Source organism: Sinohyriopsis cumingii, chromosome 9 (assembly GCF_028554795.1).
Source record: "Sinohyriopsis cumingii isolate HCF-2022 chromosome 9, ASM2855479v2, whole genome shotgun sequence".
NCBI classification, from domain to species: Eukaryota; Metazoa; Mollusca; class Bivalvia; order Unionida; family Unionidae; genus Sinohyriopsis; species Sinohyriopsis cumingii.
In genome coordinates, this window is record NC_142969.1 from 21,163,006 (window position 1) to 21,307,184 (window position 144,179).

The 144,179-nt window shown below is 33.9% G+C and overlaps 1 protein-coding gene across 8 annotated transcripts; it reads left to right on the plus strand.

The window, feature by feature from the left end:
- The first annotated feature begins 16,553 nt into the window (after positions 1–16,553).
- LOC149791364 (cytoplasmic dynein 1 intermediate chain 1-like) lies at positions 16,554–112,998 on the plus strand. 8 transcript variants are annotated; one of them, XM_089969913.1, is made up of 18 exons: positions 16,554–16,736; positions 21,752–21,848; positions 22,850–22,946; positions 26,408–26,529; positions 34,073–34,096; positions 38,274–38,312; positions 61,786–61,914; positions 63,182–63,226; positions 71,983–72,139; positions 83,318–83,417; positions 87,357–87,482; positions 92,630–92,776; positions 93,770–93,883; positions 96,174–96,307; positions 98,318–98,462; positions 104,142–104,282; positions 107,300–107,425; positions 109,682–112,998. In XM_089969913.1, exons 1-18 carry the CDS (start codon positions 16,638–16,640, stop codon positions 109,805–109,807), a joined length of 1,968 nt encoding a protein of 655 aa, XP_089826039.1. In that variant the 5' UTR covers positions 16,554–16,637; the 3' UTR covers positions 109,808–112,998. The 8 variants fall into 8 exon arrangements, with proteins under 8 accessions (XP_089826039.1, XP_089826041.1, XP_089826046.1 ...); XM_089969915.1 differs by lacking the exon at positions 63,182–63,226 and adding an exon at positions 70,075–70,107; XM_089969920.1 differs by lacking the exons at positions 34,073–34,096; positions 38,274–38,312 and adding an exon at positions 30,258–30,272.
- Positions 112,999–144,179: the final 31,181 nt, after the last annotated feature.

The following is a 144,179-nucleotide window of genomic DNA, read 5'->3' on the forward strand; positions in this document are numbered from 1 at the left end:
AGAAGTTACATATCAGTATCTCAGTTATGTTACTAGGACAATGAGTTTTAATCCAAAGTTCCCCAAATTATAAAAATTTTCTTCAAATTTATCTGTTGTGAAACAGATTTTAAGTAAATTGGATATAACTAAAGGGGAGCCATACCACATAAAATTCAAGAGGGAGCTATTATGACTTAAGCTAAGTAGGAGAAAAGAGCAAAAACTAACAAATTTTGTAAAATGCAACAAATAACTCATTTTCCTGGAATACAAAGTGAAAATTTAAAAATAACTTAGAGTAATGTGAATTAAATCCCAAAATAGTCCAAATGCTCTATCACCTGTCTTAATGAATAAAAGTTCTAATTAAATTCCAATGCTGTTCCATATAAGATCCAACACTGAAGGTGTTGATATGGGTGTAGTCTCAGATGTACCAAATTTCAAATTGCCTGTAATGTGATGATGTGCCAACAAAATTTTGATGAATCAAAAGAATATAATCTAAAGTATACTTGTTTAAATTCACTGTAATTCCAAATTAATATTTCTGATCAAGAATATTATTCATGAGCAATTTGTATTTCCAGGGAATAAATTTGAATAATAAGTCCAGCTCAAATCAAATACGGAATACAATAAACAATGGTTCTTTGCAAAGTTCTTGCAGCAAAAATGAAAAATGTCTAGATAAACAAGTTTTTTTTATATAAAAACTGATACAAAAGAAACATCATGATTTATGTAAAAGTTTATTTCCAGAACAATCCAGGCTTTATTTAGACTAACTTTGAAAATAAAATTGTAATAAAGAAATGATAATCATAACGTCCTAGACTCAACCAAGATAATTTTTCCAATATTTAACCCACTCTTATAAAAATATTAACTATGTACTATTTGTTTATCAAAACAAAAACATGAGTGTATATAGTCAGGAACAATATGCACTTTATTTTGGACAAGGTCAAGTCCAAAATAAATTTATCCTTAGCAATATATAAAGAATTTTTAACAAGTACTTGCTAAACAATGCAAATTAGACAAAAGAAGTCTCTTGTTAGGGGAGACAATGCTATTTCTAAATCTTTTATACTTTATCTAAAAAATGTTGTTGACACTTATGTCACAATGTTGTTTTGGGTAAGAGTTATCTCCTCATCTGCTTTTCATAAATTGAAAATTGAATCTTTAATAATTCCAATTGTTATGAATGGACTAAATTTTCTACAGTCTGATTGGATATAAATGGTCAACTGATACTGATCAAGAATTTTTTGTACATTGGTAAATTCTGCAGACTTTTGGTTCCCACCATCCAGGTAATTTTATATGAAGTTTTATACATACCAACATCTTGCACCATTATCATAACAACTAACTCCACCTACCCACCTTTGTGATTTTCAACCAAAATGCGCAACGCCCTGATTAAAATAACCCATTAGGAGTTGAAGCAGTGTAATTGCACATTCATTCCTGCATTCCAACACTCACCCCTTTTGCCACAGGAAGCATATGAATGGCTTTACAGGCCAATCATGAGAACTGGATTTGCTTCGACAATGTTTTGCCAGCTGTTATTAAAGGTCAGGGCCATATGTCAAACAAGGGATCTCACTAAAAATGACACCACTTTGCTTTTGAAAGATTGAAGTACCTAGAAAGAAAGAACTAATAATAAAACATGTACCATACACAAGCGTAAATTTACAAAACAAGAATAACCTGGATTAAGCAGTATCAACCATTATATATTAAAATAATGATCATAACATGCTCCTTATATCACTGGTATGATACACTCTGACACTCTACCCTATACTACTACCCAATACTACTACCCTATACTAATACCCAATACTACTACCCTATATTACTACTCTACACTACTACCCAATACTACTACCCTATACTAATACCCAATACTACTACTACCCAATACTACTACCCTATACTAATACCCAATACTACTACTACCCAATACTACTACCCTATATTACTACTCTATACTACTACCCAATACTACTACCCAATACTACTACCCTATACTGCTATATAAAGAACTGGAGACTCTTGGCTAGTGAAGATCAGGCCATGTGTTCTGTTGCGTTTAATTGACTAATGAAAAAAAATTTTGAGCTACCTAAAAGTGAATGCTTTGTTGATGAAAACTGCTGATATGATGACAGAAAGGAATAAATTGGAATTATAAGGATTAAATGAATATGATTGGGTATTTATCGAGGTGTAAATTTTACCTAATCACTCACAAAGTTAATATAAAGTCCTTTGGACTTCATTCACTTTGTGAGTGATTAGATAAAATTTACACATTGATAAATACCCAGTCCTGATCATTTAATCCTTTAGTTTCAAATGTTTATATCAGAAAGGACTCTGAATCATTTCAACAAAATTCATTAAAACCAAGTAATGACTATACTGTAAAGTATATTGCCCATCATAAGGCACAAAAATTCACATCCCATAAATATAACTATTTTTTTGTACTCGTTACTAATATTGAAAACATCTGCTGTCACCTTTTGCCCCAGTGTAATCGTTCATTTCCTTTTTTGCGAATGGTGAATCAAAGCTTCCTTGTCTAATGCAATTTTTAGCTCTGCCTATCATAAACCAGGAGGGCTTATGGGATGGTCTGTTGTCCATCATCTGTCTGTTACCATTACTTCTAAACTACTTAAAAGATTACTGTGAAACGTTGCACACGCATCTTTACTAGGATCTAGTTGGTCCTATGTGAAAATGATGCTACATCCAGTATGGTCACCAAAGTTGTTGTCTTGGAAATCATATCCCTCTCCTACTAAATAGATGGTCATTTCAGCATGGGGCTTTCACTGAAGGACACCATGTGATGCCTAATTGGTCCTGAACAAAAATCATTTCACGAGTCGGATTTCAGTCGTGCTGATCTAACGTATAGTATGGCAACCTCAGTGACTTTCTTGGAACTTTTGTTATTGCTACTCCTCCTGAGTGGATGGTTATATCAGCAACGGGATTTTACAAAAAGACTTCATATATGATGTCTGTTGGCCTTAAATGAAAATGGTACAATCCAACATCAAATATTGCCACAGCAAGAGTTATCTATAAAATCTTGTTTTTAACCTGATTGGAATGTCTTATCAGCATGGGGTTTTAACAAGATTTCTTATGATGTCTATTTAGCACTAAATGAAAATGGTGCTAGTATGACCACCATAGCTGCTATCTCGAACATCTTTACATTGTTTCTCCTCTTGTATGGAAAGTCCTATCGATGAGTGCTTTTCACCAGGAGACTAATTATAATATCTAGTTGGTCCTAAATGAAAATGGTGTCTGTTTGACCTCCAATATGGCAGCCACAGTGAACATATTTAAACATTTAAAATCTTGTCACCAAATTCTCCTGAATGGATTTTCATATCAATATTGGTTTTTCACCCCCAGTTTCTTTTTTGTTTCTAGATTATACCAAACAAAAAATGTGCAGATCTTAATATCGAATACAACAGCCACAGTGGCTGATTTGAAAATTGTATCGTAAAGAATATCTGAGAGGAATTCAGCTATAACAAAAACAAATGGTCTTGAATACCTGGAAGTTCATTTTAGCCATTACAGTATCAGCATCTTGTTTAAACAGTTTTATACATCCATGTTGATACCACATGTGCTTCTCTGAATATGATTATAACTCATTTACCCACATTTATTATTTTCTTAAGTGTCAGTTTTGATTGTAAGGTAAAGATTCCTAATTAGAGCATTAATTGTAAAGGTTTAATTGAATAACTTTCCATTTTTACTTTAAAATATTAATCATTCTTTAAAATGGTATTGAAACCATTTCAAATTAGATTCAGTGAAAAGCTTATGATCAGAGGGGCAAGTTTCACTTATTCTCCAGCATCAGGGTGGAGAAAGCTTGGCCTTTTCTCCAAAATTACATATTGGAGTGGAGATAGCTTGGTCTTTTCTCCAAAATTACATATTGGAGTGGAGATAGCTTGGTCTTTTCTCCAACTTTTCTCCAAAATTACATATTGGAGTGGAGATAGCTTGGCCTTTTCTCCAAAATTACATATTGGAGTGGAGATAGCTTGGTCTTTTCTCCAACTTTTCTCCAAAATTACATACTGGAGTGGAGATAGCTTGGCCTTTTCTCCAAAATTACATATTGTAGTGGAGATAGCTTGGCCTTTTCTCCAAAATTACATATTGTAGTGGAGAAAGCTTGGCCTTTTCTCCAAAATTACATATTGGAGTGGAGATAGCTTGACCTATTCTCTAGTACTAACCTATCATCAGAGTCAAGATAGCTAGGCCTATTCTCTAAAACTAACCTGTCAGATTGGAGATAGCTTGGCCTATTCTCCACACTAACTGATCATCAAGTTGGAGATAGTTTGGCCTATTCTCAAGCACTAACCTAACATCAGAGTGGAGATAGTGTGATCTCTTCTCCAACACTAACCTATCAGGGTGGAGATAACTTGGCCTGTTCTCCAGCACTAACCTATCAGGGTGGAGGTAACTTGGCCTTTTCTCCAGCACTAACCTATCATCAGAGTGGAGAAAGCTCGGCCTTCTTTCCAAAATTACATATTGGATTGGAGATAGCTTGACCTATTCTTTAGTACTAACCTATCATCAGAGTGGAGATAACTTTGTCTATTCTCCAGCACTAACCTATCAGGGTGGAGATAACTTGGCATATTCTCCAACACAAACATATCAGAGTGGATATAGCATGGCCTATTCCCTTATACTAACCTATCAGAGTGGAGATAACTTGGCATATTCTACAGCACTACCCTATCATCAGAGTCAAGATAGCTAGCTTGGCATATTCTCCATGTCGGAGTGAAGATAGCCTGGTCTGTGTTCCAGCACTAACCTATCAGATTGGAGATAGCTCTGCCTATTCTCAAACACTATATTATTAGAGTGGAGATAGTGTGGCCTATTCTCCTATACTAACCTATCAGAGTGGAGATGGCTTGACCTATTCTTCAGCACTTTGTAACCCTATCATCAGAGTAAATATGGCTTGGCCTATTCTCCAAAACTAACCTATCAAAGTGGAGATAGCTTCTGCTATTCTCCAGCACTACCCTATCATCAGAGTGAATATGGCTTGGCCTATTCTCCAAAACTAACCTATCAAAGTGGAGATAGCTTTGCCTATTCTCCAGCACTACTCTATCATCAGAGTGGATATTCTGTAAAGTTTTGTAATCCTAGTGCATCATTAGAATAGAGATAGCTTTATTTAATTGCCAGCACTAACATGTAATTAATGTGAAACAGCTTCACCTATTAGTTAGCAATAACCTACCATCAGAGAGATGGTTTCACCTATCAACCAATACTAACCTATAATCACAGTGGAGATAGATTCACCTATTAGTCAGCACTAATCTGTAATAAGAGCAAATATATCTTTACCAATTGGCTTGCAGTTATTTATTTGCCACAACTAACCAATCATCAGGGGGAGATAACTGCACATGTTAACTAGCACTGATCTATCATCAGAGGGAGATAACTCGCATTGATTTATCATCAGGGTTGAGATAATTTCACTTATTCTCAGCACTAACAGATCATTAGTGTGGAGATAGCTTCAAATATTCTCCAGCACTAATCAACTATCAGAGTGGAGATATATATAAAATAATCATATTCTCTTCTTATATGTAAACTGGGTATCTAATGTAAATATTGGTTCAAAGCTGTTGTAGCTGTAACTATGTAAATTGTATGTTATACAGTAGAAATCACCTTGGGGTGTTGGCATTTTCAGATCTTAATACTCGAAGAAGATCTTCAAGAGTGGCAGATAATGCATAATGACACATCAAGCTCACTGTAGCATTAGTTAGTTGTCTATTAGTCATTGTGATCTTTACAAATGAAATAATTTATTTATTTACTTATTTTGGTACAACAAACATGTATGCCATGTTTGTGGAAAAAACTTGAAGCCATTAGCTTCTATTGCTAATCCTGACCCTCGTTATGAACAAGGTATTCTGCCTTGAAGTCGTGTGGTACTGCTCATGTTTTTTTTTAGAGACAAAAGACATTGCCATACTGCTTTGAACCTACAAACATATGCATATTTGTAGTAAAAATATATTTGCAAAATTAGAATAATAACTAGACCAGCAAGATATGTGAATAACTTCACCAGGCCACTTCTGTTTCTGTATATCATCTAGTACCAATATGTGGGAGAAAAAAAGTCAAAATTTAAACATTCTGGATCAGTTAATACTTAAGGAAAATATTTCAGAAATTAAAAATCATTTGACCAGTTCAGCTCAAGATGATCGGCCATCTTGAAGATAACAAAAATTACATGATAAATAATGGCACAAAGCTAGTTTGTAATTGAATTTAGCAGTTTTCAGAGAGGTGATATAACAATTTAAAGTATTTAACCTGAGGGTAAGAATTTGTCTAGAGATGATGCCTATTTGCCTATTTGTTTACAGGTTTGGATAAAGGTGTGGTCAAAACTAGTCTTGTTCAAAAATGACTTTCAATATTGTCAATTTCAGATATAAAAAAGATATCATTCAATGTCCTAGAAAAGATGTGTTTTTAACATTCCATTCAATGGCTGATAACACTGACACTGATATAGTCACTATCATCCCTGATAGAACAACAGTTAAAAATAGCACAGTTTGTAGAAGGAATTACTTATTTGAAGTGGGTAAATAAACAAAATGTGTATTCTGCTAAATTTGCATATTGAAGATCTTGTCAACCTTTCAGCATCAATCTACAAGAATTGGGATGAGATATATCAGAATCCGATATGTCAGATTGTGACTCGGTATGTGAATCGGATCTCCGCTTTCCTATGTGAAGATCTGACGACCACTTAAGGGTCATGTTCTGGTGACCTTTAAATTAGCCAATGGAAATGCAGCTTTCAAAAGACTGAAAGTGAATCAAATTGTTCAGTACACATTCATGCTATACATCTACACTGCTCAGTCTCCAAACATGAAGATATAAGACTTCACCTCGGATGCAGGAGGTCGTGGGTTCAATCCCCGGCCAAGTCAAACGAAAGACTTACAAAAATGGTACTAACAGCTGCCTCGCTTGGTGCTCAGCATTAAGAGGTTAGTGTTAGGAATGGTCCGCCTGGTGTCAGGATAATGTGACTGGGTGGGACATCATGCTACATGTCTGTGGCATGATGCCCCAGTGCTGGACATCACTATAAACTGCAACATTGCAGACATCATAGTGATATGACTGACATTTTATAAAGCTATGTCAAAAATCCAAATCACATCACATCATATCACAGAGCATGACCCCTAAGTGGTCGCTGTCAAATCTTCATGTATAGAGAATTGATTTTAATCAGATTGGTGAAATAGTTGTATCAGATTCAATCATAAGAACAGCAAAATATGTCATAACTGAAACCAGTCAAAACTTTTAAATAATTAAAGAAATACTGTATTTGTTTGTGTTAACATCTTATTGTTACAATGGGATTGAGCACAAGTTTTAACGACTTCTGTTAGCCCTCTCCCTACATGATACAAGTCTTACAACATACTCAACATGACAACACAATAATGAAAACTGATTGGAGAGAGAGAGAGAAGCACAGTATATTGTTTTGTACAAACATACATGTTGCAGCTGGTCATTCTGTTGGCTCATTGATTTCAACTGAATTTTTCACTGAAAAAATGTATTCTCATGATATTAACATAGTGACAGAAATCACAACAACCTTTCAGTGTTCCTGTTAGGATTTTCATTGAACGTATCCATTACTTGAGTTCCGAATACAAAACTATGATTCATCAATATATGGCACAATCAACAGTGACCAAGACAACAATAGCCAAACCAAATTTGCTTGAAACTGTTAAATTAACTACTGCAACTAGTCAGTTTGTATAGTGATATATTGATTTTTATTAAATACGATTTTTGGGGAAGAAATAATTCAAAAGGCATGAAGACATGGCATGAATAAACTGATAGTAGATGAACAGCTTTTAAGCAAAGTAATACTGAAAAATCTGATGCAATCTCATAGTTACAAAATACTAGCTCAACAAAAACAAAACATACCAGTACATGTATTTAGATTTTTTATGATTCTTTCACTCATATGTCAAAGACCATATTTAGTTACAAACCGTAAGGTATGGTTCGGTTTTGTGGGTTTAACACCATTTTTCAACACATGATAGGCTATGCATGACAGCCAGTATGTTTGTTAAAGGAAAAAACATGGACCTTTGGAAAGCTACAGGCAAGCTTTCTCACATATCTATGTTGGCCAAGTCAAGACTTAAACCTGCACTGCGAAATTTGTAAAGGCTAGAGCCTTACACTACTTGGCCACCTGGTGCTTCCATATCGGAGAGAGTGCATGTACCAGGAATTCCAAAATATCCTATTTCAGTGATACAGTGGAAAATACAACCAAGTGATCAGAGGATAAATGGTAATTTAGATGATTATAAGAGATAATAGGTGGAAATAAATAAATGTCTTGCAGACTATAACACTGTCCAGAATCAACTTGAAGAGTTACAGAAAGGCTTACATAGTACAAGAAAATGACCAAGAAGTGAAAAATGAAATGAAGGATTTAACAAAACTGCTGACTTCAACAAAACTGACAATTGTAATAAATTATACAAGTATACTGATGGCAAAAACTAATTTTTTTGATTGAAAGCGTGATGAAAGTTATACAGGCATTAGGATTGATCTATTACCGATTTGAAAGGCAAGTCCAAAGCAATAAAATGTTTTACATTTACTTGACTTTACAACAAAGTTCATGCTGGGTTTGAAAGAATGCAAAACATCACAAATGATATATCAATCAAAAAATTATATCATTGGTGTGGTACAAGGCAGTATTGATGAAATAGTCCACAACATAACGCAAAGAGCAAAGCATACGTTTTATCAGTAATTGCTGAAATAAATGACTGCAGCATGAGCGATTATAGGAGAAGCAAAAGCTAATTGCCTAACATTTGTTGAAAGCAACTTCATTTGCAATTATTTGATCCAGATAGACCTGATCAGTCAAATAATTACAGCTAAAACTGTAGTGCAAAGATACTGAAATACATGAAGGGATGATCAAGCAGACATGATATGGTGACATGGTCTTTAAGGTACCTAACTGATGTTTTTGCACAACATACATTTACACACCTGAAGCAATGGTGTATATTCAGAACATAATATAAACCTTGACATACAAAAACAACTGAAACTTTACAGATTTTTATTAACATTTTAATGATCAGGCATATTTCAGTAGGCTTTTGATGGGTATTAGTTTGTATGTTGTTTACATGTTCATTAAAGGTAAATGATCTCATGTGCAAAGCATGGTCACGGAGTGGCCAGCATGATCTTTTTTTATTTTACATCATAGATAGCATAGATTCACTGCTTTCAGGAACTGTCTCTTAGCACGACCTTTATGGTTCCTTTCTTTATAACAATAATTGTCGCTGTTTGCTTAAAACATAAATCCTCACAATATGAAAGGATACTCCAATCATGCAAATACAGACACCAAGCATGAAAGAATAATGCAAGGAGTTTAAACCTTACACACACACACATACACACACACACATGAAAGGACGACACAAGGAGTTCAAACTTCATCAAACATGTACATGTATATACACAACGCATAAAAGGATACTGCGAGGACTTAAATACCTCAATCAAACATTTACATACACACCACACATTGAAAGGACAACACAAAGAGTTCAAACTTCATCAAACACGTACATACACACCACGCATGAAAGGATACTGCAAGAAGTTAAAACCTCAATCAAACATATACATACACACCAGGCATGTAAGGACACAACAAGGAGTTAAATATCTCAATAAACACATACATACTGTTATGACTCTAAGTTTGAAGGAACAAACAAGAGGGAAAGCCAACAAGTTTAGTAAAATTCAACAATAATTTAAAACAATAAATAAAATTTTAAAATTTTTTAAAAAATTCAACAACTCTTGTAAGATTCAACATATAATTTAGTCTCAGAGAATGCAAAGTAAAAATGTAAAAACATAACTTACAATTTGCGAATTAAATCGCAAATAATCCTAACATTTCTAGCACAAGTCCTAATGATTGAAATTCTTAATAAACTTTAGTGATATTCCAAAATAAATCCAACTCTGGAAGTGTTGACATGACTGTGATGGTCTATGTCATGGCGATGTGCCAACAGTCTTTTGTTGGATCACACTAACACAATCTATGAATATATCCTTATTTTAATTTAGCTATAAATCCAAGTCTCTATGTCCAAGAATATAATTTTTGAGCACTTTATAATTCCAGAGAATAATAATTTGAGTTAAATAATTTGACCCAAATCAAAACATTTCACAACAATAATACAATATGGTTCTGCTCAGATGTTATTGCACGAATGGCTAATTTTCTAGTAAACAAGATTGCTATAAAGAGTAAGACATAAAAACAAAACCCACAAGAGGGTCAAAAGTTCATTGTTCTAGAAGAATCTAGCTTTAATTAGAAGGTATGTTACCAAAACCATACGAATACATGTCACAGTCGTCAAGTTGACAAGATCTAGATACGATAATAATTAAGATACCCTTGAATGTGAGTGCAAATGATAATCTTTTCGCTAGCATGAGTTACAAGCGTATTATTAAAGCAAGTTATCGCTGTATACACTATTTACCCTGCAAATATCAATGCCGTTTGTATCAATTATGATTACATATGGCAATCAAATAGAAGCCCGGATGATGAATAAACACAACTGGCAGCGAGCAATAAATTCATTGCTGGAACTTACCGACAGGATATCAAACACAAAGATTATTTTATTACAAAGCAAGCCCAGCCAGGAAACGGGCTTTTAATTCTTTTAATTGTGCCGATTTTTTTTTAACGAAACCGGTCGACATAAGGAAGAAAACTTGTTTTCTTTCAGATTATTTTAAGTGTGCCGATTTCTTTTTTCTTTTTTAAAGTCAGCCAACATAGGGAAGCAGCTTTGATTCCTTTTTACCTGTATTAACTGAAATTTTGAAAATAAATTGAAATAATGGAACAGTTTTGAAAAGCGATACAATCTAGTGCGTCGTGCACGCACATCGATATTAGGCTGAACAATAAATTAGTTTTCAATAGTTTCATCTAAATTTTCCCTATCCATAGTTTATTGTGTTTTATTTTTCGACAACAAGAAGCATGTTCTTCGTCTTGTTGGGATAAATGTACGTCATTTCCTGTTTGCGCCCTCTATAGGTGGAAAATCCTAGCTAAGTGGAGGTAACAGAGTTGTATACTTCTATTTCGAGTACTTAAATTATTATTTCTTCTTTACACTGTATAATTTTTTTATTCTTTTTGTACGAGTATAACTACTTTTTAATCATGTAATTCAAATCTAATGTAAAAAGAAAAATGTTAGAGTATGGCCGGTGACCTTTAAATGCACTCAATAGTTTCTGTGCACAGCTGGTTTTGTACCTTTGTAATGGCTAATAATTTAATTTCTAAAGGAAATAAATTACATTAGTTCTTTTCATTTTTTTTAATGATTACCTTCGTCCCAAATGGACTATGATCTTTTACTTCAAACAGATTTCTTCGTCCCAAATGGACGAGTCTTGCTGCTTCGCAGCATGGTCTGGTACTTCAAACAGATTTATTCGTCCTAAATAGACAAGTCTTGTTGCTTCGCAGCATGGTCTGGTACTTCAAACAGATTGTCTTCGTCCGAAATGGAGAAGTCTTGTTGCTTCGCATCAACGTCAGATATTTCAATAAGATTTTCTGTATCACTTTAATTTTTTCATCATTTTCCCATTTAAAAAAGTTGTATACCGGCAAGTGTTTTGACATCGCCAAAAAATACAAATCATTAAGTTCTATTTACAAAATGAATGACTTTGATACTGACATTTTGTACTGGCCATAATTTGTATAGTTTCTGAAACCTCGCACTTTCTCCTAGCATCGCTATCCACATCATGTTCGTTTTTCTCTTTCTTTCTTTTTTTGTTTTGCGTATATATTCTGTATGGTACCTATGCTGATGCAATATCCACTTTCGATCATTTGAAACAAGTCATAGTCTATGCAAAGTTCATGTTCTATGCCAATTATCCTTAAATTTGCTACATTAGCTGACACAGGTGCGCTGTATCATTGAGCAGGTTATAACTTATCGTTTTTTTTGTATGGATAATTTTCTAAATAAATCAAAGATCTAACAAGCATGAAAATATATATTTTTCCCCACAGACTAGTAATGACGGTATTTGAGTGTATTCAGGATGAAGTGTTAGATCACATCAAGTTTATACTGCTAATTGCTATTGTTTGAATCGTTAAGTGAAGAGCAAAACGATTCCGTAACAGGTATCGTTTTATCATCGAATGTATTGATGTATTGATGTACTCGTATATGAAGATATCCTTTCTCGGACAATTAGGTTTGGCTATATCAAACTGGGTTATTGTCTCCACGAACATGTTATAATTTTTTCATGATAAAATTTGTTTTGTTACTACTTTATTTCCAACAGTTAATAATAATAATAGTAATAATAATAATAATAATAATGAGGACTTTGTATAGCCCCGAATCTTTAGAAACTCTAAGCGCTTTACAACATTAGACAACACATATAAGATATATAAAAAAAAACATTTAATGATATGATTATAGAAACAAACACCATGAAATTAGAAAACATTAAAAAGACATGCTGAGAATATTTAAGGTAGGAATCATTATTAGGTCTTTAAGTTTGTTCCTGCAGTCGAAATAAGTGAGTTTTGAGAGTCCTCTTGAATGTGATCACTGTGTCTTTGTGTCTAAGTTCAGTGGGTAATTCATTCCACGTTGTGAGCCCTGCTCAAGATATGCAGCCTTGCATGTGTTCATGACATGTTGGTGCAATGTGAGAGTACTGTCCAGAGTAAGACCTAGGTTTCGTACTGATTGTGTAAATTTAATGTTGGTGTTGCTGATATTTATTGTTTGAGGTAAAGGATGTGAATGAGAAAGTCTTTTTGTAGTGATCAGAATGGCCTCAGTTTTATCATTATTCATCTGCAGCTTGTTCCATGTCATCCATGATTTCACATCACAAATGCATTCTGACTTTCTTAAGCGTCGATGTCACCCTAGCGATGCAGATGTTACATTGCTAATGTAGGCGAAGAGGTACGAGATTGAACTGGAAAACAAGAGGTCGAGGTCTAAGTGTACGACAAAGAGGTACGAGATTGAACTGGAAAACAAGAGGTCGCGGTCTAAGTGTACGACAAAGAGGTACGAGATTGAACTGGAAAACAAGAGGTCGAGGTCTAAGTGTACGACAATTCTTTTATTAAAATTAAACAAACTACACTAGATATAGAAGACACATTACACACATTTCATTTAAAATATATCATAAAATGTTTCATTCAATTAGAGCTAACCAACTTTACACAATTCTACAATTTCCGTATTTTTGAATTAAAAGTCAAATAAATTGCCAATGGTGCAAACATGTTCAAGAGTAAGATACTACAAATCAATACCAAGGATATTTTCAATCAATGTATTTGATTAAATCTTAATTCTCAACTAGAATATTGTCACCGGTAATTTTATTTCTAAATAAATTATTTGTAGCATGAAGTTGGTATCAAACCATTTCCACAAAAACAAAGTTTAATATTCTAAATTAACACAAATTCTAAATAAAATTAAACAGTCTAAGAAACACCATATTTAAACATTCATATCGTATAATAATAATAATAATAATAATAATAATAATAATAATAATATGTTACAAGCTTTCCAGAGGCAGATGAAATAATCTCTAAACGTGTTTCACAGAAAAATCTTTAACTATAACTAATTACATTACTATAACCTGGAAAACATACATAAAGTCGATGTCTAAGTGTACGGAAATTCTTGACGATGCCGTGGGGGCGTAGGGTATATGTAGTCGATTTCTTTTCTGCGAGACCTCGGCTTTGCCGTAATAGGGCATGTCTTACAATCTCCAGTTTCACATCACCCTTGGATCACGCATGATCCTCATGCTACAATGATACATGGATTGGTCAGAACCGCTTTTGTACACTCAGGCCCATATTAACTTTTGTTTACACGAATTTGTAGGAATTCCTATATCATAGCTTGTAATGGATATAGTTTATTAAGTCAATATTTTGACTTATAAAGAAGCTGGCGTAGAACCACAATCTACAATGAATTATAGCATCTACATATTTTACAATACATAATTGTAGTACTGATGGTTTTGTTAAACTCTCCATCGAAGAATCAGATAATCCCAAATTCTAACAATCATTTTCTTTGTTATATGAATGTAAATTACAATTCCAAAATCATAGTTTTATTAAAATTATACGAATTCAAATTACAACTCCAAAAATCATACATTCTAAAAATTCGTAACCAATTACATCGTAACAATTCAACTCAAACCCTGAATAGCTTTTGTTTACATCGATGTCTGGTAATTCGTAAATCATAGCTTGTAATGGATATAGTTTATTAGACACATCTGTTGACTTATAATGAAGCTGGCGTAGAACCACAATCTACAATGAATAATAGCATCTACTTGTTTTACAATATATAGCTGTAGTGTAGCTGTAGTGTTGATTGATTTTGTTATAGGCACCATCTTAAATTCAAATATTACCAAAATTCTAAAAATCATTTTTCTTATATGAATTTACATTACAAATCCAAAATGCATACATTCTAAAAATTCATAAAATTTGCATCGTAACAATTTGAATGTGCTGGACTTACCGATGCTTCAAAAGTTATATTCAAATGTATTATTTCTTTTCATGAACCTATCCAAAAACGCAACATATTTCTCGCAGATGTTCGATATTGTATTTTTTTAATATCTAGACCATTTTCACAGATCTGGTGTTTCTAACCATCATCTTTGAATACCACAGGTTATTGCATTTTTAGGCCCCAATTCTTCGTGCACTATGTTACGATCCGACCAAACCAGTTTGAAGAGTTTTTACCTATGATGAAACATATTCAGATGTTTGGGTTGTCCATGATGAATTCGAATGTTTCATTGTTGAACAATAACGTATTGAAAATCACAATAAATACGATACTGAACTGTTAAATGATGTTGATCATTTTAAATTTTACATCTGAATCTTTATCAAACCTTATACCTTTTGTATTGTACACACTGTAACATAGTTTTTGTGCAATGATTGAATTATTCAGGTATATAGAAATAATTCAAACGTTGTTTCATTACTAGCCTTCTTGCTCTGAAAGAACGCACAAAGCGCGTATAGTGAAAAGGCAATGCCACGTTGAAAGCAAGAAACAGCCAGTGTAGACTTATTGCTGTATGCTAAAGTCACATGGCATTTTTTGTTTCTGTTGGAACGCATATCTTAGTCTGGCGGTAAAGCTATTTATATTGTTTAGTTTTTTTTTCTCACTCTACTCAGTGAACAACCATGAGATTGTATTGTGATCCAGGAAAAAGGCTTATTTTATATATTACGTAGTACTATGTGTACGAGTGTTACACTGAATAGTTGCAAAGCATCACACCCGTAGCCCCACATCGGATAGCAGTGTTTTATAAATTTACAAGTATTCTGATGGTGTTCTCGTATTCCTACACGACATGACCATATCTTTATATAACTTAATACTAATAACTACAACTAGTTTTGCATTCCACATCTTATATGCTAATATATTTAGCTGGTATTTGCTTGTGGACACGACAACACAAACAAATATAAATGGATTTTTATCAAACACATTCTGAAGAATACGTCGAATAATGCCAGTTCCTATGTGGATACATCTTCACATTATCTGGGACAATTATATTAAATGATCATTGAGATAAGGTTTATGGTTAGAGACCATGACAAAGCCTTTTGTATTCCAATTGCTTGTGAACACACTGACTCAGACAAACAAGAAAATTAATTTATTACTAAATCTGATGGTTTTAAACCTCAACAGATGAAAAAGGAATTAAAAGACCGAGAGAAAAAAACACACTTCTTTTCCGCTTCTTTAACCACGGTCTTTTCAAGAGAATGGTTCTAGTAATGTTGTTTTAAATAGCAGCTATGGTTATATTAATATACATAATAAATTATGCAAACTTTATAAACTGTCATACAGTGACGAATGCTTAAGCATTTATCCTCTTTGGCGTATATACAGTCTATTATTATGATCTATTATTTGTTGCTATAATTATGTAGAGAGACAAAAGTGAACAGTTTGTAGAAGTCAAATAAGCAATGTACTTTCATGGTTTTGATCATATGAATGGATTTAATATAAAATAAAATTTTAAAAAATGCTTAATTCTAAAAGTTGCATGTTTTGAACATGACTGTTACTGAACCTCGCGTACTGATGAGTAATTTTCCTTCCGGAAGTGTCCGCATTCGGAATATCTTCGTATTTTCTCTTATAATTTATGACGGTTGTCTGATAAAATTTTGTTGAAATCACCGGGTTTCTCAGTCTCTGCCCATATCTTACAAAATGTCAGATAGAAAGGCAGAATTAGAGAGAAAGAAGCAAAAGCTCGAGCAGATGCGTAAGGAGCGACAGGAGAAGGATAAAATGCGTAAATCAAAAGAGGTAAAACAAGTACAACTGTTTGAAGAGTCAGCAATCAATGAATTTGCAGCTGATGTCAAATGTCAAGCGTGGAATTTGTCGAGTTTTTCAGATTTAGAAATATTAACATAAAAATAGTGAAAAACGCTGCATTTTGCCTTTTAGTAAATCTGTCTTAAGACAGCGATAATGTGCATACATTCATGTTTGCATAAATTATCAAAATATCGATCGCACACAGACTGTAAGCTTATGATGAGTCATCCGCGATTTGACAGCAGTCATTGTACAGAGAGATATGTAGAAAGAGAGAGAGAGAGAGCTTCTCCTGCATCAACATAATCTTTTTTTTTATATTTTCATGTATAAAGTTTAAAATATTGACATTGAGTGTAGCCTACAGGGCTCTCGGCAGAGTTTCAGGATGATGAGCCCAGGACTCATCGCTTATGGAACTCAGAAGTCCACACCCAATTTTTGAGAGTTTCTGTCATAATTTTGGGAGTTCCTCAATTTTGAAAGGATAGAAGCGAGAATCATAAAGTATATAATCATTCTTGTAATATATATCAGGATTGAATTCTTAGCCATTTATAATATCACTTTAAAAAGAAAATATATGCAAGTAAATAGTGTCTTTAAGTTTAAACATTATAATATAAATTTTTAATTTTGTTCCCCCTACAACAATACTAAAAATAAATATAAATCACAACAATAAATCATTAACAAATAGTTGTTATTTTAAGTATAATCATTTAGAATGGTGTGTGTGTTTTTCTTTGTAAAGTAAAGTATGAACTCCATTTACAAGAAAGAAACTTCCATGGGTAAATACCTAGCATTACAATCTACCTTATATATAAATGTAAATTGCCATCATAAAATGAAACAAAGATGGAATGAAAAGTATAACAAGTGACATATGTGCCAAAAAAATAACTAAAAATAAATGCTAATTAGTAAAATGTGTTAAATGCCTTAACTGTTGGTCCTAAGGAATAAAGGTGGGATATAACAAGGGCTACATAGAAAAGATGAAATAATCTTGGCACATATATGGTATGTAAAGGGCTTGAGACTGTGAACTGTTATTAAGATGAATTTGCAATGGCATTAGGTACTATGATACTCAAATATCATCAGTCAGTGAACATTTGTCCATTTTTTTAATTGTTGGTGTGATTTTCATCTTGAGTCCATTTCCCCAAAAATGAAAAGAAATTTTGCCAAATAATTTTTATGAGCCTACATAATTTTCTGCACTCTTTTAAAAGTGTTTGCTGTTATGTACATAAATATGAGTTGTTATCATTATGACATGTTGATAATTTCACAATATTGCCCAAACTCTGAGCTTTGATAAGTTTCGTGATTTTCATTTTGTTGTCACCAATTTAATTTAATTACCATTACAACAAAACAGGAAATCATTTATTTTCCGAACAATCACAGGTACTTGTATACACATTAATAGAACAACCACTTTTTAAAATTAAGTTAGAGAAACCATCAGAGGGGCAGTAATTTTCACAAGACAATGATAGTGGTAAGGGTTAAGTGTTAATTAGTAACAATGAATTCATGGTTCTTTGTTTAAGTCTAGATTTAAGCTGTTCCATAAATCAGATACGGCTGATGAAAATAAAAAAGGGTGACGGTTCTTTTGGAAAATTTGTTGCTTCATGGACATGTATTCCAGGGAGACATGGTGCATTCTTTGAGAATTGGTTGCATATTTGGCCAGGAAGTTTGGGTCCCTGAGAACCCTGAACCTATTATTTTCACTGAGTTCAGTTAGAATCTTATTTTAATTTTAAATGAAATGGTAGTTTCTATAATAACACGGCATCCATATTTGTATGAGCAAATCTATTTTGATGTTTTCAGGGATGGCACTGGCTTTAAAAACATTGTCACCCCCAAAAATGCCAACCTCAATATTTTATCGCAAGTTTTAAAAACATGTCGCCATTTTCATAATACAGTACAATCCGTTTATCTCAACATCCTCGGGACCAAGGTAATGTTGTTGACATAAGCAGATGTTTAGATAAGTGGGGGTGGGGCTGAAAAAAAATCAAAATTTTGCATACAAGTGAAATTTTTAAGAGATCACCTGTCATCAGTGGCTAGGATTTACACAGAGAAATAAGTGGAAATTTTGATTAAATGAAGATAACTAGTCTGAAATACACTTGTATATTGACAACTTACATTTTGTAGTACACTCCACAATGAGTTAAATAATATACATGCATATGAAAAATCCATGAAGTTGTATGTTTTATAACAATTACTGCAAACATTTGATGATCATTTCTTAGTTCTGGTGGACAGGTGGGTAGAGGGCAGTAAGGTCAGTTGGCATCGGTTAAAATTTAACTAAGATGTATTGTGCCTTAAAAATATTTAGAAGACTTTTAAAATATTATTTTTAACAGAACATAAAATCAAACCCATAATTGTATATCATTGATATATTGCACTGTCTGTGATCAAGGATAGCATTTCATGTCTTTATTAATTGAATAGGAATGGAGATCATGTACTTTCCAAAGACTTGCAGGGATGATTCATCTGCTATCCCAATAGCTTCAGCAAGATACATAATACATTTCTAATTAATTGGTTCTTTCATAATATTGCTGCATGCATCATTTATTGCAGTGAATATATCTGCTAGTTTTTATGACAGATTTCCATGGTCTCTTCAGACCTAGAATTTAGTAAACATGAGGTTCATTACACATAACCTCTTAGCAAGACACTGGCAGTGATCCATTTGATGCTGTGGCACTGGATATTCTGGCTGGTAATAAATATAATAATTTTTATGAACAAGTTGTTAACATATGCTTGAATGAATAACACATTAGACTCATACCCTTGGCAGTGTTCGCACAACAGGACCTGACAATTTCACTATTGACTCACTGTCCAGGTCTGCATAAGCCATGGACTGATCCAACAAATGAATCTGAGATACCAGTTTTTACCACAGTGCATTAACAAATGACTGGAAAATGTAACAAAATAAGTTGCAAACTGAAAATTCAGACAACTACATTTTATTGGTTCCTTTGGGGAGTTGAGAGAAGAGGTACAGCTATGACTGAAGATGTAATTTTGTCCGAAATCAAGACCATTTCTTTGCTGAATGTTATAAACTAGAACAAAATCATAGAAAGGTTTTCCAGCTTTAATCACCCTATTAGAGGTGTTGTTAAGGCATTTAAGCCTTTCTTCTGATCTGCACACAGCATTGTAAAGACTTGTGCAGTCATGGTCTTGAAGATGGAGGTGTTTATTTTTTTCCATTCTGACAATAAGATGCAGATAATATGCTCTTTGCTTGCTTCATGTATTATCACTGAGTCCATTTTAAATGAGGACTTGCCATTGAATAAGGAAGTGGAATGATTTGCTGACTCAGCATATGCAGTACATGCTGAACAAAACTTAACTGACCTTTTATTCATCATGCTGAACTCATGGCCAGGACTTTTTCCACTGATCCTGAAGTCTGAATATGTGTATTCAGAGGTCTAGGAAACACTTAATCATGCCTATTTGGATGCCAGTTTGTATCTGGGATGCAGAAAATCACTTAAGCGGGAGTCCTCTGTACACATGTAATAAGTGGACGGCAAAATTCTTAGACTTGCCAGTCCTGCTTCAGCCACCTGCTTAGTGGGAAAATGTGTTGATCAATTAGCTGTGCTGATTTTTACAATGGCAGAATTCAGTGGCTGAAAGACCCCTTGATGTACATGTCCATTATAAGAGTACATCGAAATAACATGATGCAACAGCTGGGCAGCATGATCAAAGACTTTGGTGGCTGGGTGGTAAAATTTGCTGATATTTACAATGACAGAATTCAGTGGCAGAAAGACTCCCTGATGTACATGTTGCAATTATAAGAGTACATCAGATGAAAATGATGCAATAGCTGGGCAGCAAGTTCAAAGGTTTTGACTGGTGGCTGGGTGGGAGGATGTACTGATATTTACAGTGATTGAATTCAGAGGCAGGAAGACCCATAGATGTACATGTGGTCATTTATAAGAGTACATCAAATAAACAACTTTAACTTTCATTATTGTGTTCATTTCCAATATGTAGCGGAAAAAGCAGTGCATATGACCTCAGAATCAAAACATGTTGAGAGTTAGACAGAATGCTATTTGCAAATTTGGATAAGTATTTTGGGGCTAAACGGCAAACTGGTGAAGATTGTAATGAGATTCAGAAGAGTGCTAGAACTGACAGATTGGATGTGACAATAGCTTAGCATAAGAATGTGTCTGATGTCTAGCTTGGTGCTTGGAATAATACCTTCCTTGGATTGACAAAATTCAGTCTCACTCAGATGGACAAACAAGAGCTATGTCATTGTTATAAAGAATGTAGAAATTAAACTCAATGGCAACCAATAGTTCTTCTAATTTGCATGATAATCATTATTGTTTTTTATTATTATTGGTCATTGTAAACAGTTCATAGGCACAGTTATCTGGATCTTATGCAGATATATAGTGGTTGTGGCATCAGCCTTGGATGCAGGAGGTCATGGGTTTGATCCCCAGCCAAGTCATACCAGAGACTTACAAAAATGGTACTAACAGCTGCCTCGCTTGGCACTCAGCGTTAAGAGGTTAGTGTTAGGACTGGTTGACCTGGTGTCAGGACAATGTGACAGGGTGGGACATCATGCTACATGTCTGTGGCATGATGCCTCAGTGCTAGACACCACTATAAACTGCCACACTGCAGACGTCATAGCAATATGACTGAAATTTTTTAAAGCTACATTAAAAATCCAAATCACACACACACACACACACACACACACACACACACACACACCAGTGTGTGATACACACATGTAATGTTTCTTGAATGATAATAAATGATAAGATTGAATTTAAGAAATTTCTTAACAAAATGATGGAAGAATGTAGTTGGTCAGAATGATTTATAGATGGTAGAGAGACTTTTTGTTTATGTTTGTATTTTTGCCTTTAATGCAGACAGATGAATTAATCAGTAAAAGTAAACAAGCTCCCAGCCAAGACCTGAGGGTTGAAACAGAAGAGCTTCTAAGAGATCTTGGGATTCCTCCATCAGGTAAATGCATGTATACATGAACTTAATACGTTTAATCCCTCCATCAGGTAAATGCATGTATACATAACCTTAATACCTTTAATCCCTCCATTAGGTAAAAACATGTATACATAAACCTAATATCTTGAATTCTTCCAGCAGGTAAATTAATGTATAGATGAACTTAATACCTTTAGTTCCTCCATGAGGTAAATTCTTGCATACGTGAACTTAATACCTTTTATTCCACCAAAGGTAAATTTCATGTATTCATGAACTTAATACCTTTAATTCCTCCATCAGATAAATGTTTACATGAAATTTAATACCTTTAAATACATTGCTTTGAATGTGAAATACGTTGCACAAGGCACAACATAGTGGTCACTTTACTTCTTCATCCATCCATCCATCCATCCAGCTTGACATATGGATTTGTTTTGGCAGTACCTCTTGTTGCAAAATAATACATCAAGATTCTGTGCACAATTTAATCTTGATTAATTTAGTGAATAAAATTTATTTTATCAATAATTTAAAAAGCAGAAGAGATTTTACAGGTTTTTAAAACTTGATGTTGCTTTCAACCTTATAGTGGTTTATTGCCACAGTTTAAATTGCTGACTTACATGACCATCATATTTATATGACCTTCATATTTTCAGTTTGTTCATATATTTTGCCATGTTCATAATGATTTTTGTTTTTAAGTAAAGTTTTTAAAAAGTTATACTTGAGTCTTGTTTGTAATGAACATCAATTTTTGATAAGTTATACTTGAGTCTTGTTTGTAATGAACATCAATGTTAGATTTAACCACTTTACATAGAGATTGTTAAAACAAGCTAAAAAAATGGCTTCTGGTAACACAATTTATAAACAGTAATGTTTGGAATATTTAGCTTTTTGACGTCATGATGTGATATTTTGATTTTTTTGTTTCTCAAATATTAATTGGAATATTAACTGCAATTTTGATAGGATTTTTCTTAATAACTAAATGTATTCACTATGTATTACAGTTGATGCCCCATTTGTGGAGTCCAATGAGATTAAAAGGGTTGTCAGCCCTCGGGAGGGTCATGAAATCAGCGCTGTCCAACATCCCAGCAAACCAGGGTAATATAGCTACAGTTATGCAACTTGATACTTGTGTGTGTTTTTGTACCATTACTAAGAATTAATTAATCCAGACATGGTCGTACTTGCTAATAGAAACAAAAGTGTTGATCTTTTGTCCTTCATATTGCTTTGAAACCTCATTGATGGCTATATATAGCAGTCCTATCAAAACTAAGTAACAAACTTTGGTTGGACTAGTAACATCTCATGACCATAAACAATATTCACTAAAAGCATTCATGTGCTCACAGAAACCAAACTAGTTGTGATATCATGATATTTTGATTTGATACTGTTGAAAAGATGCATTTTTATGTGAATTCAGTGTTAAAACTTAATAATGATGTACTGTAATGACTAAGGTGGAGATAATTTTAACCCTCCACACTCATTTTGTTTTGCAGTCTAAAAAGACAATATCTTTGTTGCACTGATTTATTCAGAATAAATTCATTACACATGTATCAGTAAACAATAATAATACAGCTGATACAGATTTGTTATTCTTTCTAATATCAAGGATCCAAGATCATGTAGAAACACATCACATAGTACCAATCTCAACAAGGGACTTGACCTTGCGTTACTTTGGAATTTCATTTATCCAAGAATTTGTATTATCAAACAAAACAATAACACTAATATTGCATAACAAATTGACTCAATAACAGTTATCACTGAATCAGATATTTCAATCTTAGAGTGAATTTCAGATAAATAACCCTATGCATTCAATTTTCATAGCTTAAAATAAAATGATAAACTTCTACAGAAACAAGATAAGAATAAACTCACCAAATATATGTCTCACTGAGAAAAGATTAAAATCACATAGATTGCAGTCTTGCAATCAATGAAAAACTCGTTGAAAGTACATATAAATTCTCCAGAAGGATAAATATGTAATTTTTTTTATTTTCCTAGTTTTTCTTCTCATAAATAAATTCTGAGTTCAAAAGAATTATTGCAGGATTCACCAGCTAACCTTTGAAGACACCCACTGGAAGTCCAGTACTCCTCTCAAACAGCTGATCTTCCACTGTTGATTAACAACGTCACAGTATAAGTCATATGCAAATCAGTCAGGCTTGGAGCAAATCAGTTTTGCCAGCTGCCAGGCAGGAAGCCTTGTATAGAGGAAATTTTCTGTTATCATCCATTAAACAATAGTTGTCCTGTAGTCATAAACTTTTTTTTTTAAACAATGCCACTTTTGTAATTTTTCCATCAAATCGTAAATAAAATAATTATTTTATGGTATCTTATCCTCCTTGCTGTTGAATAGTAACAGCTAGAAATGGAAGAGATATAACAATGAGGGTACAGTGCATGAACATGTCATAAATACTGAATACACAAATGAATCTCATGAAACCTGATCAACTAATTTTGAAGGTTCTTTGTAGCTGACAGGTAAATATGATCATGAAAAGAGTAGATACTACTGTTGGTCAGCAAAACACATGGTTTAAATTCCTTTAATTTGTACCAGTTAATGAGTAGCTTACAGTCTTGTATACACTACCCCCTTCTCTTGTTTGATGATTAAAGCATTGTGGTGAACAAAAAACCCCATAAATATCAAAGTTTATGCACAATGTGATGATTTTAAAGACACTTAACATGGCATGTTGTCACATTACCACACTAATGCATCTGAAGTTTTGTTGGAATATGGTTTGTATAGCAGAGTTTGATGATATATTGTTACGACTCTGTGGTCTTAAACAAAGTAACAGAACAGAGCAAAGCCAACAGGTTTAGTAAAAGTCAACAAATAATTTATTTCCCTTAGAGTATGAAGAACTGAGCACACATCCTCAATGTTCTGAAACCTTCACCGGCTACCTGTTTGGTCCAGAATCAAATACAAAATCTATTCAGTATGCTACATTTTGTTTACTGGCTCCAGTCCAACATACCTATCTAAATTCACCCATGTGTACGCCCATCTAAAATATACTTTCTTTTTTCAACACTTGCATTCTCATTGTGAAGTGAAAATTTAAAAAAGTACTTATATTATTATAAATTTAAATCCTAAATAATCATAAAAGTTCTATCAAAAGTCAAAGTACAGAGTGTTCCAAATGAATTCCACTGATGGTTTCCAATCTTGAATGTGCCAGTTGTTTCAGACATGATGTGTCTACGGTGTTGATGTATCACAGTGATCTCTCTTGAATGTGCCAGTTGTTTCAAACATGATGTGTCTACAGTGTTGATGTATCACAGTGATCTCTCTTGAATGTGCCAGTTGTTTCAAACATGATGTGTCTACAGTCTTGAAGTATCACAGTGATCTTATCAAGGAAGTCTTTAAGTCAATTCACAATAATCCCAAAATAGGGATTTTATCTTTAAATCAATGAATGTTTTGTAATTCCAACAAATATATGAAATAAATAATAATTGAACACAAATTAAAGACTGATTTAGCTATAAATGTTAGGATAGGAATAAATAATGCTGTTTGTCACTAGCTTTATATAAAAAACTAAGACACAATGAGAAAACAGGATAAGGGTCATTATTACATGTAACTCACCAACAAGATCACTTGCAGAAACTTTGAAGGTCAAAAAGCCACATAAACATGCTTACCCAAATTATCTTAACTTGCAACCAACAATCATGGAGCTATGTTGTTTACAAAATGACCTTACAAGTTACAATCATGAACAAAAATTATACACTCATTATATATACACATAACTATCTTTTAATGATTTTGCATGTTCTATCTTTATGTTTTATTTTTATATACTTTGTACAGAATTTTGATATTTTTACTATCGATATTCTGTCTTGCTAATGTTTACATTTTGGGGGCAAGATTTATCCTTATGATTTTGTATGATTCTTCATTTTTACATTATTAGAACTTTGCTTTTAATTGGCACCATAGCCATTGTTGTGCTGTGAAGCTACTAAACACTAGTACATACATATGTGAATGTGGTAGGTGTAGGTAGCCTTTTGAACAACTTAGACCCATATCTATCATTGCTGTATGCGATGATAAATCTAGGTTTGTATTATTATGCTGTACCTTAACAAGGGCAGAAAAAGCTACCAAATCTCCCCAGCTGTCACCCATTTCCAAATGGAAGATTTTATATACTGATTTCAAATATTATATGAATCGGCATGTTCTTCACACTTGGCAAACTATGTGGATTGAAAACTCTACGAACAAGCTTCAGTACATTTAACCTTGCATAGATTAGGGTTTGTTTTTATTCCACACTATGATAATGGCAGGAGTTTTGTAGTGCTACCATTGGCCATAAATCCATAAATGCATCACACCTTGGTTAAGTTTGATATGTTTTGTAATTTTTGGCACTCTGTTGGGTATTATCACATTTTTAGTTTTTGTGATTTGGGTCTAATTTGTTTGAAGTTGGATGAATTGTGCATCATCTGGTATGGTAAATGACCGCTTTACTATTCAGCTCCAAGCTGCGTGCCAAGTTAACAGTGGTAAAGGTAGCAGAGACAAGCATTCCCCCAAGAGAAAGTGTTGCATACAGCAAAGAGACACAGACTGTGGGGTTGGAGCCACAGGAGAAGGATGGTCAGTACACATATCTTATTACAACTAAATATTTGCTTTCATTAATTTTTAGAAGATGGGAATAAATAGGATTATTAGTCGCTTTATCACACCATATGTGTATCCATCCATTTTTGAGCATTCTGATGTGCCTGTCCATCTGCCATGTCCAGTTTTAACTATAATGTCATGACACAAATATAAATTAAACTTTAAATGTGGGTACATTGTAGGCTATTGATATGAAGCATATGTAAGACTAGTAGTTACAACCGACATTTGAGGGTTTATTCACAAATTCAAAACAAATTTTATTCTGACTGTAATTCCAAAGTTTTCAACCCATTGCCATTCTAGTTGCAGTGAGTGTATAATAGGATAAAAATCTAGTAGTAAAACTGAATCCTTTTAATCTTTTATCTAAGGTATATTCAACATTACTTTCAAATGGCACATGCTCTCCTAAGCAAGTCCCTCTGTTGCATACTTCCTCGGCACATTGGATATATATTCAGTACACCATTCTAATACTAGTGAATGTTGATTACATTGGGCACTGTTATCAACTTTTTCATTGAAATTGTGTCATATTCATAAGTTTTAATCTACGTCCTTAAATGTGTTGACTCATGTGAAACCAAAAGAAGCAGGAGTGTCCTGTAATGGAGTTGTAATGATCCTTCTTTGTCTTGTTTGTATCTTGTAATGGAGTTGTAATGGTCCTTTTGGGTCTGGTTTGCATCTTGAAATGGAGTTATAATGATCTCTGTAGGTCTGGTTTGCATCTTGAAATGGAATTGTAATGATCTCTCTCGGTCTGGTTTGCATCTTGAAATAGATTTGTAATGATTCCTTGGGGTCTGGTTTGTATCTTGTAATGGAGTTCTAATGATTCCTCTGGGTCTGGTTTGTATCTTGTAATGGACTTCTAATGATTCCTCTGGGTCTGGTTTGTATCTTGTAATGGAGTTCTGATGATCTCTCTGGGTCTGGTTTGTATCTTGTAATGGAGTTCTAATGATTCCTCTGGGTCTGGTTTGTATCTTGTAATGGAGTTCTGATGATTCCTCTGGGTCTGGTTTGTATCTTATAATGGAGTTTTAATGATAATGCATTGGCAGATCTCTCACTGCATAATGCATTGGCAGATCTCTCACTGTACAGTGCATTGGCAGATCTGTTGTTACATAATTTACTAACCAACCTGTCACCACTGATGTACTGACAGATCATTTATTGCTTATTATCATGGCAGATCAGTGAGTGCATGATGCACTCACAGATCTGTCACCACATAATATAATGGCAGATCTGTCATCAAGTAATGTGATGTGGTATAATGCACTGGTTGAGTTTATATTGCACAGTATACTGGGGAATCTCTCATTGTATAATGTGCTAGCAAATTAGTTAATGCATAATGTGCTGGGAGATTTTGTCATCAAATGATGTATCATCACATTATATACTGTCAAACCTGCAGTGTGTAATATAATGTGATTATATATTCTGCTGGTGGATCTCTGATCACATAATGTGCCAGCAGGTGTGTTGTCACTTGTTGTCTTGGTAAATGTATTGTGGCATATAGTGTCAGATCTGTTACATAGCGTGCTGGCAGATCTTATATTACATAATGTACTGGTAGAACTGTTGCATAATATACTGGCAGATCTGGCAGCACATAATGTACTATTAGATCTGTTAATACAATGTAATTGCAGCTGTGCCATCACATAATATACTGACAGATCTGTTATTACACAATGCACTGGTAGATCTGTTGCCATATCATGTGATGGAAGATCTGCTGTAGCATGATGTAATCACAGAGCTGTTAGTGTGTGCTCTGGTAGTACTGGTCATCACATACAGTGGTTGTGAATTTGTCATTACATTATGTGCTGGCAGATCTGACATTTCATATTGTACTGGTCATCACATAAAGTGGTTGTGGATTTGTCATTACATAATCTGCCGTCAGATCTGACATTTCATATTGTACTGGTAGTACTGCATAAGATTATATCAACATGATAACATTACTGTCTCTGTATGGATTAGAATATGGATTTCAAAGTAGATCAACAGACTCGTCTTGTTGGTATAATTGATATGGCATAAGATTATATCAACATGACAACATTGCTGTCTCTCTATGGATTAGAATATGGATTTCAAAGTAGATCAGCACTCATCTTGTTGGTTTAATTTATACAGCTCGCAGCAAAAGGTTATATCAATATGATAACATACATACTTTTATATGCAGTCATAATATTTTCATCATTTTTCTTTTCCACAGTTGAGTGCATAATGTATTCATTGAATTTGTAATTATTCTTGCTGTAGTGCTGTTCACAACATAACTTGGTCAGCTGTTATGGACCCAAACTACCACTTTATTGCAAGGTTCCTCTATTCTTTTCAGCTTTCAGTATCTATATGTTACCATGGAAACAAATTTTAGCCTAAGTTGTATCAAATTTTAAAGTACTTGACCATTGGGTCCAAAAGGGTGCCAGCTTATGTAGTATAAACATTGAGAGTGCTAAACCATGTGGTACATTCAGTAGGAGTCTTTTAATGAGCTATGAACTGGGCATGTACGTCTCCTTATGATTGATCAGAAGTCAGGTACACAATAACGCATAGTGCTTCAGCAGATCAGGGCATATGTGGTTCATTGTTCAAATGATTTTCCTGATTGGTACGTGCACTATGTGAAGAGATTCAAAAGTTTTTGATATTTCAGGAAATTGAAATTCATAATTTTCCTTGTTTGTTTAAATTTTTACTTTCTTTGTTAAACAATGTTGCATATATCAGGTTTCTTCTTTCCCAGTGGGCTTTCTGCATCAGGATTTTTACTTGCCCATGTCAGAATGAACTTGCAATGGGCAATGGGAATTTGAGAGTCTTTATGTAACATAAGGTCTAGATGAATGTTATTCATATTTTACTCTGTGTTTTACCTGTGTAAAATGTTACATAGACAATGATTGTACATCACCATGCCTTACCCTGTGTTTTACCTGGGTAAATACGTAACCTGGACATTGATTTTACATCACCAGACCTTACACTGTGTTTTACCTGGGTAAAATGTTACATAGACAATGATTGTACATCACCAAGCCTTACCCTGTGTTTTACCTGGGTAAATACGTAACCTGGACATTGATTTTACATCACCAGACCTTACACTGTGTTTTACCTGGGTAAAATGTTACATAGACAATGATTGTACATCACCAAGCCTTACCCTGTGTTTTACCTGGGTAAATACGTAACCTGGACATTGATTTTACATCACCAGACCTTACACTGTGTTTTACCTGGGTAAAATGTTACATAGACAATGATTGTACATCACCAAGCCTAACTCTGTGTTTTACCTGGGTAAATACGTAACCTGGACATTGATATTACATCACCAGACCTTACACTGTTTTACCTGGGTAAAATGTTACATAGACAATGATTGTACATCACCAAGTCTTACCCTGTGTTTTACCTGGGTAAATACGTAACCTGGACATTGATTTTACATCACCAGACCTTACACTGTGTTTTACCTGGGTAAAATGTTACATAGACAATGATTGTACATCACCAAGCCTAACTCTGTGTTTTACCTGGGTAAATACATAACCTGGACAATGATTTTACATCACCAAGCTTTACATTTGTAAAATCTTCAAGAGCAAAACTGTAAGCAGCTAATTCTTTTGATTCCATCCAAATAGGTGGACATAAACATAGTGAGTAGTTTTCTATCATATAGCTTTGATTAGACTGAGATTTATCTTAGTCAACTTTTGTAAGTATTTTTAGTATAGTATGTGCTGCTTCATGCTTACTTAGTGTAACTTGTAAATTTTCATCCTTTGTTGTAGAAACATTTGATGATTTTATATATTTCCTTTTCATATTGAATATCGAAGTCTTTATCGTAGTATGCATTTTAAGAAAATATTGTATTTTTGAAAGTGGAACTATTTAGCTTATGAGTACAACTACATATCTCTGTGGGCTAGTGTTAGCATGTGATCAGCTTGCTAAATGTTGTTAATGGATTGTGAAGGCATGGTATAATGTCTGCATTTTATACAGGATGCAAAAGAGTTTTTTAATTCCATGGAGTTTTGTTTTTATTGAATGGTTTCTTGTATTGGATTGACATATTGATATCACTTTTTTCCTATCACTTCATTGAATGTGGACTTTGATTCATATATATATATATATATATATATATATATATATATATATATATATATATATATATATATATATATACTAAAACACAAACTGGGATGAAAATTGAAATATCTTACTTAGACTTCTAATTTTAATAAATGTGACTTTTGGTATTTTGTCACACCATCAATAGAATTGTTTACAGTAGGACGTATGTGTAACTCAGCACTTATAGTGTCATGCTGAACTTGAGTCCAAAACATATGTAACCATCTGACAGGGCCTGTTCTGCAGAACATTTGATCTAGTCCTGTTTTGTATCTTTAGTGCAGGAAAGAAAATATCACATACAATTCTTTTCCTATATGCAGAATTGAATGATCTTTCACATATCCTTTTGTCTTCATTTTCGTTTCTGACATAAGATTTTTGAGTGAACAGTCATAGAATTCTCACAATTTGTTCCTGATTTTTTTTGTTGTCATTTCAGTATTGAGTATAACTCACTGGGAACATGATACTTGTTTGGATAATTTAAATCTCTTATTTAGCCACGATATGCTTGAAAAAGATTGTTTTCTTGTTTTTTTTTTTGGAATTGTGTTTTTAATCCAGATGAAAAACTCAGATTAGTAAATGGTGCTTGTGTAATCAAGGTGTGCATGTGATAGATTTAATTTATATTTGTGTAATCAAGGTGTGTACATGATAGATTTAATTTATATTTGTGTTAAATTGTTTTGCTTCTGTTGTAAACATTAACTTCTCAGTTCTCAAAAAGGCAAATACAATCTTCCACAAGCATTCCTCTATAAATTTAAGAAAAGGTAGATGCAATCCTCTGTCAGTTCCAGAAGAGGAAGATACTTCATCTGCATTAAATATCAAATTCCTAATCCTGTTTTGAATTCTGTTTTTTTTAAATCGTTTAATAAAAGTGTTCTTTTTTTCCAATTGATTTTTTCAGTACCTTATGTAACTTAGTTCTTTTCATTTCAGATTTGGCATAAATATAGCCCATTTTTTTGTTTTAACTTTCAACTTCCTTAATTTCTTCATATAGGAGCTGGAATGCATTAAAGAAGACATAGCTGTTGTAATGATAGGGATGGAATAAAAAATTATTAATTTGTAATTGCAATAAGAAATACAAGCCATTATGTGTAGAGTGTCCTTTGATAAACTTCTTAAATTACATTTTATAAAATGGAGTATTGTAGTTTTGCTGATCATTCATGTATCAAAATACAAAAGTGTTTATTGCCATTAATAAAAGCCTTTACAGATATAGAACCTAGAATGCAGTAATCAGCCAGTAAATTAAAGAGGTGTAATCAGAATGCAGTAATCAGCCAGTAAATTAAAGAGGTGTAATCAGAATGCAGTAATTAGCCAGTAAATTAAAGAGGTGTAATCAGAATGCAGTAATCAGCCAGTAAATTAAAGAGGTGTAATCAGAATGCAGTAATCAGCCATTAAATTAAAGAGGTGTAATCAGAATGCAGTAATCAGCCAGTAAATTAAAGAGGTGTAATCAGAATGCAGTAATCAGCCAGTATATTAAAGAGGTGTAATCAGAATGCAGTAATCAGCCATTAAATTAAAGAGGTGTAATTAGAATGCAGTAATCAGCCAGTAAATTAAAGAGGTGTAATTAGAATGCAGTAATCAGCCAGTAAATTAAAGAGGTGTAATCAGAATGCAGTAATCAGCCAGTAAATTAAAGAGGTGTAATCAGAATGCAGTAATCAGCCAGTATATTAAAGAGGTGTAATCAGAATGCAGTAATCAGCCATTAAATTAAAGAGGTGTAATTAGAATGCAGTAATCAGCCAGTAAATTAAAGAGGTGTAATCAGAATGCAGTAATCAGCCAGTATATTAAAGAGGTGTAATCAGAATGCAGTAATCAGCCATTAAATTAAAGAGGTGTAATTAGAATGCAGTAATCAGCCAGTAAATTAAAGAGGTGTAATTAGAATGCAGTAATCAGCCAGTAAATTAAAGAGGTGTAATCAGAATGCAGTAATCAGCCAGTAAATTAAAGAGGTGTAATCAGAATGCAGTAATCAGCCAGTAAATTAAAGAGGTGTAATCAGAATGCAGTAATCAGCCAGTATATTAAAGAGGTGTAATCAGAATGCAGTAATCAGCCATTAAATTAAAGAGGTGTAATTAGAATGCAGTAATCAGCCAGTAAATTAAAGAGGTGTAATTAGAATGCAGTAATCAGCCAGTAAATTAAAGAGGTGTAATCAGAATGCAGTAATCAGCCAGTAAATTAAAGAGGTGTAATCAGAATGCAGTAATCAGCCAGTAAATTAAAGAGGTGTAATCAGAATGCAGTAATCAGCCAGTAAATTAAAGAGGTGTAATCAGAATGCAGTAATCAGCCAGTAAATTAAAGAGGTGTAATCAGAATGCAGTAATCAGCCAGTAAATTAAAGAGGTGTAATCAGAATGCAGTAATCAGCCAGTATATTAAAGAGGTGTAATTAGAATGCAGTAATCAGCCAGTAAATTAAAGATGTGTAATTAGAATGCAGTAATCAGCCAGTAAATTAAAGAGGTGTAATCAGAATGCAGTAATCAGCCAGTAAATTAAAGAGGTGTAATCAGAATGCAGTAATCAGCCAGTATATTAAAGAGGTGTAATTAGAATGCAGTAATCAGCCAGTAAATTAAAGAGGTGTAATCAGAATGCAGTAATCAGCCAGTAAATTAAAGAGGTGTAATTAGAATGCAGTAATCAGCCAGTAAATTAAAGAGGTGTAATCAGAATGCAGTAATCAGCCAGTAAATTAAAGAGGTGTAATCAGAATGCAGTAATCAGCCAGTAAATTAAAGAGGTGTAATTAGAATGCAGTAATCAGCCAGTAAATTAAAGAGGTGTAATTAGAATGCAGTAATCAGCCAGTATATTAAAGAGGTGTAATCAGAATGCAGTAATCAGCCATTAAATTAAAGAGGTGTAATTAGAATGCAGTAATCAGCCAGTAAATTAAAGAGGTGGAATCAGAAGCAGGAAACAAAGAAGAGTACGTGGCATATAAATATTTCTGTGATGAATGGAAAATGTATGATACAGCATGCATCTTTTGAGGTAATAAAAGTTGGTGACTTTCTTAAAGAACAGGATTTGGTTGGTCTTGTTATGTTTTGTGGATCTAGAAAGACAACAACATGTAAGGTGGTAACTTTTGATGGTGTTTGTTTTTACAATGTCAACCTGAAAGTGCTAAACCACTAAAAACTTTTGATACACAGTATAATTCTGTGTATTTTTCAGAACATAGTGTAATATTTTTCAGATGTTTATTTCATATTAAGTATACAGAATTGTTTATTAATGCTTGCATTAGCGAAAGGACCCTGGGACTACTACGGTGAGTTTGTATTTTGATCTTGGAACATTTAGTTTGTCCCAACAGTATAAGTATCGTGAGGCACAGGGATCACTTACCTGATGGCAGTGATGCCAGTTTTGAAAGTTAGATTTATTTTGAGTCACAATATACATGATAATATTACCAGGAGTCTAAATTTCATTCCTTGATGTGTTAATAATTCCTATTGCGCCAGCATAAACAACAAACTTCATCAATTGAATGACCAGCACAGGTGAGACATTGTATTCTGTTGTTTTTCCCTCTGCTCCGTTCAGCTTAGAATATTTATTGTTACCATGGCGATTTGTACTGGATCTTTAAGATTTATTGTTACCATGGTGATAGTTACTGGTTTTTTTTGCATTCAGTAGTAATTGAAACTGAATGTTTGGCCATCATTATTAGTATAGTAATAGACACTGAATCTTGAGCATTCATTTAATAAATATTGTAAATTCATTTATTTTGTGGATGTCAATCATTGGCATTTAGTAGACATCGGGGTGTTTTGAATATGAATCTTCATAGTTTTATCAAATAAAATTACATTTCTGTTTGGTTCAGAACTTAAGGGAAGATAAGTCTCTTTTGTAAAATGTATGGTTTATTGCAACCATAATATCTGTGAAAATTGTTACCCTGCAAATAATAGTGTCTTTGGAGTGGCATTTAATTTAAGAACATTGTGGCATGGTACTGTTGATCAGATATAGCAATAATGTCTGATGTTTTCCTTATCACTACTAAGAAAACAATTTATTACATTCTTTTCTTTTCCATCATGATATAAACCTATGTTGAGAAGATTGTTTTACATGTCTAAATGTATCATATTTTATTCTCCTTTGTTAAACAGTTTATTTTTTATGTCAAAATGTGTCATAATTTACTTGTCTTTGTTGCATTAAGCTTACTTTTAAATTTTTTTTGCAGTCTATCTAGGTTGGGGTTTAGTTCAGTTTCCATTAAGAGAGTTTAAATTCCCATTAACCGAGGTCTAAATCTGGATAACACAGGAAGTTGCTATAAACGATAGTATTTTTAAATAAGCAATTTTTATTTTTGGAAATCGATAAAATTCATCATATGCCATGAAGAGTGGGAATTTCCAAGAAAATTAGGATGTTCTAAAGATGGGTTTTAGCACCCAATTTCCCTCACAAAAGGCATGATGAGGTCAAGAAATTTGCACTTATTAAGGGGTACTTGTTGTGCTAGTTTTGACCAGTAAGAGCGATGCATGTATGCTTATTAAATCATGTGTGGATATCACATCAAATATCATATCTGTAACAATATTTCTCCAAATTATTGTTTGACAATATGGATATTTTTAACTATTATAATGAATTTGAAGACAGTGAAGAAAATTTCCCAAATTTTCAAAAGTTTTATTAAATTCTGTAAATTTTAGGCTCTATAAAATTTTGAAATTTAAATTAATTTCTTTGCTTTCTTAATTTAATAACAGAACAGAAAAGATCATCTATGTTGTTAAAGATCATATGTATTGTTAAAGAACAAGAAAAGTCCTATGTATTGTTAAAGAACAAGAAAAGATCCTATGTATTGTTAAAGAACAAGAAAAGTCCTATGTATTGTTAAAGAACAAGAAAATTCCTTTATATTTTTAAAGAACAAGAAAAGATCCTATGTATTGTTAAAGAACAAGAAAAGATCCTATGTATTGTTAAAGAACAATAAAAGTCCTCTATATTGTTAAAGAACAAGAAAAGTCCTATATATTGTTAAAGAACAGAAAAGATCCTGTGTATTGTAAAAGAAAAAAGATCCCATGTATTATTAAAGAACAAAAAAGATCCTATATATTGTTGAAGAACTTAAAAGATCCTGTGTATTGTTAGACAGTAGAAAAGATCCTGTGTATTGTTAGACAATAAAAAAGATCCTGTGTATTGTTGGACAATAGAAAAGATCCTGTGTATTGTTAGACAATAAAAAAGATCCTGTGTATTGTTAGACAACAGAAAAGATCCTGTGTATTGTTAGACTATAGAAAAGATCCTGTGTATTGTTAGACAATAGAAAAGATCCTGTGTATTGTTAGACAATAGAAAAGATCCTATGTATTGTTAGACGATAGAAAAGATCCTGTGTATTGTTAAAAAACATAAAATATCTATTGTACTGTTAAAAAATATAAAAGATCCTACCTATGTATTGTTAAAGAACAGAAACAATTCTATGTATTAATAAAGAACAGAAAAGATGTAATATATGATTAAAGAAATTGCTGTGTTTCTCCAGACAGTAAATAATTTGACAGATCAATTGTGTAGCCTTATTATAAGACACAAGACTAGTATCCTTAGTAAACATTTGTCCCAATTTTGTAAACCAAGGAGATGGGGTGGACTTAAAATCAATCATGAACTTTATATCACTTTCTAACTAGGAGGTGGTGTTGGACTTTTTATTAAGCATGGACTTTATTTTCCTTTGTGGCTAGGGAGTGGGTGTGGACTTATTAGCCTTGATTGCTTTATAATTAGGTATGGGTTTGGGATTATGATCAAGCATGGACTTTATATTGCTTTGTAACTAAAGGATGGGTGTGGACTTATCAAGCATGGACTTTATAATGCTTTGTAACAAAAGGATGGGTGTGAACTTATTATCAATCATAGACTTATTCCATTGTAAATAGGGGTTGAGGGTGGACTTATTATCAAGCATTGACTTTATATTGGTTTGTAACTTGGTGGTGAACTTAATATCAATCATGGACTTTATATTACTTTATAACTAGGGGTGGGTGTGGACTTATCAAGCATGGACTTTATAAAGCTTTGTAACTGAGGGTGGAGGTGGGATTATTATGAAGCACAGGGTTATTACTTTGTAACTTAGGGTGGAGGTGGGATTATTATGAAGCACGGGGTTATTACTTTGTAACTAAGGGTGGAGGTGGGATTATTGTGAAGCATGGGGTTATTACTTTGTAACTAAGGGTGGAGGTGGAATTATTATGAAGCACAAGGTTATTACTTTGTAACTAGGAGTGGAGGTTGGATTATTATGAAGCATGGAGTTATTACTTTGTAACTAAGGGTGGAGGTGGGATTATTATGAAGCATGGGGTTATTACTTTGTAACTAGGTGTGGAGGTGGGATTATTATGATGCATGGGGTTATTACTTTGTAACTAAGGGTGGAGGTGCGATTATTATGTAGCATGGTGTTATTACTTTGTGACTAGGAGTGGATGTGGGATTATTATGAAGCATGGGGTTATTACTTTGTAACTAAGGGTGGATGTGGGATTATTATAAAGCATGGAGTTATTACTTTGTAACTAAGGGTGGAGGTGGGATTATTATGAAGCATGGGGTTCTTACTTTGTAACTAAGGGTGGAGGTGGGATTATTATGAAGCATGGGGTTATTACTTTGTAACTAAGGGTGGAGTTTGGGATATTAAGATAGATTTTAATATCTAAGGAGTTGAACTTGTTATGGTATCAACATCTCACGGTTGAGATTGCTACATTACTCAAATTTCCCCATCTCTGAATATTCCTGCTTGATGGTAAATGAAAAATATGCATAGAAACTATACTTGTCTGAGGAACACAGCAATTACTACATATTTGTCTGAGGAACACAGCAATTACTGTATACTTGTCTGAGGAACACAGCAATTAATATATACTTGTCTGAGGAACACAGCAATTACTATATACAGTACAGCCTATAGTATTTGATAGCTCCAATTACTCAAATTGTAGGCATCATGACCAGTACCATATATACTCACTTGGAAGTCAAATCAAACTGCAGACCACAAATATCCTGATCTGCTATAGCATATTTTACCAGAATATCAGGATCTATTCTGTTTGTTCTGCTAATTACACCTAATTAACTGCACAAACGCAGAACTGATGGCATTTTATGTAACAGCAGATCTGCACCTGTGCAGTTTGCAGTTGGACTCATAAGTGAGTCTGTATGGTATGACCTAGCATAGGGATTTCTCTTATCTGTTACCCTAAAAATTCAAAACAGTCAAACCCTTGCAACCATATATATAGCTGTAATCTCAGTCCAAAAGGTACTGTTTTCATCAGGGATACAGCATCATTCACAAATTTTCGTTTCATTTTGGAAACTCATCTCTGTTATAATCTGACCAATTCTGGTATGTTTTGTAGATGGTCATTCGAATTCCAGCAGTCCAAAGTCAAGGACTGGTAGGTCAACTTGCAGAATATATATAATTTCAGCTGTTATATCACTGTGTATGCATTATGTCCACTCAGTGACAAACATTTGCTTCTACCTCACTAGTATTCTGTCCTTCCTTCAACCCTTCTCAATTCAGTGGACTAGTTTAATGCAACCCATCTCAACTCACTGGGCTAGTTTAATGCAACCCTTCTGAAATCAGTGGGCTAGATTAATATGCAGTCCTTCTCAACTCATTGGGCTGGTTTAATATAACACTTCTCAAATCAATGGACTAGTTTAATACAACCCTTCTCAACTCAGTGAGCTAGTTTAATACAACCCTTCTTAACTCAGTGAGCTAGTTTAATACAACCCTTCTTAACTCAGTGAGCTAGTTTAATACAACCCTTCTCAAATCAATGGGCTAGTTTAATACAACCCTTCTGAACTCAGTGAGCTAGTTTAATACAACCCTTCTGAACTCAGTGAGCTAGTTTAATACAACCCTTCTGAAATCAGTGAGCTAGTTTAATACAACCCTTCTCAAATCAATGGGCTAGTTTAATACAACCCTTCTTAACTCAGTGAGCTAGTTTAATACAACCCTTCTTAACCCAGTGAGCTAGTTTAATACAACCCTTCTTAACTCAGTGAGCTTGTTTAATACAACCCTTCTTAACTCAGTGAGCTAGTTTAATACAACCCTTCTTAACTCAGTGAGCTAGTTTAATACAACCCTTCTTAACTCAGTGAGCTAGTTTAATACAACCCTTCTCAAATCAATGGGCTAGTTTAATACAACCCTTCTTAACTCAGTGAGCTAGTTTAATACAACCCTTCTTAACTCAGTGAGCTAGTTTAATACAACCCTTCTCAAATCAATGGGCTAGTTTAATACAACCCTTCTTAACTCAGTGAGCTAGTTTAATACAACCCTTCTCAAATCAATGGGCTAGTTTAATACAACCCTTCTTAACTCAGTGAGCTAGTTTAATACAACCCTTCTTAACTCAGTGAGCTAGCTTAATACAACCTTGCTCAAATCAATGGGCTAGTTTAATACAACCCTTCTTAACTCAGTGAGCTAGTTTAATACAACCCTTCTTAACTCAGTGAGCTAGTTTAATACAACCCTTCTTAACTCAGTGAGCTAGTTTAATACAACCCTTCTCAAATCAATGGGCTAGTTTAATACAACCCTTCTTAACTCAGTGAGCTAGTTTAATACAACCCTTCTCAAATCAATGGGCTAGTTTAATACAACCCTTCTTAACTCAGTGAGCTAGTTTAATACAACCCTTCTCAAATCAATGGGCTAGTTTAATACAACCCTTCTTAACTCAGTGAGCTAGTTTAATACAACCCTTCTTAACTCAGTGAGCTAGTTTAATACAACCCTTCTCAAGTGAGTGGGCCAGTTTACCCCTCTCAACTCAGTGGACTAGTTTAAAACAACCCTTTTCAATTCAATGAGCTGGTTTAATACAACCCTTCTCAAATCAATTGACCAGTTTAATCCAACCCTTCTCAATTCAATGAGCTGATACAACCCTTCTCAACTCAGTGGGCTAGTTTAATACAATCCTTCTCAACTCAGAGGGCTAGTTTAATACAATCCTTCTCAACTCAATGGGTCAGTTTAATCCAACCCTTCTCAATTCAATGAGCTGATACAACCCTTCTCAACTCAATGGGCCAGTTTAATACAGCCCTTCTCAACTCAATGGGTCAGTTTAATACAGCCCTTCTCAAATCAATGGGCCAGTTTAATATAACCCTTCTCAACTCAGTGAGCTAGTTTAATACAGCCCTTCTCAACTCAGTGGGCCAGTTTAATAGAACCCTCAACTCAGTGGACTGGTTTAATACAACCTTTCTCAGATCAATGGGCTAGTTTAATAAACCCTTCCCAAGACAGTGGGCCAGTTTAATATAACCCCTCTCAACTCAGTGAGCCAGTTTAAAACAACCCTTTTCAATTCAATGAGCTGGTTTAATACAACCCTTCTCAAATCAATAGGCCAGTTTAATATAACTCTTTTCAACTCAATGGGCTACAATCCTTCTCAACTTAAGGGCTAGTTTAATACAACCCTTCTCAACTCAGTGGGCTAGTTTGGTTCATTGTTAAAGTTTCCTACTAGCATCATGCTTGCTTTAATTGAACAAAATAAATTCCTTATTTTACCATTTAACCTTTCATGAGTTCAAGAGTTCAGACATAGGTTTGGTCAGGAAAAGATGTGAAAGAAATGGTTGCATTTATAGTACTTGTATAAAGAAGAAAAATATAAATGCTAACTGTTTGTGACCTTAGGGAAGTTTGTGTAAGCTGCACTGAGTAGTTTTGACATCAGTTTGTTACAGTCCGACAATTTGCTTCAGATTTAACCTTATTAAGCCCCATACCTGCTCCACTTTACGGGTGATAATAAACCAGTTCCAAAACTGAAATATAAACACTGTTCAAAATACATACATTCATCACCTTTTTTAAACCCATTGTTAAAACTTTACAAAGAGACTCTTTGTTAATGCCAATTTGTATTTGATGGTGTTATTCTTGACTGATGTGAATATAATTTACTGGCATGCTACTCATCACTGATGATGCTACATGACACTTGATTGTTTATTACAATAAACCAGACTGGACTGATAATATAATACAGACATGCTTACCCTTTTAATTTTGCCTTAAATCTTATGAAAATGACCCTTAATATATGGACTTATGGACTAAAAGCACAAATTATGGAAGTACAGTTGTTTGCAGTGCAATCTGGATACTGGCTTGTATGTGTTTGATTTGGATCTGGGTTTCATATTTGGTTCAGTGTAATTGGTTGGGGAACCAGACTAGCTTTAACAGAGTACCTCAGATGCTTTAAACTGCATTTATTTTATGATGCAAATTATCTGCATGATCAAGCTGTTGCTTCTTTTTAAAAATGGCATTAAACAAGCAACATGATGGGATGAAAGGGATAATAAACATTTCCAAAAGAAGAATTACAGGGAATATTCAGGTTCTTGGTGAAAAATTTAGGAAGGACAAAAGTTGTTTAGTAGTTATCATGTGTTGATTTAAGTATGTCTAATGGTGGGAAAGATGATTGCCGTCACTGACCGACATGAATTTTTATCATAAGATGTCAAGAAGCCATTGAGCTCCTTATGGTTTGGAATTGCAGTTTGTGAAACTGTACTACAGGTAATTAAGGTTCAAGTATTCCTCACAAAAATTTGAGTTGAACACATTGTTATTGGCACAGCTTCAGTCTTGAATCAAACCTCTGGACTTTCAAATGCATTTATTCCAACTTGTAAATAGAAGTATATGATATTTTGATACACCTTGCTGAAAACTGGTCCATCTTACAAAAAGCAATCAATTGCCTTGCTAAGAAAGTCTTGTTAGGGTTGGCAGGTATGTTAACAACAGTAAACCATACTTAGTGGTTGACAACAGTGAGCCAGACTTGATACTTTACAACAGTGAACCAGACTTTTCCTTTTACAAACCATGATGTAAATGCACTTTCAGTCAACTTTCATATCATTATTTGCTATATTAAATTGAATAATTTTCATTCTTGCCACCACAATTGAAGTACCCTTATGCTTCTTCCTTGATTTGAGCACTAATGTTACCCAATAAGGCATATCTTTTAACTCTGTATTTAATTATACAAAATTTTATGCAATAATGAAAAATTAAATTCTGACACCATTTTATTAAATTCAGTATCAATTCTGTGAAAGAAAATGATGAAGCCAGCAAAAGATATGCAAGACCTTTGGAAATCGTGATTGACTATATTGCCTGCTATCAATCAGTCCTGTATGGCTTTCTTTCATGGAATACTGATATGATCTCAATAATTATTCATACCAAACAACTCACTCACCAACATACCATTTTTATGAAGTTTTGTAGAGGAATCTTTGATCTTCATTGTGTGTAGTTTTTTAAATACTCATTCAGCTATTAATTTGTTGAGAATTAGTGGCATAGTCTTCCATATATTTCAGGGTTTAGATAGTGTGGTTAAAATAGTGCAATAAAATGTATATTAACCTCTGCATTGGGGATCAGTCTAGATTAATTTGTCTGTATAAATATCAATTTTAAAAAGAAAATTCTTTAGATTTTACAAACAATTACCATTGATATATTAAAAGTCCTTGAGATAGAAGTCTTTCACGCATGACTGTGCCTAGTAAGTTAATCATGTATTATTTGTCATGTTTGTCTTACCTGAAGATTATGGCGGGGGGGGGGGGGCGATTTTATCACTTTCGTCAAGTTGGTGGTGTTGTCATCAAATTGTTTGCATTTAAATTAATTTCTGGCACTCTTTTGTGTAGTCATAAAACTTGATACATGTTTTAGCATTGAGAGGACAGCTCGTCACGGGCAAATGGAGGTCATCGTGATCTATTTTTCAAGCTTGTCATTATGTTTTTGATTTATCTTAGTTTCTCTGGCACCCCTGCATGTACAGCCATGAAACTTGCTGGTTGCATTTGTCTTGAGGGATAGTTTTCTCTTTCGGGCAAAAGTAGGTTGCAGTAATTTGCTTTTTTTGCTCTCGTGACCTGGTATGGTTTGTTGGCAGAGCAGGTGATATATAGCATTTTGTGGAGTTCTCATTTGAACCTTTTATTTTTTGTACCCATCAGTTTGTAGAAAGTACTATTATTTATATTGTTGAATTTACTTTTTTATGCAGACAATGTTTAAAACTGCAAAATATTTGTATATTAGAAAGAACTCAGATTTATTATTACATTAAATTTTACCTGTAATAATTAATACACCTGCAAAGATAATGTTGATAAATGTAGATGAGGGTCACAGAAGGGTTGTTGGCAGGATATTGGGTACCAAGTGATTGCCACTGTGTAGGAATTACAGTTGGTCATATGTTGATTCTTTGCTTACTGTCGCTGTTAGTATTTTTTTGTTGGCTCGTTTTGAGAGACAGATGGTTATTTATCGATGTTTCTTCAATTTTTTTCTGATGTAACAAATCTAATTCACCTGATGCACATATCAGATTAGGCCACATCTCAGATTAGGCCATGTGCCATGCTGTTTAGATGCATGTCATGATACATGGCCAACTTAAGCAATTTCACTGCAATATTGACTTTTAAAAAAATTAGAATTTTTTTATACTCAGTGCTTTTTTCATCTGTTCATCAATCAATCCATCCTTCTTTCATTATTCACATCTCCTAAAACATTTGATGAAAATTCAGCAAACATGGTACATGAATACAGGTTGTGCACATGGTTACCATATGCAAGTGGAGATAGTATTTGGATCCATGTTAGAGGTTCAGAGGTCAATGATACAAAATTTGCAATGTAAACCTGTCACTAAATAACTCATGAACAACAGGGTCTAAAAGCAGTGATCGTGACATAAACTTGCAGTGTACACCTGTCACTCAATAACTCATGTACAACAGGGTCTAAAAGCAGTGACTGTGGCATAGGATTGCAATGTACATCTTTCACTCAGTAACTCATGAACAACAGAGTCTAAAAGCAGTGATCATGGCATAGGTAGTCTACCAAGATACCACACATAAATTAAGAAATGGGTGGATATGAGAAAAGAAAGGGGTGGTGGCTTTGATAAATGGTTGAATATTCATATAATTGTGGAGGGAATAATTATCAGCAAATTATCTTTAATTTACAATTAAGTTTCTAAGTCACTGTTAATTTACCTTTAATTTTCTAATAAAGTTGATTTTTTTTTATAAACAACCTACAATTTCAAGAAAAGAAGTCTTAGGCAGATCATTAACATTACTCCTGGAGGTTTCAAAGCACATCTCATGTGTATATTTGAAAATATTGTGCATGGTGTCATTCTTTTTGTATGTAAATGTGGATACATTCTTGTGCTGTTGTTGATTCAGAGTAAAATTAAATGCTATTTTCAAAAAATGGTGGCAGTCTACTTTGAACACCAACAATGTTGAAACCTGATATTTTATAGTCCTATCAGTAAAATATTTATGCTGTGTGTGATTTCATCTCAGGTAATTGCAAAAATTTTACTCATACTTTAACCTTTAGGTGCCAATTCCTACATTTTAATTCCACAATCAGTTTGGATTGTGCTTTAGGAAACCTCCAGATGCCAATTTCAGTTCCACTATAAATTTGAATCATGCTTTTGCAAACCTTCAGGTGCCAATTCTAATTCCACAGTAAATTTTTATCATGCTTTAGCAAACCCCTGGGTGTCAATACCTGAATTTTAAGTCAACAAAAAATTTAGATCATGATTTTCCAAATTGAATCCTAGTTTTGAAACTAACTGTTTTCATGCACCAATCTTGCCATTCACTTGGTTCCTTGCTATCCTCAGTCACATTCATACATGTGACTGAAAAAGGATGACAGATCACTAGATTTCAGAATTTATTTGATCATTAGATGATTGGCTTTAAAATCAGTAGGATTTCTTATTGGCTTAAATTGTATATACTGTAAAGTCATTAAAAAAAAAAGTGCATTTTTGGCCACAATATATACTTTCTTAATCATCTAATTAAAACGGCAAGATTCTGATGGCAGTGTTTTATCACAAGCTTGCATCACTTGATGATATTGATTTTCTCATTCATATTTCCCCTTTGCCATGGTCTCTGCATATTTCTGGTGATATCATTTCTTTTCCCATGTACTCTTTTAAAATCAACTTTTTATTCAATACACAAGGCAAACTTGGGACCTTTGTGCCAACTTTTAAACTTGGACTTTCAAAGATTTGTTGCCAACATGTTTTAGCATTCGGAGAAAGCACACATTTTGGCATGAAATGACCCAAGAAAGATAAGAGTTTCTCTTAAATACAGCTCCTTAAAACATTGTAAATAAACACAAATAATGATTAAGCAAGAAAAAAATGAAAATGCTGAGGCAAGTGTTGCAGCTAAAATCATTTTTGGTTGGTCACTTGTTTTTATCTCAATTTCATTAAAAGTCTGCCATTTTTTAACCAAAGTATGAGTGACAAGCCATTGTAGACCTCCTTCAGTCCCTTTATTTCTCATAGTACCTCAATAAAGTATGAGTGACAAGCCATATTGGACCTTATTTCTTATAACACCTCAATAAAGTATGAGTGACAAGCCATATTACACCTCATTCAGTTCCTTTATTTCTAATAGCACCTCAATAAAGTATGAGTGACAAGCTGTATTGAACCTACTTCAGTTCTTTATTTGTCATAGTACCTCAATAAATATCACACCTTTGGTCTTAAACTCTCAAAATTACAACAAAACGGTAATCAGTTTACAGCCTGTTGTGTAAACTTGTTGGCCATTGTGTGTAACAATTCCTGATCAGATTAGTACTCAGTCCATATCTATCATTGTAGTGGTTGCTGCACTGGTTTAACAGGTCTGGTTCTAGACCAGATATGGCTGGTTTTTGGAATGTTTTGATAGGATGCATAGAACTACCCTTTTTGCTTCAAAAAAAATTGTCAGTTTTTGAAAGTAGTAGATTTCAGCTATAAAATGGTTTGTGCAGTAGGTGGCCTTCAGAATAGAAAATTTGTTCTGCATCTGGTAGAATAACATGTATACGCATATGACATTGAGAAGAATAAACCACAGATTAATGTTAGATGCTTTGTTTATTTTACTTAAATACTGTTTACATCAGTGCTTGATTCATCAGCTGAAATGAGTTACACCCAACTGCCACCATTAGCTCTTAAACGAGAAGAATTTGCATGCCATTTAGTTATTTTTTCCTAAGTCCCACTGTTTGACTTGATAAAGAAATAAAAGCCGAATTAGTATGATAATGCAAACCAGGTCTACTCCAAATCGATTGAAACAGTGCAACAAGCACTTCACCAACTAGCATGTCAAAACACAGTTAAGTCACATAATTAGATTCTTACAGAAATGCTTGCAGCATCACTTTCACATTTGATTAAGACTTTTTATTTTTTAAATACCTGAGGACATATCACTTTTATGATGATTACAATGAAACCAAATTAAAAGATAAAACTGAAACATGAATTTCACTTGACAAGACTTGTTTAGTTGGAATTTTGTCAGAAAGTCTTGCCACCAGTGGGCCTTCACAATATTTTCATTGCTTCATATTTTGTCATGTTATTGTTTACAGAGTATTAATGTGTATAGTATTCAATTTTAATTTTAACTATATTTGAGTCTAAATCTGGACAGAATTCAATGAAAATTTGTTTTTGTTTTTTTTCTTCAGCCTTTTTATTTGCAAAATACTTGAACAATGTCATGATGGTTGGAATACTTGTTAAATTTGCCAGGCACATGACATTATCTATTAAGTGATGTTATTTTTAATAATAAAGCCATGTACTAAACAAACAAAGAATAATCCAGAATATGGTTGCTTACAGGCATCTTTTTATGAAAGTTGTTTTCTCTTTAGAACATTTCACGATCTCAGATATTGATTTGATGACTTTAAAATCATGTTTAATTGAGGTAAATAACATAATTGAGAATACATAATATATATAGAATTCCATTTGTCAATAATAAATTTTTCAACCAGTACTGGGTCTAAATCAAATACGAAAATGTACTATGTTAAAATCAGAGACCCTAACGTAGCCATATTTGCAGGATATGACCTGACCATCAAATGAGGTCGAATGAGTTTGCTAACTTTACATGTTATACAACAGGCATAAGTTACCCATAATTATAGCATGCATTTGTTTGTCATTATATTTTCCCAATTGTTTGAACACTCAAAGGCCACAAAGCGCAGGACAGAAGAGGCATGAAAGCTACTGTATGTACTCGCATATAAGACGAGTCCATCTGCAAACTACACAGACTCAGATCTGCCATCATATAATGCGCCAGCAGATCTGGATCTGTGCCAGTTTGTTAGGAGTAATGAGTAGAACAAACAAAACAGACTCTAATCTGCCATCACATAATGCACCAGCAGATCTGGATCTGTGCCAGTTTGTTAGGAGTATTGAGTAGAACAAACAACACAGACTCTAATCTGCCATCACATAATGCACCAGCAGATCTGGATCTGTGCCAGTTTGTTAGGAGTAATGAGTAGAACAAACAATACAGACTCTAATCTGCCATCACATTATGCGCCAGCAGATCTGGATCTGTGCCATTTTCTTAGGAGTAATGAGTAGAACAAACAACACAGACTCTAATCTGCAGGTGCATTATGATATGGCTGATCAGGATCATTGTTATTTACAACTTGACTTATAATCGAGTGCACATGGCAATACTTAACAAAATGCTGTACATAAACGATTTTGCCAGGGTGTGCTTTAACTAGATTGTGTCACATTGGGTAATTCCTATCAGACAGGTCCTGACTGTAATTAAAAAAGAAAAAGATAATATTTTTGTCATCATGATCCAAGACTTGTTTGAGGTCTTATGAAACAAAATTCACAAGAGGATTTGAATAGAAATGCATATCAATTAAGTATTATTTATAATGCAGTGTGAACCAATGTATAGAATAAAGCTCTGTCAAATTAAAATAAAAATGTAGGATATATTAACAAATTTTGTGAAAGATATGTTTAAAATTGCAGTCATTTTCTTTAAGTACCTAAGTAATTATTATATAATGATTTTTCTGTAAATTATGTAAGAATATTAGTAATGGAAAAATTAAAATATACACTATGCACAAGTTTTCTGCAATGCATTGGTTTCATGGAGGCAAAAACAAGCCATGGGCAACATTGGTTAAAAACCCTTTATTTTTATGAAGGGTTACCATACACTAGACCCACTGTCACATTATTATCAGTTACTCCGCTGAAGTTATAAAACTTGTTTGTTTTATATTGCAGACAAAATAGTACTAAATTCCATTATTGGCACTTGAGATACTTTGTTTAAACATATCCTAGAACTTTTTTTTATGCGAAAAATGATGATAGCAGGTTTTTTGGTTTTTTTTAGCATTGAGTATTTTATCATACAGTAGGCTGCATGGTTTCCCAGTAAAAATGACTTCTAACATTGGTTTTTACAATGTAAATGATAAATATTTATGATGTCCTAGTATATGATTCTCACTTTAATTTGTGTTAAATTAGTCTTGTTTCTTTATGCTTAACTTGGCTCTAGGTTTGGTTTAATAATACTTCTGGTAATCTTCCATCTTTGTTTCTGTATTTTTTTTCTTTATTTTTGTAAATTTATTTATATCATATCTTCACTATGAATAATTTCAGTGTATTTTATTCACAATTTTAGAATTGCTTTAAGCATAATAAATAATTAAACTTCAATACCTAGCTAGCTAGCTAGGAATATTTCTCAGCAGTACTCCCCCATTATAATGCTGTTCATTGGAACCATAGAAGTAGACTGCCTTATTGGTGAGGTCACCTTATATTAAGATATTTTATACATAAATATTAAATGCATGACCATACCTGCCTTACATTGAGATGCTTTATTACGAGGGGGTACTTTATTGATCAACTGACCTACCTACCTACCTGTCTGTCTATCTATCATTATTTTCTATACATCTGAAAATCAAAATCCTTATTGCTTTGAAATCAAAATCTGAAAAGCTTAAATTGGGACAAATTTAAGAAAAGAGTAATAACATTGGTGTCATGGATAAAGATTTTTTTACTGTGTATTCACTTTCATGTCACTGATATCACATTACCATATGGTTCCAAAGAGTTTTCATTTAGACACTGAGACATAAATTAAAATACATACATTAGATTGGTCAGTGATTTGATGTCATTCAGTCAGACTCAATGCAAATTGCTAATATGTAATTGGTCAGTAATTTAATGTTAGCTTATTAGACTCAACTCCAAATGCTGACATATGAGTGATCATTAATTTGATGTTGTCCATTGTGACTCGATTCAGAATGCTGACATCTGATTGGTCAGTGATTTTGTTATGCTGTCCGGTATGACTATTCAAAATGCTGACATGTGATTGGTAAACTCAGAATGCTGGTATCTGATTGGTCAGTGATTTAATGTTATCTAGTCAACTGATTATACTGACATCAGATTGGCCAATGATTCAATGTTTTCTGATCAGACTCCTACCAAATTGCTGATGTGAGATTGGTCAGTGATTTTTTGATGTTATCTTACCAGTACCAATTAAAATGCTAACATCTGATTGGTTTGTGATTTGACTTTATGCAATGATGATTAACTGAAAAATGCTGGCATTTGATTGATCATTGATTTGACATTATCCAGTCAGATTCTACTTAAAATGCTGACTTCTGATTGGTCAGTTATTTTTAGCTATCCAGTTAGGCATTATTTTGAGCTGAGTTGAGTCAGAGTTTGAGAATTTGTTGATATGTTGGAGCAATGGCTGTAAATATAAGGATAATCAGTGCACATTGTTGCTAATGAAGGGTCATCCATCCAATTCTCTCCACATTGTCAATTTTGGGGAAAAATGGTTCGATGACTCATGGCTAGCAAAGAGAATCAAGGTACTCTTGGTAGTAATGAGTCATAGAATGTTTAATCACACAGAATTATCATCATCTGATATCATTTAGGATTTAAATAATTCTCTTCTATATTAAATCTGGAGATAATTAGTCATGTGCCCGACTGGTCTGGCCAAGTAAAATGTTTGTTGGGCTAGCAAAATTGTATTGAAATAGCCCAAGATTTACTTAGAAACAAGAATAAGAATTTGAATTTCAGGACTGTTTTCTATGAACCATTTTTTGTGTGCCATTATAGTAGGCCAGAATTTATTTTGAATTGTTTCTCCCTGTAAATATCTGATATGGCAGACAATACAGTGATTAGAACAACAAACTGATGTAATTCAAATATTGTGTATCATGATTTATTAATAGATTTAATAACCTGATTTCAAAAACATGCTTAGTACATCAAAATCCAACAATTCACATCAGGTTATAAATGAAACCAATGAAATAATGGTATATTATTTTGAATTTTCAAATCTGACCCATCAGGGTCAACCCATCATGGATCACCCAAATTTACATACCATGATGATCACATGGAATTTGAGTGGGAGGACGAGTTTGCAGATGAAGGTATATTTATAAACGATGTCCGTAAAATTATTACAGCCATCATATCTGTCAAGTTTTTGTGGTATTTTTATAGGAGTACTGAAGGCAATCTCGCAGTACCATAAGTTCCTTAAAACCTCTTTACATTTATACAGTTTCAGAAACTGGTAGCTAGCAACGTTTTCCAAAATCTTACAATGTTTGGAAGAGAGCTGAATTATCATTTCATATTAATGTAATGGTATTATAACAGTACATAATATATGGCATGCTGATTAACTAGTACAAGAGCTGTTCACTTAATTTACATATAACCAGTCAAAAATTTAAGAATAAAGTTAAATTGTAGCTGCTGTTACATTCGGTTTCTATGGCAACTACAATATAAACAGTAGGGTGACAAAAAACAACAAATTTTGATGGAAGAATTAAATGGTTTTATATCCTGAGTATTACTGAATCATATTTTGACAAAGCATTACCATTCTCTGTCAAGCCATCCCCATCTTTATTATTGGATTTTAATTTAACAGTAAAAAAAATATTTTTTTGTTGAAAAATTACTTTTTTGCAGGTGATATAAATTTGTGAATGAATGCATTTTACATTTAGCTACTGAACTAATAATTTGTTTTAATACTGTAAGAGAGAAAGAATTTCAGGAGATAATATGATGTAAAATAAAATAATTATTAATGCTAGATTGCCAAATGTATGACACTGTAATGTAGCCAGCAAGGGTCTCCATAATAGACGCTAGATTGCCAAATGTATTAGTGGAATGTAGCCAGCAGGGGTCTCCATAATAAATGCTAGATCACCAATGTGTGACAGTGTCATGTAGCTAACAGGGATTGAGATAATAACTGTTCTGCCATGGAATCTCAATTCATTTTGATATTTTATTTCTTACATGTACTTGAATGCATTAACTGCTAGCATACTGTTGCACAGTGCCTATGCCATGATTAGACTGAGGTCCAAGTGGGGTGGGGATGTGGGTGGGGCACCCTTGTAATTTTGTAAAAGTCAGACAAGACTTATTGTCAGTTAAAGTCTTTCACTTGAATATTTGTCAACATTTTGTGAGAGTAAGGTATGGGCTTAACCATGGGAGAACACAGCCCCATGAAGAAAATGCTTGGTTGTAGTAATTTTGGAAACTTCAAGGAAGTTGTGCGCAGATATGCATTGTGTTGCATGTTGTGCTATGATGAAAATAAGGAGCTTAATTACATCATTTATCAACCCCTCCATAGTGTATTTCTCTGTCTTCCTGTCTGTCTGTCTGTGTCTCACTGTCTGGCTGTCTCTCTCACTGTCTATGTCTGGCTGGCTGTCTCTCTCGATATATATATATATATATATATATATATATATATAATTTTGATTATCCTAATTCAGCGGTCTATAAGAAAACTTTGGATAATACCAGGGTTTGAATAATTATAGATCATGAACGTGCAAGTGTACATCAAGTTCAGTATGTTTCCTAACTTGCATTCTGTTTTCTTACTATGTATCTTAGAAACAATTTCATTGGCACAGCATTAAACAGTGACAAAGACAATATTGAAAATTAACGTTGTCACCATTATAATAATCTGCAGGGCATTGAACAAAGACAAAATTATCGTTGTCACCATCATTTCAATATGCATGAAATTGATATCCATCAAATTAATTTTAGCTAGCTCTGATGATTCAGTGGATCACTGTCACATGACATTCACTTCAACTGTTTTCTCAGTTTTTAGCACAGTTAGTTTTGCACATTTTCTTTCAAAATTTCCTTTCATTGCATTATAATTCATTTTGCAAAGTCCTGCTATGGTCTCATTGGTGGTTGTTTTGACTTTTTCTTTCAAACTTACTTTACATAAATTTACTGCCATTAATAGAGTAAATAATGGGGTTATTAAAAGGAGTTTCAATTTATGGATCAGTAACAAACATAACACACTTTTCAATTAATCAGTACAGTACTCACAGTTTGGACTGTCATATGTCAGGATTCAAGAAATCAAATGTGCTGCTCATGATGGTTTTCACACTTTAGATCATGTATCATGATTTCAATGGGATTAGAGGATTTCAGGCTGATAAATTACTTGGATTAAGGGATGTACTGGAATAAACATTGTTACTTTGATTAAGGGGTGTACTGGAATAATCACTGTTACTTTTAATAAGGGGTCTACTGGAATAATCACTGTTACTTTGATTAAGTGGTCTACTGGAATAATCACTGTTACTTTGATTAAGGGGTCTACTGGAATAATCACTGTTACTTTGATTAATTGGTGTTGTTGTAGGGTTTAACGCCATTTTTCAGCACAAGATAGGCTATACATGGCGGCCAGTATTAATGGTGGAGGAAGAACCCGGGAAAACCCCGGAAAGAACCACCGACCCACGAGAAGCTACTGGCAAGCTTTCTCACATACCCACATTGGCTGAATCTGAGACTCGAACCTACGCAGACAGAGGTGAGATGGCAGTGATCCGTAAAGGAGAGCACTTTAGACCACTCGGCCACTCAGGGCCCCTTGATTAAGTGGTGTACTGGGATGATCACTGTTACTTTGATTAAGGGGTCTACTGGAATAATCACTGTTACTTTGATTAAGGGGTGTACTGGGATGATCACTGTTACTTTGATTAAGGGGTGTACTGGAATAATCACTGTTACTTTGATTAAGGGGTCTACTGGAATAATCACTGTTACTTTGATTAATGGGTGTACTGGGATGATCACTGTTACTTTGATTAAGGGGTGTACTGGGATAATCACTGTTACTTTTAATAAGGGGTCTACTGGAATAATCACTGTTACTTTGATTAAGGGGTCTACTGGAATAATCACTGTTACTTTTAATAAGGGGTCTACTGGAATAATCACTGTTACTTTGATTAAGGGGTGTACTGGGATAATCACTGTTACTTTGATTAAGGGATGGATTTGTACAACCATTGCATGGATAATCACTGTTGAAAGAAAATGCATCATTTAGTTTATTAAATACATTTAATTTATTGGTGTTATTGACATAAACTTTTAAAAATTTATTCTGCACTTAAATGTATTGAAAGTTCATAATTCCTGTGTAATTTTGGTTTTTGTCTTGCCTGCAGAGCTTGAACAAGAACAGTGATGTGCTTCACTTATTTGACAACGATAGTGAGTCCAGGAGACATTCTCACATCTCAGACTGCCATTGTCCCCATAATTTTAAAAAATCTCATCTATTAATCATTATAGGTGGACTAAGGTAGGTAAACTGTCTCCTTGACAGTTTAAACAAGGTGCAAAACTGGACATTGATATCATGGATTTAAACTTCAAGTTGTTGAACTAAGCTCCATTTATTACAGTTGTAGTCATTATAAGACAATTAACTTAATTACTTTATATCATAAGTCAAAGCAATCATGGGATCAGGATTTTGAGCTAGGGTTAACTTTAGGTATCCCTTACTACTGGCATAGTAGGTGAAACAAAGCATTCTGTGGAATTCTGGCTATAACAGATAGGGATATGATAATTAACTTGCTAAATTTTGGTGTTGCATATACATTCTCTGATTTTTGAAAGATGTTTTAATTAATTTTTTTTTTTTAGGAACCATACAGTAGCAAGTTTCTTATATATGGTGCTGGTTGTGGTGGTGTTTTTAGTTCTACTAGTTGTAAACCAGAAGAGCTTATGGGATGGTCTCTTGTTTGTCATCTGTCTGATTGTTAGGACAAGTTTATTATTGCTACTTGTCTGAAAGTACTTGGATGATTGCCTTAAAACATTGCACTTGCATTCGTCCCAGTGTCTACTTGGTCCTAGATGTAAATACATGTAGTGCCAAATCTGACCACCAATACGTCTGTTGCAGTGGCCGTCTTGAGAATCTTGTTTTTAATATTCCTGAACAAAAAAGTAATTTTGGTTAGACCCATTATTAATTTCCATACATGAAGCTTAATTCTTTTTAGTAGGCTTTAAACACGATTTACTGTAAGGAATATTCACATCATGATGCATAATGAAATTTGTAGGGTACATTAACATCGTCATAATTGAATCTTCCTTACAGTTAACATGAAAAAACACTGCATTGGAAAAACCGATTGAATAATTCCCATTTTATCAAAGTATTTGATTGTTGTCATTCTTTATTAAACTCTTAGAGTATTCTTGAACATTAACGCTTTATCAGCATGTTAGTTGCTTAAAAACTTCAGCTTTTCTTCATGCACCGCAATATGTATTGAATCAAACCTTTAACATTTATTGGAGGTTTAGTTTAAGAAACCCCTGATAATATCTTTAAAATTTATTAGGGGTTTTGGGCCCTTATAAAGCCCCTCTGATAAAATCCTTCAAATTTGTTGTGGATTTTTGGCCTTTATGGAGCCCCTTGCTGTGTTAGATGTTGTAAGGTGAATATTATTTGTGCACTGAAATGATGTTACATGTGACTCGAAAGTCTCTTTAATCCAAAATTAAAAAACTGTTTCAAGAAAAAATATCCAGTTAAGAAAATAAGATGTTACATGTGACTCAAAAGGAAACAATTGTTGCCACAATTTTCAATAAGTTTTGCAAGTCGGTCTTAAAACCAGGGTGGTTGTTTGGTGGAGCTGTGTTGTTTTTAGAAACAGAAGTCATTATGCTCACATGCATTTTATCAGCAGTTGAATGAAATGAGTTGGATTAATGAGATATTTTAGTATATGCAACTTTAAGTTACATGACGGAACAGAAAGCAAATTGTTTATACTGAACAGGAAATGAATAAACAGACAAGGAACCAAAAGTTCTTGTCCTTTCTGAACAAGTTTCCCGAAAAGAAGTTGAATATGAAAGTGAAATGAAGCAAATTTTAATTTTATTTATTTTGACTAAGACCGGATTTGCAGTATAAAATAAATCTTTGTTGTTAAATACTGAATGCTTTGACTTCCATTGGGTAACCTGGCCATAAGGCCAAAGTAGCTTATTGTAAGGCCATGCATCTCCATCCAAACTTTTATCTTCTCCAAAGCCACTCAGCAGAATGCAACAAAATTACACAGGTGGCACGATGGTGTGAGCTTTCCTGAAGTGATACTATTCCACATTGAAATAGGGCACCATTACTGATATTGAAAATTAAAATCTTTGAAAAATTTCTCACAACCTACCAAACATAATTTGACCAAAATCATTCTGGCATTGAAAGCCTTTTGATTTGGTTTAAAAAATTTGTTGATCTGCCATCCAGTATGGCCATTGTTACTAATAATGGAAGAACCTTCATTTTTTCTTTAAAAAAATTGCTGAACAGAATTTGGCCAAATTCAATAGAAAACATCTAGAAGACCTTTCAGTTTTATATAAATTATTACAATTTATCTTCATATTTGCCATATTCTTAAAATAAAAAACAAAACTGAAAAACAACCTCACAAACTTTTCAAGAAAAATCGGTCCAGATTGGACTGAGAACATCATGGTATGAAGGCCTGTGATTTTGATATAGTTCTTTGTGGCCACTGTTACTATAAATATCATGATAACTTTTAAGCAACATCTTCTCAAAAACTAGGAAACAGAAATTGACCAAAATTTCGCCAGAATAATCATGGCTTAAATTTACGCTGTGCCAAACTTGCACAAATGATACATACATGCAATGAAATATGGCTGCTGTTAGGAAAAAAATATAGAATTTTTTAAGTTTCAGATTAGGATCATGTTAGCTGATATTTCTGGATCGACTTTCCTGACTTTTCATATTTAGATAGACATCAGCCTGGAAAGCAATTTCAGACTCACATTGGCCTCTGAATTTCCTTTTCTCATGTTTTTGAACAAAGATTAGATGTATTGGTTACATTGTCTTTCTTCTATAAAAATATTACTTACCATTACAGTTAATTACTTTGATAAATGTGTGTATAACAGAGTTGAATACTGAATTTTAAATTTATCATTTTGCAGTTTTGTCTATTGCATTAACTTAAAGTTGCATGTCATCACTGTATTTCTACTTGTTAGTAAATACAGTAATTAGTTGATGTAAATTTGTTATTTTTCCATTCAGTGCTTTTCTTTGACACTATGTATATCGAAATTGTCTGCTTCTTATGCACATCAACAAAGTCATTATGTATAACATTGTTTTAAATTTACAAAATTAATTTGGAAAATTAGTAAAGGCTGGGAATTATTTTCACACAGAAGTTTTCTTTAATTCATTGTTTTAAAAATAAATTTGGAAAATTAGTAAAGACTGGGAATTATTTTTACACAGAAGTTTTCTATAATTCATTTGTTTGACAAGAACAAGATTAAGTAGAGCATTTCTACCAAAGATCGTACATAACATCATCATCCCCGGGTTTGTCCCAACAGGGTTAAAGTTTTGAGACAAGTTCTTGTTTACATTAATACCGGTATCTCCTTTGTTTTAATCCTTGTTGGCCAGTTTGTGGTAGAAATATTATGTATTTTCAGCATATCAGCATTTCTTCCCCATGATGCATTACATTTAGAAGAGGTTTTATGTCTGTAATATATATCTGCTGGCAGTTTGTTTCAGGTAAAAAGTTTAGGGCGAGTTATTATTCATACTTAAGTCTTTTTTATTTCCTCACAGTGCAGTGTGATGATGATTATTCAATTTAAGGCTGTTACCGTGGTAACTTTTACAAGTTTACAGCTCTTTATAGCATGTTTTTAACTTTCATATTCTTGAAGGTTCTTTGTATAAGTACCTAAGAATCCAGTAGTACATGTAGAATTACTGGTAGACAAAAGTTAATGTACGCTTAAGAACCAGTAGTGATCTCAGGAGTTTTTCATTTAGAATGACTGATAGTTAAGTAATACAGTTAGGTGACATTAGGAAAAATACTTTTAAAGCGTAAATCCGATCAACATTTTACAGTTTTTCTATCATCCAAAACAAAAATTACAGTTAGCTTTTGTACACTGCAGTTTTTTATATTCTCACAATATTTGTTTTATATGTGTTTTGTGTGGTCTATTAATCCATGTTTCTTTATTATAATGTAGAAACAATATGTTCCAGTTTACATATTTGTTTATTCTAATGTAATAACAATGTTTCAATTTCCATTCATTGTCAACTTTTGTGGGTAAAAGTCATTACATTTTTTAAAAATGCCTGTTTGTATTCTTCAGCTGAATCAGTAAATTTCTATTTCAATTGGCACATAAAAGGTTGCTCTATCATGGAATGAGGTAAATTTGAATATCTCTTTGACAATGAAGGTTAGGGTCACATGGAATAGGGTATAACACATGGTTTTAATTGTGTATGCCCTTTGTTTAATATTGCATGACATGTCACCAATTAATTTATATGACATTGAACAATATACTGATACAACTAAGAAAATTCATTCATTTACACAAATGTGACATAGTAAGAATTACTTTGTTGATTGTACATATACATATTTACATGAAAAAATTAATTTGCATCCTTGCTTTCATGATACTGTATAAGTGAGATGATTTTATTGTTTAGAACATATCCCTTTTTTCTCTCATATGATTAATCATGTAGACTTCTTAAATGTCGAACATGCATACAATGAATTCATTAATGTTAATGATCCAATCAACACCATCACAGTTTTATCATTCGTAGTGTAAACATTATATATGCAGTGTTTTAAACTGCAGTAATCAAGAACCATATTGCAGCTTTTATGAATATCATATGCACAGATTGTGCTGACCATCTCTCATGTTGGTGTAGTTGTCACCTAATTATATCCTACTTCACAGTGTAATGTTCAGGTCTTGCAAGTGAAGTCAGACCTGTTCCCCACTGTGATGCGGATATTAAAATTTGATGGCAAGTTGTATGATCTTTGAAGATGAAGTTAAAATACACAAAGTAACCCATTAACTGGCCAGGATGACCCTGGCCTTGGGTCAGTAATGTCAAGTAGGATTTAGCATCTGTCGAAAAAAATGTAAGAATTGTGTGAATTACATCTATACTTCGTTTGAATTACAGGTGTGATGCTGCTAGACTGTTCTGCTATTTTTTGGTATAAAATCAGTAATTTTTGCTATGTGATAAATATAATCATACATTAGTATTCATGTCCTTTGAAATGAATGAAACTCTGATTAATTTTAATCTTTGATTGCCCAAGGCTTGTAGGCAAATGAAATTATTTAACTTGTATTATTAATTTCTTAAGATTTATCACCCATCTAAGCTCATACCTGCATATACACTGGTCTGTTTCTTATGAAAGCAACTTTTTCTGCAATAAAATGTTGACTCACAAGCTGGGTGACCTTTCACCTTTGAGGAGGGGGCAAAATGATAAATATATATTCTTTTGTTATCAGACAAGGTGACTTTTAACTGGGGGTGGACTCCCTCCAGAGGTGGCTTTCAGGAGGGAACAAAATAATAAACATATATTATTTTCTTGTCAGACAAGTGGCTTCTAATTGGGGAGTGCCTCCCTCAAGAGGTACATCTCACATGTCTCAAGAGGGGGTAACATGATAAGTATATACTATTTTGTTGTCAGACAAGGTAGCTTACAATTGGGAGTGGCTTTTCTCAGTGTGGGGTAAAATGTTCATTGCAGTGTGAGATCTTTGCTGGCTGCATCCTATTATTGTTATTTTTATGAGACACAATTTATCATTTACTGATTTTTTATGCTTTAAACTGACAAAACAAAGAAATGTATGTGCTTTAAAATTTCATAGAACCATAGTCCTGGGTCATATCAAAAGGGTTATTTTAATGTACAAAGAGTTTTTCAAGAGTTTTATGGACTTAAATGCTCATTAATATAGTCTCTGAAATTGCAGTCTGTATATATTAGGTTCATGTCAAGAAATAATCCTGGAATGGCTGCAGTCAAGATGGCTCTTCACTAACAGAAGATAGCTAAGCTGTATCATCACACAGTACTTAAGTACTAGTATTCTGTGATCATAAGGGTGTTTAAAAATTAAGTCAGTAAACTAAAATGGCAAAATATAATTTAATATTCGCTTTAAGGACTAAGAATTTCTAGGTAAGAATGAATAAGAAACAGTTTTAGGGGTTTACAACAAATGGAGACACTACAAGATTTCTGTTTCATGCTATACATGGTAGATTATTATTGTAGAATAACATACATCTACTAATCCTTTATTTTGAATCCTTTTACAATATAGATAGAGATTAATCTACTAACCTCTTTTTTGGCCCATTAGCAGTGTCTGAAGTGTATTTACACTGCAACAGTATTTTATGTACATTTACACTGCAGCAGTATTTTAAGTGCATTTACACTGCAGGTCACTTTAATAAATTTGTTGCATCATTTAGCAATATTTGAATTACATTTGCCCAACATTTTACCACAAAGAATTTGTCATTGTACTTACATACATGGCAGGTCTCAATTTGATGATTCAAACCTAGTTTCTAATTTTTTTTATTGTTGTCAAGAAAGTATATGAAAATTACTAACACTGCAGTTGAATATAGCAGTGCAACCATCTGCAGTGACCACAAACTGAAGAGTATTTGAAATATATTTAACAATAGTTAAGTATGACATTGTAGTCTTAACAATGCAGTTCAGTATAACAGAGTTGTCTGAACATTATAGTTCAGTATAATAATGTAGTCTTAACATTGTAGTTCAGTATAATAGTGTATTCTTAACATTGTAGTTCAGTATAATTGCATAGTCTCAACATTGCAGTTCAGTATAATTGTGTAGTCTTAACATTATAGTTAAGTATAATAATGTAGTCTTAACATTGTAGTTCAGTATAATAGTGTAGTCTTAACAATGCAGTTCAGTATAATAATGTAGTCTTAACATTGTAGTTCAGTATAATAGTGTAGTCTTAACAATGCAGTTCAGTATAATAGTGTAGTCTTAACATTGTAGTTCAGTATAATAGTGTAGTCTTAACAATGTAGTTAAGTATAATAATGTAGTCTTAACATTATAGTTAAGTATAATAATGTAGTCTTAACATTATAGTTCAGTATAATAATGTAGTCTTAACATTGTAGTTCAGTATAATAGTGTAGTCTTAACAATGCAGTTCAGTATAATAGTGTAGTCTTAACACTGCAGTTCAGTATAATAGTGTAGTCTTAACATTGTACTTCGGTATAATAGTGTAGTCTTAACACATTAACCCCTGGAGGTTTTTGTTGTTTTTGTCAGAAATTCGAGTAGGAAACGCATTTTGAAAGCTATTTCTGAATACATCCGAGAACACCAACTTCCAGGTGATCTTCCAATAACATACTGCCTAGTTGTGTTAGAAACATTGTTTTTCATTGGCTATTTGGCTCGCGCATAAGCATAAGGGTAAAAGTTGGATTTTTTTTTTTTTTTTTTTTTTTGGCTTAATGGACCATTATTTTTGTGTTGAGACCATTCTTTATTCCAAATGCCCATCTTATCCTACTTTTTGCAAAGGTTCATCTATCTGTTTGCAGTTCATGCCAATTTGCCTTAGATCTCAGACCAAAAAGTCTAAAATCCAGACACAAAATTGGATTCCGACCACAGGCGAATTTTGGGTAGATAAAAATTGGGTCCAAAAATTAGGTTTTTCCCTTTGTGTTTTGTAGGGCAACTAGAAATTCCAGATTATTTGGTATCATTGTAGAGTTACATCTGTCTACCTTTCTATAATACCACCCACTTTAGCGTATCATACATGACCTTGACCCTCAGAGCTCAGCAGTAGGCTACTACCTCCTGCCACTTAAACTCGTCACCAGGGGTTAATGTGTTAACATTGTAGTTAAGTATAACAGTGTAGTCTTAGCACTGCGTTTCATTATAACATTGTAGTCTGAACATTGTAATTCAGAATAACAGTATAGTTTTAACACTGCAGTTCAGTATAATAGTGTAGTCTTAACATTGTAGTTCACTATATTAGTGTAGTCTTAACATTGTAGTTAAGTATAACATTGTAGTCTGAACATTGTAGTTCATAATAACAATGTAGTCTTAACACTGCAGTTCATTATAACAGTGTAGTCTTAACATTGTAGTTCAGTATAATAGTGTAGTCTTTACATTTTAGTTTAGAATAACAGTGTAGTCTTAACATTGTAGTACAGTATAATATTATAGTCTTAAAATTTTAATTTAGAATCAGAGTGTAGTCTTAACACTGCAGTTCAATATAGCAGAAGAACCTAACGTATTGATGACAGTTGTTGAAAAGTAATAGATATTACCACAGCAGTTCAAAATAACAGTGTATCCATAACGCTTCAGTTCATTATGCATTCAGTGTAACCTACAGTACTGACCACACATTGTTGTTGAGCAGCATTGGAATTGTATTAACTCTATAGTTCTTGTTTATGACAATGATCATCACACAGATGATGATGCTGACACGGATTCGATGGATGTGGTGCAGTCGCCAACCGGAATGCGCAGAATGCCACAAGTAGAGATGGTGCCACCACTACAAACACAGGAGGAGTTGGACTACAAAGAGGAACCTCCAGGTGAGTGGTTTTAACAATATAATGCCATAAACATGATTCATTTTGTTCATTCACCCATTAGTGTGCTTTGCTTATCATTCTGTCTCTCCATTGTCCTGTCTTAGCAGTATCACTCTTACTTGAATATGTCTATTGAAATTAAATTTCATTGTGGGTACATACTGGGGTAAACATGAGGTGTACAGTGAAAATGAGTTACTACAACCTACTTTTTAGGGTTTCAGTTTAGCATTGCATTAAATAACAATATAGATTCGTGACAAATTGACACATATGGGTGTTAAGCATCTTTTGAGCCTCAGCTCACTAACGCCTTTGGATTTTTCTCAAAACTTCCAGTTTGCTGGATTTTCATAAGTAGTTAATAATAATATTTACCTGTTTCTGGAATTGAATGTAGGTCTATATAATTGTTTTTAAAATGATTCACATTGTTTTAAGTTTACACAATTTTGAGGTAGAACTTCTGCTTTCTGTTCCTCAAAGGAAGTATACAACACAGTAAAGTTTGCTATCTTTTTTGTGTCTTCTATTATACAATCTGAGAGGTTAGAAATATGTGATGTTGCATAGATCAATGTTGCAAAATATTAGGTGCATGATTTCAGATAGCTTAGATAGTTAGATCACCCTTGTAAAGCTTCAAAGGTCTAGGATCTGAATATCAATTTGGTTACGTAATGAAGATCAGGTTTTTCATATGTCAGAGTCAAGGTTGGAGAGGTGGATGTGTCATAGGAAAAAGAGGTAATACAGTATTAAAGTGGAGGCAACTTTTGTATCCATTTATTCAGCTTCTCTGTAACCATGTTCATTTCTACTTTGCATTCTGATTTAATGATTTATTTATTGAATTTAATGATATGTGTTTTTTTGTCATTCACATGCCTGAGTTTATTTTGTGATATCACTCTAGATCACTCTCAAAGGAATTTGGGTCACAGTGATCACATATATTTGCTGGCATTTATTTTTGGGCAAAATCAAATATGTTCTCTTATTTGGTTTTCCGTTTTATTGACCACTGAATCTAATTTAGATATTGCATGATTCAAGTTATGGTATTCACTTCAGTATCTTTAGATTGCACAAGAAAAACTTTTTGTTTGTCATTTACATGCTTATTATGTATTATACAAAATATGGTAAATCAGCAAAATGTGGTATTCATGTCCATTATTTATCAATCATGTATTATACAAATTATGGTATATTATTGCAGTGTTGTATCTGTATGACCATTACATATAAATAATGCATTCTTCAGGTCATTTACTCAGACACAAAAGGTTCTATGAAAGAAAGAGGAGAGGTAAAAGTAAATATGAGGAATTTTCACCAGATTTGTGCCAATTTTTAAAGTTTGCAGGAAAGGAGCTATTTTTAAGCTTGGTCTTGAATGTTTTTTTATGGTAATATACATTTCTCCTTGTAAACAAATGGTTATTGATATTCTAAATTTGGAGCAAAAACAACACTGTAAAATAACAGTGAGGGTTTATTAGGGCACCTGTCAAATTAGGTAACAGTACCTAACTGCCAAGTTGATTGAGTTCAGATATCATCAACATTAGAATACTAGAAATACTTGTATTATGACAACAAATAAACCAGATGATCTTACAAAATATAAACTCAATCATCTGAGATTGGGTCAGGTATATTTAATGATATTTTAGACTGGTGAGAATTCTATTCTTTTCCATAAACATTTACTTAATTGCTTACTACCTGTACCCATCAAAATGGCTTGATCATGTTTAGCTCACCTGGCCATAAAACCTAATGAGCATATGGTGTGGCCCAGCATCTGTAATTGCTATAATTGCTATTACAGACAACCAGTTTCAGCTAAACTTGTCATGAAGCAGTTTGGCATGAATGTCTTTCAGGTTTTTACAGCTGATACTAATCAGGAGCCCTGAGTGGCCAAGTGGTCTAAAGTGCTCACCATTATGGATCATTGCTATCTCACCTGTCTGCATGGGATCGAATCTGAGGTTTGGCCAATGTGGTATGTGAGAAAGCTTGCTAGTAGCTTCTCGTGTGTCGGTGGTTCTTTCCGGGGTTTTCCTGGGTTCTTCCTTCAGCATTTATACTGCCTGCCATGTACAGCCTATCTTGTGCTGAAAAATGGTGTTAAACCCTACTACAACAACAGTGATACTAACCTGCCATTGAATATTGCAGCCATCACTAAAAATATATACAAATCTTTCAATGGTATCATCATAAAAATCTCGTCAACAGAATTTGACAAATTTTCAGAAAGCATTCTAGCAAGGTCTTTTTAGTTTGTATGGATGATACCATTAAGTAGGACTGCCATTTATAAAATAATAGAAAACCTTCTAAAAAAGAAAACACTTAAAGAGAATTTTATCAAATTTGGCAGAAAGCAACCTTGCAAAAAGAGCATTCAGGTTTGTACAAATGATGCAAATCCATCAGATATAGCCACCGTTACTAAAAATATGCAAACCTTTATGTGACGTCTTTTCAAAAACAGCTCGACCAAATTTGACAAAATTGGACAGAAAACATCCTGTTTTGAAGTGTTTTTAAAATTTCTACTGGAGAAGGCAATCCTTCTTTAAATATGTCTGCCATCTCAAAATATTAAAATCTTTAAATGACTTCTTTTCAACAGCTCTACATGACTTGACCACATTTTATGGAAAGCTTTCTGATATGAAATACTTTTAAGTTTGTGCAATTGGTGCTAATTCATCATCAAATATGGCTACCTTACTGTGAAATGAGTTCTCAGCAGAATTTAAATAATACTGATAAAAAGTATCTTGACATAACGGTCTTTCATATCTATGCCATTGATATAGATTTGCTATCAAACATGGCCATTGTTACTAAACCCTTCAAAAATCACTTCAGAGAATTTGAAGAACTTTAATGGAATCCACCCTGTCATGAATTGCTTTTAGGTTTTGTACAAAATATGCTGATTTGCCTTCAAATATGGCCACTATTACTAAAAAAAGAAAAACTCTGAATGATTTCTTCTCAAAACTTACTCAGCAGAATTTGACCAAATATGACAGTATTATAGTATAAGATATTTATATATTCATGCAGTTATGCTTATCTGCCATCAGATATAGCTTTTGTTACTCAGCGTATAAAAACCCATAAAAACTACTCAAAAATTCTCAACAGAATTTGACCAAATATAAAAGAAAGCATCCTAGTTTGAAAACCTTTAAAGTGTATGCAGATGAGTGCAATATGCCATCAAATATGGCTGCTGTTGCTGAAAATAGAAGACCATTTAAATAGCTTTATCTTAGAAAACAGCTTTGACCAAGTATATTGCATAAAGACCTTTCAGCATTGGATAAATGATGCTGATTTGCCATCAAATATGAATGTAGGAATAAAAAATGGAAATAAAGTTGACTCCTTTACATGTGCAGTTGAGAGCATTTAGTGGACAGTATCCTAATGACCCAGATTTCTTGGCCAATTATGCTTGCAATTGGCAATAAGGCAGATGTCAGCATTTGGCCATTAGGCAGATGTCAGCTGGGTGAGCCATTTCAGGCCCATTTGAGCATTTTGTTAATTTTCCTTTTTTTATATGAGAAATTATACTTCCAATATTCATTTGATCCCCATATTGTCAAGGGTTCTTATAATCAATGCTCCTATTCCCATGGGTTTTATTTTTCTTATAGCCATGTTATTATATTTATTACCTTGCCATGGATTGGAACTTGTCCCTTCCTCTGCATTAGCTTTACTTCCACAGTGTGACTCGGTCATAATTGTTTTGACTGATATCCTGAATCTAATCATATCAAGTTTAAATTTAAAAGCATCTTTTTAATCCACAGATCCATTATCCAGTAATAATATGTTTAGAGTAGGGGAGCCATGGTTAGCCTGCCAGACTCATGACCAAAAGGTTGTGGGATTAGAATCTTACCATTGGACCAGTCTGGGTTAGCTACCATGAAATGAATCCATAATTCATTTTCTTTGTCTTTCATTTTTCATATGCGGTCTGAGAAATGCATTCTGATTTGCATTTATCTCTTCCATTCATCCTTTTATTTTCATACATTTGGAGTGAAATGGAAATGAATTTACTGAATTTGTTTTCTAGGATTCTGCCAGTTGAGTGACAGTCTTTTTGTGGGACTGTCGTTGTTGGAGCTGTTGCCTTTTTTACGTGGAGCCCTGTGTAGTTTATGATAGAATCGTTTGAATATAGCTATTCTCACAGGTTTCAGTGGACCAAACTGAAACTTTGTGCACGTTAAGTTTGTCATTTTGAGATACACATATTGACAGGTCACATTGCTGTCATAATTATCTTAGAGGTATTGCCCTTTATGTCTTGCAGCTGAATCCACTGTAAGACAGAATCATGTGAATGCAACTTATCTTGGATTTTTTTAAATGGATCACAGTACAGCTTGGTACATAATTTTTATGGTCAGCATCTTACAATGCACATAATGACAAATCAGTGTACACCTGTGAATTTTTGTAAGAGTTATTGCCCATTTTGATTTACAGTTGAATGCAATGATAGTGAAACACTCCACCATGCTATTTTCTTTAGCAGGTTCTCGTTGTCCTAGATCCACTGTGCCAAAATTTAGGGAGACAAGGATAAAAAGTTTTGACAGAGCTTCTCCTCTCAACAGCTTTCCCACAGAAAATGACATTATGCTATGGACATCCTTTTCTGATATCCTGGACTGAGAAATTCTTAAACATTGTACCATGGAATGGGAGGGACTCAACACTTTGCCATACAATGCTCAAGACTCTACCCCAATTACCCTTGGGTCTTGAAATCATTTCAGAGGACATCTAGATCATGTTCGGCTATGCTTCCCCACTGTCAAAGGGCTACTTTTGCTATGCGCATCTGTACAGGTCCATACATAGTTAATGTTCTGCAGCAGGAAAGAAAAAAACTCATTATACAAGAAAGGGCAGCACAGATTGAATTACATCAAAATTCAACCAGAATATTACCCCGGACTTTCTCACGTCCCTCAGCAAGCTATAGCCTGTCATAGATCTTTACTCTCTTAACCAGCATATTCAAGGGTCTGAAAAATTCAGAATGGAGATTAGTTCTCAACATTATTCAGGATGCAGATTTTGCAGCCAGCCAAAACATGCAAGATGCTTACTTTCATATTCTTGCTCATGGGTTTTCCCAAAAATGTTTAAGGTTTTTGTAGAGGTAAACCATGTGCCAGTTCAGGACACTTATTTTGAGTCAGAATCTGCGTCCCTGAAAATCATGGACTGAACCTGAGTCCCTGAGAATTCATAGACTGAATCTGAGTCACTGAGAATTATGGGCTCAGTATGAGTCCTTTGGTTGACTGAGTCACGTAAGTCTTCATACTAATTTAAGCATAAAACTACCTGGACCGCATTTAGCATAAGCATCAAGTGAGCAGTCTTTTGTACCAAGGCATAAAATTGCTTGTTTTGCTCCTGCTTCATCTTGAATATCTTGCCAAGAAGGACAAATCTGATCTGATCCTGTCCCAGAGTTTCATTCACTTGTTGAAGGAGTAAGCCAGGTTTTTCTTTTGCAGGCACTTGCCTTCACAGTTATCTCTGCAGTCTTTTGTTTGCTTAGAGAGTCAAATTTAAATCTGGCAGTTTCTTGGATGTTCTGAATGTGTCCTTGAACCAAATGATGAAACCTTTGGACTACATGAAGTCACATTTCAGAAAATTGGAGAATCTCTCTTGTCTTGCAGCATGCATTCTGTTGCTTGATCAGCCATTGAAAATCATAATCTATGAGGATACCAGAACATGAGGTAGGGGTACCCATCTCTTGCTTTTCTTCAAGAATTAAGCCTGATTTGGCATGTTCTGGAGCTCTGAAGATAATGTTCATAGTGAATGCCTTTAGATTATAGTAATATTATCTGGAAGGGGCATTCTCATTCTGTTTGGCAACTGGACTGTCATTTACATCAGAAGGCAAAGCAAAAACAATTCACCATATCTCTGTCTTCTCATTTATGATTTTCTTACGTTGTGTCAACATTGACAAATGCATATCCACATTCAAGTCAGCTATAATCTAGCAGTCTCAGTGTCCTAGTGATCTTGCTGTTCTGCCAGAATCAGATGATCCATATGGAATTGTCCATTCAGTTGAATCTCTATCTGCTGGGGTTTTCTGTTTGTAAACCTATATATGACCAGGTGGAATGCCCAGCTTCCAACTGTCATCTAACCAGTCCTAGATCTGAAAGCCAGTTCAGTTATACCCTTTTCCTGAAGAATGAACTTGCCCTGCCTCTGATTCCTAGAGTGTTGCTAAAAGTGAGAAAGTCCAATTGCCAACTAATCCTTATTGCTCCTGTCAAGTAGGAAAAATCATAGATCATTGATCTTAATCCAGAGTGGATATTCCCATGAAAATCCTGCCTTCTATTCTCCTGATGTAACAACCGTACATGCAGGTTTTTCTTCCAAACCTAGCAATAGTGAACATATATTCCTGGTTGGGAGCCCCGATTGGCTGAGTGGTCTAAAGTGCTCACTGTTAATGGATCACTGCCATCTCACCTCTGTCTGGATGGGTTCAAGTCTCGGGCTCAGCCAATGTGGGTATGTGAGAAAGCTTGCCAGTAGTTTCTCATTGGTCGGTGGTTCTTTCCAGGGTTTTTCCCAGGTTCTTCCTTTACCATTTATACTGGCTGCCATGTATAGCCTATCTTGTACTGAAAAATGGCATTAAACCCTACACCAACAACAACAACAACATTCCTGGTTCATATCAAAACAAGCTCTCAGAAGGAAAGAGTTCTCTGAAAATGTGTGGACAAAATTGCACATGCAAGAAGTCAAAACTTAGGTGAGCGGAGACATATCTCTCCCCAAAAGGAACCTCGTTATCACAGATAGCATACTTCCTTCTGTGGTTTTGGGCCCCAGGTGGCAGAGTGGTCTTAGGCACTCACTTTTACAGATCACTGCCATCTCACCTCTGTCTGCATGTGTTTGAGTCTTCTCTCTTGGCCAGTGTGAGTATGTGAAAAGGCTTGCATGTGGGTCAGTGGTTCTTCCCGGGGGTTTTCTGGGTTCTTCCTTCACAAGTTATACTGGCCACCATATGTAGCCAACCATGTGCTGAAAAATGGCATTAAACCTACAAAGCAAATAAAGGAGCTTCTGATTTTTAGATGGAAGTCATCACAATCAGGGCTGCCATACCACAATTTCAGACTTAGTTTGCCATCATGAAAGGGAAGACATAGTCTAGAACAGAAACTACTCAGCCTTTTAGCTAGTTTCAGCTTGTCTCGACTGAAAGCCTTGACCTGTTGTCTGAAATGGATTTTATCTTGGGTTCTGATGTAATTGATCAGGATGCCTGTCAAACCACTGTCTAGAGCCTAACTGAAACTTGTCATACAAGACCTGCTTCGTAGTCACTCTAACTACATCAGGCACTATATTTTAAGGAATTCCAATTTTTACCTTTATGTTTCATCTACCTTTTACAAAATTTCTTTACTTTTTGTCATTTAAGGTTTAGATTTAGGACTATATGATTACATTCTTTGTTCCGGCTTTATCTTCCTAATGTTTTTTTGCAATTTCTTTAGTTTTACATTTTTAGAACTTGGCTTTTCAATGGCAACATATAGCTAGTATTGTGCTGACATGCTGTTAAACCCTATATATGCATGTATACATACAACCCTTAAAGAACAAGCATATTCACTCCAGTAATATGTTAGAGATTGTATGATTTATCACCTGTGCTTCTGTCCAAGGGGGATCACTCTTGCCTGAGTTCTGTCTTGGCAATGAAAAGATGTGGTGACATCTTTGTTAGCTAGAGAGGGCTGTATTTAGGAGTGCTGGATTTGGGAGGTAGTGTATGATCTTCTAAGGTAATATTATCAGGTAAGTATTTTCAAAAATACTTATTTTTTCACCAATGTTTGGTTTCTCTAATCAAGTATATCTATTGAAGAGGAAGTAAGAACTGGAGTCTTCCGTTTTTGTGATATTTGGCTTTTCTTTATTTCATATAGGATGTAACCTTAACTCATCTGTTTCAGCCTTTATTGTTGTCCGTTACAAATTATAATGTACAATCTATCATTTTCATTACTAATTTATAAATTTATTTGTCCTTAGTTTTCCATAAGGATTCCTCAGATAGTCTACAAAGTAAGAGACCTTGATTGCTTGCAACCTTGCCCTTGACACTACAAGCATGTGCTATCAGAATCTTACCAGTTCGGCTTTCTTTATTGTAACATGGCAGAACTATGTTAGAATGAAAATTGTTGACACATAAACTCCTTGGCCTTGCAAGATGGTTTTATTAACGTAATCCTTCATCCTGTTATTGTATAAGGTCAGATATTCCCATTTTATACAGGGCAGTTACAGCCTTGTGCTACATCAGTAAAATTTCCATATTCTAATGTTTTTTTCTCACTTTTTATTATTCTTTTGGGTGCTTTGTGAATCTTTATTGGTCAGATAAATATTGGTCATAAATTTTATTGATTATTAGATGCAAAGATCTACATGCAGGTAATGATAAATGTTCTCAGTAAAAACAAAAGAATAAAAAACTAGATTAATTTGTATGAATTCTGATGTACAGAACTAAGTTTGAAACCTACCTGATAGTGCAGTTAACACAAAATAAGTGTTTTGTCCAAATCAGAGAACAATGAAAGAAAGATGTCCTCTATTTCAAATGCAAAGATGAGTTCAAAATATCAGAATTGTTATTTCAAAGCAGAGCGATAAATTTTCATTTTTTTTAAAAAATTCATTGACATTTTTCAACTGTAGCATGAATCAAAACCTTGTGTGCTCCATACAAATTCTTAAGTCAATTTCCTGCATCTTAATTTGACATATCTGTCATATACTTTATTGGTTCTAAAGATTTACCTATTGCCATATACTTTATTGGTTCTAAAGATTTACCTATTGCCATATACTTTATTGGTTCTAAAGATTTACCTACTTTGGGGCTGATATAATAAATAGTATGTCCTTTTCACATTTTTATGTAGTTTCTAATGCTTTCTAAAGTATTTGTTTGCATCTTAAGTCATCAGTATTACAGCTTTAATTGCTAGCAAATTTTATTGCATGAATTCTTAATTTTTAATGGAATATCTGTGAGAATATTTCTTAAGTTTGCTAAGTCTTGCAGAAAAATGCAAAAATTTCAATTCTTCTCTCTGCCTGTTTTTATAATGATGCTTATTCTAGGTAATATATTTTCATACATTTGGTTTTTGTATTAAAGTGAAATAAAAATGGATAAAGTGGGGTAATTAGAATGTTACATGAATTGAAATTTTGGTCAAAAACTGTATGTTTCTAGTACTAATGGGTGGTTTAATGAAGTTAAGACAGTCTATCATTAATTAGTCTAAATCAATACGGCCATAACAAATGATTTTATATTCTAATCAGATTGTTTGTATCCAGATATGCATTGCTGCTTTAAAACTAAATGAAATATATTTCTCAGATTAGCTTTATTATAATCTACCATGTCAAATGACCTTTGACATTATTTTGAAAATGTTCACATGCCACTTTATGAAGTTTAAAAGCTGTTACTCTGTCACAAATGGCTTTTTAAAGACATCAGACAAAACTGACAGTTGAATTTAGAAATTTAACTATACTGACCTTTATTAAATTATTTATGTTCATTTTTTTTTTCTTCTATTGTCAAATTAATAGCAGTGTGATAAGAGGTAAGAATTACACCATTTAGCTGTAGATTGATAATATCAAGTTTTGGTGAAGTGAGAGACATAATTATTCTTAGACTATTTTATTTAAGGAATCATTATAATTGCTTGAATTTACTTCATAAATTTTGTTATTTGATTAAGTTTTATGTGACTTGTGTTAACATATAAATTGACCAAGGCATCACTCTTGAGCCACTTTTGACTTGGATGTATTTCAGTCCTGCCTTTCTATATGGCAGTAGTGTCCATTCTTTGTTGCCAAATACATTTTGCATAAATAATGACAGTAATGAACTGGTTTTTTTTTCAGTCCGTGAGCTAAGTGAGGAGGAGAAAAAGCAGATATTGATGTCAGAGGATTTTCAGTCATTTTTCATGAATACCACACGACTTATGGAACGTGCCCTGGCAGAGGAGGTCGACATCTTTGAGAACATATTGTATAACTCTGGGGAGGGAAGGGATGAGTAAGTGAATTTATTTTTCATTACTGGATCTTTATAAATGTCTCATCTTTATATCATAATAATACTGTCATAAGAGAGTGGACATCTTTGAGAACATTACAGGTGGGCTCTGGGATGATGCAGATGAGTGAGTGCATTTTTTGTTCACTTTATCACATAGTCGGTACACATTAAATTTATTGTGTTGAGTTTAATTGCAATCTGTTAACCTATTATTTTATGTTGTTCTGATTGGTTCAGATGTGCCCATGAAATTCGTATGCAGAATTCTCTCTACTGCTTTGCTGTGATCATGGGAAAATTGTCCTTGCATCACCTTATGAGATGTTGTGTTTTTACTATAACTATCAACATTTTGGCATCCATTTTTTAAAAATCAATTTCCAAAAGAGAATTGGAATAAAGGTCACAGTTTACCCCATAGAGACTTGTATATGCTATGTATAGCCAATATTGCACTGAAAAATGGCATTAAACACCAAACAACAACAACTAAAACTATGGGCATAGGTCAGTTGATAGCAGATGTGGGGGGTGAGTGGATGGTATACCTGTAACACAAAATCCACCCAATATACAAGAGTGGTTTACTTGTTAGCTTATAGGAATAAATAAACTCATCTCTGTTCACAGAAGAATGTGAATATAAACCGGTCTCCCAACTGATAGAATGTTATTCAACCACAGCATATTTACAAGATAAATGATTTAATGTTGCTTCTTGTGTGATGCAATTCTGACTTTAAATCAAATTTGGCAATGGCTACAGTAGTTTACCTGTTTCAAATCAAATACTGAAAATATCTGGTCACAAATGCATTATAATAAATATGGAATTTCTGCATCCAGTAATCTTCCTTCACATGAAAATCCTACTTGAATATCTAATAAATGGAATGCTTAGTAGTGAAAATGACAAACTATAGCGGAAACATTGATCGTCTAATCCAACGAGACTTGTGACATCACATAAAAATTCCATTGGAAATTCTATGTTGGAAAAATATTCTGTTGGAGTCAAATGTTCTATTTAGTCAGAAGGAGAGATGCTCTCTGAAATTTAATTTGTAAAAATTTTGACTTTTAAATGTTAATGGTTATAGAACTGTGCAAAATATTCAACTACAGGGTTGGACTATTTTCTACATGCAACAAATGAATGTCAGAATGAAAGAAATTAGTTCTTCTTTCTCTCTAAACTATTTCCATTAAAATAAAACCTGTTATAAACAGAATCTCAAATTGGTAATGATTTAATATTGAATGTATGAAACCCATTGAAAGGGGCCCCTACTGGCCAAGTGGTCTAAAGCGCTCTCCATTACGGATCACTGCCATCTCACCTCTGTCTGCGTGGGTTCGAGTCTCGGATTCGGCCAGTGTGGGTATGTGAGAAAGCTTGCCAGTAGCTTCTTGTGGGTTGGTGGTTCTTCCTGGGGTTTTCCCGGGTTCTTCCTCCACATTAATACTGGCCACCATGCATAGCCTATCATGTGCTGAAAAAAGGCGTTAAACCCAACAACAACAACAACAACATGAAACCCATTGAATAATGTCCATCTTTTGCTTGCCAAGGCATGCGAAAACTGGACATTATTCAGCTTATTTCATGAATTCATTATTAAATCATTATCCATCTGAGATCAGCTATACACCACTGCCTCGATAACTCGCGCCCGGATAACTCACGATCCCGCTTATAACGCGGTGTCCGTCTTGCTCCCAATTTTTTCCAGAGAAAATATATCTAAAATATCTTTAAAATATGCTGAACATGAAAAAATTATGATAAAAATTGATAAATTAAACCTTGATACATTGCTCGATTTATCATCGAAAATGGTGATTAATGCCCATAAAAATATAATCCATATTTTGAAATTTGCAAGTTCTAAATAAGAATTAATTTCAGAGATCTCAAAAACGCTTAAATATGCATATTTGGACGTCAATTTTTGATCTGGGACGCAGAAAATCACTGAGGCAGGAGTCCTCCATACGCATGTAATATGTGCGTGGGAAAATTCAAAGATTTGCTCGTCCTGTTTCAGCCACCCGCTTTGTGGGAAAATGTGTTGATCAGTTAACTGTGCTGATATTTACAATGACAGAATTCAGTGACTGAAAGACTCTTTGATGTATATACATGTTGCCATTTTATAAGAGTACATAAAAAAAGAACATGATGCAATAGCTGGGCGGCTAGTTCAAAGGTTTTGACTGGCGGCCGGGTGAGAAAATGTACTGATATTTAGTGATTGAATTCAGAGGCAGAAAGACCCAGTTTTAAAATCCTAGCGAGACCTGTTTAAAGATATCATATATTATGTAAGTTTTTATGATAAATAGTTGTCAGTATACTGTGAATAAACAGTCTGGTGAAATAGCGATCAATGAAAACTTATGGTAAATGCTAACAGGTGGCAACAGAGAATTAAATAAACACCAGTTAAACGTCTTCCTGTGTGAAAGTCACGTTATAATCCTTTAATTCCGTTTCAGTGTAAACATTATATCACAACATATTCTGTTCATTGAAAACATGAAAAGAGTCAATCGACCGTCACATCAAAACCCGTGAGTACTTCTGTGAGAACCTAATTACATGCCGGCTTTGTTTTGATCAACAACTTGGGGAAGTGTTGCATTAAAAAATCGACTACAAGAGACCTGGGGTGCTGGATTAAGGGTCTTGGAGCTGCCTTTGACGTAAAGCAAAACAGTAACAGAGACAGCGACGATGATAGTGACTTCGAAGGTTTCAGTGAAACTGATGTCATTAATGCCGAGGCTGTTTGGGAGAAATTCGTACAGACTCATGGTCCTGAGATAGGCATTTCTCTTGATGATGTGGAGGAGTGGATTTGTGCTGACAGTGATTGCCCCACAGCCGAATACATGTCAGATGAAACAATAATTAATTCTATAACGAACAAATTTTCAGCAGAAGACGATTCTAACTGGAGTACCACAGGTGTTGAAAGTGATGCAGACACAGATGTTGCACCACCTCTCCCCTCTGCACAGGAAACAATCAAATATTTTGATATTGCCATAATGTGGCTGGAGACCCAAAATGTTGACTACGTAAAGCTCATGCAGTTGAGAAATCTGAGGGATTTTGCTCGGCGGGAGAGAAACCAAGAAGTAACACACAAAAAAAAAATAAACTGATTTTTTCAAAAAGTGAATTGATATTTGTAAAGCGTGGCACAAATGGCAAGTATTAAACTTGTTCTAATTTACATTGTTTTAAATTTGTAGACCAATTAAATATGTTAGTACTGATTAACCATTGTTTTTTTGTTTTCCATTTTACTTCTATTGCATTCAAGTCTATCTATCTATCTATTGTTCAGTCGACACTGTTTCTCGAAAAGAGTCGATCTTTTGTAGATAAAAAAAACATCTAATTTGGATCAAACAATAAAACTAGAATATATCCAATTCAGCATAAAAATTAGTGATGTAGTACACAATGTGTGAAGTGGTACACACGTTAAGCGAACGGAAACCACGTGAAATAATGTTTTCGATGATCGCCTCAATATACTGTAATTTATCCTGAAATTAATGTTGCCCTATGAGGAAATAATAAATAAAGTACACTGTTGTGAAGAGATATTTATTCACAGTTAATCTCAGCACGATTATAAAGTGAGTATTCAACACTATAATCTGCCTACCCGCCCCCCCATTTTTCCTTTATGTCGTCGATCACTTTATTGGTTTTGGGCTTATTTTACAGGTCCCTCGATAACTCGCACCTCACTTATAGTGCGGTCGATGTTTCTGGACCCCGATGTGCGTGAGTTATCGAGGGAGTGGTGTATATCATTATTGATTTCAAAGTTTATTGAATATTCTATTCTACATAAATTGTCAATTATTTCTGTTATCAAGGCCATCATTTAGTCTTAGAGAAATGCAGGAAATAAAATGGCCACTCAATTCTTCGAATGTCACTGTCTTGGTGGCTGCATGATAATTGGTGCTATTACTAAGGGGGAAAACACCAAGAAAACAAAGATATATGCAGAGAATGAGCTGCATTCTAAGGAATGCACAAATAGATTCTATTGCTTTTAACTGTGCAGAGTATGCACTCTAAAGGAAGAAGCTGTGAAGAAAACAGGCACAATAAGTAAACAGATTTAAAGACCATTACATCATATCTACAAGAGATTTCCTTTTCAATGGACAACTTTTAAATGTCAATATATCATGTCCCAGAAATGCTCCCAGGGGATGCGGTCACATGATTTGCACAAAGTTTGTAAGAAACTGCACACTTGGAAAGCATTGATATGCAAGAACTCCTGCAAGGTATATTCAAGTTTCACATGTGAAAATGTACTCTGCACAGTATATAATTTTGTGCAACCGTTCACCCTTAAAGTGCTTGTTGTAACATTAGTCAATCTGGTAGAAGTATTGTGGTGCTTGATGCACCGTGTATTTTTCTGCAGCTGTTTAAACATCTGGTTTCTTCAGCTTAACATGAACGGTTGTTGAAGTAAATTTGATTGGTACATTGGGCCCCATAACATGCATTCTGTCATAGTTTGAAACTTGCATTAAGGAAGTTTTACAAATACAAGGTTATAATATGGGCTGTCTAGAAGACCGAAAATGGCTTATTCCCTATGGGAATATTCATCGGTGAATACTGTTTCTAATAAAGGCAAGTTACTTTTGTTAGGCTAGGAAGTGTATCTTATTATTGTAGCTGGGAAAGTGTTAATGAACATACCAGTGAGTAATTTTGAACCTGAAAAGGGTGCTAAACATGACTCCTAAGTACATGCTGGATGGACAAAAAGAGACTGAGATGGCATGCTGAGCAAACCCTCATTAGAGCATTATTTCAAAATTAAATGTATAAAAGGCAGACAAACAAGCCAAATGTATAAAAGGCAGTCAGACAAGCTAGATGTATAAAAGGCAGACAAACAATCCCAATGTATAAAAGGCAAACATTCCAAATGTATCAAAGGCAGACAAACAAGCCCAATGTATAAAAGGCAGACAAACAAGCCAAATATATATAAGGCAGACAAACAAGCCAAATATATAAAATGCAGTCAGATAAGCCAAATGTAGAAAAGGCAGTCAGACAAACCAGATGTATAAAAGGCAGACAAACAATCCCAATGTATAAAAGGCAAACATTCCAAATGTATAAAAGGCAGACAAACAAGCCCAAATGTTTAAAAGGCAGACAAACAAGCCAACTGTATAAAAGGCAGTCAGACGAGCCAAATGTATCAAAGGCAGACAAACCAAACAAGCCAAATGTATAAAAGGCAGACAAACAAGCCAAATATATAAAACGCAGTCAGACGATCCAAATGTATAAAAGGCAGACAAACAATCCCAATGTATAAAAGGCAAACATTCCAAATGTATAAAAGGTAGACAAACAAGCCAAATGTATAAAAGGTAGACAAACAAGCCAACTGTATAAAAGGCAGTCAGACAAGCCATATGTATAAAAGGCAGACAAACCAAACAATCCCAATGTATAAAAGGCAAACATTCCAAATGTATAAAAGGCAGACAAACAAGCCAAATGTATAAAAGGCAGACAAACAAGCCAACTGTATAAAAGGCAGTCAGACAAGCCAGATGTATCAAAGGCAGACAAACCAAACAAGCCAAATGTATAAAAGGCAGACAAACAAGCCATGTGTATAAAAGGCATTCAGACAACCATATGTATAAAAGGCAGATGAACAAGCCAAATATACCGCCATGTCGGCCAATTCTGCACGTCGGGTAATTCTGCGCAACAATACGTCATTTCTGTAAACATTGTATCACGTGCTATTTTGGGTCAAAAATCCATTTTGTGTCCAGAAAGAACAATCATACATTAATTAAGAAAAGTGATATTCATAAAGTGAACAAAAATATCACACATTGAGACACGAAATGCACATAAAAATGTGATTTCTAAAAGGCATCGTGAAGACCCACTCAGTGACCTTCTTGAACCTGTATCCCAGAAAATTTGATTTACTATGCATCTTTTAGAATCATACAAATAAATACATTATATAAAAGATGGAAATGTGTACCTTAAAACAAAACTGTAATTTAATCCAAGTTTCCAATTTTGCAAGAAGTTGTCCCACAGGTACAAAATCATCTGCTACCCAACATCTCTACTTGCCGCTAGAACATAAATTATCAAGAAATTCTCAGCGTATAGTCTGTTTCTAAATTCTTTAGCAATTTTTCCCCATCAAAAAGACATAATCACATTACATTCTATTCATTGTTGTTTCTCTTCCATGTAATAGCTTATTTTTCATAAAATGTTGAACTTTACTAACTTTTTTACAAGATCGGTTTAGTTTGCTTAATATCTCTTGCCATTTATTGGCATTTTTACGTTGAATTTTGTAAAACTAGCTATAAACCTGACCTAATTACTCGACTGAACTGCTGACAGAAACAGTCCAAAGTAATATATTTCATTTCTGTAGCCCAATGGATAAACATTACATCTTTTCAAAGCTATGCGCAGAATAAGCCGACATATCGCGAGTCAGGAAAACAGGGGGTGGTATCCTCTGTCCAAAATTAATATTATTTTGAACAGAATATTCTGGTGACAATTGCATCTTTTCAAATGGTAAATATTGCTGTATTTTATTTTTGTCAATCGCTCGAATTCGGTACGTGTTTTGCTTCACTATTGGAAACGAAAACCTTAGGTGTGCAGAAATGCCTGACAGCAGTGTATAAAATGCAGTCAGACAAGCCAAATGTATAAAAGGCAGACAAAAACAATCCAAATTTATAAAAGGCATTAATGAATAAATAATTGCAATGCCAGTAGCTGGTAAAGGAAAGTAACATTTCCATTGGTCAGAATATTACCACATGATCAAAATGAATTGCGTTTATTTCTGTATGAACCGTAAGGAGAACTACTTTTCTAATAATACACACTTCTATAAATAGAGTCACGTGTACAGCATAAGATAAACACTGCCAGTGAAGGCAGACAGGAAGTAAGCATTAAAAGAAAGAACATTCTTACACGTTTTCTAAAATAAATAATTGAATAAATTTAATCTGAAAGACTAAAGCAACCAATATTATCTCATCTTTGATGAATAAAATATTTCTTTGTCAAAATTTATGTAAAATATATTATGATCCAGCAGGACAATCCCAAGTGCTATAAATAGCTACGTAATGGAAAACCCCAAACATGTATTACTATGCTCAATTAAGATTTCTGATTTTTAATAATGCACACAAAATAACATAACGAATAATTGAAATTTCAATTCTAAGAGTTTAACGTTGTTTTTTCCGAGTTTATCGTGGTATAAACTGTCAGTTGCCAACTCAGTTTACATAATGCCCTTTGGGCGTTATTTGCTGTGTGAGTCGGCAACTGACAGTTTATGCCACGATAAACTCGGAAAAAACGTTAAATTCTTAAATAAACACATAACATGCAAAATATGGCATTGAATTTGTGATAAATCAAAGTATAAGTGCAACTTCAAGTTTTAAGATAGCTTTAGTATTTGTCAGCAAATTTTATTTATTATGTTATCTTTTTATGTAAATATTATTTGGATATAGCTGTTAGTGCTGATGTTTTCACATCAATGGCAACTGTCTTTTTATGTCTGACTTGACAAGAAAAATGCCATGGCTTGTTAGGAGTGAAAAATTGTCAGTACAATGAAACTGATCCTGGATTATTAATGACAAATTATCAGTATAATAAATCTGATCTGGATTATTAATGACAAATTGTCAGTATAACGAATATGATCCTAGATTATTAATGACAGATTGTTAGTATATGTATAATGAATCTGATTGTGGATTATTAATGACAAATTGTCAGTATAATGAATCTGATTGTGGATTATTAATGACAAATTGTCAGTATAATGAATCTGATTGTGGATTATTAATGACAAATTGTCAGTATAATGAATCTGATTGTGGATTATTAATGACAAATTATCAGTATAATAAATCTGATCTGGATTATTAATGACAAATTGTCAGTATAATGAATATGATCCTAGATTATTAATAACACATTGTCAGCATAATGAATCTGATCCAGGATTATTAATGACAGATTGTCAGTATAATGAATCTGATCCAGGATTATTAATGACAAATTGTCAGTATAATGAATCTGATCCAGGATTATTAATGACAAATTGTCAGTATAATGAATCTGATTGTGGATTATTAATGACAAATTGTCAGTATAATGAATCTGATTGTGGATTATTAATGACAAATTATCAGTATAATAAATCTGATCTGGATTATTAATGACAAATTGTCAGTATAATGAATATGATCCTAGATTATTAATAACACATTGTCAGCATAATGAATCTGATCCAGGATTATTAATGACAGATTGTCAGTATAATGAATCTGATCCAGGATTATTAATGACAAATTGTCAGTATAATGAATCTGATCCAGGATTATTAATGACAAATTGTCAGTATAATGAATCTGATCCAGGATTATTAATGACAAATTGTCAGTATAATGAATCTGAACCAGGATTATTAAATGACAGATTGTCAGTATAATGAATCTGATCCAGGATTATTAACAACAAATTATCAGTATAATGAATCTGATCCAGAATTATTAATGACAAATTGTCAGTATAATGAATCTGATCCAGGATTATTAAAATCTGATTGTGGATTATTAATGACAAATTGTCAGTATAATGAATCTGATCCAGGATTGTTAATGACAAATTGTCAATATAATGAATCTGATCCAGGATTATTAATGACAAATTGTCAGTATAATGAATCAGATCCAGGATTATTAATGACAAATTGTCAGTATAATGAATCTGATTGTGGATTATTAATGACAAATTGTCAGTATAATGAATCTGATCCAGGATTATTAATGGCAATGGGATTTTGACCATAGAAATTTAGAAGCATATTGAAAATAATTAGTGTTCAGATCCATTCAATGACATGAAATGTGTTGAAACTTTTGTTCCATTTTCTTTTGTCATTCATTTTAAATATTGTTCATATTTAATCTGTCCCGTTTTTAGTTTTTTTAGTTTTTTTTAAATAAAATAAATACCATTTTCATTTCATTGGTAAAATTACCTGTTTCAGGGTCTGTAAAATATATAATTTAAAGCAAAAATATTAACATTTTTGAGAAATGGTATTTTCAATTTGCTGGTCAGATATGAACATATACAATTTAGAACATAAAATTAAGAGATATACTTTTCCATGATGTTAAAACTGTTCTGAGATCATTTTATATTTAATATATATGACACTTGTCTGGACATTATTTTACATGTAATACATACAGCACTTGTCTGGACATTATTTAACATGCAATACATATTACACTTGTCTGGACATTATTTTACATGTAATACATATTACACTTGTCTGAACATTATTTTACATGTAATATTACACTTGTCTGGAAATCATTTTACATGTAATACATATTACACTTGTCTGAACATTCTTTTACATGTAATACATATTACATTGTCTGGACGTTATTTTACGTGCAATACGTATTACACTTGTCTGGACATTATTTAACATGCAATACATATTACACTTGTCTGGACAATTTTTTACATGTAATATGTATTATATTTGTTTTCAATCATAAATAATTAATATTGTTAGTTATCACATAACAGTCATTCATATGGCCTGCAGACCAGTTGAAGCACTAGGTGTGAATTTTTACCTTTACTCCATGCGTTATTTCTGGTAAAGTGGTCAGCAGAAAGAAGCAAAATGGGTCACCCATGCAGTTTGCTCTATATAACATAAATACTTAAAATCTTATCAATTTTTTGCTTATGACCCCTCATTGCTAATGGCATAATGTCTGATATCTGTTACTAAGAATTCTTTTTATTTTAAACAATACTTTCTATATTTGGCTCATATGGTCTTTTGACGGCCAGTCAAGATATGTAAAGAAACATGACTCAAACTCTAATCCTGAGAGGAAATTATTAGCAGAAATGGTTACCTCCCTTAATATATTGACATCATCTATACAGCCCTTAAGACAATACACAACCACTTCAGTACAAAGTACTCATGAAAAGTAATTGCTTGAATATTTTCTAAAGATATTTTAAGGATTTTTAATCAGTCTTCTATTAAAGGAACAGGAGAAAAAAGACAAACCATTTTTAATTAAGGTTGCCTTTTTTGGAAAGATAATGGTATTTGTTTCTCATCATATAACAGGATTATCGTCATCTCACAAGTTGTTTATCCATATGATCTTGTTTAATACCTGAACCCTCCAAATCCTTTGGTATTCCTAATACTTCAGTTTCCATTGGTATTCCTAATACTTTGATTTTCATTGGGATTCCTAATACTTTAATTTTCATTGGGATTCCTAATGCTTTGATTTTCATTGGGATTCCTAATGCTTTGATTTTCATTGGGATTCCTAATACTTTGATTTTCATTGGGATTCCTAATGCTTTAATTTTCATTGGGATTCCTAATACTTTGATTTTCATTGGGATTGCTCATACTTTGATTTTCATTGGGATTCCTAATACTCTGATTTTCATTGGGATTCCTAATACTTTGATTTTCATTGGGATTCCTAATACTTCAGTTTCCATCGGTATTCCTAATATTTCCATTGGTATTCCTAATACTTTGATTTTCATTGGGATTCCTAATACTTTGATTTTCATTGGGATTCCTAATACTCTGATTTTCATTGGGATTCCTAATACTCTGATTTTCATTGGGATTCCTAATACTTTGATTTTCATTGGGATTCCTAATACTTCAGTTTCCATCGGTATTCCTAATATTTCCATTGGTATTCCTAATACTTTGATTTTCATTGGGATTCCTAATACTTTGATTTTCATTGGGATTCCTAATACTTTGATTTTCATTGGGATTCCTAATGCTTTGATTTTCATTGGGATTCCTAATACTTTGATTTTCATTGGGATTCCTAATACTTTGATTTTCATTGGGATTCCTAATGCTTTGCATGAAATTCTTATCACATACTTAAGTCTTCTGATTGCAGATCTTAAAGAAATATATATGCTGATCAGTACATGAAGCATTCAGTTACCAGAGAAGTCAATTATTGTTATTTCCTTTCTAGTGCTCTACTTGCTGGAGAGAGGTTGAAACTCAACCGAGTCTTTTTTGATGAGCGATGGTCAAAACATAGACTGGTAACCAGTCTAGACTGGTCCACTCAGGTAAGTCTCTAACATACTTTCATTTAGTAAGGTTAGCTTTAGGGTCTGTTAGTCTGGATGGCAAAGTTCAGTTCGGAGTCAGCTCAGCAAAAGTAATGCATGTAAATCTTGTTTCAAGAAGGGGATATCACTTCATGCACATAAGCACAAAATAACCCTAGATACATGGTTAAGTTACCTTTAATGTCATAAACCTGAATATGCTTTTAGGCTGATTTATTCAGCGGTATAGATGGACAAAAATGTGGTTTCTAAGGGCAAGTAATGTTTGATTGCTAAATTTGGGAAGAGCACTGTTTAGAAAAATTGGAGAATTCAATACTATACTAACTTAGTACATACATTTGGACAACATGTTGAAAATTCCCACAAAAAGGACTGGCTGTTCAGTAGTTTGTTCCACCCTACTTGTGCATAAGGCAATCCTTACTGAATGCAGTTTAGAATAACCCCAGACTATTAGCTTATTTACCCTAGTGCATAAAGTCATCCTTACTGAATGCAGTTTGAATAGCCCCAGACTATTAGCTTATTTACCCTAGTGCATAAAGTCATCCTTACTGAATGCAGTTTGGAATAGCCCCAGACTATTAGCTTATTTACCCTAATGCATAAAGTCATCCTTACTGAATGCAGTTTGGAATAGCCCCAGACTATTAGCTTATTTACCCTAGTGCATAAAGTCATCCTTACCGAATGCAGTTTGGAATAGCCCCTGACTATTAGATTATTTACCCTAATGTGTAAAGTCATCCTTACTGAATGCAGTTTGGAATAGCCCCAGACTATTAGCTTATTTACCCTAGTGCATAAAGTCATCCTTACTGAATGCAGTTTGGAATAGCCCCAGACTATTAGCTTATTTACCCTAATGCATAAAGTCATCCTTACTGAATGCAGTTTGGAATAGCCCCAGACTATTAGCTTATTTACCCTAGTGCATAAAGTCATCCTTACCGAATGCAGTTTGGAATAGCCCCTGACTATTATATTATTTACCCTAATGCGTAAAGTCATCCTTACTGAATGCAGTTTGGAATAGCCTCAGACTATTAGCTTATTTACCCTAGTGCATAAAGTCATCCTTACTGAATGCAGTTTGGAATAGCCCCTGACTATTAGATTATTTACCCTAATGCGTAAAGTCATCCTTACTGAATGCAGTTTGGAATAGCCTCAGACTATTAGCTTATTTACCCTAATGCATAAAGTCATCCTTACTGAATGCAGTTTGGAATAGCCCCTGACTATTAGATTATTTACCCTAATGCATAAAGCCATCCTTATTGAATACATTCCAGAATGGTATCAGCCTATTACCATATTTACTGTTTTGTGACACAGTTGGAAACAAGCAAACAGACCCAAAGTTTAATGCACAAGCAGATCAGGGTCGGTTTGTTTGAAATTATTTGTTAATTTCATTAATCCTTGGAGATTATTGTCATTTTCACCTGAAATGGTGGTAGGAAATGCATTTTTGGGTTTACTTCTGAATACATCCAAATACATCTTCCAAGGGATTTTTGTTACTCTGGATGCCTAGTTGTGTTAAAGACATTGTTTTGGATTGGTTATTTCGCTCACACATGTGAAGAAGGGTAAAAATTAGACATCCTGTTTTTTTTTGTTTTTTTTTTTTTGCTTGTTGGACCATTATTTTCATGTCCTGGCCATTCATTACTCCAAATCTTAAACTTATCATACTTTGTGCATTTCAGACCAATCTAAAATAATAAAAAATATCATGTTCTGACTACCGGCAATTTTTGTCTTAAAGAAAAACATGTCTCAAAAGTTATGTTTTTCCCCTGGTGTATCTTGTAATCTGAGTAGAAAGTCTTATTATTTGGTATCATTGTTGAGCTTCTTCTGTCAACTTTTCTGTAATAGCATCCAATTTTGTTTATCTTAAATGATGTTGATGGTACAGAACTTGGAATTAGGGTACAACCTTATGATGCATAAACATGGCACACTTGGTTAATGAGTTAAACAAAACTGGATGCTTTTGGTCTTTGTACTAAAAGTAACAGGACAAGAAGATTAGTGTCCGTCAGTTGTAAAACATACAAGGATTGGATGATCAGGGTCTATCACTTGTAAAACATAGAGGACTGGACAGTGACGATTTAAGTTATTCACTTCAAATCATGCGTTGAACAGACAGCATTCACCCAGATCATGCATGGTGAATACGGGTTTACACTGCTCACATTTGTATGTATGTTAAACGTCATATTTAGTCTTGTTCATTAAGATTTCTTGTGATGGCATGAGATTTCTGCCAGCATGATATAAAGTTTGTGAGACAGTCGACCTAGGCTGTGTTCTTGTGATGGCATGAGATTTCTGCCAGCATGATATAAAGTTTGTGAGACAGTTGACATAAGCAGTGTTCTTGCAATACTAAATCAGCCAGCTTTGTGAAATGATCAGCTGTTATGCAGGTCAGTGAGCAATATCAGGCCCACTTGCAAATCTTGATATCTGTTATCCATAGCAGTTGCTGCAGTCAAATTTTGTTCAGGAGAAAGCAGAAAGACATTCCTTTATATTTCATACATCATACAATCATTCAAGTCAGATTTCTGTTGTAAACTTAAAAGAATATCATGAAACTTTTGTACACAGATGCCACCATAGAAGCTGTTTCTCAATCAGCTAATGAAACTGCTACTGTTTAAGAAAAACATGACTTCGTCTTATCATTGCAATGATGTATTATTTGAATTACATTTCATCAGCCAATCAAATCACATTTCTAAAGCTTTGAAAGGGTTGAGTTTGGTGTTATTGGAAAGCATTTGTTTTTATGAACACCTAATTTGATAAAGAGATCATGAAGCCATATGTGAGGCCTTATTGAATGGGACTGCATGATATTCCATTGCATGCTAACAGAACCCATCATAGTATCCTGTGCAAGCTTTCACTGTGTCCAGTAATTTTTATTATTATGTTATTGCAACATAATCATGACAACAACTGCTTGACATATTGTCCTTGTTTAAGTAAGAAGTGTTTTGGCTCAAGAAACAGACTGACTGATGGTAAATACCACATAGAAATTCCATATATGTGGCATTTAATTTACATACTGATAGTAAATACCACATAGAAATTCCATATAATTTTATATGGCTGTTAATTTACATACTGATGGTAAATACCACATAGAAATTCCATATAATTTTATATGGCTGTTAATTTACATACTGATGGTAAATACCACATAGAAATTCCATATAATTTTATATGGCTGTTAATTTACATACTGATGGTAAATACCACAGAAATTCCATATATGTGGCATTTAATTTGCATACTGATGGTAAACACCACATAGAAATTCCATATATGTGGAATTTAATTACATACTGATGGTAAAAGCCACATAGAAATTCCATATATGTGGCATTTAATTTACACACTGATGGTTAACACCACATAGAAATTTACATACTGATGGTAAATACCACAGAAATTCCAGATATGTGGCATTTAATTTGCATACTGATGGTAAACACCACATAGAAATTCCATATATGTGGAATTTAATTACATACTGATGGTAAAAACCACATAGAAATTCCATATATGTGGCATTTAATTTACACTCTGATGGTAAACACCACATAGAAATTTACATACTGATGGTAAATACCACAGAAATTCCAGATATGTGGTGTTTTATTTGTATTGCAGTGTATGGAGAACCTTATATTATGCTATACATAAAAACAGAATAACATTGTTACTTTTTAGCAATAAATGGACAGTGGGAACAGAATATTTTACCAAAACATCATGTTGTTTTACGTCCTTAATTGGTTTCTTAATTAATTACCAACTCAAACAATCCTTTGATTACTATCATGTTGTACATTGAAGAATTTGAGAACTGAATTTTCTTTAATATATAAATTTATTTTGCAGTATCCAGAGCTTCTTGTGGCATCTTATGGAATTAATGAAGAGGCACCACATGAGCCAGATGGAGTGGCACTCATCTGGAACCAGAAGTTCAAGAAATCTACTCCTGACTACATCTTCCACTGTCAGGTAATTGATAATCCTAAACTTCAAAGTTATCCTTGCATAGTCTGGCTGGGATTTCACCAGCAAGACTTAAGAATAAGGCTAAAGTGCCCGATAAGTGTGCCTTTGTATGTATATAGGTACTGGATATACTCAATTAAAAATTGAGTCCATCCACAAATTGCACAGACTGAGATCTGCTGTCGTATAATGCTGTCAGATCTGGGTCTGTGCAGTTTGTTAGGATTTTATTAGAGCCAACAACACAGACCCTGATCTGCAGAATTTTGTATCATTTTCGTGTAAAGGTTTTGAGTACCATAGTTTGCTGTCTTTAAACACAGCTTGTTTAAGGACACTTACAACTTTTTCAAGATGACAATTTTCATTTTAAGGATTTTATCATTTCAGTTTCTGTTACCTTTTGAATAATTTCTCCAAATTTCTACAATTTAAATTGAAATCATTAATGTAACTTGTCATTTGTATGTTTTGGGTCACTGAATGCAATAATTAAGATGTTTTCAGACAGAAAAAAGTAAGTAATTTTTGTCATTCAAGTACATGCAGAAAACATGGTAATCAGAATACCCTGGCATGTAGTTTAAAAAATTTCCTTTCCAGTGCAGCATTATGTTTAAATGGAACAGCCATAAATGGAGAATCTTAATTTGTATGCGGTTGGTAACTTTTGGGACACTTTTTCTAGTGTTTGACCTTCACTTTGAATGTCATCCAGCCAGCATTGCCATAAATAGAGAAGTTTTTGTTGGTGCTTATTGCAATGAAAAGTTATGACACATTTTGTGAGACCTTTATTGAACAGTGTTCAACGGTGTTTGCTATCATTTCATTCTTTTCAGTGTTTGCTATCATTTCATTCTTTTCAGTCTTTGCAATCATTTCATTCTTTTCAGTGTTTGCAATCATTTCATTCTTTTCAGTGTTTGCTATCATTTCATTCTTTCCAGTGTTTGCTATCATTTCATTCTTTTCAGTGTTTGCTATCATTTCATTCTTTTCAGTCTTTGCAATCATTTCATTCTTTTCAGCGTTTGCTATCATTTCATTCTTTTCAGTGTTTGCTATCATTTCATTCTTTTCAGTGTTTGCTATCATTTCATTCTTTTCAGTCTTTGCAATCATTTCATTCTTTTCAGTGTTTGCTATCATTTCATTCTTTTCAGTGTTTGCAATCATTTCATTCTTTTCAGTGTTTGCTATCATTTCATTCTTCATTCTTCAGCCTAACAGACATAATGATAACAAGTTTATCACAGTTACTAGCTAACAATGGATTTGAATTGGTTTTTCTTCCAAATTTATCATTCCTGTGCATCATCTATACTAATTAAAGAGCCATGTTTTTTAAACATTATTTTCTATATATTGTGTTTTGTATTGTGTATATAATGTGTTTTGTATTGTGTATATATTGTGTTTTTTATTTTGTATATAGATCATATCTTATGTCCTTCCTAATCAATAATTAACATCTAGTATAGACAATAGATATTATAATATACCCCTGTACAAGGCACCTCACTGTATCACAAACAATTTTTTAGTATAGGCATAGTCATGAATCCTATTTCATTATGTGCCAGTAATATTAATTAATGTACCCATGTATTAGGTGCCTTGGCATAACCTGGTGCTGTTAATACTTAGGTTATGGATTTTGTTACATTGCTATGTTTAATGTACCCACTGCCTCAGTATAACATGGTGCTGTTAATACTTAGGTTATGGATTTTGTTACATTGCTATGTTTAATGTACCCACTGCCTCAGTATAACATGGTCCTGTTAATACTTAGGTTATGGATTTTGTTACATTGCTATGTTTAATGTACCCACTGTCTCAGTATAACATGGTGCTGTTAATACTTAGGTTATGGATTTTGTTACATTGCTATGTTTAATGTACCCACTGCCTCAGTATAACATGGTCCTGTTAATACTTAGGTTGTGGATTTTGTTACATTGCTATGTTTAATGTACCCACTGCCTCAGTATAACATGGTGCTGTTAATACTTAGGTTATGGATTTTGTTACATTGCTATGTTTAATGTACCCACTGCCTCAGTATAACATGGTGCTGTTAATACTTAGGTTATGGATTTTGTTACATTGCTATGTTTAATGTACCCACTGCTTCAGTATAACATGGTGCTGTTAATACTTAGGTTATGGATTTTGTTACATTGCTATGTTTAATGTACCCACTGCCTCAGTATAACATGGTCCTGTTAATACTTAGGTTATGGATTTTGTTACATTGCTATGTTTAATGTACCCACTGCCTCAGTATAACATGGTCCTGTTAATACTTAGGTTATGGATTCCATTACATTGCTATGTTTAATGTACCCACTGCCTCAGTATAACATGGTCCTGTTAATACTCAGATTATAGATTCCATTACATTGCTATGTTTAATGTACCCACTGCCTCAGTATAACATGGTCCTGTTAATACTTAGGTTATGGATTTTGTTACATTGCTATGTTTAATGTACCCACTGCCTCAGTATAACATGGTCCTGTTAACACTTAGGTTATGGATTCCATTACATTGCTATGTTTAATGTACCCACTGCCTCAGTATAACATGGTCCTGTTAATACTTAGATTATAGATTCCATTACATTGCTATGTTTAATGTACCCACTGCCTCAGTATAACATGGTCCTGTTAATACTTAGGTTATGGATTTTGTTACATTGCTATGTTTAATGTACCCACTGCCTCAGTATAACATGGTCCTGTTAATACTTAGATTATGGATTTCATTACATTGCTATGTTTAATGTACCCACTGCCTCAGTATAACCTGGTCCTGTTAATGCTTAGATTATGGATTCCATTACATTGCTATGTTTAATGTACCTGCTGCCTCGGCATAACCTGGTCCTGTTAAGACTTAGGTTATGGATTTTGTTACATTGCTATGTTTAATGTACCCACTGCCTCAGTATAACATGGTCCTGTTAATACTTAGATTATGGATTCCATTACATTGCTATGTTTAATGTACCCACTGCCTCAGTATAACCTGGTCCTTTTAATACTTTGGGCATAATTGTGGATTCCATTACTGTCCTGCCCACTTATATCAACATCACATATGGCGACAAACTGCCTACATCGGCAAAAATAAAAAGTCCTGGTCCTGTGTTCTATTATTACTTAAAAAATTTGTCATGCTCATGTTGACATCAGGATAAAAAAATTACTTCCTGACAGAAGCCCTCAGCCCCAACTTCAAAAATTATTTGTTTTCTTATCATTTATTATCAACAAGCAGACAGTTCCAACTCATAGTTTGCACTACAATCATTTGATGTTGCCACTAGCCATTAACACTGCCATCACATTAGCAAAAGGGCACATGTTTGGTTTTCAGAAGTTGGTTTATATGGTGACTTCAATAGTATGTGCACCCTACATCAAAACAAGCTAGCAACAATCTTTTATAAAATCAATGAACCCTTCATTGAAAGAAGTCGGCACCAAACTTGCATAAAAGCAATGAAATCTGATCAGTTGTTGCATTTTCCATAGTGATTGGAACAAATAGTTTGTGTCTTGTAAGTTTTGTTTCTACAGAATAATCCTAATTATATGTGGCATTCTGTTCTTTAATTTGTGCTTTACAAAAGTAAAGTTTTACTTGTGTTTAATTAATATAAAATTTAGTGACAGGTTTAATTTCCTTTTGAATAGCCTCTTTGCTTGGTAGCCTTATTAAGAAGTCTATGTTTGTTGTCTCAAGCACTGAGGCAGGCCAAAATCTAGACCAGTTTATGTACATGTAAATGCTGTAACAACTAAAACATCCTGCTGGACAATGCATATATCATAGTTAATTGTTTAGTTACTAATGCTGGTAGACAATGGCTTATACAGTACATACAACAAGACTACCCTTTGATTCATAGATATGATTATACACAGTATCAATTTTCAAATGAGATATGTCTTATACAGGAATTTTGTAACATGTGAGCTATACAAGAATTTGTGGATTTTTCATATGCATGTACTATACTTTGTGCATTATGGATTGTTAAACAGAAACCTAACACAAATGTAAGTTGTCAGTGTACAAGTGTATTTCAAACTGGTTTTGTCTTTTATCTTACTTAATCAAACTTTCATTTTATTTTTTCAAAGTGTAAATCGTATGCACTGATGACAAATGAGCCCTCTAGATATGAATCTCACGTCAACACACACACTTTATCTCGACAGCTGCTTATGTCATCAGTATTACCTTACGCCTGAGGATGTTAAGATAAACGGGTGGTGCTGTACATTATGTAATAGTAATACTATGTACAATCTTTCCTAATATAAATAAAATCATCCTGTTATTACTGGTTGTATGGTCACGCATTGCATTACATTATGTAATAGTAATACTATGTACAATCTACCCCAATATAAATAAATTATCCTGTTATTACTGGTTGTATGGTCACACATCACATTACATTATGTAATAGTAATGCTATGTACAATCTTTCCCAATATAAATAAAATCATCCTGTTATTGCTGGTTGTATGGTTATGCATTGCATTACATTATGTAATAGTAATACTATGTACAATCTACCCCAATATAAATAAATTATCCTGTTATTACTGGTTGTATGGTCACACATCACATTACATTATGTAATAATGAGACCTCTCTGGTGGCCTAGGTGGTTTGAACATCTGCTTCAGATGTGGGAAGTTGCGAACTTGAACCACGGCCGAGTTATACCAAAGACTTATAAAAATGGTACTTACAGCCGCCTTGCTTGGCATTCAGCATTAAGAGGTTAGTGTTAGGACTGGTCGGACTGGTGTCAGGATAATGTGACTGGGTGGGACATCATGCTACATGTCTGCTGCATGATGCCCCAGTGATAGATTATAAACTGCCACTCTGCAGACATTGTGGCAATATGACTGGAAAATTGTTAAAGCTACATTGAAAATCTAAAACACACACACACAATATGTAATAATGATAATATATTCAATGTACTTCAGTATAACATGATCTCACATATAACACAGTACACTTCCATAACTGTCTCAAACAGCATTACAGAGATGGATAATGCATAATGCTCGTAATCTACAGATTCTGAATTATAATTATATTGATATTTTCAGTCAGCAGTAATGTCATGCTGTTTTGCCAAATTCCATCCAAACCTGGTTGTTGGAGGAACATATTCTGGTCAGATAGTGCTGTGGGACAATAGGGTGTACAAGAGAACCCCTATACAAAGGACACCTCTCTCTGCCTCAGCCCATACAGTAAGTATGATTATCTTTGAACTTCTCTATATAGGACACCTGATAAACAGTAACTACATTTATCTGTAACAAAACTTTGTCTAGAAGACACTTGCCTTGCCTTCTGTCCACACAATAAGTATTTTCTATCTAGAGAACATCTGTAAAAGGGACACATCTCTGCCTCTGCCCACACACTACCTCTGTACAGTAGACAATCTCTGCCTCTGCCCACACACTACCTCTGTACAGTAGACACATTTCTCAGCCTCTACCCACACACTACCTCTATACAGTTGACACATTTCTCAGCCTATGCCCACACACTACCTCTGTACAGTAGACACATTTCTCAGCCTCTGCCCACACACTACCTTTGTACAGTAGACACATTTCTCAGCCTTTGCCCCACACACTACCTCTGTACAGTAGACACATTTCTCAGCCTATGCCCACACACTACCTCTGTACAGTAGACACATTTCTCAGCCTCTACCCACACACTACATCTGTACAGTAGACACATTTCTCAGCCTCTGCCGACACACTACATCTGTACAGTAGACACATTTCTCAGCCTCTGCCCACACGCTACCTTTGTACAGTAGACACATTTCTCTGCTCTCGTAGACAATACCTTTGTCTATAGAGGACCTTTGTACAAGAGACAAATCTCATTCTCTTTCTGCATTATAAGTAAGTTTTGTCTCTAAACTCCATGCAAAGAAAACTTATCTCATCTTATGCCCACACATTATTTTAGATCATCTATATAGCTTATGTGGATAGAACATGTTTTATTTCAGCTGTCACAGAATGTGTAAAAGTTCTATAGAACTTCTTTTATTGTGTGAAAAGAACCTGTTTTTGTTTCTTCCATGAAAAATTTGTAATATACTCTCCATGCCTTCCTGACAGGACATGTTGTTTAGATTTTAGTCATCATTTCATTTTTTATGTAGACATATTTCAAGTGCAGATTAAACATCCTATTCAAACTGTCTTTTCTTATAGCATCCAGTGTTCTGTGTGAATGTGGTGGGAACCCAGAATGCCCACAACCTAATTAGTGTGTCTAATGATGGCAAGATGTGTTCCTGGAGCCTTGACATGCTTTCCCAACCACAGGTACTCTAATGCCTCATGATGGTGATGATCATAATGATGGTGGTGATGATGATGATGAAATTTATTCAAGAGTATACAATCAAAATTTTAGCCATATTTTTCTTTGTTGTATTTCATTATGATCTATATTAATTCTCGAACACTGTTCCAAGCTTTTTGATTGAAAGATACTGTAGTATCATTTATTTTCGTTGGGTTCAATTTCTGTGGTTTTGTGTTAGAAAAAGGCATTTTCATGGGTACTTAAATTCGTGGTTTTGCTTGTCAAAATTTGCATATTAGTAGGCATTTAAGTTCATGGTTTAACCTCTACAAACAAACAAAATAAAAAATACAAAAGAATAAAACTATGCTGACACAAATGGTGGTCACTTTAATGTTTAACACAATACTTCCACTTGTATGAGCACAAATCAAAGATCTGGCAAGTTCAATATTGACACGGTGTTTTCGACCAAGTGAATAATATCAGTTGAAGTCCACTCAGCCAACAACACTAAAACAACACCTCCATCTCTATGAGCACAAATAAAACACCTGTCAAGATTAATCACTTTTGCCATGTTTTCGCTTGAATGCTCAACATCAAAGGAAGCTGACACAGCCAACAACACTAGGCCAGTCAGTTATTAAAGTACATAGAATGATCTCTTACTTTAACCACTGTCCATCAGACTGCACAAACTGTACTATCTGATGATCATAGCATTAACACAGTGGCTTAAGAGTGGCAAAATTCAACATAGACCCCCCCTCAGTTCCTGGACTTCCTAACCCATCAGAAGCTGTGAACACAGTGCAGGTGCTTGCTTACCAGGCAGCTAATGTTTGTGCCTGCCTCTTGTACAGACCAACTTCATCCACTAGACTTGACAGTAAATAAAGAGTACAAAAAAGAATTAAAGTCACATTTCCATGAGTGGTATGCTAAACAGGTCATGGATGCCATTACAGAAAAAGATGATGCTACTGGTGACGATCACTGCACAGTATTAGTAAAACTTGCAACCTCATTAATCAAGCCAATTCACGCTGAATGGATAATTGCACCTCATGTGACAGTGAGTGAAAGATCGGACCTAATTATCAATGGTTTTGAGAAAGCTGGACTTGTTTAATTTAGCAATTTGGGGATTATTTACATGAGAAGCATTTGTAAGTACCATGAGACTTGATTGACATAATGTTGATACAGTGGCTTTATCCAAAAATCTGTGAAATGTGAGTTTTATACTCTGCTGAAATTAGTGTATATACATAGTGTTTCATTAACAATAGTGTTTCAAGAAATAGTTGTAGTATTTTACAGGATCATTGTTCTTTTGGATTAAAAATGCATGGATAAAATGCAATTTGCTTTCAGAAGAATTTAAACTTTTCAACAACAATTGTACTCAAATGAAGGATTGATTTGAATAAGTATTAAATTTAATTTTCATATACTGTTATTTTGTCATTTTTTTCATTAATTTTCAGTATTACTATTACCAGAATACCTTATGCTTTCTTTCTATTTTCTCTCTTATTGAACATGTGCATTGAAACAATATAAAATGATTTATAATTCTTATTTCAAAAGGTTAAAATAACAAATAAAGCAAACACATGTACAAGCTAATATTTAATTACTAGATTGCAGTATTGACCTTGATTTATCAAGTACTAGTAGTAGCTGTGTTAATCTCTAGGAATGAAACACTGTAAGAAATGGGCTGTGTATTAAAGCTCACACTTCTTATATGGCTCATTTTTCATTTGGGATTTAAATTTGTGGTTCAGAGCAACAACAAAAACCACGAAAATTGGTTCCCCACGAAAATTGATGATACTACAGTACCCACATGACTAAAGAAACTTGCAGCATTATAAGATAACACATTAATTGTCTGTCCTAGGATGGCAGTAAAATAAAGCATACAAAAAATAATAATAAAAATTGGTGTAAGAAGTTTAAAAGACAGTTTGAACATAAAAATACAAAAAGTTAAAATGTGGGATGCTACTGTAAATTTCAAACTCACTGCCTCTTGTTTGGCAGCCACGACACACAGAAAGAAAAATGTGTGCATGTTTGTATTGAAGATATTTTGTCAGTTTCACAGTTGTCTATTATTTTTAATATTAACCTGATTCTTCCAGTTTTAATTAGATTATAAGTTAGACATTAATATGTCCTAAATTTTGATTCCAATGCCTTCTATGCTTACTTCTCATATCACCAAAAACATACTGAGCAAAACAATATATGTTTTACCTCATCATCAGGTATATGTTATCTCCTCCCTTACAGGACAGCATGGAGCTACAGCACAAGCAAAGTAAGGCTGTAGCAGTGACATCTCTCTCTTTCCTGTCTGGAGATGTCAATAACTTTGTCGTTGGGAGTGAGGATTGCTCTGTCTATACTGCATGTAGACATGGCAGGTGAGTTACACTTTGTCACATTGCTCAGTGTCACAGTTATGCAAGTTATACTGCATATAGACATGGCAGGTGAGTTACACTTTGTCATATTGATCAGTGTCACAGTTATGCAAGTTATACTGTTTGTAGACATGGCAGCTGAGTTAAAACTTTGCCACATTGCTCAGTGTCTAAGTTTTGTATGTTATATTGTTTGTAGACATGGCAGGTGAGTTACACTTTGTCACATTGCTCAGTGTTGCAGTTATGCAAGTTATACTGTTTGTAGACATAGCAGCTGAGTTAAAACTTTGCTGCATTGTTCATTGTTGCAGTTATGCAAGTTACACTGTTTGTAGACATGGCAGCTGAGTTAAAACTTTGCCACATTGCTCAGTGTCTAAGTTTTGTATGTTATATTGTTTGTAGATATGGCAGGTGAGTTACACTTTGTCACATTGCTCAGTGTCGCAGTTATGCAAGTTATACTGTTTGTAGACATGGCAGCTGAGTTAAAACTTTGCTACATTGCTCATTGTTGCAATTATGCAAGTTATACTGTTTGTAGACATGGCAGGTGAGTTACACTTTGTCACATTGCTCAGTGTCATAGTTATGCAGGTTATACTGTTTGTAGACATGGCAGCTGAGTTAAAACTTTGCCACATTGCTCAGTGTCTAAGTTTTGTATGTTATATTGTTTGTAGATATGGCAGGTGAGTTACACTTTGTCACATTGCTCAGTGTCGCAGTTATGCAAGTTATACTGTTTGTAGACATGGCAGGTGAGTTACACTTTGTCACATTGCTCAGTGTCATAGTTATGCAAGTTATATTGTTTGTAGATATGGCAGGTAAGTTACACTTTGTCACATTGCTCAGTGTCTAAGTTTTGTATGTTATATTGTTTGTAGATATGGCAGGTGAGTTACACTTTGTCACATTGCTCAGTGTCGCAGTTATGCAAGTTATACTGTTTGTAGACATGGCAGGTGAGTTACACTTTGTCACATTGCTCAGTGTCATAGTTATGCAAGTTATACTGTTTGTAGACATGGCAGTTTAGTTAAAACTTTGCCACATTGCTCATTGTCTCAGTTTTGTATGTTATACTGCATGAATACATGGCAGGTGAGTTTCATCTTTGTCACATTGTTCATTATCATAGCTAGTTATCTTACATTATCTTGTTTGTTACATGAGCTAGTGATTTGCGAATATGTAAGAAGGATTTCTTTGTTCATGCTTCTTGCAGTAATGGGAGTTGAGTCACAATATTTTTATTGTAAATTAAAGCATTATGATGTCTTTATTACAACTTGTATCACATTCTGGTGTCACGTGTTGTTCAATAACTTCATGATTAACATGAAGATTTGCTGTATGCACACAATTTGCTGACATATGCATTATCTTTAATTGATACAATTCATATTGTGTCCATTTTCTTACATTGCTTATTTTATATATTTCCCCATTAATTTCAGCTGGGACATCTGTATTAGGTCATATCCAATTGTCTCTTCATCCATCCAAAGAAGATTGTGCAAAAACTGATCAACATAGACTGACATTGTGTTAGCATATTTGTATCTATATCCACTTTGTTCTTCAGGTCTTTTGTCAGCATTAGGGTCATATGGGTTGTACAAAGACAGATTTAGTGGACAATCTTAAATTCTTTCACATGGCACTATCACAGCTATCAGTATTAATCATCGTTGTTGTTGTTGTTGTTGTGGGGTTTATTGCCATTTTTCAGCACACAATAGGCTATGCATGGCAGCTAGTATTAATGGTGGAGGAAGAACCCAGGAAAAACCCAGGAAGAACCACCAACCCACGAGAAGCTACTGGCAAGCTTTCTCACATAACCACATTAGCTGAATCCTAGACTTGAACCCACGCAGAATTAATCATAGTAACTTGTATTAATGAAATTTCCAAATGCTACTTATATATGTTGGTATCCTATTTATTATTTTATTATTATTATTATTATTATTATTATCATTATTATTATCATTATAGTAAAGCTGGGATCAGTGAGTTATTTGAGGGTCACCAGGGGCCAGTAACTGGGGTGGACTGTCACCGAGTACCAGGCCAGATTGACTTCTCCCCATACTTCCTTACTTCCTCATTTGACTGGTCTGTCAAGCTTTGGAGTGCCAAGGTATGGGCTGAAAGCCAGGTTTGAAATTTGATTCAGTTACATAAGTAATAAGGTTGCATCGGCCTGTTAAATATCTGATGATTAAAGCACTTTATGAAATTTATGCAACTTTTACTATGTCAGGAGAGCATGCACACACGTACACACACACACACGTGTGTGTGTGTGTGTTAATTTATACCAGATACATTAAAAATGACATGACTTTTAAAGTGTTGGTATAAAGCACTTTGATATGCCGATAATATTGGTATATCAAATTGTGATCCACCCATGGTGCAATTATACGCATATATAAACATTCTTGTGACTGTGTGCATTTGATTCTACATCAGTGATGAATTTCCACATATTAATCATTAGCGACGTATGAAAATAACGATTAAAAGTATTAATAATCCCTGTTTTCTAAATGAATTTAATATGATACACATTTTCATTGCAATCCTTTCTGCTTTCTGTCCCCCTCCCCTCTCATGTATAATGGAAAACTTCACAGAAATGTGGAGTGAGAGAGAAAAGGAATTTGGGCTGGATTAAAACCTTGAAATAGAAATAACACTAAGTAACCTACAAGAATAGCATTCATTTTAACGATATGTGTGCACTTTCTTTGGGATTTATCTACAGTGTTTATCAATGATACAGAGTTGCAAACTTTGTTGATTGTATACAGTAAATTTCTTGTTTACTTGGTACACATACTGGGATGTATTTAATGTTTTGTTGTTGTTTCATAAACATATTATGATGTTCTAAAAATAGATTATTATTAATTAAATATGAAAACAAAGATCTCTCTCTCTCTCGCTCTCTCTGGTCCATTGTAGCAGGATAAGGCTAAAATCTATGAAATTATGAGCGTTTGTGTCATCGCACAATGTCTCTGGACTTATGAATGATGGTAAAAGTTAAGTCAAGCTGACCAAAAGATGAGAGAGAGAGAGAGAGAGTTTTAAAGTCAAACCGACCAGAGAGAGAGAGAGAGGTTGAGTTTTATGGCCGATGGTACTGTTACTAAATCAGAATAATGACTTTATCATTTATAAATATATTAAAATATTTTAATCACCTTTTGTTGGTTCATCATTTCGCTTAGTTTCTAATGCACACTAATTTCCATGCACAGGTACATGAATGGCTAAGCGTTCATGTGAATGGCGTAGCTAACCAGGTGTTTGTAGAGCTCTGCTTCCATCATTAAAACCATCTTTCATGTTTAAATCATAAATGTTAGTATTACACCTCTCCCTCGATAACTCGCGCACAACGGGGTCCACAAACATAGACTGCACTATAAGCGAGGCGCGAGTTACCAAGGTACCTCCAAAAATTGATAAACATCGCTTTGACATCTAGAAAACCGTGGGGGTGGGCGGCGTTAGGGAACTGGGCTGTTTAATGACTGATTCCTCATTTTACAATAACGTTGATAATAATTTTTAATAATGTGCTTTTTCTAATGAAATTGTTCATTATTCTGTTTAAATAACATTTTTTTTCTCAAAATATCCAACATATGAAAGATCGTTCCACCTGGTTTGAACAACCATCACATGTACGCAAAAAATCTTGTTTTCTTGATGAGCCTGGTTCCCGTAGTGGTATTTAATAGTATCTTGCCAAATCAGTAGTCCACAATTTGGGAACTAGACTAACTGTTGATACACCACCAAACAAGATTCCTTTTTTTTTTTAAAAAACATGCGACATATATTTTGTGACATGTCTACGTCGAAACTCAATTTTTTATTGTTCAGTTAGTACAATGTTAATGTCGTGGTTTCATAGGAAGTGATAATGAAATTTCTTATCATCCCTGAGGATATCTCTAAATGCCAGTTCAAGAATTCTCTGAAACTCGCTTGCCCACAATGGTCAGTATCTGAAATATGAAGTATTTTTTTCGCTTTGCTGCCTTGTTATCTTTGATTACAGTTATGAAAGAGTCGGTTAATTTAAGATAGTTTCTGTTACATACACAATAATGTTTATTACAGTGTTTGATTGATCAAATGAAGTGAGTTCTCCCGACGTACGACTGAGCGGCTAGATTTTAAGTTAGTCAGTCAGATTTTTGTGCTGTTTAACTTTTCTTTTATTCCACCTCCTTTTTTATTCAAAAAACATAATTAACTTGATAATATAAAGGAGGCCAGCTTTTAATTCAGTGCAACAATACAACAAATACTTCTGCAAGTCAGTTATCAAAACATGGTCGGCACTTAATTAGGTTCTCAGAGAAACGCTCACAGACATAGCTGTTATGGTAGATTGATGCATTTTACGTTTAATTACAAGAGGACACATTGCACTTACGACGATTACACTTAAAAGGCACTAAAAGATGGAACTAGAACACAAATTTAATTTGATAAAAGAAATATTTAATTTGTATTTATTTATTAAAGTACAGCCTCCACTCGGTGTAAGTGACATTTTTTGATCGAAATTTCCTTGCATATCGTTAATTGTGGTGTATTAGGAATGTCGTTTGGTAAGAAACTGTAAAAAATTGTATGAGTTATTTTTAAATTTGATATTTCATAGTGTGATTAAAATTTACAGGTCCTGTCTACCGTTTTCAATGATAAAACGAGCAATGCATCAAAGTTTCTGTTACCAGTTTTGATCACGATTTTCTTCAAGTTCAGCAAACAGGGATAATTTTTTCTGGGTATTTTCGGGTTTAAAAAATGGTAAACATGCCTGACACTGCATTATAAGCGCGTTCGTGAGTTATCAGGGCACGAGTTATCGAGGGAGTTGTATATATTGATTTAATCAATGTGAATAAAAATAAAAACTCAAGAAAGAAAACAATTAACTTAATATGCAAAAATGATTGCGAATAGCCACAAAAGGCATAGAACTACATTTTGTAGCAGACACACTCGGCAGGGATGTGAGTTCATTCACTTGGTCAATACATAGTTGCATATAGTCAGTATTGACTCTGTTCAAATGGCAAATATATGTATTTCTATGTGATATAAATGAAATATATGTATAGTATTTATACTGTATCAATGATATACCACTTGTTGTATAAATTTTTCATTAAAAGGAAACGCGGCAAGCCTTGTTTCCTTTTTATGAAAATTTTGTACATCTCATGGTATATCATTGATACAGTGTACATACTATATATAAATAACTTGTATTTCCAACTGTTTAAGTCACTCTAATCACCTCTGATGCTTTGTTTGCGAGGGTCATGTGGGACTAATCCAAATTTGATTTTATAATGTCTTGTTTGAGAGAAGGGGCACTTGGCTTGTGAGGTAGAAAGGGTGAAGCGTTTCCGGTCTTCATGCAAAGAATAGTTGTATACATTTTTGCAAGAATTTAATGAAATTGATGAGCTTTGACTCGGAACCTGAATCAGACTTGTTAAGATGAAATTTAAAATAAAGGAAAATTCTTTATTAACTGGTTGATGTTTGCTTTCTAAATATAGTAAATGTAAATAAAATATGGAAAAACTTGTGTTTAAGGAAAAACTCAGTTAAAACTTTTGAAATGAGCAACTGTGTAGAGCTCTGTCTTATTGCAGCTCTGGTAAAATGTATGAATGACACAGGTATCAGATCTCAAAATAGTTCATTGCATCATGAAGTTGTGTTCATGTCAGTGCTATATGCTTGACAACTAAATTGTTGTACAAGAAAAATATTTTTAAAAAAATAATTTCATCACACTAAACTGCATAGTATTTGTTTTAATTCTGCTGCACCTTTTTATGCCCACAAAGACATCCGTTTGCAATGATTTCTAACTAAAGTAAAAGCAAAACAATGATCCTTTGATTGTTTGAACTATCACTTGGAAAACTGATTAAACATGCTTTATCTGGGACAAAAATTTAAAGCATCAGTTCCTATTTTTGCTTTAACATAAGGAATGACTGGTTAGTACGGAAATAGTTTGGCATGGAAATACAGAGTTCAGGTTGATATTGACATAGTGAGCTGCTGACAACAGTAACAATGCTAATGTTGTATTTAAAATTAATTTATTTTGTGGAAATACTTCTATTCGGTTGTGGATATTATGCTAAACATGTCTACTATATATTGTAGGTAATAAATGAAATGCAGCCAGGACTTTCCCTTTAAAATATTTGTGCTAAAATACTTATATAGGCTGTTTACTCTCCATTGAGAGGCTAAAATAGTCAGTCTACTGCAAATGTTCATTTATAAGGAAACATGTAACTCAAGCTAGTCTGATATAAATGTCTCTCTGAAGCTTTTCTCATAATTGTTTATAAATTAGAACTATTTTAATTACTGTAATAGGTATGGGCTAGGTAATTCATTCCATATTGATGACCATTTATCATATTTGTATCAAAGAAAAAAGAATCATAACATTAAATAAGAAATGTTACATCAAATCTACTCAGTCCTAAAAATAATTGGACAGCCCTACTCTTATCTACTCTTTGAAATATTCTCCAGCAATGAACAGCCCTACTCTTATCTACTCTTTGAAATGCTCTTTTTTCATTTGCTTATTCATCCAACATCTTTACAACCAAAAGATAATGAGATCCCAGTAACTTTATTCAAAATCAGCACCAAAAATGATTGACTGTTTCTCAGTTGACTTGTAAAGAAAGGGAAGTCAGAGCAGATAACTCAGGAATGTTTCTTTAAGTCTGCTTGATATGGTAAAGAGTTGTAAACTAATACATTGTCTCATCCATGCAACAGAGAAATATAGCTGTTTTGCTAAACTTTCTTTTCTTATCTCAGTCTGGTTGTCTCTGTATCATTGTACCAGTAATAGCAAAACTTGCCATATTTACAGGACACAAAATACAAATTTTCAAGACTATCATGAATTAGAACCCTTCAAATAGTCATTACACGCTTTATTAGACTGAACTATGTACTTCACCATACCATCACCAACTATAGAACTTTTTCCAAATTAGAACTAATGAAAGTTCAGAGTTAACCATACAAAATATATTAAATACTTTTGTTATTTTCACATGACATCCATCATTTAAATGTGATTAAAGAGATATAATATCAAATGATTTTATATTACTTTTCTCATGCATAAAACTTGTGCACTTAGAGTTAACTAGGTACCCCAAGCATGTGGCTCGAGATGCTTAATATGCAGTACTGCAGCATGTAACAATAATAACTTTATTAATTTATTATTTGTTTCATTTCTAAGAGTAGTATATACAGCTGGATTCTACTTAGATCATTATTCAGATTTTCATGAAAGAGTGCAAAGCCATATGACTTTCATACAGTGAGAGAGGCAATAATAGTACATAATGAATACTGTGTTTTGATTCTGTTAACTATATTGCAAAAAGTGCAGGTGATTTTAATTTAAATTAAAATCAATTGGGTCCAGAAAATAATGTTACTGTTTACACCAAGACAAGGAAATCCCAGTCTTGAGGTTACAATAATGTAACCCTTTGACTAGGATTTTCTTGTCTCGGTGAAAACCCCAACATAGATTCTTTTAAGATATCTTGCTTGCATTATCAGGGAAATTTTTATGTATCATTCATTTAAGCTGTCTACAATTATTGAAAGTCACATCATTACCGTGGAGGCTAAGTCATTGCCTAGTTTGCCACTGTTTTCTGCCAAATCGTTGTTGGAAACTTTCTCATCCTAAATAGTTTCTATATCATTTCAGGACCAGAAGTTTATCCATTCTTTTGAAGACAACAGTGATTATGTGCTAGATGTGCAGTGGTCACCTATCCACCCAGCACTGTTTGTTAGTGGGGATGCCAGTGGGAGACTGGACCTTTGGAATCTTAACCTTGAAACTGAGGTTTGTCAGAATATGTAACTCCTTGTTTCAAGGCTTAAATGTGAAACAGAGAACCATTCAACAAGTGCATAGTACACATGCCTGGAAAAATTAACTAGGTCATTAAAACGGTGTTTGCTGTGTGAGCCAAAGAGTCAAAAGTAGATTTTTTAGCACTTTCTTTTTAATTCTCATGGTGGTGTTAGGCATATTAATTGGTGAATTCTTGGGGCATATCCCAAAATAAAGTCATCAAAAGTGTATGATGGAATTATGCTTTTGAGTTCAGCCACACAAATTATGCTATTCATTGTATGTTACTCAAGATTTTGTTTTACCATTTTAGATATGGTTCATTGGAGATTTAAAGTTCCATGCTTAAGAAACTTAATGTGTGGACTATAATATCCTTTTGGTCTGTTTGTGTGTGCATGTCTGCATAATGTTATCCTTTTTTCTTTGTGTGCACAGTTGTGCAGTGTGTGCACTTGCATGTTATCCATTTGATCTGTTTGTGTGTGTACACTTATGCTTGTATGCATGACTTACATCATGCACACCTATATAAGGTGAAGTGTTTGTATATTCACACCTATTCTTATATGTTTTTTGTGTGCATACCTGCCCATGCAAGTTTTTTTCTTATACATGCCTGTACATGAATGCATGAGTTATTTTTATGGTAGATACTTCAGCGTATAATGTGATAATCAAAATATTTGTACAATAGTTCTAGAATTTTGCTTCTTGATAGGGAAACTAAAGTTTGACATTTTCATAGCAATGAGAATTTGAAGTATGTGACTGCCAGTATGTACTTATTGTATCGTTTAAAAAATCTTTCATTGAGTGTGAATTATTTGCTTTATGTAAACTTGGAGAGATTGTCATAATCACATTTGCAAAATTGGAATTTTTTTTCTTTGCAACTTCAGCTTATCACACACTTATCACACAAGTAATAACATACAATTTTTAATGTATTTTAACATTAAACAAAAAACAATAAAGATTCACTGTTTGACAGATTATCAACTTAACACATTGTTCATTTGGCAGAATATTTTGTTCAGTGATTAGTTGCTTTTACCATCAGATACATTTGTGTAATAAGCACTTTACAGTTTGGGGCCAAGTAGTCTACGACACTCGCTTTTACAGATGACAGGCATTTCACCTCAGTTCGCTATGGTTTGAATGTCGGGCTTGACCAATATGGGTATGTCAGAAAGCTTGTGTTAGCTTCCTGTTGGTTATTGGTTCTTCCTGGTGTTTTCCCTGGCCACCATGGAAAGCCTGTCATGTGCTGGAAAATGGCAAAAAACCCAAAACTAACCAACCAACTACACCCATAGTTTTTACGCCTTCAGTCGTGTACAAAGAATACACTGTACCACTGTATCTAACAGAATGCATATGTCATACATTTTCAATCAAGGTCCCATCTGAAACAAGAGATCCAGCAGGTGAATGGCAACATTTTGTCATAATATTTTTGCATGATCATAGTGATGTAACAGTAAAATTGAAGTTTGGTACCCATCAATCTTAGATTTTCTGTAGATCATAGTGATGTAACAGTAAATCAATCTTAGATTTTACTGTACATCATAGCAATGTAACAGTAACATTGAAGTCGGGTACCCATCAGTCTTAGATTTTACCGTAGATCATAGTGATATAACAGTAAAATTGAAGTCAGGTACCCATCAATCTTATATTTTACTGTAGAGCATAGCGATGTAACAGTAACATTGAAGTCAGGTACCCATCAATATTAGATTTTACTGTAGATCATAGTGATGTAACAGTAAAGTTGAAGTTGGGTACCCATCAATCTTAGATTTACTGTAGATCATAGTGATGTAACAGTAAAATTGAAGTTGGGTACCCATCAATCTTAGATTTACTGTAGATCATAGTGATGTAACAGTAAAATTGAAGTTGGGTACCCATCAATCTTAGATTTTACTGTAGATCATAGTGATATAACAGTAAAATTGAAGTCGGGTACCCATGTCTTAGATTTTACTGTAGATCATAGCAGTGTAACAGTAACATCTATCAATCTTTAGATTTTCTGTAGATCATAGCAGTGTAACAGTAACATTGAAGTTGGGTACCAATCAATCTTAGATTTTACTGTAGATCATAGTGATGTAACAGTAACATTGAAGTCAGGTACCCATCAGTCTTTAGATTTTGCTGTAGATCATAGTGATGTAACAGTAAAATTGAAGTCGGGTACCCATCAATATTAGATTTTACTGTAGATCATAGTGATGTAACAGTAAAATTGAAGTTTGGTACCTATGTCTTAGATTTTACTGTAGATCATAGCAGTGTAACAGTAACATTGAAGTCAAGTACCTATCAATCTTAGATTTTACTGTAGATCATAGCGATGTAAAAGTAAAATTAAAGTCAGGTACCTATCAATCTTAGATTTTACTGTAGATCATAGTAGTGTAACAGTAAAATTGAAGTCGGGTACCCATCAATCTTAGATTTTACTGTACATCATAGCAATGTAACAGTAACATTGAAGTTGGGTACCCATCAATCTTATATTTTACTGTAGAGCATAGCGATGTAACAGTAACATTGAAGTCAGGTACCCATCAATCTTATATTTTACTGTAGAGCATAGCGATGTAACAGTAACATTGAAGTCAGGTACCCATCAATATTAGATTTTACTGTAGGTCATAGTGATGTAACAGTAACACTGAAGTCGGGTACCGATCAATATTAGATTTTACTGTAGATCATAGTGATATAACAGTAAAATTGAAGTCAGGTACCCATCAATCTTAGATTTTACTGTAGAATATAGCGATGTAACAGTAACATTAAAGTCGGGTACCCATCAATCTTAGATTTTACTGTTGATCATAGTGATATAACAGTAAAATTGAAGTTGGGTACCAATCAATCTTAGGCTTTACTGTAGATAATAATGATGTACATAAATCATTAGTAGTAATCCATTATTTTTCCAGCTTTATAGTACAACTTTTTTCTTCTTATTATTAAAGGTTCCCACAGCAACAGTCAACATGGATACCAATGTGGCTCTAAACAAGTGTCAGTGGCATCAGAGTGGCCATAGTATTGCAGTAGGAGATGATATGGGGAAAATCTCTATTTATGATGTTGCAGAGGTAAAACACCTTTAAAAAATGAAGTCAGTATATGAATATCACCTTGAATCAAGTAGTTAATATAGGCCACTAGTACAGAATTACAATATACATTGAATCAAGTAGTTAATGTAGGCCACTAGTACAGAATTACAATATACATTGAATCAAGTAGTTAATATAGGCCACTAGTACAGAATTACAATATACATTGAATCAAGTAGTTAATATAGGCCACTAGTACAGAATTACAATATACATTGAATCAAGTAGTTAATATAGGCCACTAGTACAGAATTACAATACACATTGAATCAAGTAGTTAATATAGGCCACTAGTACAGAATTACAATATACATTGAATCAAGTAGTTAATATAGGCCACTAGTACAGAATTACAATATACATTGAATCAAGTAGTTAATATAGGCCACTAGTACAGAATTACAATATACATTGAATCAAGTAGTTAATATAGGCCACTAGTACAGAATTACAATATACAATGGAAATGAGCTGAATTGAATGTCAGAATATATGAATCGGAATATTGTCTGCAAATACAGGAATACAAAAAATTGGTATTAGAATATTTGTTTGCTTACTTATTGACTTAGCAGCACAATTGAAACCAAAAAAAAAATGGCAAAATGTAAGCTCAGCAACATTTAACTAGTTAGAAAGGAACAACTTCAGACCTGATAAATAACTTAAAATTCAAACTTCCACTAACAAGTTAGTCCCAATGTCAGAATTTTTAATGGTCCATTGCTCACAACAATGCTGTTTTTATTATTTGTCATATAGGTGCTTTTCAAAACATTACATGGTATAGAAAGCGGTAATATAAAAGTTCAAAGTCTTTATCTGTCAGTCAGAATTTTAGTGGTATTGACATGTTTGTTACTGTTTTCATCTTGAACAAATGACTTCCCAGAAAATCAGATGGTCCTCGTGTTTAACTGAACAAATAATCACAGTTTATCTCGACCACTCCAGTGGCCACAGTTGTTAAAGCATCCACCTTGGATGTGGTAGGTCGCAAGTTTGAACCCCTGCCAAATCACACCAAAGACTTATAAAAATGGTACTAGCAGCTGCCTTGCTTGGTGCTCAGCATTAGAAGGTTAATATTAGGACTGGTGTACCATGTGTCAGGATAATGTGACTGGGTGGGACATCATGCTTCATGTCAGCAGCATGATGCCCCAGTGCTAGACATCACTATAAACTGTCACACTGCAGACATCATAGCAATATGACTGAACAAAATAGTTTTAAACAATGCCGGTTACTATTATTTAGATTTTTAGCTGAGAGTGTTTATATGTGACTCATTGAGGGCAGAGATATTATTTTGAATGCCAAAATAGTTATAGAGAAGGGATGGATTTGAAATCTGTATTAAAATCAACACATATTCAAATTATAAGTAAATGCATTGAATGAATATTCAAATAGGAAAAATGTTTGTTTAAGCTCTATTTTATATTTGATATATTATTTAATACAAATGTGACTCAACAAAATAATTTTAATTTTAAGGCCATAACCCAGAATAAATATATATAGTTGCAAATAAATACAAAAGTATATAATTTAATAGTTTTGGCATACAGATTTGCTTTGGAGAAATGAGTTTGTTTATATGACGTACATTTTAGGAATCTGATCAGCAGTTTTGAGATTTCTTTGTTAATCTTTATAAGATGGCTTGAATTCAAAATTATTCTAACTGAAAATGAACCATTTAAGGTATTTTCGTGAAATCAAGGGATATGCTTCAATTAGGAAACATTGTAACGAAGTTCATGATAATCTCTACCAATTAATGACCATGGGATGGTCTTGCTGCTGTTATCTGTCTTCAGGTGTCCATTGTTCACATCCATTAACAGATGTTTATCATCAATACTCCTAAATTTCTTGGAGGAAAATCATCAAACTTGGCACACAGGTCAGGATGGTCCTAATGTAATAGGTGTCCATATAACTTAACGTCCAGTATGGTTTGAAATGTTATTGCTACTTCTCCTGAGTGGATATTCATGTTAACATTGAATTTTCATTAAAACAAAATTCTTATGATATTTAGCTGGTATTAAAATTGAAAACAGTGCTGGTCTGCCCTCAGAGGTGGTCACTGTGGTGGCTATATTGAAATTGTAATGTTAATTACTCTGGGGTATAGGAGAAAAATTTTTTTAGTGACTCAGGTGCTAGTGTGAGATGAAAATAAAGGTTTCAAATCATGTTAGTACATCTTTTTCCTTGCAGGACATTGCAAACCCCAAGTCAGATGAGTGGTCCAAATTTGTGCGCACATTACAGGAACTTAGACAGCATGCTGCTGAAAGAGAGGAGGACTCTGCCCTAGCAGGACTCTCTTCACCACTTCGATGATGTACTTGAAATGGAACAACATGAACTTATATTACCATTTATTATTCATAATTTTTCCAAATTCTGTAATTAAATATTACAGATCCATCAGAAGTTTGGTAAATTATATGCTTTTAGGAGACAGTTGTTATGAATTTAAGATGGATGATGTTGTTAATGGAGAATGGTTTAAAATTATCCAGTGAATTAAACTGACTAAGATTGGATTTGGTGACTTAGAAAGTGCCTACTGCCACCATTCGTTTATATTAATATACATTGAAACAAATTCCACTTTCCTCTATGCTCTTGGAAACAGTCTTGTTTTTCTCCTACTCATCATAGACCAAAAGAGCTTATGGGATGGACTGTTGTCTGCTGTCCATCTGTCCATTAGCATAAAGTCACTATGCCTCCTAAACTTTGAAACTGTACACACACATTCATCCCAAGATCTAGTTAATTCTAAATGGAAATGCAACCCTTGAATATCCAGTATGGCTGCCACTGTGGCCATCTTTACAATGTTGTTAACACTACTCTTTACTCTTCCTGAATGGATGGTTATATCAACACGGGGTTTTCACCAAATGACCTTTTATGATTTCTATTTGTTCTTAAATGAAAATAGTGCTGCTAGAACATCCATTATTGCCACCACAGTGGCCATCTTAAAGATCATATTATAGCCACTTGTCAAGGATTAGTTTGTCAACATGTGGTTTTTACTAAAGGTCTAGTTGGTCAACAATGAAAATGGCACTAATCTGACATCCAGTTTTGGCCATCATGGCAGCCATTTTCACAATCTTGTCATCACTAATCCTCATCTAAATCCATGCTGATGTAGGGTTTTCATCAGAAGACTCGTGTTACTATCGACATAGTCCTTGAAAGTGGTGCTGGTGTGATATTTAATACTGCCACCATGACATCGAGCTGGAAATATGTTATTGCTCCTCTTTCTTAAGGTAAAGTCATATTGACATGGGTTTTTTCCTAAACATTTGTAGTTTCTTGTTAGTTCCATATAACAATAATTCCAATCTGGCATCTAGTATGGTTACCATGGTGACCATTTTTTTAAAAAAAATGTTATTGCTACTTCCTTAGAATCAATGGTCTTACTGACATGAGGTTTTACCAAAAGACTTCTTTTGATATATGTTGGTTATAAATAAAATGGTGCCCATCTAAGATGAAAATATGGCCATAACAATTACCAGATTGAAAATATTGTTATTGATACTTATTTTACCATGCCACTAAATAACACTAATGTTGCTGTGATATCAAGCACCAAACCAAAGTTGAATGGATGGTCTTATTGTGTAGGGTTTTCACCCAATGACTTCTCATGGTGTCTGTTTGGTCCCAAATGAAAATGGAACCAATCTTACATCCAGTATGGTAGTCATCCTGAAAACCTTCTTTTCACTCAGGACTATTCAAGATGGTTTCATCACCCAGCAGTTAAGAACAAGAAACGGTCTTATTATGGATTCCTGGAAATTCTTTATAGCTAGTTGAGCACCAGTCCCGCTGAAGGACACTTGTTAATACTTAATACTGTATTGAATTAAACATTATATTAATGAGGACAAGTCTGATTGTAACTTGAAATTTCTGCTTACCATTCACTGATATGGTGAGTTGAAATTACATATTTGAAAACTCTTTTGATGCTATTGTTAGCAATGTATTTATTTGTATCAGTTTTCAACAGTTTAGTGTTATCCATTAACTCGTTAAATAGTCTAGCATTACAAAATTAAACATCATGTCATATTCTATTTATTATTAGTGAGATTTTTTGTAAGATTTTATTTACTTGGTGGACAGTACTGCATGTTTTAAACTGGGGTTGGTGTCTTCAAGATTCTTGAATGTTATTCCTGATAATTCTGTATATAAACATTTATTAGTAAGAAATGTGTATATTGCTTGCCAATGCTAACAAAATGTATGAAATATTGACTTGTTTTGAAGTCAGATATACTTGTCACATACACTGTAATGTACATAAATGTATGATAATGTATGACTGTGACTTTAAAGAAACGATATGGAACTAAATGGGTACCATACAATACGGGCTTACATGTCAAAGCCAACTATGGAACTAAATGGGTACCATATAATACTAGCTTACAAGTCAAATCCAAATATGTAACTAAATGGGTACCATATAATACTGGCTTATAAGTCAAATTCAGCTATGGAACTAAATGGGTACCATACAATACTGGCTTACATGTCAAATCTAACTATGTAACTAAATGGGTACTATATCATACTGGCTTACATGTCAAATCTAACTGCAAAGACCCAGATCTGCAATCACATAAAGGATAAGGTGATGGCGGATCTGGTATTTACAGTTAGATTTGACTTATAAGCAAGTATATATAATATACAATTCGAACACTTTGATTAGTTGTTAAGCTGAAGTTTATGAAAAATGTCAAAATAGTGATCCAGTAACAGTGTTTTTGGACCAAAGTTTTGTAAATTCATATCTTTTCATGGACATACATTTTTTGGTAGTTTTGTGGAAAATTACATTTTCACTGGTACATAGATTAGTACATTGTGGAATGGAGGAGTTATTGTAAAGGCAGTAATTTTGGGGGTCTTCAAAGTTGTGGCTAGTGGCAGCCATAAAATTAGTACCCCATGATAACTGGTACTCCATGAAATGATAATTAGAACCCCATGAAAATTAGTACCCCATTATAATCAGTATTTCAAGAAAATTTGTACCCCGTGATAATTAGTACTGGATAATAATTGGTATTCATTGAAAATTAGTACCCCTTGATATATAGAACCCCATTATAATTAGTACCCCAAGAAAATTAGTACCTCATGAAAATTAGTACCCCATGATAATTAGTACTGCATGAAAATTGGTATTCATTGAAAATTAGTAACCCATGAAAATTAGTACACCTTGATTATGGTGTCTTATCCCCATTTTACAAAGTCCAACTGTCTTAGCTGATCACATTTTATATTGTCCAATGCTGAACAATATTTGTCTGTATTTGATAAAATGTGTCGGGAAAAATAATTGATAATGATGTATGAATTCACAGAAAAAGTTGTCTTGAATAGACAAAAGAATTAACTGTGCTAAACATCTAGACTTCATTTTTGTGCAATATTAAGCATGCTTACTTACCAATAAAACAATGGGCAGAAAATTTTAATACATGTGTTTTGTATTTGTTTACTTTTTGTTCATCATTATGATCTGGATATAAAGATAATTAGATTTATTAATTACTTTCTTGATCATAGTAGATCTGTTGGGTAGAATGATATAGATTTTCTATTATTTCTGTTTATCTGAGCCTGTTTAGTAATTGTAAGTGATGGTAGCTCAGCTGGTAAGACATCAGACTCTTAATCCAAGGGTCCCAGTTTCGATACCTGCTCAGGCAAGTCTGGGTCGGCTGCCTCTGTGTCCTTAGGAAAGATACTTATCTCTAGTTTTCTCATTTGTTTGGTCAGAGTGTTGAAAGTGTTATTAAAACCCAAACAATCATATACAATCAACCAACCACCTCTCTGGCAGACTCTGACTCGTTCATAATTTGATGAGAACAAATAGCTTGACTTTATTCTGTAAGCTAGTTGATGTTATTGCAGCTCTACAAGTCCCTTGCTGTATTAATGACATTTTAAACATTTTGTTTTTAAAAAGATCTATGCCAAGATAAATGGACCAACCTAATTAAAACCATCAATTATATGAATGTGAAATACTAGCTCAGCAAATTGGCACACTTATATAAAAATCAATATTCTTTGCCATGGTGAAGACATGAGGGTGTTATTTTACAAGACTTGGTATTCACTGTGTGTAATTGTTTCATAACAGTTTGCCCACGACCAATTATAAAATTACTTCTGGTGAATGTCATTTGCATTAAAATAACAAGATATTAAAGTCTTTCGGGAAATTCCTTGCGTCTTCAATTTTATGCTTCACTGGAAAATTTTGTCATTGAAAGGACTCAGAAATTTTTCTTAAAATTAGTGGATACAAATGGAAACAAATCATGCTAGCATTTTGTTTCAGTGTTGTCAGTATGCTAACATACAGATCATTTTACATTACGGATCACTGCCATCTCACCTCTGTCTGCATGGGTTCGAGTCTCAGATTTGGCCAATGTGGGTAAGTGAGAAAGCTTCTCAAGGGTCGGTGGTTCATTCTGGGGATTTCCCCGGGTTCTTCCTCCACCATTAATGCTGGCTGCCATGTATAGCCTATCATGTGCAGAAAAATGGCATTTAGCCCTACAACAACAGCAACAAATCATTTTAAAATGTTACCAAGAGGGTACAATAGGTCAAGGTATATTGAATTGGATCCCAGAACAAAGGTATGTATCATTGGGTTCTTGCCAAAGGTAAAAATATTTTCCTTTTAATTGAGTACAGCTGCTTCCTCACTAATTCATTCATTGAAGTACGATTGTGTTGAATATCGGAGTCTTATATTAAATCAGTGCCAAGGGGATTTGAGTTGACATTGCAGATTGAAAGGGCATTTGAAACTATTGTGTACAATAAAGATATCTCTATGCATACAGGTTCTATTCTGGAGTGGCTAACTGGGGGAATTAAATCCAGCTATGGAATTGAATAGATTCACCAACATCCCAGCTGATTTTGTGTAAGAGACAGATGTGAGAGCCCTCCCAATTCACTGTAAGAATGTGATGACTCCTGTCCCTTGGGGCATTTAGGTTCATCCCAAACTCTCGAGATGACAGATCCAAAGTAGTTACCAGAAAAAGCAGATGGGCTTTTGTTAATATTTATGAAAGTCAGTGATTAATTTTTAAGAAGCATGCAAAATAGTCAAGTACATATATTTATTGAAATATTTCTAGTTGAACAAATAAAATAGACTTCGATATTGTTGTACCAATACCACAATATGCAAGAAAACCAATACAACTTTCTATCCTGCATATTTCAAGTCGACAAGAATTAAGTAATCTAAATAGAATAATTTAAATTAAACAGGGTTAACACTAAGATACAGCAAGGATTCGTTTAAGAGAAATATAAATGGGTATAGATTTTATGGCATGAGCAGCCAAAATTTGACAAGTGTGATCTCCAAAACCTAAATCAGACCTAATGACATTGATTAGGTTTGTGCTATGAAGCTTACAATATCAGAACAATTGGACAGACAGGATTACCACATTTATGCATTCTGCAATAGCTGTGGAGGGGGAGTGGTGACAAAAAAAGGTTGCAGCCATGGTTACCTAGTGTGGACAAGAAAAGAGTATACTGATTTATTGAACTGAAAAGTAATTTGAATCCAGCAAAAGTTCATAGCAAAAAGACTGGAACTAATACTCTACACAAGATATTGAAAGAACGTTCACCCACTTAGAGATGTATATTTTCATCTAGGTTCGTCCATTCTATCCAAGGGGAGATACTGCCATTGGATAAAAACCTTTATCATAAGTGAACACATTAACAGCAATACTTGGGATAAGTGTTTCAGATTTGTTCAGTGTGACTTTGGTAATCTGCACGGGACATTCGATGTCACTAAAGTTGAGTTCACACAGATGTTGGTGGTATTTTCGGGGCAGGCCTTTATTGTCAGTGGCCGGATATAACGCCGATAAAATTGCTCATTCAAAACAACTGTTAATGCTTTGTTACGTTCATGACTGACCATGGCGGTACCCACGCTGGTGTTGCTATGTGGAACCACGAAACGGGTGAAACGGTGAGAGACATACCTCGACTAATATACATTTTTCGAGAGTCCATCCCGATCCTGCTTTGATGCATTTCTCCAACGTTTCGATAATGTTTTCAATGCCCGTGTCAATTTCATCACTAATGGCGCTGTTATCTTTACGGTTCAGAATTACGCGAGCACCAATGTGAATCCTCGGTGTAGTAGTTTTAAATCCGGCCTTGTCATGACTTAGTTGCATAACAAGATGCGCGCTAAGAACAATGTCTGCTTTAGCCCCAGCGTTACCAAAGTTTTGCAACACCGACACGATTTTAGGATTCATATTTGTCAATAGCTGTCGAGGGTCTTTACCTGGTTTGTATGTGGGTGGGATAATTGCCACGTGATTTTCCAATTTGCCACTACTTTTTTAAATCTGAATTCTGGTACTTGTGATTGTTGTGTTTTTGCACAAATATACTCATCCCTTTCAGTAGCGATAGAAAATTCGAGACGACAATTTCATATTCATCTAATACCTCAAGGATGTCAGACTTTCACTGCACCCCTTGGTATTCGGATATTATGCTCACGTGTAAATTGTCTTAATCGCTGTTCCATTGTTTTATTTGTAATCGTTGCTGCAGTGGCAACCGGTGTTGGTGGATTCAGTGCAATTGTGGGTCTTAATAATTCAAGTATATCAGCGTTTCTCATACGACTTGGTATGTATATTCCATGATGTCCTGCAAGCTAATTTAGCGGTGGCACCGTAGGCATGCTTATACTAAGGGTCTGCGAAGTGTCTCTCTAATTGGGAATGTCGGTTGATAACTTGTTTTTCTTTATTGTATTTTATTAGGATCTGAAACTTCATTCGCTTCAGTTCTGGTTATTATTTTATTTCCATTTGTTTTATTGCTTTTTGTTGTGACATCTGAGTGTGCTTGTGCAGACACAAATTTTGTAGTTTTGATTTATTTCTGCGCGATTTATAGTATTCACGAACAGATCCACAATGCTGACAAAGTTGATTATATGACTTGACTCCGATGCCACATTTATGACATGGCCGTGCCACTGGACCATCATGTTGCACCCGCGAATGTGTTTTACAGTACGCATAAAGGCATATTCTGCAACAGAGTTCGTATTTTCTAAGTCAGACAGCTTTGCATGGTTGCGTTCCAATCTAGTTGGCAGATATAATATCCATGTCTTCGATGGGCACATAAGGGTCTTCATAGCCTTCTCCCATTTTTTGTCAACCTGATTTACTATGGACAACACTTGCTGATTTATCTTCTTCTCCTCCGCAAAAGGTGGTACACTGATAGGAGGCTAGTGAACTTCACAGGGTCTATTCCGCGACGTCATGGTAACTCGAAATTTTAAATCAAGCTTTCGCAGCGAAAAAGGCGCGTTCTTTTTGGTATCAGTATCAAAATTTGTAAATATAGATGTAAATTCACTGGAAAACGCGGATAAGATAAATTTCAACATAGTATCAGCCCAAATGAACTCAAATGACCTATCACGAGAAAAAGAACAGCGACGACTCAATTGCGACCAGACTTTGTGCGATTGTATCTAACGGTATCAAATGTCTTAGAGCGTTTGAAATTTTCTTAGTTGTTTTTGCTTCATCGCTTTTGGCAATAGCTTCTGAAAATTGTTTCAGGTGTTTGCGCTACTGATCTGCTGCATCCTCATAATACTAGAAAGGTGGTGAGTTCGGATGTCGGGGCTCCGAGTGGCCGAGTGGTCTAAAGCGCTCACTGGTACGGATCACTGCCATCTCACCTCTGTCTGTGTGGGTTCGAGTCTCCGATTCGGCCAATGTGGGTATGTGAGAAAGCATGCCAGTACCTTCTCGTGAGTCGGTGGTTCTTTCCGGGGTTTTCCCGGGTTCTTCCTCCACCATTAATACTGGCCGCCATGTATAGCGTATCGTGTGCTGAAAAATGGCATTAAACCCCACAACAACAACAACCCCCAAAAAAGTTCGGATGTCATTTTTATATTTATAACTCAAAAGCATTTGTTTCTGTGACTGCTTACAACATTTTTTTTTTGTGCTTCGTTAGTAAACCAGGATGATACGATCTCTTTCATCCGATACACTGTCAATATCTTGGAGATTAATGCCGATATTAGAGACCTCGATATATTCCTTCAGTAGACCATGAGTGTCGATGGCCTGACTATTGCTCAACATTTGTATTTAAACCATCGAAAGCATTTTATTCAATACGAAAATATTCACAACTCAACTACACATTTCTCTTTTGTCGGTACAAAATCATTGCCCATGCTATCGAAACTATACCACACTGTGTAGGCATTGATGTGGGGAAAAATCGATACAGAGCTCTGTTGATACAGTATAGTTACAATCAGTAATACAAGACTGTATGTATGCACACACACACACATATATATATATATATATATATATATATATATATATATATATATATATATATATATATATATATATATATATATATATATATATATATATATATATTGCTCAACATTAAATGCATTACTCTATCCCCACCCCACCCCACCCCACCCCCATGACTAGCTGTGAAAAAATTAAAATTGATATAATTGCAACCATCGCTTATGGGCTAGCTATGTCATGGGGGTAGAGACGAGAACGTATGACAGGACCCAGAGGGAACAAAAAGACAAAACGAAGACTTTTATACTTGTCCCTTTTTCCATGCCGGGTATATTAAAGAAAACGATGCAGGAAATATAATCTTAATGTCAAGGTCGAATGACTTGTTTAAATATAGTGTGCTTTGTATTCATTAATGTTACTTTAATCTTTTTATTACTGTCAGTAACAATGAAAATAACTTAATGTACTCTTTTGAAGAGGAAATTAAAAATTCGTCCATCGTTCCATCCATCCACACACAAACATATACCTACATATATGCATACATGCAGGTAGACAAGCAGAAGGTAATCTGATTACATAAGAGACTCTTTTATAAGGATCAGCTAGTTTTTTCTTATTTTTTATTTCGTATCCTTCAGTGGCATTTTATCTTTTTGTCTGATATTTGCCTGGATTGAAGATCGATCATTGGGTACAGTTTGATTAAAAATACAGTCAGCTAGAAATTCATTGGTGTATCATGCCTTTATTTCATGCAATTATTATCACTGCCATCTCACCCCTGAGTGGGTTCGAGTCTCGGCTCGGCCATTGTGTGTACGTGAGAAAGCTGCCATTATTTTTCCGTGGATAGATGGTTCTTACTGTGGTTTTGTTTTTTTTTATATTTTTTAACAGTTATACTGGCAGCTGTCTTGTTATTAATCACAGAGTTCATAGTAAAACAGGACCATATGAAAATGTTTAGCACTAACAAGGCCTATCCATCTTTGTATTAACCACATAATTCACAGTACAAGAGAATAATAAAACTACCATATACACTGAAATATGATTGAAAATACTTGCAAAACGTAAAACGTAAATATCATCAGTCGAGCTAGAGAACAGATCTTATTCGTACATTTAAAATGGAATGAGCATATGTAACCCAAGGTTGCTCCATGTTTTGAGTAACGTTTCTTGACTATATATGATTATTACAGATCTGGATTTAAAGTCGCCAGAGGACATGTTATATTCTTATAAGCAAGACATAAAACAATAAGATGTGGATAATCTTTGTCTTCATTGTGTCATGTAAGTATCGCTTTCTTTTGCCAATCTTTGTCTTCATTGTGTCATGTAAGTATCGCTTTCTTTTGCCAATCTTTGTCTTCATTGTGTCATGTAAGTATCGCTTTCTTTTGCCAATCTTTGTCTTCATTGTGTCATGTAAGTATCGCTTTCTTTTGCCAATCTTTATCATTTTACAGAATGTTAACTTCTCGACACTTTAGCCTGTATCTTTTAATGATAAATGTTTATGCATGTTTTGGAAGCTTCACATTCCTTCTTGTTTGTTTGTTATAATTCTTTATATTTACTTTTTTGAGCCCTAATCTGAAACAGCACAATACAGCCGCGATTGTGCTGACGTGCCTTTAAAACCCAACAGCAATTGCTACAAATGCTTGTTCTCCGACCTATATTTGAGGCACATACACGTGTATCTACAACATATATAAAAAGCGTAGACGAAATATTTTAATTTTAATTATCGTTTTAATCAATTTTCTTTCGAAATATTACTCTCTCTCTCTCTCTCTCTCAGTAATATAAAATAGCATAACCGATTTAAAAACAATTAGGACGGAGCAATTCTTAAACCAACTGAATATAAATATATTCGCATTTAAAATGTGTTTATTACATTAGACTTTTGGAAACACGTTTGTTCAGTTTCACCCCTCAAAGCTGCCTTTCGCAATGCAGTCTGAACATATATATATATTTTTAACTTAATAGCATTAAATATAATCTATCGAAATTTTTCATTGTGAATGATAATAAATCACTACATCTACTGATATTGTTGTTTATTTTTTTTTAAAAAAGAAGATTCAACGTGTAAATATGTTGATACGACACAAACGCTCTCATAGTAAATTGAGACTGGTGTAGTTTAATAGTTATGATGATTTATAAAAGACTTGTCTAATTGTATTAAAACATTCTAAACAGAAAGAAAGATGTGACTAATTTCCTTAAGTGGGATAATATTCTGACGAAGTTAGATTGATTTAAATACTTCATGGATCCTTTACAAATGTTTTCTGACCCCAATATTGTGAATTTATATATATATATATATATATATATATATATATATATATATATATATATATATATATATATATATATATATATATATATATATATATATATATATATATATATATATATATATATATATATATATATATATATATATATATATATATATATATATATATATATATATATATATATGCTGTTATGGTTCAAAAGTACACTTAAGTATGTATTCTATTTTACTGTTACAGATACGTACGGAGATCAACTTCGAATGAGTCCTGCTCCTTTTGCTGTTGTTGGTGAACATTCAAATCTGACACTGACATGCGAGAACAGCGGTGCTTCAGTTCCCATCAGTATAGTGTGGTTGTCATGGAATTACTATGAAAGCATTAATCTCAACATGAGTTGTATTCCCGTATATTCATATGGAGTGTTAAGTGGGGATAAAACCTTCACTTGCAACGATTCCATCGGCAAATTTCAGATGTCATTAACAGGTATCCGTAGAGACAGACGTGGACAAATCTGGGGATGTATCTTACGCTTTTCCAATTCCACGGACATATACAGTGAACAGACTATGGTAAATGTAAGAGGTAACTATTCGTAACGTTTGCTTTAAGACTTCTACATGCATACATACATACATACATACATACATACATACATACATACATACATACATACATACATACATACATACATACACAGAGGGAAAATAACCTTCATGGGACATGAAGAAAGAGCACGATGTCTATATCATACTAATTTACGTTCTTTCATTAACACCACGATGTCTATATCATACTAATTTACGTTCTTTCATTAAGACCACAATATCTATATGATACTAATTTACGTTCTTTCATTAAGATCAAGCTATCTATATCATACTAATTTACGTTCTTTCATTAACAGCACAATGTCTATATCATACTAATTTACGTTCTTTCATTAAGACCACGCTGTCTATATCATACTAATGTACGTTCTTTCATTAAGACCACGAGCAGCAGGGAGGGCGAACAGACCACTGTGGGGAATGGTCACCCTTTTTTTCTACCAAAAAAAATAGTGACCCTTCATAGAGGTAACTACCTTACCGCGTCATTGATTGATCCAGACAAACAGGGGATGCGGTCCACACCCTCCCTGCTGCTATTAATTTATCCAAATATTTTATCAAGACCCACACGATATCTTGTTCTTGGATCATGTAAATTTATCGTTATAAATCCGTGTGCAACTTGAGCTCGTGAAAAGAAATTTCTAAATTTATTATAATCCATGTCACCACCACACCAAGTTTGATGAATATTTCGCAGCGTATGTGTATCTACGCCATTAAACACAACTAAATTATTACAGTTATCTCTGATCACTTTCGGAATTTGTGTGTATCGTTGAGTAACATAAATGACATCTGTATTTTTATGTCTGCCACGAGAAAATATCCTGGCTGGATTGGATTGTTTGTCTAGCATCACATCATCATACACAACTAAATTGTTAATAAACCCATCAAGATCATCTACGGATGGTGCTTCATCAATATCTGTTATAAAATCAATAATATTTTCAACGTCATTTATTAATCTTGCATTTTCGTTAAAGTCTTTTAATACTTCATAACACCTCTGATCATCAACAGATGGTGCTACCAAATATAATTTGTCCCATTTCAACCATCTCATTATCAAATTAAGTAATAATTGCGTCTTACCCGATCCAGATGGTCCTATGATAATCATTCTGATGGAATTTGGTAACGCAGGGTGGTGTTTAGCTGGCTCTCGTCGCCGAGTTGCTGAGAAATTAATTATATCCATATATTTTATAACATGAATCTATGTTGTTTACGTTGCAGATCTAAAACTCCAGCTACTAATTAAGCTACGGTTACAACAAAAAGTAAAAAAATAGCGTATGGTGGAAATGTTCTATATGTGTAGAAAGAAATTTTCGTTTTTACCTAATAAGCGCGGTGGTGATATTGCTAATTTGATGTCAAAGTTTCCAGGTGCTCCATGGTCTAAATACCCAGGAGAAAAACATCTACCGGATATAATTATTGCGGTCCTGGTACCAGACTTGATATCAGACTTGATAATCAGGATCAACCAAAACCAGGTGAGTATCATGTGAACGCTATTGATAAAGCATGTCACGCTCATGATGTTGCGTATAAAAGTAAAAATCTACAAGATAGGTATATTGCGGATGTGAAATTAATTCACGCGCTAGATTCTATAAAAAATAAAAATATCAAAGAAAAATTACCTAATTGGTTTTAGTAAGATCTGCGATGAAAGGTAAATTAGCGCTTGGGTCTGGTAATATATAATGGAATCAATTTATTATAGTCCAAGAGGATACTGGAAAGGTAAAGCAGCAATTAGTAAACTTGCTGATGCAGCAGCGGTTAAACATTCTACTGCTAAAGCGTGGTTATCCAAACAGGCAATATGGCAAATTTACCTACCACCACCGAAACGAATTCAGTACGCGTATTTCGATGTTAGTGTTCCTAATGAAGTTCATCAAGCAGATATTCTGTTTTTACCACATGATACTGTACGTAGAAAAACGTACAAGTACGCGTAACTGTTGTTGATGTTGCAAGTAGGTATAAAGAGGTAGAACCGCTATCAACGAAAACATCATCTGAAGTAACGATGCTTTTAAACGAATTTATCAACGAGAACCATTACGATGGCCACAATTATTACAAGTTGATCCTGGTAAGGAATTTCTTGGTCCAGTATCATCGTTGATGAAACAACATAATACCAAAATACGACGAGGGCATAGTGCAATTCATCGTGATCAGGCAATTGTTGAACGATTTAATCGAACACTTGCTGAGCGGTTATTTGGATATCAATACGCGAAGGAATTTATTCAGGATACGAGATCTCCTGAATGGGTTGCAAGATTACCAAATGTGATAACTGCATTAAATAACGAGATCACTCGAACGACCAACATGAAACCCATTAATGCAATTACAAAAAAAAAAAAAATATACCTACACAACGACGTGATTTAATACAGCCAATGCTAGGTAATATCACTGTCAGGTATTTATACGAGCCCGGTGAACCTAAAGGTGGTAAAAAATAGCGACTGATCCTATTTGGAGTGCTACCACACACAAAATATCCACCGTGACAAGATCCTCAGGTAGACCCGCAATCTACAGATTAGATTCAACTGCTCCTCAACGTAGATTTGTACGTGAACATCTACAAATAATTCCCGAGGACACTCAATTACCACCGCGATCACTTAACTAGCACCCAAGGCGCTGGCGCCTCTACGTCGATTACACTCGAGACAGGTCAACATCACATTTTCTCGTGTATGACCTCGACTATTATCTTTTCTGTCTACGGTAAATTGTCTTGAATCATTATTCGAATACCTCCACAGCATTATACAATTACAACTTGCACAATGATTATTCTGTTGTTGTTTTAAATCAATAATAAATTCAACATCAAGATCAAAGTCGTGTTTATTTTTTTTATCAGATTGTTTGTATCCGATTAATTTTTTTCTTATTATATCATCATCGATGATGATGCTGGTTTTATTAACAATTTCAGGAATTATAATTCTCCGTAACTGAGATATTTTTCTAACCATTGATACCGCTAAATAAACTAAATTTGACCACTCAATACAATCGTCCACAATCCAAACTCGTGTATCAGAAATAGTTCATCCCTGAGACGAGTGGATCGTCATAGCGTATCCCAACACCCATGGAGATTTGTCAGCGCGTAATGCATCTTCGACCACACTGATATCAACAGCGACAATATCATTTAATACGAGATTTTGTTTCTCAGTCTGTCCTGGAATATCAAAATTAATATTCTGTTTTCATGTATCTGATGGTCTATAGCATAACGGTACGGGCAATTCTGAGTATTTTTCTTTATGCAGCTGAAATAACTGCCGTTGTAAAGCGTCTCTGATTATTTTTCTGCTTGCTACTATCAAATCGTTGGGTCTCCACAAATTCAAAAAATCGTTCATTGAATTCTCTGAGATTACTCCGCGTATTATTTCACACTGAATTTTGTTTGATTGTAATCTGATTAATTTTTTAAACTCCTTTAAATTTGCATCAAGAGCTCTATGATCATCATCTATTTCTTCGTAATAATCAACGAAATTTTTTAACCAATCATGTGAAGATGGTCCAACAAAAGACGGCGGCTGACCATGATCGCCAAACATTATTATAGCGGCGGTATTTTTCGTCAACAACCAATCAAGAAACGTTTTTAATGTATCCAATGATACCGTACATATCTCGTCCCAAATAATTATTTTAGGTATATATTTTTCTCCCATTCGTTCAGGAGTCCATGTATCCCCGCACCACCGAAAGAAACTATGATACGTGCACGATTGTACTTGCCGTTGTTTCATCTCTCGTGCAAGTCTATGTGTGGGTGTCAGCACGATCATATCTGAATTTCTAAAAACATTAATTGCTCGAGTCGTCTTGCCACATCCACCAGGTCCACTGAGATATACTGTCTTATATCTAGTTATTGGATCACTCAACGACTGCGCTTTCGACATTTCTGATATTTTATTACCTTTACGATAAAAGTCTCTCATCGGAATATCTGCTGATTCTGTATAATTGTGTAATATTTCTTTTTTTATTCTCCACGAACTCCATCGTTCATCACTACTTATAAATTCCATAACAGATTCTAAATATTTACTCGAAATATAAAACGAATCTGTTGCAACTCTGACTGCGGTCTCAGGAAATCTATTAATCATCGATAATAAATTTATAGAAACATAAGCCAACATAGAAGATCTTAGATGAGTATACTGTGGGGAGACATCATTTATGTAACTAACGATCGTACCCAATTTTGTTTCGTCGGATAAATAAACACTTTCTCGATTTACAAATATATCTCTCGCTGTTGTATCAGCGATTATAAAATCGTATTCGGCATCATCTAGAATTAATCGTGCGTAATGTCTTTTATGATCATATGCACCACCCTGAGTAAATTTACCTATAATTCTTCTACCGAGATCTTTTGCGGTTTTTTCGTTATTTTTAAGTTTAATCTCGAGAATTTTAGGAACTCTTTGACATTATCATCTTCGGAAAGACCAGGACATTTTTCCTTAAATTCCTTAATAACTTCATCGAGACTGATAGAATCTGGCATGGGCAACCAAACTTCGGTCTGCGCGTGATATGATATAATTGCCTCACTGACAACTAACGATGTCAGCATCGCACAATCTAGCATATATCGTAATAAAACTATAGGCGCCCAAAGTTTTTCACAAAAATGTCTACCAAACCAAACATAACAAATCTTGTGAAGATTTTCGTTAAACTCGAATGATTCAACACAAGCGAATCCAGTCAGATCAAAATCAGGTAATGGTCCATTAATTGCCACTCGCGTCATCTCGTTTGTAGGGTGACCAAATCTTTTAAAGTACACAGAACAATCTCCGTATCCGAGAAAACTTCCTGGATAACACGCAACCATATCAACTGAAATAACATCGTTGTAATTATATTTGGTGTTCCACAATTAGTCCGTGGCCATACTCGACACAACTTGATTGTATATCCGAAAGAAATTCATTTCGGGTTGGTTTCCACGAATTTTTCTCTCTAGCAACATGAGCTGCAACAGATGGAACAGTAAAACAGTACTGAGCAACTCATCAATGTTTTCTGAATATCTTTGAGCAAGATTTTTCATTTCTTCATGAAGGGATTCTTTACGATATATTTCACCGTTAGGTCGCACAAATTGATCATACTTTTTATCATCTGAGCTCTTAAATAACCACACTGACACAGGATCGTTTTTACTTATTTTGTTAATAAAATCAAACATGTTATCATCATAAAATTTAACAGTTCGATCTCGTGGAAATATTGTTACTGCGCTAGTCCATGCATGCGCGTTATGATCAATAATTTCGATCGAAGCTCCTTTTGATTTATACTTTGATTCATACAAAATTTCTCCTGTTATCGTCACTACGGTTATTGGGAATTTTAATCTTTTTCCTAACTCAGTGACAATTTTGATAGACGCTCCGGTATCTTTAACTGTTTCGCCCCACTCGTTTATTATTTTACGTCTTAAATCAGTTAATCCGTTTCCACGCATCGCGTTTGTAAAGTGTTCTATTACTCGTTCGGCCACACAATTTAACCTTGAAAATTTCATGGGTGCCAGTTTATCAACGCTGGTTTTATTAAATTTATTTCATAGATTCCATAAATAACTGCTGTTTCAGGGTACGCTCGCTCATAATACGGTTTATCAATACCAGTCAATAGGCCCGGTCTGGAATTTTTACTTAATATGATAGTTTTATTATTACCAAGGACAGGATCATATTTGTCACGGATAATACAACTATCTGTTTCTGTTAACACAATAAATTTTACTCTGAAGAAATATTTTTTATCGCCCTCGTACCCAGTGATGTAGTTAATAATAGCTGCCGCTCGTTTGTCATTCATTGTAGCATCAACAACTTTGTCTTTGACAGCGTTGCGAATAATCTTGAACGTTGACCATACATGAGATGCACCATCTGTGTAAAATTCTTTCTTGGCATCATGAATTTTCGAGATCAAACTTTTATTTTTCGGATCCACCAGATCTCGTACTGGTAAGTCAGGAGAAAATCTGTCGAGATTAAATTTATATTTAGAAGGCCTAGTTTGGGATAATTTCTCGAATACGTTCTATAATTAAAACAAATATTTAAATAAGGAATATTATGTATAAATGATGAATCAGTGTATTTGGCTCATGATCGGCTCAGTAAATCGCTGCAACAAATCCTGTAGAGGTGAATTTTGTTGGATGCACTTACAAGGTATACGGCGGGGGAGTCTAGGAACAATATCGTGTCTGCGATGTGGTGTTGGAGTACGAGGAAAAACAGAATTATGTGCAAATTTCGGTGCAAAACGGTTCAGAGACCTTAAGACAACTTATGACAAATAAAAAATAACAGTGAAAACGCTATAAAATTCGTGGAGGATTATATATCAAGATTTCAGACAAACAATGATTTAAACAAATGCTATTATTGTATAATGGAGCAAGAATTTGTGAGACATCCTATCATAACAAACTATGAGGCAAATCATAATGGTGTCATTAGACATTGTCAGAAAAAAGTACCGGTTGGTTATATTACTAATGCTGGTTATCTAATGTTTACTGTTAGGAAGAAACATTATCATTGTCATCGATTTGTGTATGAATGTCACAATGGGTTGATAAAAGATGGCCTTGTGATCGATCATATTGACTCAGACCCTCAAAACAATAATTTATCCAACCTTCAGGTTATTACATATAGCGAGAATTCTGCACGGGTAGGACTGGTAAATGTAAGACAGTTTCTAGAAGGGTGATCAAGGCTACAAATACAGAGACCAGAGAAGAAATAATATTTCAGTCTATGAGTGCTGCTGCGAAATACTTTGATATTAATCCACATTCTGTATATTTTGTAGCGGAAAATATAACCAGATCTGCTTTCTCAAAAAATATCAACAAAAAATCACCTTCCAATATTGTTAATGAGATAAATTATCATCACTACCTCGAATTATATTTATTAATTATTTTTTTAATTATTTATTATTTTGGGTCGCAGTATCCCCATATACTACTTATTTTTTGACTCACACGAAAGGGAGATTACTTCTGTATGTATATATTTATTCGTAGATTTCTGATTTTTATGGTCGCAATTAGTCAGTTTTAACCATTTACGTCGTAATTAATTGCTCGTAGAAGTATATTTATGGTTTTTAGCTCACAAAATAAATATATAAACATATTTCCCATCATACAACATAGTGGAGTTATTTTTGGATCTGTTACGAGAAATCGAGGCAGAACACGCAGTTTTAATGCAGATATTTACAATCTGTTTAGGAACCGCTGTTATAATACAAATCTATCTGTAGGTAATGATAATGCAGTGGTTGTATATAGACAGAACACGCTGTTTGAGTAAGATATTTACTATCTGTTACGAAAAATATTGGCAGAACACACTGTTTATATATTTACAGTTTATTCAGAAACCGTCGTTTTAATACAGAAACCGTTGTTTTAATAGAGAAACCGTTGTTTTAATACAGAAACCGTTGTTTAAATGCAGATATATTCAGAAACCGTTGTTTTAATGTAGAAATATGTACCGTAACTATATAATAATTTCTAAAACATGTGTTTGTGAGAAGGTTCGATAGCTCAATCGGTGACGTATTGGACTGTGACGCTCGCGGTCCAGGATCGAATCCTCATGGCTGACAACTGTCGGTGGTACACATAATTGCGATTTTTATAATAATTGGGGTACCGCCAAAACCCCCGGCTCAACAGAACCCCTCCAACCACGTCACTGGTGGTTGATACATGTTTTGTATCACCCACGGGCTGATTATTGGGAATGTTCTGTTGAGCGTATATATTTGTACTGTCCTTCATTCATTGTATATACTCATTCATTGTATGTTTGTGCCGTCCTTCATTCTTTGGATGTTTGTGCCGTCATTCATTCATTGTATATATTATAAATACTACGTGTTGTGCCGTCCTTCAATCATTGTATGTATAATCTGAGCTCGCTAAAACACTCGATTAGGGGCTCGTCATTCATTGGATGTTTGTGCCGTCCTATGTTCCGTGTATCCTCTAAACTTAGTAGAATGCGGTGGCAAGCTACAAGTTTAATGGGATTGTGAATATGTAAATACTACGTGTTGTGTTCCGTGTTGTGTATCCTGTAAACTTAGTAGAATGCGGTGGCAAGCTACAAGTTTAATGGGGATTGTCTTCACCAAACACACCCTCTTGGGCCTCTAAACCGTTGTTTGACGGGTTAGAAGCTCTCATGTGGGTAGTGTTTCGTGTATCCTCTGAACTTAGTAGAATGCGGTGGCAAGCTATATGTTTAATGGGGTTGTAAATATGTAAATACTATATGTTGTGCCGTCCTTGAAACATCCCGCCGAACTCGCTAAACACTCGATAGGGGTTCTATAGGGATAAAAAAATATTTTAAAGATTTATATATTATATAATGAACCATGAAAATATCAAAGACATTATTTCTGCTATTAAAAAACTAGAAGAAAACGGAATTAATATATCTGATGATAAAATAATATCTGATTTTGAAACGTTAGAAGAACTTAAAAATGAAAATAAGTATATTCTATCATCTCAATATAAGTTCATTAAGCGGATTCAGGCAGCTATGTCTCAGTCACTAGCTATGGTGAGCGATGATCAAGTAAATGAATTTGTTCCTCTTTCCGTTGCAGTAGAAAAGGTCAGATCGGGATTATCCAACGAGTACGAAACGAAAAAAAAATGAGTACCTGCATAAGATACTTAAGAAAAATTATGTCAGCAGGTAGTGAAGTTACAAGTTACCAGAGCAACCCTGAGTAGCAATATTCTGAAATATAAAATCTGATTAATTGGTATAATTTTAAGTACCAAATTACAAATCTGATTAATTGGTACCAACCACCCTATCACTGATTGATTTACACGAATTTAAGTACCAATCACCCTATCACTGATTGATTGGTACCAACCACCCCATCAAAATTACAAATCTGATCGATTGGCATAATTTTAAGTACCAATTACCCCATCTGATTGATTGGCATAATTTTAAGTACCAATCACCCCATCAGAATTAGTAAATTGAATTGATTTGCATAAAAAATAAAATATTTCTGAATAAAAACATATTTCAGAATAATAATAAAATATTTTTTTTGTAGTATTTTTTGGAAAACTGATTGATTGGTACCAACCACCCCATCAGAATTAATAAATTGATTAATTTGTATAATTTTAAGTACCAATCATCCCATCTGATTGATTTGCATAAATAATAAAATATTTCAGAATAATAATAAAATATTTTTATGTAGTACTTTTTGGAAAACTGATTGATTTACACAAATTTGAGTACAATCACCCCATCAGAATTAATAAATTGATTGATTTACACAAATTTGAGTAACAACCACCCCGTCAGAATTACAAAACTGATTGATTTACACAAATTTGAGCACCAATTACCCGGTCTGATTGATTTGTATAAAAAAATAAAATATTTCAGAATAATAATAAAATATTTCAGAATAATAATAAAATATTTTTTTGTAGTATTTTTTGGAAAACTGATCAATTTGAATACCAATCACCCCATCTGATTGATTTGTATAAAAAAATAAAATATTTCAGAATAATAATAAAATATTTTTTGTAGTATATTTTGGAAAACTGATTGATTTACACGAATTTGAGTACCAATCACCCCATCAGAATTACAAAACTGATTGATTTACACGAATTTGAGTACCAATTACCACATCTGATTGGTTTGTATAAAAAAATAAAATATTTCAGAATAATAATAAAATAATTCAGAATAATAATAAAATATTTTTGTAGTATTTTTTGGAAAACTGATCAATTTGAGTACCAATCACCCCATCTGACTGATTTGTATAAAAAATAAAATATTTCAGAATAATAATAAAATATTTTTTTGTAGTATATTTTGGAAAACTGATTGATTTACACGAATTTGAGTACCAATCACCCCATCAGAATTACAAAACTGATTGATTTACACGAATTTGAGTACCAATCACCCCATCAGAATTACAAAACTGATTGATTTACACGAATTTGAGTATCAATCACCCCATCTGATTGATTTGCATAAAAAATAAAATATTTCTGAATAAAAACATATTTCAGAATAATAATAAAATATTTTTTGTAGTATTTTTTGCAAAGCTGACCAATTTGAGTACCAAACTACAAATCAGAGACACAATCTGATCGAATTCATAAAAATGAAATATTTTAAAATAAATAAAATATTTCAGAATAATAATAAAATATTTCTTTTCTGAATAAATTGTTTCAGATTATAATAATTATTTACAAAATTGATTGATTTGTATAATTTTAAGTATCATTTACCCCATCAGAATCAACAATCTGATTAATTTGCACGATTTTAAGTACCAATCACCCTATCAGACACATAATCTGATTAATTTGTATACTTTTTGAGTACCAATCACCCCATCAGACACATAATCTGATTATTTTGCAATAATTTTAAGTACCAATCACCATATCAATAATAAAAAAATATTTTTATTTATTTTGAAATATTATTTTTTAAGTTGATCAAGTTTAATACAGGAGTGTGTATAATTTAGAATCTGATCTCTGTTGCAAATGATCGCGACAAGATGTTCTCGACGGAGCTCATCTAACTGTTCTTGTGTTAATAATAAATCCTCGTTTCCGTATTCATCAATAACTAAATTAACGTTAAATTGCTCTGTGTTTGGAGGTTGTGAAAACGCTGTTCTATGGCGTTTTCAAGTACTCCTTTGTCATGTATAAAAACCCTCACGTGCTGGTACATTATATAATATTTACTGGATCTTTAAGATTTCACATACAGATTTATTACAAGCTCTTCTCCACGTAGGTCAATTAAGCGATTAAGGTGGTCTGTGAGCTTAAAATTTATTTGTGTTAACATATTATTGTGACCCCGCAGATACACAGGATTAGTTGGTTCTTGCACAATTAAACTTCCAGGGGGAACTTGTGGTGTGAACGTGTATAAAATGTATCCTTGTTGAGCTTGATTTGATTTTCCGAGATCTATTTGATAGCTACCATCGATTACATCACAAACTAGGTTAATCACGATCGTGCTGGTTATATTAACGATTCCCGGAGATACGTGTCTGCCGCCGCCGTGTGGATCATTATTATATCTGAGAACAGTTGCTGGTGGGTTTATTTTTCTTCACGCATCGAGTATTTTAGGAAAATATTCATCAATAACATCATTGACAGATTTTCTTAATCTGCTTGGATTATAATCAGGGAACTTAAACGTTGTAATGTCAGCTTCGGGTATTTTGTATTTGGTTGCGAAAAACCTTCTATAATCGCCCGATGATTGAAAAACTAAGTTTATGATTCTATTATGAAAATATTCAATAGTATCAGCCATATGATTTAAAATTTCTATTCGTTTAATAATTTATTCTCGCGTAGTTGTCAAATCGGACAAATATTCATAAAAAAGAACACGTAAATTAATTAGTTGTTCATCGTGATGTGAATTTATGATACTAATGACATTATTGATATTTATTTCGTAAAATGAATTATACAGGTTATTACCGTCATCAGCGTTGTGTAAAAGCCAATAGTACTCACCAGTTTTATCGACACGAAATTGATCCCGTTTATCCCATACCCGTTTTTCTATGTTCCACCAAAATCTTGTATAATTCATTTTAATATTATGATGAAAACTTTTCGATGATGTAAAATCAGCCCGAGTTGGTTCTAGCATCTGTGCAGGTATTGGTGGTGCTATTTCAGGCCAACCTAGTACGGATCTTATCGTGGACTGATAAATAATCAGGAGAGTGTATCTCAATCGTCCAGGACAGCGTCGTTTCATGAACGTTAATCGATATTTTCGCTTCTTTTCCCGTTATTGATTTTATTCTACGTTGCAATTCCTCATTAATTTGTTCGATCTCATAACTACCAGTGGGTATTCCAACAACAATCCAGTCAGGTGTTCCATCTGGTTTGTTGTTGTCAGCAAATACAAGCGAATTATTTGCTTGTGTACCATTAAATGATTTCAATCTGATATTTGGGCAGCTGTAATATACCTGTAATTGAGCCAGTGCTATTTCCTTTACTGGAATTGCAGTAGGAAAGTTAATACTAAATTCATGATTAGTTGAACTTACCGAGATCATCGTTATCTTTGGTGGAGTTGTATTAGTCACGACCTGCTGAAGTAATTCTGTCATTATTAGTACTTGTATCTTTAATACCGATACCTTCGTCATATATTTTAGTCATCATTGAAAACTCGAAATCAGATATAATTCCATCACTGAGACTCGCTGATAACAACGAGGACAATTTCGAGTATGCTACCGTCGTTGTGTGTAATTTTATTATGTGATCGGATAATTTTTCATTCATGCAGGTGCATATTTTTTTGTGATGATATTGAAAACACCTGTAATTGTTGTTGCTGCTGAAATACAAATAGTTATGGCTACTGGTGCCATCATTGTCACCGCTGATAATATAACACCTGTTCCAGCGACAATAGCGGATACTGAATAAACAATCATATCAACGATAACTAATCGTCGTCGATATTTCTTTACTTTTACTGTATACTGTTCGACTCGATCTTTTAATGCTGCCTGCCATTCACGCGCTTGATTGTACCTGTACTGAGATGCATCGCTGATTGAGGTACTCATTATATTTTATGCAGTAAATAATTGAGGTGTTTCAGCTACAAATTCCAAACACCACCGGTAAGATGTTGCGGTTAATTTCTTATCAGCTGCTTCCAAAATAAATATTTCTTCGGTTCCGCTATTTAATATAACAGATACAACCACGGAAAACTTGAATGGCGCCATGGATACGTTGTAAATATTTCAAATTTTGCAGCACTGAACACAGACAGCCTGTACACGCCAGTGACTGTTGCGGTATATTTAATAGTTTTATTTTGCTGCGACCATGTTGCAAATCCCGATGATACTGTGTATACGATGTTGGTAATATGTCCGGGAGTTATTCCGGCTGAAATTTTAATCAAACTGGTTTTATTAACGATCTCAGGAATCCCCGCTACGACATCAAGTGTTTTTTTAGTTGTGTCGATGTTCGTCTTGATATCGGAAAGTTTTATGTCAACGGAGTACAGAGTGCCGAAGAATTTATCAAAAGATTCATCGGTTTTTTGAAAATTTCTTCGAAATCTTCCAAAAGCGCTCACATGAACGTCATACTCGGCCCGCAGCGTGGATAATTTACCATCTACGGTGTTGTAGTTGACATCAACGTATTTTTTTGTTGCTGCGTCTTCGTCGGATGTTGGAACTCTTAAAACTACTATCTTATTCCCATTCATGCTGAGTTCACCCGTTATTGTATCACCGGTATTTTTCACGCGATTAGCAACACTTTTTGTAATTTCATTTCTGATGGTTGCAAGCGACATACTTGAGTCCCTGATTTTGCCGCTGTCAGTAAACACAGGGATATTATCCGTAACTGCACCGAGTACTCGTCGAATTATATCATTCCATCTGATGTTGCTCGTTTTTAGCTTACCATATCGATCCTGAAAAATAACAACCTCATCTGGGTCAACTCCAGCAAGATTCATGATATCAGCGAGATCATCTTTAGTCGCGTACTTTGACAGATCAACGTCGCCGGACTTTTTGTCAACGCGTGAAGAAGATCTTCTTCCGTAAATATCAACCATTACAATCTAAGATCTGTTTAAAACGAATCGGTTGCTTGTATAATCATGCACAACTTTATGTGGTGGTTTGGAAGATTTTGATATAGCGTTAAGTACATTAATTGCCTCACGGCCACATATTGGCGGATCTGTCATTGTTTGTGTGGGTAGCGTTGAATACCAAACTCTGGAACCAGAGGTTCTTGCGTGAAGTGGTGCGACATACTTGATAAATTGAACAGGTGGAGCTAACCCGTATGAATGAAAATAAACGATTCCACGTGGATCAACCGCGTATGATACCCAATGAGTACCGGGTCCTGAATTCGAGTCGAGATTAATAATACCTGTTTCGAGTTTGTTTGGTTGTTTCGGTAATTGATCTCGCATAAAAACACCTCTAAAGTTTTTTATTTTTAATCGTTTAGCAGCATCAAGTAAATCAATATTTGATGCTGGAGCGTCTAGCGAGAAGTGGAAATATACCACCTGTTTTAACCATGTCCTTGATGGCGCTCGGAGAAAGATGGAATTGAACTCCGGTTTTTGATTCTAGGGCTTTATTGAAATGTTTAATCCATTATTTGTCAACGATAATTTGTTTGGACCACCACCAATCTGGTCTCGTTTTAGTGATATTTTAGTTCCGCATTTGCTGGTGGCTTTTGATTGAAGCTTTTTGACCTGACCAGGAGTCAGAGTAACATTAACATAACTATACGACATTTTTATATAAATATATTTTTCTAAATAACATGATTAAAGATTTTCCACTGGTGCATCAACGACTCTCATTCGACCACTACCACCTTCAAGTAACATCGCTTTGTCACTGAGTATAACAGCGATTGCTCTGTAGAAGGCACCACCACCTGGCGGGTCATTAACACGAGCTCGAAAGTGTATATCAACGACAGATTGTTTGGACAAATCATGATGTGCCAGTGAAAAATAATAAATCGGATATAGATTTGTAAAATCTAACTGTGATATTTGCAAACCGGTATCCACATTTTGATCACGTCCCATGAATGATATTAAACGATGATATGCACGCGCTACGTGATTTTGATCAAAATTTAACATTATATCTTCAGCTGGTTCTTGATGTCCATTTATCTGCAAGGAAACCTCATTAACTCCAAGTTTATCAAATATCATATGTGAACGTTCTTGATTATTCGTCCGGTTATTATTTTGCAGCGCAATAAAAATATATTGCGTCGCAGAAACACCTTGCTGTGATGCTATATTCCATGTAAATAAACCATTAACATTACTTTGAGTAGCATCTGTGGTTACTGTTAACCATGATAGCAATGATTTACCGCCTTGATCCGTAAAAGAGAGTAATTTTTGTTCTTCAGTAATAGATGGAATCATTACTGGCATCCACAATGAAAGCTTTGATATATTTACTTTACCATCAGCAACACCATCACCTCGCCAGATTGCATCATTATCATCACCTTTTCTTACGAGCACAACTGTGTGTTTAGCTCCAAAGATGACCTTTCTAACATTTCTGCAAAATCCAAAGATGTGAGATAATGGAATTGCACATGAGAAATTTCTATCATTTCCTGACAACGCTGCTCGGCGTGTTGCAAATCCCAAGTTGTAAGTCGTATTAACACTTCCTATAATATCAAAATCAGCACCTGGTCTGGCTGCGTGTTCAAAATCATCTTGTTGTGGATCAATTGCAGTATTTCGTGGTGTCCGTATTTTAGTATATTGAACATGATCAGCGTTGTCAGTAATATCCTTGGCAAACATCATTGTTGGACCGGCTGATCTTGTGTAATCATCAGAATATCTCGCTAGACCAATTACTGTTGTAGCAACATCAACATCCTTGTGAACTGATTCAATATTTTTTCCATCAGTCATGTATGTGGCGCTATCAAACAACGCCATAATCCCGTTGTTGACAAAACCAACACGCAAATTGGCACCATATGGCGTATTAGCTACAACATTCGTTACAAGTCTACCTTCTACTTCAATAAACGCCTCAGCGGGCAAGAAATATCTACTTGTATCATGAACCTGTAATTCTATTCTACCCCGCTGATTTGGTTGTCTTGCGTCATAGGAATAAAATTGATAATCACGTACCGATTCATATTTAATGACACGTGCCTCCATATCAAATGCTTCGTCGGATTCGCGCTTGAACATTTTTATTATAATTACCATTTTTCCAAATGGTGATCTAAATCATCGTCGACGAAGACCGCTTCCTGCTATTAAATTTGATGTTATATTTCTTTCTGCTTCTTCAGATAATTCCGCTAGTTTTTGATTTGCAGCCTGATTTATTATTTTACTTACGTCTGCGGGCATAATTTCAGTACTTGCCAGTTTCACTGGTTGTTGTTTTCGTCACATTAATCGTACTAGTCTATCTTTGATCGCCGATAACGTCTTATCAGCAACATTGACAATTGCTCCAAGAGCTTTTTCACGAACAATATCAATACCTTTCATCGATAATTGTTTTGCAACAGGTGCTGCTTTTGGAGCCATCCTTGTAAATAATCCCTGAATAACATTACCAAGTCCATCTCCGTAAATAGCTCTGTAGATTGGTAATCGTGAGTTTACCGCTCTGACCTGTATGGGTTTACGATGATTATTATGTACTATCATCTTATTTTATTTACCATTTATCTAACAACTAGTCATCAACAAGTTCATCGATAAGTTCTCGGTAAACGCCGATATCCATGATACCACCTTGAAATAATCGCCGACAAATATCAGCTGCTTCATTATTATTTCTGGTGAATTATTTCCAGCTCGTTTTCCTCCCATGAGAACTTCTAACCGTGATACGTCATTTCGAATATTGTCAGGACAAACAAAATTATTTCCCAGACCACTCCCGGTTGCTCCTTCTTCTGTTGATTTCTTAGGTGATGTTATTCCAAACATCTCTTTAATTTTCGACAGCGGTGAAATATGTTGTTTTTGTTCTGTTCGTTGCAGAGGTGGAGGAAGTTGATATGAAGGTTCCTGCTGGGAGAATTCTTCTTGTTCTAGTTGTCTTACTCTCTCTCTATAAAGTATTTCTACTTCTTCATAAAGAGCTCTGTATTCCAAATCATTACTTTTAACCCGTCCTTTGTTTGCATATATACGATATATCCATTTAATAAGATTATCATCATTTATCCTTTTATGAGGGGGGTTTAAAATATCAGATTTGTTAAATATATAAAATAATATTTTTTCGGGTAATTTTTCTGTTTCAGTATTTCTAATATCTTTAACAACCCCTTCCTTAAATCTTGCAATTAATTTTATATTTTCTTTTACTGGCTTGGATTCAGGTGCATGTTCTTTTCTCGTGTCGATGATTTCAGTACGAAGTTTTCCAATACCTTCAAGCATTTCCTCACCAACGGGTGGAGGTTGAGCCGCAGCTATATCAGTTGGAAGATCTCGTAAAATCTTCTTTGTCTGCTTAGTTCTTCTTGTTATTTTTTCAGTTTGTTCTGCTGTTTGTTTTGATACCGGAAGAATATCTTGAGATTCTGGATGTACCATTATTTTTAATATAACAATTTTTTAATTAATAGCAGCAGAGAGGGTTGGATAAATTTTACAATGGGTCATATAAAAATTAAATTTATATCATTAATATAATGAACAACTGTGCGTGGTTGCGTCAAGGAACCACTAACAAATGTGATAAAAGATGCCGTGGAGAATATTGTAAAAAAAAAAAACATAATTAATTTTGAAGAAAACCCCTCACTCTGGTCCACGAAGTTGTGTTGGTTGTAACAACGGCGTTAGAGGATTATATCAGATTTGTGCAAATGGCGGTGGAGATCGATATAGAAGTTTAATAATATTTTATGAACACAGAATGAACATAAATCCAAAATTAGAAAAACCACCATCAGAAATGGAGTATTACTTGAAACATAAAACAAATGAAGATGAAGATGAAGATAAACTTCAGGATAACTAATTACAGCAGCAGGGAGGGTGTGGACCGCATCCCCTGTTTGTCTGGGTCAATCAATGACGCGGTAAGGTAGTTACCTCTATGAAGGGTCACTATTTTTTTTGGTAAAATAAAAGGGTGACCATTCCCCACAGTGGTCTGTTCGCCCTCCCTGCTGCTCCACGATGTCTATATCATACTAATTTACGTTCTTTCATTAAGAGCACGATGTCTATATCATACTAATTTACGTTCTTTCATTAAGACCACAATATCTATATGATACTAATTTACATTCTTTCATTAAGACCACGCTGTCTATATCATACTAATTTACGTTCTTTCATTAAGAGCACGATGTCTATATCATACTAATTTACGTTCTTTCATTAAGACCACGCTGTCTATATGATACTAATTTACGTTCTTTCATTAAGACCACGATGCCTATATCATACTAATTTACGTTCTTTCATTAAGAGCACGATGTCTATATCATACTAATTTACGTTCTTTCATTAAGACCACGCTGTCTATTTCATACTAATTTACGTTCTTTCATTAAGAGCACAATATCTATATCATACTAATGTACGTTCTTTCATTAAGACCACGCTGTCTATATCATACTAATTTACGTTCTTTCATTAAGACCATGCTGTCTATATCACACTAATTTACGTTTTTTTCATTAAGACCACGCTGTCTATATCATAGTAATTTACGTTCTTTCACTAAGACCACGATGTCTATATCATGCCAATGTACGTTTTTTCATTAAGACCACGCTGTCTATATCATACTAATGTACGTTTTTTCATTAAGACCACGCTGTCTATTTCATACTAATTTACGTTCTTTCATTAAGACCACGCTATTTCATACTAATTTACGTTCTTTCATTAAGAGCACAATATCTATATCATACTAATTTACGTTCTTTCATTAAGACCACGATGTCTATATCATACTAATTTACGTTCTTTCATTAAGACCACGATGTCTATATCATACTAATTTACGTTCTTTCATTAAGACCACGATGTCTATATCATACTAATTTACGTTCTTTCATTAAGACCACGATGTCTATGTCATACTAATTTACGTTCTTTCATTAAGACCACAATATCTATATGATACTAATTTACGTTCTTTCATTAAGACCACGATGTCTATATCATACTAATGTACGTTCTTTCATTAAGACCACGATGTCTATATCATACTATTGTAGGTTCTTTCATTAAGACCACGATGTCTATATCATACTAATGTAGGTTCTTTCATTAAGACCACGATGTCTATATCATACTAATGTAGGTTCTTTCATTAAGACCAAGCTATCTATATCATACTAATTTACGTTCTTTCATTAAGACCACGATGTCTATATCATACTAATGTAGGTTCTTTCATTAAGACCACGATGTCTATATCATACTAATGTAGGTTCTTTCATTAAGACCACGATGTCTATATTATACTAATGTACGTTCTTTCATTAAGACCACGATGTCTATATCATACTAATGTAGGTTCTTTCATTAAGACCACGATGTCTATATCATACTAATGTACGTTCTTTCATTAAGACCACGCTGTCTATATCATACTAATTTACGTTCTTTCATTAAGACCACGCTGTCTATATCATACTAATTTACGTTCTTTCATTAAGACCACGCTGTCTATATCATACTAATTTACGTTCTTTCATTAAGACCAACTCAGTCTCTTCTGAGCAGTATCAGCAATTATTCACTGTTTCATCAGGAGGACTAATTTTGCTCCAATTTTCCAATGAATTAACGGAGCACTCTCTCTCGCAATCACGCTCGCACATTTAAGAAGCTTTGTAAATAAATATTTTTCTCAGTTAATAACTTCATGTATTGTCTATGTTTCAGGGAATATTACTGAAACATCGTGTAAGTATATTTTGCCATCAACTCACTTGTTTCGTTTCCTTGTTTTGTATTCTTAATATAATTGCTACCTAGTCACGCGTTTGACCTTGAATTTGCATACATTGACGTTTTCCATTCAAACTGATTGAAAGATCAAAGTATTTGTATGATTTAAAATTAGCAAATGGGTCTTGTACTGTTAAGTATGAGAAAATATTTTTGCTTTTGTGGTCTTATTTTCATTCATTTTTTAAACACACACACAGAGGCATATATATATATATATATATATATATATATATATATATATATATATATATATATATATATATATATATATATATATATATTATTATATAAATTGAGTTCTGATAACCTATTTAAGAGTTGTAAAGATTAAATTAGTATATATATTCTATATATTTATCTTTATAATTTTATTTTTATTTTATTAATATGTTTTTTCTTTCTCTTTTCTATTTATTTATTTTCTATACCTCTAATAAGTGTGCATTATACATAATACAAATATTACAAAAACTGTTTATCTCTATTTATTAATAAATTATATATATATATATATATATATATATATATATATATATATATATATATATATATATATATATATATATATATATATATATATATTCGCACAGTTATCTACATATTTCTAATATAAAAATGAATATATGATTTGGTACATGAACAATAAATACCGGCATAAACTCACTGCAAGAAAATCAAAGTTTGATCAAAAGATGCTTAATTAAAGATGACCTATGTACCGCTTGTATTTATGTCCTCGTTTACAGCTTTGTAGCTATTGTAACAAATCCAGGCTATGTACCATTTGTATTTATGTCCTCGTTTACAGCTTTGTAGCTATTGTAATAAATCCAGGCTATATGTCATTTTTAGGTATGCCCTCGTTTACAGCTTTGTAGCTATTGTAATAAATTCAGACTATGTACCATTTGTATTTATGTCCTCGTTTACAGCTTTGTACCTATTGTAATAAATTCGGGCTATGTACCATTTGTATTTATGTCCTCGTTTACAGCTTTGTAGCTATCGTAATAAATCCAGGCTATGTACCATTTGTATTTATGTCCTCGTTTACAGCTATGTAGCTATTGTAATAAATCCAGGCTATGTACCATTTTTATGTATGCCCTCGTTTACAGCTTTGTAGCTATTGTAATAAATTCAGACTATGTACCATTTGTATTTATGTCCTCGTTTACAGCTTTGTACCTATTGTAATAAATCCAGGCTATATATCATTTTTATGTATGCCCTCGTTTACAGCTTTGTAGCTATTGTAATAAATTCAGACTATGTACCATTTGTATTTATGTCCTCGTTTACAGCTTTGTAGCTATTGTAATAAATTCGGGCTATGTACCATTTGTATTTATGTCCTCGTTTACAGCTTTGTAGCTATCGTAATAAATCCAGGCTATGTACCATTTGTATTTATGTCCTCGTTTACAGCTTTGTTAGATTTTAGTGATTTTTTCGTTTGATTATGGAAAGTCGGTGTTGGAGAAATATTTCTCAACCCGAGTAATTAGCCAATTTCTAGGAACAGACGTCATAGTGTACAATATTGATGAGATTTTATGATGGCATGGATTATATTCGCAAAAAGATACAAGTTTTTAGTGGCTTCAGAATGGGTCAGAGCATGATAAAATGTTTCCAGTGGGCATGGTTCCTATCTTGATTAATATTTGTAGTTTGACTGTACCCTGTAGTCTGAGGTATTCATGACAGAGACCGATATTTCTACCATGGAATGTTTAGGAGGGAGTCAGTCCTGGGTTTTGACTGCCTCTGACATGGAATTTGAAGCACTGATGTTCAGCTTTTCGCTTAGTGAAGAGGCCATGGACATGAAATAAAAGGAAAGCCATGCAAAGGTGAATTTATGAGATTTTGGGGTCAATAATTTAACTCCTTTACAAAATGGTCGAATATTAATTTCTAATTTGTACAAGGATTCATTTGCATCAAAGATATAAAATTCATCATATTCTGCAACTTTCATGTTAGCAGTCTTTGTATAAAACATGACTAAATAAGCGCTTACCGGAGGTTTGCGAATGGGCTAGTAATAAGCGGAAATTTGTAACATCTGTATTCTTATCTGGTGGAACAGATATAGTTTAACAAGCATAAATGTCAAGATTGAACATTATTGCTGATCCCACTTGGAGTGATAAACTCTGTATTAAAACGACAAAACAAGAACAAAATATTAAAAAAATACCCTAAACCCCACCGATACACAATAAATGTTCGTAGAATATGTAATGCTTCTTTTGTATAAAGAATGCATACCAAATGGAGAATAACGGGAATTTCAAGGCAAACCGGGTTTAGCGTGGGATCGCGTTTGTCACAGATTATTCAAGATAAATGCCAAAATATAAAAGTAACAAGGAAAAGAGGAAAGTTTGTTTCTTGTTTAGGTATATAAGATAGTTAAGACGAATTTTTCACTTCGTTTTCTTTGTTTCATGATTTAAATACTCTCTTGAGAATTAATATATGTTGTTGTTGTTCTAGGGTTTAATGCCATTTTTCAGCACAAGATAGTCTATACTGTGCAGGAGGAACCTTGGAAAACCCAGGGAATAACCACCGACTCAAGAGAATATACTAGCCGGCTTTCTTACGTACCCACGTTAGCCGAGCCTGAGACTCGAACCCACGCAGACAGAGGTGAGATGGCAGTGATCCGGAACGGTGAGCGCTTTAGATCTCTCGGCCACTCGATCACTGCCATCTCACCTCTGTCAGCGTGGGTTCTTGTCTCAGGCTTGGCGAATGTGGATGTGTAAGAAAGATGCCAGTAGCTTCCAGTGGGTCGGTTGTTCTTACCGGGGTTTTCCTGGGTTCTTCCCCGACCAGTCATACTGGCCGCAATATATAACCTATCTTGCGCCGAACAATGTCGTTAAACCCGAATCAACAACAAAATATTTTATTTTTATTTCAGGCTTTCGGAATCATGATGTTGAAATATGTCCTTATCCAATCGCAAGAGTTGAGGAAAACAAAACATTAGCGATCTCTATCAAAATTAGTGATACCAGCGCTTCGAGTTATACCGAGTGGATGGGGTTGGTTCAATGGCATACCTACAGATATTTATTCCAAATAAACCTGCACCAATGTAGGATATATGCCTGCTGGTTACAATTTTACATGTAACCCATCAGAGTCTACAATTACACTGATATTAGATCAAGTTCAAAAGGAAAGAAACGGTCAAATGTGGAGAATTGTTAATAAATATATCTTCATTTCTGTCCAAGGATCAGGTACTCCTTACTCCAGAGGCTTCATTGTTTTTCTCTGCATTCATTCTCATGGAATCTTCGGACACACACACACACACACACACACACACACACACACACGCGTGTTTCATAAAGCTTGTGGAATTTGAAATATTTTGTTTATTATGGATTTGTGAAAGACAAAAATTTTAAAAACATTTTTACCGTTTATTAAAATATAACATCATGAAAACAAACAATACAACACACATAAAACGGGTAGAAGAAACTCATCATTTCAATTCTTTTTTTTAAAATTTTGGACACAGCTGATATATAATCGGATCT

Bases quoted from the DNA above. Each gene is read 5' to 3' on its own strand.
- LOC149791364 (XM_089969913.1), top strand. From the start codon at position 16,638: ATGTCAGATAGAAAGGCAGAATTAGAGAGAAAGAAGCAAAAGCTCGAG. The intron at 21,849-22,849 runs GTAAATGCATGT...TATGTATTACAG, and splicing joins TCTTGGGATTCCTCCATCAG to TTGATGCCCCATTTGTGGAG. The intron at 98,463-104,141 runs GTATGGGCTGAA...ATATCATTTCAG, and splicing joins TCAAGCTTTGGAGTGCCAAG to GACCAGAAGTTTATCCATTC.